This window comes from Oryx dammah, unplaced genomic scaffold (genome assembly GCF_014754425.2).
Source record: "Oryx dammah isolate SB20612 unplaced genomic scaffold, SCBI_Odam_1.1 HiC_scaffold_29, whole genome shotgun sequence".
NCBI classification, from domain to species: Eukaryota; Metazoa; Chordata; class Mammalia; order Artiodactyla; family Bovidae; genus Oryx; species Oryx dammah.
This window is the reverse complement of record NW_024070213.1, coordinates 21277469-21382188: the sequence shown is the minus strand read 5'-3', so window position 1 is coordinate 21382188 and position 104720 is coordinate 21277469. Positions and strand designations below refer to the sequence as shown.

General features: G+C 41.9%; 1 protein-coding gene across 2 annotated transcripts; it reads right to left on the bottom strand.

Annotated features, from left to right (window-relative positions):
- Positions 1–2862: 2862 nt before the first annotated feature.
- On the bottom strand, positions 2863–100938 carry BORCS5 (BLOC-1 related complex subunit 5). 2 transcript variants are annotated; one of them, XM_040235202.1, is made up of 4 exons: positions 100854–100938; positions 97800–97943; positions 34849–35006; positions 2863–3530 (listed from the first exon to the last, which is right to left on the bottom strand). In XM_040235202.1, coding segments are annotated over exons 1-4 (534 nt in total). In that variant the 5' UTR covers positions 100855–100938; the 3' UTR covers positions 2863–3299. The 2 variants fall into 2 exon arrangements, with proteins under 2 accessions (XP_040091136.1, XP_040091135.1); XM_040235201.1 differs by having other exon boundaries at positions 100475–100894.
- Positions 100939–104720: the final 3782 nt, after the last annotated feature.

The window sequence follows — 104720 nt, the reverse complement described above, 5'->3', positions numbered from 1 at the left end:
GTGATGGGGATGGAGGGATGGGTGATGGGGATGGAGGGATGGGTGGTAGGGGAGAGCCAGGACACCTGAAGCCTGCAACAAGCTAGAACCAGCATCTGGCTCCACCAGAACCCACGCTGGCCTTGTCCCTTCTCTAAGCCCTCATCCTCTGTGCTGCAGAAGACCTAAGGAGACGCTGGTACTCATACCTGACCCAAGATGCTAAAAAGCTGAAGGCAGAGTTCTGGGGAGCTGGCCCAGCTGCTGCCCACACCATAGGTGCAAGAGATCCCTGAAAATGTGCACAAGATGCAATAGGGCCTGACCGACAGTGACTTTCATCAAGCATGCATGCATGTTGCTTTACTTCCACTAGCAAATCTCATGCAAATTTCTCTTGTGGCCAACCCTAATCGAAAAGGGACAGGGAAGAGGATTCCGGGAAACGTAATCCAATTTGGCCTAAGTGGACAACACTGCAAAACCACCACATACCATAAATATTAAATTAACTAGAATTATTTCAAAACACATCAGATCTGCCTATTGTTCTTGCTGCCTCTTTCCAGTAATAAGTAGCCTGTGGACCCAAATCTAAGTTAATACCATGTTTTGTCTAACATTTTTATAAGAAGGAAAAGAACTGGATGGAGAGGTGGCTGGCAGAGAAGTTTTGCACGCTGTGCTAGGTTGCCTTTTTGCCACGTACAAACCATCTCAGCTGCAATGGAACAGTGAAAAAGCGCTGTCTTCATAGGCCTAGTGACATAGTTTGTCACTGTGTTATGTGCTTTTATTTATAAATTGTATTAAGTGCAGTGAGGATAATGGGACCTCACCCCTGAGCTGTTCTTACAGCTTGGTAGACAACCAGCCCTTCCTTCTTTGAAGGCTACAAGCTACTTGATGTTCAGAACCAAGTTCTGATATCATAGGAACTCAAAGGACAAAGATGGTGAGGGCTGAAAAATGCCACGTTCTGTCAGTCTAGTGGAAGGGAAGATGAGAATGCCTCTGTTATTTTTTTCAGCTTTTCTGCCAGTTTGAAGTTAAAAAAAAAAAGTGAAGTTAGGAAAAAGGGGGTGTTTATGTAGCCACATCAGATACTAAAAGGTATTATGAAATTTTAATATTAAAAGTGTGGGAGAAAAAAAAAAAGCATGAAACAGTATGAAGACAAAGATCAATGGATTCAAATAAAGTCCAACACCAGATTCTCAATTACCCGAAAATTTAATACACGAGAGGAACACTGCAACATGGCAGTGGGGGGGCATTATTTAACAAACACTGTGGCCTCCCATCCATGACGTTTCCTAGAATAACCTTAGCTACTCAGCAGGCTTCTAAAATTACAGAACGTCTTTCCTGATGTGAACTCTGATGAACTGCTCTAGAAATGGTTTAAAGCCCCACTAAAATCCCGACTGTCAAAGGCATTGATAAGGACAAGCTTCTCAGGGCCCCTGAGTCAGTGCTCTGGGACAACCTAGAGGGACAGGGTGAGGAGGGAGGTGGGAAGGGGGTTCAGGAGGCGGGGGGACCGCAAGTATACTTGTGGCTGATTCAGGTTGACATATGGCAAAAACCACCACAATATTGTGAAGTAATTACCCTCCAATTAAAATAAATAATTAAAAAAAAAAAAAAAACAGGAGGGAATACAACCTGGAAAAAGAAGAAAAAGAAGAGCTTCTTTCACCAGAACGGCCCCCAAACCTCTGACCTCTGAAAGTCTAGCTCGCCACTCCCAGTGCAGGGCTTCCAACCCCTTCCTGGCTCCCTCAGGCCACTTCACCTTCCTGGGCTGGGTGTCTGTCTACCCACTTTCCTCATGGTGCAAAGAAGCGGTTCCCAGAAGGGTGCTCTCTGAGGAAGGCAGACACCATCTTGGCCTCTTCATTTGGCTCTGGGTTCCAACCTGTCTTTCCGGCTCCGAGAGAGTGAACCATCTTCATATATTTTGGGCCTTAGAGAATTCTAGACGCTGTTGACTTCTACATCATGTCTAAAAAATTATATTTTCCATTGAGCTTGGAATGTTTATACTTAAGCCGTCATGCAGTTGTTGTATGCTCTACATTTTACTCTGGGTTCTAAGAACCTTACAGGATAGTATCTGATCAAACTCAATCAAAATCTGATTATAAGAATCAGATGACATTTACCTGAGAGATGCTAAATTAAGTGGGATCAATTGTAACCTTATAAACATACTAAAGGCTGTTTGGACACGTAAAAAGTCACCCTCTGAGGCTTGCAGAAACCTCGGGAGCCCCGTAGGCCCCCGTGACCTCCCTCTATCCCTGGCTCCTGGTCTCCGTCTGCCGGCCTGGGTCGGTCCTACATTCCATTTCTTAGCTTCTGCAGTCTTCTCTTCCACTAGAACCTTTATAACGTGCAAAGTACTGTGCTAAGAACTTCTGTGGCTCCTCAAATTGCTTCATTTCCTAAAGTCCCAGAGAAATTCAGCAGCGCTTGAGTTGTTTTTTCTCTTCAGAAAAGAAGGGCAGGGACTACACAGCCCTTTTTGTATGCAGACACAGTGTCTGGCCCAGGCAGTGGGCCCCGTGGATGCCTGCTGGGTGCGTGCTCTTTCCCTCTGCTCCACACGTCTTCAAAACTAGTAAAGCAATGCTGGCTAAAACCTGCTTCAGAAACTGGAGTCCTGCCAACGCTGATGTAACAAGAGGAAACCTAAACTGTGTTTGCATCAAGGAAACCCATTATCAGTGGGAGACGAACCCAACCAGGCTGTGGAAAGGGAGGCTTCAGTTTCCAGTGATGACACGGCAGGGACACCCTGAGCTGACACAGGAGCGATGCCAGCGCCCTGCCAGGCCGGATCGAGGCTGGCTGCGATGGAAACACGACACGCACACCTGGATTAAGTTAGCTCTTTATGTTTGCAACCTGGACAGCCTGTGGAGAAAAATGTCACAGAGACATCAAGGACACAGGGCTTCCTCAAATCTTCTTCCCCCTTCTCTTCATAGTTTCAGTCTGCAAGCTAGATTAGATAATATACACTGTCAATTTTTTAAAAAGCAAACTAAATTAAAAATTAATAATTCCCAAGGCAGGGTTCTGTACAGAATTCCTAAGAGTTCAAATATTCCCACTTCGGAGACCATGGAGGGCAGGTTGGTTGGCTTTGCAGGGGAAAGTGGGTCAAGGGGAGAGCTGGGGCATCACAGGTCTCCAGGGCAACGGACTGCCTCCCCTGCCCTCGGGGAGCACCACACTCCCCTGACCTAGGTCACCTCCCGTGTCTCTGGTTCCAAAGGCCCCGCGGCCCTGGTGGTGCCGGAGGAACACGGCTACAGCCTGAGCTCGCGGTCGGGCTTCACACTGAAGGGCTCCAGGCGCTCGGCCTCCGGCAGCAGGCTGTTGAGCCGCTCCAGCAGCGGTACCGTCTGGTCGATGCCCATCTGGATGCGTCGCAGGATGGCTGACATCTCGTTGACCTTCTGGATCTGCTCGGCGTATTTGGCGTACCTTTTCTGGCGCTCCTGCATGAAGCTAAAGAGGGTTTCTACAGACAGATCCATCTGCAGGGGCGAGAGAAATGAGACACGTTCAATCCCGTGGAAACAAGTCCCGGCGAGAGGATGGTGACGGGGGTGGGGGTGGGAGGGTGCGGTGAGCAACAGGTGTGGACCACGGGCCACGTGGGGGACGACCAGCGTTCCTGGAAGTGGAAGCGTGGGGGACGAAAACCTTGCAGAATGTGGCTGGAACCCTCTGCAGGGGGTAGAAGGTGAAGGCCTCCAGCTCCATTTCTGGGTGTATAAGCCACTTAGTCCTAGGGGAGGCCCAGGGAGTTTCTAGCTCTTTTTCTCTACAGAAAGAACCCTGGGCTGGGAAATCAGGCAGATGGGGTTTGACTCTGGCTCTGCCTTTTGTATAGATGGAGAAGCTCTATAAGTCAGCAAAAACAAAGACTGGGAGCTGACTGTGGCTCAGATCATGAACTCCTTATTGCAAAATTCAGACTTAAATTGAAGAAAGTAGGGAAATCCACTAGACTATTTAGGTATGACCTAAATCAAATCCCTTATGGTTATACACTGGGAGTGAAGAACTATGGACAGAGGTTTGTGACATTGTACAGGAGGCAGAGATCAAAACCATGAAAAAGAAATGCGAAAAGGCAAAATGGCTCTCTGAGGAGGCCTTACAATAGTTGAGAAGCAAAAGGCAAAGGAGAAAAGATATATCCATCTGAATGCAGAGTTCCAAAGAAAAGCAAGGAGAGTTAAGAAAACCTTCCTAAGTGAACAACGCAAAGTAATAGAGGAAAACAACAGAATGGGAAAGACTTATAGAGATCTCTTCAGGAAAATTGGAGATACCAAGGGAACATTTCATGCACATATGGGCACAATAAAGGACACAAACATTACACAGAAGAACTATGCAAAAAACATCTTAATGACCCAGATAACCACGATGGTGTTATCATTCACCTAGAGCCAGACATCTTAGAGTGTGAAGTCAAGTGGGCCTTTGGAAGCATCACTACGAACAAAGCTACTGTAGGTGATGGAATTCCAGCTGAGCTATTTCAAATCCTAATAGATGATGCTTTGAAAAGTGCTGCACGCAATCTTCCAGCTAATATGGAAAACTCAGCAGTGGCCAGAAGACAAGAAAAGATCAGTTTTCCTTCCAATCCCAAAGAAGGGCAACACCAAAGAATGTTCAAACTACCGCACAAATGCACTCATTTCACACGCTAGCCAAGTAATGCTCAAAATTCTCCAAGCCAGGCTTCAACAGTACGTGAACCAACAAGCTAGATTTAGAAAAGGCAGAGGAACCAGAGATCAAATTGCCAACATCCACTGGATCACAGAAAAAGCAAGAGAATTTCAGAAAAACATCTACTTCTGCTTCATTGACTACACTAAAGCCTTTGACTGTGTGGATCACAACAAACTGTGGAAAATTCTTCAAGAGATGGGAATACCAGACCAACTTACCTGCCTCCTGTGAAACTATATGCAGGTCAAGAAGCAACAGTTAGAACTGGACATGGAACAATGGACTGGTTCAAAATTGGGAAAGGAGTACGTCAAGGCTGTATACTGTCACCCTGATTATTTAACTTTTTTGCAGAGTACATCATGTGAAATGCCAGGATGGATGAAGCACAAGCTAGAATCAAGATTGCCGGGAGAAATATCAATAACCTCAGCTATCCAGATGATACCACCCTTACGGCAGAAAGCAAAGAGGAACTAAAGACCCTCTTAATGAGGGTGAAAGAGGAGAGTGAAAAAGTTGGCTTAAAACTCAACATTCAAAAAACAAAGATCATGGCATCTGGTCCCATCACTTTATGGCAAATAGATGGGAAAACAATGCAAACAGTGAGGGACTTTATTTTTTGGGCTCCAAAATCAGTGCAGGTGGTGACTGCAGCCATGAAATGAAAAGATACTTGTTCCTTGAAAGAAAAGCTATGACAAACCTAGACAGCGTATTAAAAAAGAGACATCAGTTTGCTGACAAAGGTTCTTTTGTCAAAGCTATGGTTTTTCCAGTAGTCATGTATGGATGTGAGACTTGGACCATAAAGAAGGCTGAGCACTTCAGAACTGATGCTTTTGAGCTGTGATGTCAGAGAAGACTCTTGAGAGGCCCTTGGACTGCAAGGAGATCCAACCAGTCCATCCTAAAGGAAATCAGTCCTGAATATTCATCGGAAGGACTGATGCTGAAGCTGAAGCTCCAATATTTTGGCCACCTGATGCGAAGAGCCAACTCATTAGAAAAGACCCTGATGCTGGGAAAGACTAAAAGCATGAGGAGAAGGGGATGACAGTGGACAAGATGGTTGGATGGCATCGCTGACTCAACGGACAGGAGTTTGAGCAAGCTCCAGGAGACGGTGAAGGACAGAAAAGTCTGGCGTGCTGCAGTCCACGGGGCAGCAAAGAGTGAGACGCGACTGAGCGACTGAACAACACCTGCCACTTGAGTTGCTAATGCTCATCCTTCCTGTCTCAGGTTCCTCATCTGCAAAAATCAGGGGACTGATGGCAGATGTGTAGGGTTGTTGGGAGGACAAAATGAGATGAGGTGTGCTAACACACTAGCTCCAATACTTTGGCCACCTGCTGTGAAGAGCTGACACATTGGAAAAGACCCTGATGCTGGGAAAGACTGAAGGCAAAAGGCGAAGGGGGCGGCAGAGGATCAGATGACTAGATAGCATCACCGACTCAATGGACATGAATTTCAGCAAACTCTGGGAGATAGTGGTGGCTCCCCAGATGGCATAGTGGTAAAGAACCCACCTGCTAATGCAGAAGACGTAAGAAACATGGGTTTGATCCCTGGGTCGGGAAGATCCCCTGGAGGAGGACATGGCAACCCACTCCAGCATTCTTGCCAGGAGAATCCTGTACACAGAGGATCCTGGTGGGCTACAGTCCACAGGGTTGCAGGGAGTCAGAAGTAACTGAAGCGACTTAGCAGACACACACACACCCATGCATGGGAGATAGTGGAGGACAGGGGAACCTGGGGGGCTGCAGTCCATGGGGTCACAAGGAGTCAGACACGACAGGGACTGAACACCACCACCATCCCAGCTCAGGACTCGGCCTGGCACTGAGGAGTCTTACAATTCGCTTGGTCCTCCATCCTTGCTGCGGAGCACAGCCAATCTACATGAGTTGCCTGGAGGGAGTGGCGCTCTCTGCCAGAACCACAAATGTCAGCCAAGCCAAGTCAGCACCACGAGAGGTAAATAGGACTGTTCCATGCATCCTCCCTCCAGTCAAACAGACTTGGGGTTCTGGGCTCCCCTTCTGGGATCTCTTTTCCTCCCTTGATGGGGTTCTTTGCAACCAATCATCTGGATAAAAACAGGGAGAGCATACCACCAGAGTGCCAGATGCCTGAGCCCTTCCTCTGCACGGGCCCACATCCACTCCCTCTCTGCCTGCTGCTATTCCCTGACCAGGGAAGAAACAATCACACCACCAAGACTCAAGTTTCTGTCTCAAAGCTCAGATGTTCCCTCAGTCCTTCCTTCTTGTGTCTCCCAGAAGCAAGGCCCTTCCTAGCCCTGGTATCAGGCAAAGTGCTGGGAGGCGCTCAACGCTTGTTTCCGCAGAGCCTGCAAGCATGGAGTGATAAAGACTAAGCCTAATCCCTACTGTAGTATGTACCCATGAGCCCCAGGTACAGACTTCCTCTAGCATATCTGACACAGCTTTAGACACTGTAAGTATCTAATACAATTCGGAACCTTTACCATTTTTTTTTAACCCTTTTTGTTCTGTATTGGAGTACAGCTGACTGACAATGTGGTGATAGTTTCAGGTGCACAGCAGAGGGACTCTGCCGTGAATCTTACCATCTAGACAAATGAACAAGTTTACCTTTCCCATTTTTATTCTAGCATGGAGATTCCAACGAGGAAGCATAAATACAATATACAGAGACAGCAGACATTTACTGCCACACATCATATGGGGTCCTAGCGATATGGATATTGAGAATCAACTGTTTCCACCCACACAGCAGACTGTGTACATTAACATGACTTTTCTCTTCCACTGTCTTTGTTAACATGACTTTACTATTCTAGGAAACTCAGGCCCAGAAGGAGAAATGCTGCACATAACTTTGTTTCAGAAACTTTCAGCAAAACGATTTAAGTTCAAGAAAAAAAACTATTAGATTTTTCCAATTGATAGAGAATGACTAGTCCACATGACTCTTGCCTCAAAACCCTGGCCTTGCTGTGACCACGTGACTAAGGACTAGTCAGCGGCACGTACAGGAGGAAGTCTCTCATGGAGCTCCCAGGCGTCTTCTTTAAAAGTTAGCAGGCCTGCTCCTCCTCTTCTCCTGCATCCCTTCCCTCTCTCTGCTGATGCTCAAAGGCAAATGCAGCCCTCGTGGGTCACAAGAATAACGAAGGTTGGCACAGCAGTGAACCAGATGAAGTCTTGGCCTATGGAGGACTTTTGCCCAATGCAACTTGTACCAGAAGTGGGAAAGAACAACAAATTTCCATTCTGTATGAGCCACTGTAATTCCAGGTCTCGGTAAACCAGTGGGCTTTAATCTTACACTGATAGAATGAATGGGATAGAGTCCCTACCCTTAGAACTTGCTGTTTACTCTAAAATTCATACTTTAAAACTTGCCCCACATATTCACACATTGTCACTGGTAGCAGTATATTTCAAAGGGCAGGTGCAAAAGGAGGCAAGATTATTTGAACAAGTACAAGCTTTACTAAGACATGAGACATCTGTAGAAGGGGGTCAGACTCATTCCAAATACCTGATGTGAATTTGCCCATCTGGCTGGTCCATTGCCAGCAATGGGTCTAAAACATTAGCGAATCCAAGGAGCAACAAGCAAAAAGGACAGTCTATCATTACCCAGTGGGGCTTATCTAAAGGATGTGAGCTTTCTCAGCATCTGAAAATCAAAGTTTGTCATTTTGATATAATAAAGATTAAAAATCACAATCATTTCAAATCAATGCAGAAAAAGCACTTGACAAATTCAATTATAAAACATTTCAGCAAATTAGGAACAGAAGGAAACGCCCTCAGACAAAGGTGTCTATGAAAAACCAACACTTAACATCATAGTTAGTGGTAGACAACACTTTTCTCCCTAAGGGCAGGAATAAGGCAAGGATTCTTTCCCACTCTCACCACTTCTCTTCAACATTGTGCTAGAGATCCTAGCCAGTGCAATAAGACAGCCAAAGGAAATAAAAGGCACAAGCCCTGGGGAGGAATAAATAAAATGGTCTTAATCTACAGATGACATGATAGTGTGCCTAGAAAATCCTATGGAAACTTAGACCCAAAACCTAATAAACCCAAATGAATTTAGCAGGGTTGCAAGATACACAGTTAATATACAGAAATCAATTGCATTTCTACATATTTACAGTGAACAACCCAACAATGGAATGAAAAAATATATATGAAACTTAACAATTGCATGAACATCAACTTAGAGAAAATGTCAAAAAAAACCCATGTATAAGACCTGAACACTGCTATTACAAAATCTTGCTGTGAAAAATTAAAGGAGATCTCAAAAAATGGAGAGGTATATACCATGTTCACGGAAGATTAAATATCAAGATGTCAATTTTTACCAAATCGATTCATAGATTCATTTGCAATCTAAATCAAAATTCTAGATGGCTTTTTTGAGGGGGGGGTTAGGGATTTGATTCGCTGATTGTACTAAATAGAATGGTCAAAAGAAGTGTGAAAAAGAACCAAGTGTGGGAAGCTCCCTGATGTTCTGTGGTTAGGACTCCAGGCTTTCACTGCAGTGGCTCAGAGTCAATCCCTGGTTGGGGGACTGAGATTCCACAAGCTGTGCAAGGTGTGGCAAAAAAAAAAAAGGCACAAAAGAACAAAGTTTGAAAGACTTATAGTACTTGTTTCAAGACCTAATATAAACCTACAGTACTCAGAATAGTATTGTAGTGGCATGGAGACAGGCATCTACAGACCAGTGTAACTGAACCGAGTACAGAAATAGATCTAAACATATGTGGTCAGTTGACTTTTTTTTTTAACCAAAGTTTCCAAGGTATAATATATTAGAGAAAAGAAAGTTTTTCAACAATTTATAGAACAACTAGGTATCTATACAGGAAAAAAAAACCTGAACCCCCACATCTCACTCCCTTCACAAAGATAAGCATGAAACTAATCACAGACCTAAACACAGAATCTAAAACTATACAACTTTTAGAAGAAAACACAGGAGAAAAACCTTTGCTACCCTATAGAAAAGGATTTCTTAGGTCTGAAAAACATTAACTATAAAACAAAAAAATGGTTAAACTGATCATCAAAATTTAAAACTTGTCTTTGAAAGATACCATTAAGAAAATGATAAGGCAAGACACAGACACAGACTAAGTAAGGTATTATATATATATGTGTATATATATATACACACACACATATATTCAGAATATATAAAGACCTCTTACAACTCAATATTAAGAAAAAACAAAAAATCCAAGTTTTTTTTTTTTTTTCCAGGAGAACTGACCTGGGCCTCTGTCTCATTAAAACATTCACTGAATTTCTAAAGAAAATCTGCTTTTAAGATCTTTTTGCATGCATGCTTAATCACTTAGTTGTAACTAACTCTTTGAGACCCTTTGGACTGTAGCCTGCCAGGCTCCTCGGTCCATGGGATTGTTCAGGCAAGAATACTGGAATGGGTGGCCATTTCCTTCTCCAGGGAATTTTCCCGACCCAGGGATCAAACCCACATCTCCTGAGTCTCCTACATTGCAGGCAGATCCTTTACCCGCTGAGCCATCAGGGAAGCCCTAAGAAGGAGAATCAAGATCCCTTCCAGGAAAGTAAGCCTCCAACTGGTCAGCTGAATGTCAACTGAATTTATTATGAAGGAGGGGAGCCACTGGAAATGGTCTGGGAGCCCAGGGAAAAGTCCTGCCGGAAGTGAGCTTGAAGTAGAATCTGGATCTCTTGGGTAAAAAAGTAAAACTTGCCTGAAGATCGAACCCATGGGCACCGCTAAGTAAGTTGGACTACAGATCAGGAAAAAGAGTAGCTAGATATTAACCGGACAGCATTTTCCACAGAACGCCCAGGGCGAAGCCCTGACACAGTGTGGAAAGGAAGACATCGTGGTCAGTGGCCATATCACTGTGAGGACACTGCAGGCTTTTCGTCCATGATCTGACCCCAGACGCCACTCCTGTCTCTAGATAGCTACTGCTCCCAGATGAGAAGTGGCTACTCATGACACCAGTGCCCACGCGGCTGAACACTTCACTGGGCAGGGACCTGTTTCACAGATGCTCCTGTCCTTGCTGAGCTGAGGACTCAGTGGTTTTCAGATCCATTGGCTTAAACCCTCAATAGCTGACCTCCTAAGGTTTTGCCAGAGCTTTCACCTAAGGTGTGAACTGACCATCCAGACCCTGCAAAATGACCTGCTCAGACATCTGAGGCATTTCTGAGCTGGAGCTAAGTGACTCACAAGTCGCTCTGAGATCAGTGGGCTTCTCAGAAGTGGGGCAGGGGCTTCAGTAGAAGCAACAAAATAAAGGATTACTGTGAGCATGTCACCATTCTAGCTTTACAGCTGACTGTATATAGCTTGCAACTGAAGACAGTGCTGTCAGAAAAAACTGGGTCAAAATCTCGGTTGTGAATATGATTGATCATCTTTGTGACCTTGAACCAATTACTTAACATCTTTGAGCTTAGTTTCTTCATCCTTAAACTAGGCATGATGGTAGGGCTTACCTCATGTGATTAATGTGAGGAATAATGAGATAACACGCACAAAACACATGGAAGAGCCCCAGATAAATACATTACCAAAAACATGAGAACTGAAAGAGAAACTATGTCTAGAAACCTCTTTTACATGAAAAATGGAAAAGCAAGATTAAGTAAATATGGGCAGAGAAAATGATGACCTTTGAAGATATCCGCATAGGCGCACGTATCTCTGTTTTATAAAGGCCCTGGTGGTGCAGTGGCTAAGGCTCTGTGCTCCCAATGCAGGAGGCCTGAGTTTGATCCCTCATCAGGGAACTGACCCCACATGTTGCAATTAAGAGTTCTCATGCTGCAACTAAGACCCAGTACAGCCAAATACATAAATAAAAACATTAAAAAAAGGAATTTCAAAGGCGGGTGAGCAATTTTTATGCCTCATCACTATTACACTATCTTCAAGGTTTACACAATCACTCAGAGGACAATCTACCATTGTGTTTTTTGCTGGTAAGTTTTATTTTTGTTCTGAACTTCTGCTAAATCTTACAACTTCTGAAAATCTTACAACACAGTCACATTACTTACCCCCAAGTTCCCTTACAGAAACATTTCACACTATGCAATAAATTCTTTGGAAGGAATGATGCTAAAGTTGAAACTCCAGTACTTTGGCCACCTCATGAGAAGAGTTGACTCATTGGAAAAGACTGTTGCTGGGAGGGATTGGGGGCAGGAGGAGAAGGGGACGACAGAGGATGAGATGGCTGGATGGCATCACAGACTCGATGGACGTGGGTCTGAGTGAACTCTGGGAGATGGTGATGAACAGGGAGGCCTGGCGTGCTGCGATTCATGAGGTCGCAAAGAGTCAGACACGACTGAGCAACTGAACTGAATAACTGAAATTATTTACCTATAAGTCCTTCCGTATGCTTTTGATTTATATGTTCAGTCATGAGAATGAGTTACTATTACCACTGTTTGGTGCTACCAACATGGTAAAATAAAAATATATACATATACTTGCATGTATATATACATTTTTCAAAAAATATTTTGAAAGCAAGCAGAAGAGCTTCAATAGACGATATCCTCTCTAGCAAGAGTTTCAGTGTACATCTTCTAAATTCTAAAACCCTAAGTACATCTTCTAAATTCTAAAACCCTAAGCTGTAGATAGGTTCAAGATGGTAAAAAGCAAATTTAACTTTTTCACAGATCAAAAGAAAATGAGTAGACAAACTGTGTTTCACAGTTAACAAAATTCAACTCTATACAATCAACAGATTATTGCTTTTCCTCCTAAGTTACTTAAGTCTTTTTTAAAAACTTAAAAAAAAAAGACTGCTTACGGACTTGGGACTCACCTGGTGGTCCTGTGGTTAGGAATCTGCCTTCCAATGCAGGAGACACAGGTTCGATCCCTGGTCGGGGAACTAAGATCCCACATGCCTCGGAGCAAGTAAGCCCACACACGGCAGCTAGCGAGTCTGTGCCCCCAGCATAAGGTCGCACCTGATGCAACTAAGACCCAACGCAGCCTCAACAAATATTTTTTAAAAGAGATTGCTCAAGAACTTGAGACTCTATTTTAAAAAGTCACTCATTTTTCCCATCCTTTAAAAGTAATGTTCAGCTTTTAATGTGATGTCGCAGTTAACTTAAGCTTCAAGGTCAATTTTTATTTGGTCTCAAATAGTCCACTTTCTCTGCATCCATTCTGGCTTTAAATTCTGGTTTCCCAAGTTGGTCAATTTAGGAAAATGGGGGTTGGGAGCTGGAGGCCACAATGGGCTGAGGCCAGCAAACCAAGGGCTTTCTGCCCTCTCCTCACATTTCAAATCCAGTCCCAGCTTTGTTCCTTTGTATAGATATCCTTCAGCGCCCCCCAAGTGTAATGAATACACAGGGGAACACAACTCTGCTCTTTTATTATAATTTTTGTTTCTAGCTAGAGGGGTTAAATGGAAAACTGAAAATTCATTCTAGTTTACATATATCCAAATAATGAATTCTCAGGTCTATAACAATCTATGGGGATGTGGCCAAGCCTCTAATGTCTTTTTGGAGATGGGCATATCACTGATTTTTAGCAATGCAGGCTCATCTCCCAATCCTTGACTTGGCTAATAATTCACTACCATAGAAAGATAGAAGTCAGAAGGCTTGAATTTAAAGCCTACTATTTGTGTGAGCCTGAGTTTCTACTTCTTAAAAATGGGAATAGTAATACCCGTCCATCCATCCCCCTATTATTTTACAGTAGTGTTATGAAGATTACAAATCAGATGATATATTGAAAATGACCTAAAAAGAGACCAGAGCTATAAAAATGTAAAGTTATATTATTATAAGAAATACCATCGGATAGCCAAATCCATTTGGAGATCTGTTTTTCGTAAGTACTAACATAAAACTAAGAAATTCCCCAATTATATGATCACATGCAAAAGAAACTGCTTCAGTGCTTTATAAAAAGCTTCACTCCTTCTCCCATTCTGAATCTCAGAACTACCAGTTGTGATTAGAGAGCAGTTGACATAACTAAGTAAATTAGTACCGTCCCAAGGGGAAAATCTGGGGCTGCAAAAATACAGCTTGAAATTCTGTCCAGTGGGCACACAGAAAGGTGCTCAACATCTTCAGTCGTTAGGAAAATGAAGATCAAAACCACAAACAGCTACAACTGGACACCCACTAGGATGGCTGAAATAAAAAGCTAGGCAGTAAGCGCTGGTGAGGACATGGAGAAACTGGAATCCTCATGCACAGCTGGTGGGAATGGTGAATGGTATGGCACGCTTTAGTTTCTCCAAGAATTAAACACAGGGTAACCATTAAATACCATACAACCCAGCAATTCTACTCTTTGATATATATACTCAAGAGAATTGCAACGGCTATTCACAGAAAAACCTGCAAGCAAATGTTCATGACAACATTGTTTCATAATAGTCACAAAGCAGTAACAATGGAAACGCCCATCAACTGGGAAAAGGATAAACCAAATTGTGATATATCCATACACCAGAATAGTGCTTAGTCAGAAAAAGGGGAGCGACACTGATATAAGCCACACCGTGGATGAACTCTGAAAACACTATATCAAGTGAAAAAACCAGATACAACAGGCCACACCATGATTCCATGTATGTGAAATGCCCAGAAAAGGCGACTCAGAGAGACAGAAAGTGGTTGCCAGGGGTGGGAGACGGGTGTGGGGAGTGATGGCTAATTTATACAGTGCTTATTTTGGGGGGTGATGAAATGTTCTGGAATTAGATAGTGATACTGATGCACAAGTTTGTGAATACACCAAAAACCACTGAAGCATATCCTATAAAACAATGAGAGGTACCTCAAACTCAAGTTCTTAATCATTGCCTGGAACCTTCCTTCAGTTCAGTCATTCAGTTGTGTCTGACTCTTTGCAACCCCATGAACCGCAGCACGCCAGGCCTCCCTGTCCATCACCAACTCCTGGAGCCCACCCAAACCCCTGTCCATTGAGTCAGTGATGCCATTCAACCATCTCATCCTCTGTCGTCCCCTTCTCCTCCTGCCTTCAATCTTTCCTAGCATCAAGGTCTTTTCCAATGAGTCAGCTCTTCACATCAGGTGGCCAAAGTATTGGAGCTTCAGCTTCCACATCAGTCCTTTCAGTGAATATTCAGGACTGATTTCCTTTAGGATTTGTTCTTTAAAAGAATTTATTTTTGTTTTATTTATTTTTTAGCCATGCCACATGGCATACAGGATCTCAGGTCCCCAACGAGGGGTGGGACCCACACACCCTGCAGTGGCCATGCCGAGTCTCTAACCACCAAGCCACCAGGGAAGTCACATTCCTGACTTGTCCCTGCCCTGACCCCGTAATGGCCACTTTCCTAACATCACTCCGACTGGAAGCATCTTCCAGAGGTCCTTCTTCAGCTCTAAGAACCTGAAGCTGTGGCTTCATTGCTCGAGCTTTCACACATCTGCTACCTCCTGATTTTGCCTGTGACCCATATGATCAGCTGGTCTCCGCTTCAGAAAATGGACTGCCCCTTGCCGTCAACCAAAGTTTGACCCATTCTAGCCCACCATCATCTATCCATTCTCATGGGGATTCAGACAGATTATAAAAATGAGGGTTTCCTAGGTTGCAACAAAAACTCTCCCGAGGCAACTCTATGGTTTCTGGATTTCTGATCCTTCTCCAGACGACCATCCCCGAAGAGGACCAGGAGCTCTCTGTGGGAATCTTCTCCGGGGTGCCGCCCTCTTGCACAAAAGACAGATGACAGGCAGATGTTTTCATCAATTACGCCACAGGCTCGATGACATCAATTAGCACACACGAGATGTTCTGAGCTAACTGTTTCCAAAGGCAATCGCTTATGGTGACAGCTTCTAAGAGTAAACTCTTGCCACTTATTCTCATATCACACGTTTGATCTGTAAGTCAGACAAGCAGGGAAATCCTTCCCTGGCAGATCTCAGTCTACAAGGTCTACTGAAAACAGGAACTGAAAGCCATACTAGCTGGACTGTTTCTTTCAGTCATCTTGTACATCATATTAGATAACTAGGAAGGCAGAACACAATGTATAATTTAGTAATTCCCCAGATATTTAATGAATGTAATAAAATCGTATAATAACAGGGACTTCCCTGGTGGTCCAGTGTTGGAGAATCCACCTTGCAGTGCAGGGAGCATGGGTTCGACCCCTGGTTGGGGAACTAAGATTCCACATGCTGCAGAGCAGCTAAGCCCACACACCGCAATTACGGAGTCTGAGCATCACAACTAGAGAATCCATGCACCACATGATGCTACTAAGACCTGACGCCGCCGAATAAATAAAAGTGTTTTTTAAAATAAAATAATGCTTAACAGTTACAACTACTATCCACTCTGGATGCATGCTCTGCTACTTCAGTCATGTCCGACTTTGCACCCCATGGACTGCAGCCCCCTAGGCTCCTCTGTTCATGGGGATTCTCCAGGCAAGAATACTGGAGTGGGTTGCCATGCCCTCCTCCAGGGGATCTTCCAGACACAGGGATCTAACTGACGTCTCTTAAGTCTCCTGAAGTGGTGGGTGGGTTCTTTACCACTAGCACCACCTGGGTGAATACCAGTTAAATGTCAGGCACTGTACTATATACCACAGATACATTATCTTTATTTCTCACAAGAGCCCTATAGGAAAATACTCTTCTATTAGAGCTGCAGAATCAGGGGTCAGAGATCATAAAATGTGTCCAGGGTCACACAGCTCATCCTAGCAGTGAAGTCAGAATTCAAACCTATGCTTTTTAGCCTAATCTCCCCCTGTCTTTTCTTCAGAGCCCATTAATTCAAATGTCGATTCACTTCAGTGAAATATATACCATGTTGGGCCACGTGTTCGGGACCTTTTTGATATCCTTGACAGATGCATTAATATGGCAATTTTCACAGTTTTCCAGCAGAGTGAAAGGACACTTTTGTTTCTAATTTAAGCACCACCATTTCTTTTTTTAATAACAAGGAGAACAAGCTGCCAGACCTAACACGAACATTCACAAAACGAAAACCAAGAGGAGACCAAAGGGAATACACTATTAGCAGATAAACTTGAGTGACATTTTCTCTGGCAAAGTCTGTTTGTACATTTTGTACTCTGACATTCACTTATACAAGCATTTCACAATCCTTGACTTCACCGAGGGGGCTCAGAACATGGAGGTTTAGCACAGCAGGGGGCCTCAGAGATCATTTCGTCCCACCCCTCCTCACTTTACAGAAGGAGGCCACCCCGGAGAGGGTCAGTCCACACGGCAGGGACTGCCGGCGCCAGGGCTGGACTCCAGATCTGATCGAAGGGCCGCCCCACCACACTACCACCAGCTTTTCCACAGCGAGCCCTACCTGGTCAAACGGACTGTCAGTGTATGTCACAACCATGACCTAAAACAAGTTTTCCAGACTCACAGACACAGAGGACAGACTTCGGTGGCCAGGAAGGGAAGGGGAGGGATGGATTGTGAGTTTGGGGTTAGCATATGCAAACTAGTACATATAGGACGGATAAGCAACGTGGTGCTACCGTATAGCACTGGGGGCTATATTTAATATCCTGGCATAAACCATGATGGAAAAGAATACAGAAAAAGAGTATATGTGTATAACTGAATCACTCTGCTGCAGAGCAGACACAAGACCGAAAACCAACTTTGATGATGTGCGTGCTTGGTCTATACTTCCATCATAAAGAAATACATATATAAATAAATAAAAGTTTCTCAAGACACCATTTCTGGCCAAAAGGAAAATAAAAGCCTATTGTGAATTGATGTCAAAATCAAATGACAAGGTCCAATCAGTCAAGTGTCTCCACGTCCATTAGAAAAAGGAACATGCTCAGGTGGCCTCAACCTGCAGCTAGGAGGGTATCACTCACAGTGGTGCGCAGTCTCTGTGTCCTTCTGGAATCACAGAAGCCTCCTCCTGCTCCTGAGCAGTTGGCCATTTCCTGTTGTGCAAGGGACAAACAATGGGCAGACGGTTGCCAGTGTTTTCATTAATTACACCACAGGCTGAATGGCATCGATTGCCACATAATGGACATTTCACAGTGACCCTGCTTCCTTTGTTCAAACAGTGTATCTAAATGTCTCAGCAAAGGAACCCATTCTATTTGGGTCTTTAAGAGAATGAAAAGACAGGAATCTCAGGAATAATTGCATCACTTTGCCCCAGTAATGATTTTATAACTTGTCCAGCTTCCTTTGTGCCTTCTTACCCTTGGAGGTGTTATGTCCAGGCAGGATGGGAGGGAAGAAACCTCAAAACCTTTAGGTGGGTCTCAAAGCTCAATACATCAGTCTCAGGTGGATCACCCCGCACCCTGCTGCCCTGCCCTGGAAATGGGCTAGAAAGTGACACTGAAAGGCAGCCAGAAAGGAAGAGAAACACATCAGGGTCAAAATCAAAGCTCAAGGGCAGAAACTCCACTCCTCCCTCTCGCTGGGAGACTTTCCCTGGACTCCACAAAAGATACTAGTTCAGGGCCCATAAACATCCTAGAACAGGGGTCCCCAACCCCCAGGCCCCAGAGTGGTATTGGTCCATGGCCTGTTAGGAACGGGGCCTCACAGCAGGAGATGAGCAGTGGGCAGGCAGGCAAGCCAGCAAAGCTTCATCTGTATTAACAGCGGCTCCCCATCACGCACATTACTGCCTGGGCTCCACCTCCTATCAGATCAGCGGCGGCATAATAAACATAATGAACTTCAATCACCCTGAAACCATCTCGCTCTCCCCTGCCCCCCTGGTCCATGGGAAAACTGTCTTCCACAAAAGCAGTCCCTGATGCCAAAAAGGTTGGGGACCACAGTCCCAGAGGATCTTCTGCCTCCCTGGGAAGTCCCTGTTCAGCTTTCTCTCTCATTAAAGCCCCACTTTCCACAGCCCTCCTGAGTGGGAAAGGGGGCAGCATGAAACCACTGTCCAGCTTCCCTGATGGTGTCCCTCTGTCCACCTTCATTTCTGCCACAGTCCTCTGGGATACTGGTAAAAACCCCTTTCTCAAAAAAGTGACTGATCAGGAGCATGGAAAGTTAGCCTTAAATCAGCAGAGCTGGCATCTTCGAGATGGATACGTGGGGTCTTCAGGGTTATTTTCTTAAGTGTGGCTGTATCCCATAAGGACTGCGTTTTGCGTGACAAAATAAAAAACTGTGCTGTGAAACCATGGGGAGAATACTAGACAGGAATATGGGATCAGGGAAAGAGAGCATTAAGTGTGATCAAGGAGAGGAGTTGGAAAGTAAAAAGCCTTTGGATAAAGAAGTAAAGAAAGGGACTTCCCTAGCGGTCCAGTAGTCAAGACTTCATTTTCCAAGGCAGGGGGTGTGGGTTCAATCCCTGGTGGGGGAGCTAAGATTCCACTTGCCTAGCGGTCAAAAAACCACAATATAAGACAGAAGCAATAGTGTAACAAATAAAGACTTTAAAAATAGTCCATATAAAAAAAAAATCTTAAAAAAAAAAAAAAACAGAAAAAGACAGTAGAAAAAGCAAGGGCTCGGGAGTCTTCCATGTGGGTTTCAGATTTGGATTTGAGTCTCCGGCTCCACCATTTAACAACCACATGCCCTGAAATGGTTTGCCTTTCAGGTCTCTGAACCCTGGTTTGCAGCTGTCATAAGTCTGTGACAAGGTATATCAAATGCCTGCTCTAGACCTGGTGCGTGGTAAACACGTACAAGAAATTACAGTGGTCTTCTTATTCCTACTCTTACTCCCACATTAGGAGAAGAGCTGAAGGAGCCCTGGTAATAGATGGAAGTGGGTGGATGTGAAGAAAATCTGGCAGGCGCACAGTAACCTGGACTCCCCTTCCCAGTGTCCAAGATTATAGGGACACAAAGTAAGTTTGTATGACCTAAGCAACACATGCACCATTTTAAAACCTGAGCTAAGGCAACCAACCAGGGTAAAACTGGGCTGATAATGTGCTCTATAGTCCCCTAACCTTTGGCAAGTAAGGCCCGGCTAGTCAAGGCTATGGTTTTTCCTGTGGTCATGTATGGATGTGAGAGTTGGACTGTGAAGAAGGCAGAGCGCCGAAGAATTGATGCTTTTGAACTGTGGTGTTGGAGAAGACTCTTGAGAGTCCCTTGGACTGCAAGGAGATCCAACCAGTCCATTCTGAAGGAGATCAGCCCTGGGATTTCTTTGGAAGGAATGATGCTAAAGCTGAAACTCCAGTACTTTGGCCACCTCATGTGAAGAGCTGACTCACTGGAAAAGACTGTGATGCTGGGAGGGATTGGGGGCAGGAGGAGAAGGGGACGACAGAGGATGAGATGGCTGGATGGCATCACTGACTCGATGGACGTGAGTCTGAACTCCGGGAGTTGGTGATGGACAGGGAGGCCTGGCGTGCTGCGATTCATGGGGTCGCAAAGAGTCAGACATGACTGAGAGACTGAACTGAACTGAACTGATAACTCTTTCTCTGACTTAGAGAACAGACTTTGGAGGTAGTGTGCAGATAAATATTTTACACCTAACATCCTCTATGCTATGCTTGGGGAAAGAACCAGAGATACCCAAGATGAGACAGTGATGATGCTGATGATAAAAGTTTATACTAACATAATCATCTGGTCGACCTCAAGTGATGCTGGAGTCCGTGCTCTTAAACACTGTGCCAGGTGACGTCTCCTGATATGCGAGTGCCTGGCATAGAGTCCAGAGGCCCATGTCACTGACACCTCAACTCCCCTACACAGACTCATGCCGTGAACACTTCCTCAGCACGAGGGGGAAAATGAAGCAGAGACCCCTTGTCCGGGCAGAGCAGGAGTGTTTTTAGACAGGCTGTTAGCATATCCAGAGAGGGATGGAGATGCACCGGGCAGAGACGGGAGCAGAGTCCAGCAGAAGAAGCACACAGACGGCATGGAGTGAGAATGGAGACCAGAGGAACACCCGAAGTGAGTGGATTCTGTGGCACACAACTGTGACAATTACAAGACGGAAACGTAGGTATGTGGTGACAGGGAGTCTTGGTCCCAGAAAAGGTGAAAGAGAAAATGGCTGATAAAAGACTGAAATAATGCCATCTGTAGCAACATAGATGGACCCAGAGGTTATCAAACTAAGTAAAGTCAGACAAAGAAAGATTAAATATACACACTGCAATATATAAAGTAGATACACCTACTGTATAGCACCAGGGACTATACTCAATATTCTGTAATAACCTATTAGGGAAAAGAGTCAGAAAAAGAATATATATGTATGTATATGTATGTATAATGGAATCACTTTGCTGTACACTTGAAATTACTACAACATTATCAACTATATTTTGATAAAAAAATTTAAAAAAAAAGAAAACAGCTGAGGTGTGCTAGGATGCTTCCCTGACAGCTCAGTTGGTAAAGAATCCACCTGCAATGCAGGAGACCTGGGTTTGTTCCCTGGGTTGGAAAGATCCCCTGAAGAAGGGGAAGGCTATCTAATCCAGTATTCTGACCTAGAGAATTCCACAGACTGTATAGTTCATGGGGTTACGACTTTCACTTTCACTTTGTGCTAGGATGTGGGAATAAATCCCTACTAAACGCTATTTTAATTGTGCCATTAACGCTCATTCTTCTACAGTAACATCCTATAAGAACCCCACTGGTGGTCTTGCTGCATTCTAAAGAAATGACTTTTACTCACTAAAAGAATTCTTTCATTTACACAGCTCCTTAGATTCCTGCAGAGAACTTGCATCTTCACTGTCCCATTTGCTCTGGAATGCAAGTTGCCTTAATTTTCTGCAAGAGCAGCTCTAGCAATGGTTGGATAAGTCCCTGGACAAGCGTCAAACTCTCTACTCATGTACAGAATGAGCCCTGGGGAGTGAGGCCAGGACAGCATCTAAAATCTCATGATATTGGGATTACCCTGGTGGTCCAGTGGTTAAGACTCTGCACTCCCACTACAGGGCACATGGGTTCGATCCCTGGTCAGGAAACTAAGATCCCATGTGCCACATGGTGAGGCTGAAAGAAAATAAAATGATGGAGCATTTTAAAAATTAAATTAAAAATATAAAAATCTCACAATACCAAAATACAGTCTGTCAACAAGGGCAGAAAAAAGTTAACTGTTGTCTCAAGCTCTACAGACACTTCCTCAAGAAATCCTTTGGGAATCCTTGAGACCTGAAAGAATGAGAGATGTTTTTAAAAGGAGTTTGGCTCTGGAAGTGTCCTCCCAAGAAACAATAGAGACAGCAAATGAGCCTTTGGTTCAGGACATCCCAACAAGTGTGATAAAGAACAGACTGTTAATAGTGGATAGACTTATGTACTGTGATTGTCACTGGTCGAAACACTTTTGATCACTTTTAGGTGTAGACAGTTGCGAGGAAGAGCCCTCCTGGCTTGCTCTGTGCTAGCCAAGAGGTCACTATGTCAATGGTTCTCTTCTAATAAGACCTTCTGGGCCTACCCTACCTAAAATTTACACCCCACTGACATTTCAAATCCTTTTTCTTGCTTTCTATTTTGATTCTCGGCATTTTTCTTACATGTGATACATAAAACTACTTTTTTCATCTTGTTTATTATCTGTTTCCTCAATGGAACGTTCAGGTCTTTGAGGAAGGGAGTCTGTCTCTTTTGTTCAGCGATACATCCTTACCACCTGGAGCAGAGCCTGGCCCAGAGCTGAATGAGTTCAGAAATGAAGCGAACATGTAGAGGTACATGCATAGAACATTCTAAAAAGCAAATTCTATCTCAGTGAGTGAAAAAGCAGCAGCCAAGGAGACAGAACCCTAATAAGGCTCACATAAATGAGAAAAAGAGAATTACTCTAAGTTGGGGAAAAAAAATGCACGTTCAAGATCGAGATCGAGATTCATTAAAAAGGAAAACAAAACGAACCAGGCTAAAAGCAAATACTGGTCATCTCATCACTAAAGTTAGCAACCATGGCTAACTGTCATATTTCCTTCTAATCTTTTTTAAAAAAGAGATTTAACATATCTGAAATCCTACTAACTATATAATATGTATTAATTTTTTCCACTTAATGATTTAACTCTTTGCTTAATATTACTTGATTTTCACTGACAGGAGGACCTAAATCAAGTGAAATTTACTTGGGACCTCGGGGCCTTGCACCAACCCCTGTGAGTCTCAAAGTCAGAATGAAGATGCGTTTTAGAATTATAAGTTCAAAGATGGCACAGAGGGGCTTCCCTGGTGGCTCAGTGGTAAAGAATCCACCTGCCAATGCAGGAGACACGGGTTCAATCCCTGGTCTGGGAAGATCCCACATGCCACAGAGCAACTAAGCCCATGTACCACAACTATTAAGCCTGTGCTCCAGAGCCCAGGAACTGCAGCTACTCAAGCCCGAGCACTCTGGAGCCTGTGATCTGGAACAAGAGAAGCCACTGCATCGAGAAGCCTGCACACGGCAAAGAAGAGCAGCCCCCGCTCACTGCAACGAGACAAAAGCTCACACAGCAACAAAGACCCAGCACAGTCAAAAGTCAATAAATTTACAAAAAAAAGACTAGAAAGAAATTTTTTAAACAAGATAATGAGATGTTAAAAATGTAGCCCCAAACCACCCTGGGCACACGGAAGACTACATTTCCCAGCCTCCTCTGGAGTTGGCTGTGGCCATGTGACTGAGTTTCAGCCAGAGTGACCTGCAACATTTCCAGGTCTGATCCAGCAGAACCTTGCATCTGTGCTACTCCACTGTTTTCCCCTCCTGCCAACTGGAATGCTATCAGCAATGTGGCCTTTGGATATGGCAGGGCCATAAAATGGGAGGAGCCTTGAATTCCTCACTCAATGGAGGAGTCACCTGCTAATCAGAAACATCCACCCTGAATATGAGCAAAAAATAAACTTCAGCGGCATTTGAGCCATTACACATTCTTGAGTCTATTTATAGCTGCAGTCTAGCCTACATTTACCTAATGAGTGTGCTGTGTGCTTAATCGCTCAGTCGTGTCCGTCTCTTTGTGACCCTTTGGACTGTAGCCTTCCAGGCTCGTCTCTCCATGGGATTTTCCAGGCAAGAATACTGGAGTAGGCTGCCACTCCCTCCTCCAGGGGATCTTTCTGACTCAGGGATCGAATTCACATCTCCCATGTCTCCTGCACTGGCAGGCGGATTCTTTACCCCACTGAGCCATCAGGACATTTACCTAACAGAACTCTCATAACCTTTATTTTCTGTAACAGAATAAAAAAGCTTATCAGTCACTATGACAAAGACATTGACACAGGTGAATATATTAACTTGTTCATTTAACAAGCATTTATTAAATGTCTACTATGTGCCAGGCATGTGCTGAGCATCACAGCAACATTCAAATGTACTAACACATTATTGATCGGGAGATTTTTGCAGAAGCTAATGCCTGTGGCTGGTGATTTATTTTGCAAGTGAAGACTGAAAGTCTCCAGTCAGTAATGTTTGGGTAACAAAAGACCTATTTATACATCTCTGGCCAATAATGTGTTACACTTCCTTATTTTTCTTCATGAAAGAGGCACAGGACAGGGACTGTCCTTCCCTGGCCCTACCTCTAGTTCTGTTACCATGTGCCCGGAATACTGCTCACCTGCTGGCTTACAGACTGCAGTTCCTCTGGCTTTCCTCACGAGAGAGGTGGCTGAGGGGCCTCCAATATCACCCATCCTCAAAGGCTGGAAAACGAGCTGCGGGAGAGAGTGGAGTGGGGCTCCAGTGCCTGGCCCGTGAGGCCTGTACTAGGAAAGCTGGCCGAGCCGGCTGTCCAGGGGCACGACTAGGGCAGCTGACCTGAAGGCAAACAGGGCTGCTGCTCACACATGCTTCACATCAGGATCCAGAGCCTGAATGGAGGGGAATCTCAAAGCAGTCGCATAATTGGGTTTTGCTCGGGCCTCGCCAAAACACACAGGCCCACATTTCCAAGAGGCGAGTAATAAACTCGATTGGGCCTTCATCCAGGATTTCTGCCTTTTGGCAGGCCAGCGCTGGTGCAAAGGAAGTAAGGGGCCGGGTCTGAGGAAGTGCTGTACAGCGTCCCTTACAGCCAGATATACCAGAATGTGCCCAATCCCTTAGCTGGAGTTCCTGCCATGCAGGGGACCAGCTGTGTTTCTTACTGGAGAGAAAGGCTGCCCAAAGGACAAGAAGGGGGCACAACTCTGTCCCAAGGGCTCAACCTGAAATTCACACTAGGGTAGCTTGTCAGACAGAAAGGAAATCTGGAACGTTCCAGAAATGCCTCGCCCTCAGCCTTTCAGCAAAAAGAAACCCAACATTTCAATGCTCTTGTCAAAATTTATAGCTTTAACCAATGCTGCCAAACCCACTTTATAATGTGAAGTCGAGCAAGCAGTGACCAATGCCAGGATATGTTTAAAAGCAGCAACAGGGATCTAACAGTGTTGTCATTGGGGGGACATTTGGTTCAAGGTGGCAGGCAAAGGGTAATATCCTCACCTGGACAGCGACTCACACAAAGCAGGCTTCTTGCTGAAGGGGCTCAGAGTGAATGCTAACACCAATTCGGACATGGATTCTCTGTGCAAACTGTGAGAAACTCACTTAACCTTGGTCAGCCTCTCCCCCAGCCCCATGAGAGGAAACATGGTACAGGAAGTCAGGTCAAATACTTGGAAAATGGCTCCAGCTGGGTCTCAAACATTACAGTATTGTCAACTGAAAGAAATCCCTGCCCAAGAACAGGAGCTCATTCCTTCCAACACTAGTTGAGAGCCTACAGCATGAAAAAGGAATAAAAACCCAATGATAAGGTTCTGTGGAAGTGGAATGTAAGTAGTAAGGTAAAGCAAAAAAAGAGGAGGGGAAATCAGAAAGATTCATCTTCTATTGTTTTAGTTATTAACTTGGAGAAAAAGCTTGGACAAATCCCCAATAAACTCAGAGACCCTTGGTTTTCAGTATGCCATGAAAGGGCTGAATTAGAGAAATTTGAGAGTGTCTTTATAATCCCACCTAATCATGTGGCCTAAGTGTCCATCTGAAAATGCTTCATTTGCATAATGTTAAGAGAGCACGCTTTCAACACAGGTAACAGTGAAACACACCGAGGCTACCAGAAGCACTCATGAATTTAGTTTTAAGGCCTTTAAGCAAGTACACAGAAACTGTAACAAAGTTAACCTAGTGGCTTCAGCTCAGCTAGGAAGGTAACATTCCCTCACTGACAGCAACTAGAGTGGGGCAGAAACAAGATCCAGGTCAGTGACTGTGAGCCACTCAGCTGTCTCAACTATATCTTCCTTGGGCTTCCTTCCAGGTCTTTGCCACTGGCCTTCCTCCCCACATCCCCGGCCCCTGCGGAAAGCCCTTACATTAGGGGGATGCACGTTCCTTTCTTCCTTACCTTTCAGTAACCCCGATTTCAATGGAAGATGTGACCTAAAACTGAAAGTGTCTGCCTGCCAACCTGAATCCTTAACTAGAAATGATGAGATACCAACAGAAATCACTGGAACGATCAAAGGCGAGATATTCACAGCTTAGAGGCCGAGGACCACTCACGTGCCACGTCCAGCTTCACATTTCCCACGGTCCATGCTCCACAGGCACCGGTTTGTTTTTTACAGAGCAGAATAAACAGTTAAATTAACTACAAAGACTCCAGACAGCACATGTCTGTGGCATGAAGGAAATCAGGCAGGGGTTGCAGACTGGGTTAAAAATGATCAGCTGTGCCTCTGTGTAGTTCTTTGTGATACTCAGGTTGTTGATAGTATTTAAGATGAGTCAATATTTAGGCTGCTGCTGGTATCAGGAAAGTTCACACAGGCCAATTCAGAGCAGTAAGGTTAGGCTTTTCTCTCTCAGTCATTATTTTATGTTGTTATTTTTTTCTATTAGTCATTATTTTTATTCAAAACAATAACAAGAGCTAATACCACAGTGTTTATTATATGGCAGACATGGTCCCATCCTTTACACAGAGTAACTCATTTAACCCTCACCAGAATCTTTCTGAGGCAGACTACTATTTTTATACTCATGTAACAGAAGAGGAAACAGGCTTAGAAGAATCAAGTCGCAGGACTTCCCTCGTGGTCCAGCGGCCAAGATTCCGCACTCGCCATGCAAGGGGAAAACCATCCCTGGTGGGGGAACTAGATCTCATGCACGTGTCAGAGCTGAGAGTTTGCATGTCACAACTAAAGATACCACGTGTCTCAACTAACAGACATGTCTCAACTGGGCACAGCCAAATTTAAAAATAAGAAGAATCAAGTAACTTGCTCGAGGTCACACAGCTCATTAAAGGCAGTGGCAGGGTCTGAACTCAGGAATGAGGCTCTGGAGTTCGCACTTAGAACCATCACACAAAACTGCTCACAAAATCAAGGCCCGCGTTCTTTCCACCTCCGCTGAGCCCTCAGTAACTCCTGGATTCACAGCTGTGCTCCTACTCAATAGGCACTCTCAACAAACCCTCTACTTCAGAAAAAATACACAGGCCCCTCAGGTGTGGCTGGTCTGTGCCCGGCGCCCTCTTTTTAAAAATCTGCCTAGTTCCCCCTGTTCTTCCAAAACAAATGCCCCCAGGGCTCTTGCTACCTCAGGGGCCTCACTCTCAGAATTCACCTTGTATCCTTTATCCACCACCTCTTCTCTCCTAACTCTTCACCCTCAACCCACTAGCCTGTTCTAATGTACTACCCACAACCCCCCCCCAAAAAAAACCCAAATTTCATTTGATTTTCATCCACTTTTAATTCCATAGTATCAATTTCTGCATCTGAGTAACAAGGGCCTTGGACCAGAAGTTCTCCCAGGTCCTTCCAGTTCTGACATCTGCTTCTTACTGGAGAGATTTCCTGGAACAAGTTTAGTTTCTCCACTGTCCCCCTGAAGCCCCGAGGTTAATTTTCTTCTGAGACTCTCAGCTGGTCCCACAGCTGGCAACACTCCCCTCTCTCCATTCATTTCCCAAATCCCAGTTTTCCTAGAAGACGTGACTTTAGCCTCACCCAATCCAGAATATTAGAATCTTGAACTCTCCCAGGCCTTCGGTTGTGAACCACAACTGAGTACTCCACATCGATGGCACCAATCTTTCATCTTGCTGTTCTGGTATCTTCGTCCCCTCACCTAGATGAAGCTCTCAGCGAGCAGGGACCATATTACACTTCTCTATCACCATTAAAGCCGCTCACTCTAGGTCAGCTGACAATAGCTGCTTGGCCATTCTGGCTGGCTGGCTGAGGGTCATCCTGAAGCTACTAGGGAAACTAGTGGTCAATGGACAAGACTCTCTGGTGTGAAGGAAGACACCCCTAGCTTTCACTCCTCTCTGATAAAACAAATTCCCATCAACTTTTTATTCAAGAGCATCATCCAAATTTAGTAATAGGAAAGCCCAGCTAACTTCTTGGTTTTCTTCTCTCTGAATCAGCAATGGTTACAGCCACATTTCCCTCTGAGCCAAACGGAAGTGATCCCAAGCGCTGCAGCTTTCAGAGCTTCTGGCTGATCCAGGTTCTACTTCCACTAATACACATTCTCCACGGTTATTAGGTTCCCTGACTTTTCCACACATATAGCATTATGTTACTTCCTTACACTTGCAACCCAATTTCCAGGAAACATCTGGAATAATATAAGCGAGCTGGTGTTTGATCAAAACGACATCCTCTGCTTTATTCCTTTGGAAGTGACTAATTTCAACCCTGGGGTTTGAAGTGAGTGCACACAGACACATGTGTTTCAGGAGTTTGCACCAAGAGAGATGACACGTCTCCGCTGAAAACCTGCAAACTGTGCTCACCTCTCTGGCCCTAAGAGAGCTAATGAGGCACTGCTCGTACCGGGCCTGCACTCTCTGCTTGGCAACAATTCTGGCCACTACTGATGGCTCAAAGTGAATTCCAAGGCTCCTCAAACGCAGAATTTTAAACTTAGTTTAACTGTCTTTAATGAACGCTCCACAGCACTGGTGCTCAACCCTGGGTACTTGTGAGAATTATCCAGAGGGTGTTCATGAACACCAAGGCCTGGCTTTCTCCCTCCCCGACCCACCTCCCTTCAAAAGTTTCCATCTAACTGGTTTGGAGTGAAATCAACATGTCACTTAAAAGCATCTCAGCTATATTGCATGAATGAAGGTGATATTTTAAGTATGATAATGGTACTCTGGCTGTGTTTTCAAAAAGGAGTTTTTGTCAATGGAAAAACTGGTTTAAAAAAAAAAAATCTCCATTTAGTTAATGGTATTGTACCAATGTGAATTTCCTGGTTTTGTCATTGTGCTAAGGCTTTGTAAGATGCTCGCTTTAGATAAAGTAATGAGAGACATATAAGGGATCCTCTGAATTATGTTTTGAACTGTTCTCTAAGTCTGAAAGTAATTCCAATTAAACAGTTTTTTAAAGTGGTCCTCTATTTTTAAAGACATATATGCTTAAACATTCATGAATGAAATAATATGCCTGAGATTTCCTGCAAAACAGACCAGTTGGGGAGGTGGAAGGGAGTGAGTGGGGGTGTGGATGAAACAGGGGTCTTCACAAGTTGATGCCTGTCGTAGCTGGACAGGACAGGACAGTAGCAGTGAGGAGAGGAAAGGCCCCAGTATTTGTCTGCTTCAGTGTCTGTGTAAAGGTTTCCACCATGTATACTGGTGTGAAAATTCCCAGGTGATTCTAACACTCACTCGGGCCCAAGAAACCACTCTGGAGTTGAGAGTGTGGTATAATGAACTCTGTCTGTCTGGTACTATCAACTACAAAATACTCTGCCCGGATCTTTGACAGTGAGCTAGTCACTTGATCTTTGACAGTGAGCTAGTCACTTAATCTTTCTGTACCACATTTTCCTAAACCATGAAGTGACAGGTATGGAGTAGAGGACCCTATCAAAAAGAAGACAGGAAACAGTAAAATGTTGATTTATTCTAAAATCTGAAAATTAATGACATAGTTAATTTCTAACACAGTCAAAAATGGTAAGGTCTTGCGTCTACAGAAGCACTTCCCAAAGAAGGCTCTGAAAAACACCACTCCTGGGACTTCCCTGGTGGTCTGGTGGTTAAGAATTTCCCTTCCAATAGAGGAGACTCAGGTTCAATCCTTGGTCAAGGAACTAAAATCCCATTACCATGCAGGGCAATTGGGCCCACATGCTGCAGTGAGGAGCCTGCATGCCGGAATGAAGATCCTCCAAGATACAACTAAGACCCAACGCAACCAAATAAATACTGTTGTTGTTTTGAGACAGAGAGAGAGAGAAGTTAGAGGTATGTGTACTGTGAAGATGCTAAAGATCAACTTAAAAAAAAAAAGACTATTCATATAAGATGTTAACAGATGCTACCCAAGAAAAGGGTTCCAAAATCAAATAAGTTTGAAAAGTGCTTATGTTCTTTACTGTAACATTGCAAAGAACTTTTAATAAGATAATATGCATTGGGAAGGGATGGAGCCAAAGCAAAAACAATACCCAGTTGTGGATGTGACTGGTAATAGAAGCAAGGTCCGATGCTGTAAAGAGTAATATTGCATAGGAACCTGGAATGTCAGGTCTATGAATCAAGGCAAATTGGAAGTGGTCAAAGAGGAGATGGCAAGAGTGAACGTGGACATTCTAGGAATCAGCGAACTAAAATGGACTGGAATGGGTGAATTTAACACAGATGACCTTTATATCTACTACTGCGGGCAGGAATCCCTCAGAAGAAATGGAGTAGCCATCATGGTCAACAAAAGAATCCAAAATGCAGTACCTGGATGCAATCTCAAAAATGACAGGATGATCTCTGTTTGTTTCCAAGGCAAACCATTCAATATCACAGTAATCCAAGTCTATGCCCCAACCAGTAACGCTGAAGAAGCTGAAGTTGAACGGTTCTATGAAGACCTACAAGACCTTTTAGAACTAATACCCAAAAAAGATGTCCTTTTCATTATAGGGGACTGGAATGCAAAAGTAGGAAGTCAAGAAACACCTGGAGTAACAGGCAAATTTGGCCTTGGAATACGGAATAAAGCAGGGCAAAGACTAATAGAGTGTTGCCAAGATAATGCACTGGTCATAGCAAACACCCTCTTCCAACAACACAAGAGAAGACTCTACACATGGACATCTCCAGATGGTCAACACCAAAATCAGACTGATTATATTCTCTGCAGGAAAAGATGGAGAAGCTCTATATAGTCAACAAAAACAAGACCAGGAGCTGACTGTGGCTCAGATCATGAACTCCTTATTACCAAATTCAGACTTAAATTGAAGAAAGCAGGGAAAACCACTAGACCATTCAGGTATGACCTAAATCAAATCCCTTACGATTATACAGTAGAAGTGAGAAATAGATTTAAGGGCCTAGATCTGATAGACAGAGTGCCTGATGAACTATGGAATGAGGTTCGTGACATTGTACAGGAGACAGGGATCAAGACCATCCCCATGGAAAAGAAATGCAAAAAAGCAAAATGGCTGTCTGGGGAGGCCTTACAAATAGCTGTGAAAAGAAGAGAAGCGAAAAGCCAAGGAGAAAAGGCAAGATATAAGCATCTGAATGCAGAGTTCCAAAGAATAGCAAGGAGAGATAAGAAAGCCTTCTTCAGCGATCAATGCAAAGAAATAGAGGGAAAGAACAGAATGGGAAAGACTAGAGATCTCTTCAAGAAAATTAGAGATACCAAGGGAAACTTCATGCAAAGGTAGGCTCAATAAAGGACAGAAATGGTATGGACCTAACAGAAGCAGAAGATATTATGAATAGATGGCAAGAATACACAGAAAAACTGTACAAAAAGGATCTTCACGACCCGGATAATCACGATGGTGTGATCACTCATCTAGAACCAGACATCTTGGAATGTGAAGTCAAGTGGGCCTTAGAAAGCATCACTACGAACAAAGCTAGAGGAGGTGATGGAATTCCAGTAGAGCTATTTCAAATCCTGAAAGATGATGCTATGAAAGTGCTGCATTCAATATGCCAGCAAATTTGGAAAACTCAGCAGTGGCCACAGGACTGGAAAAGGTCAGTTTTCATTCCAATCCCAAAGAAACACAATGCCAAAGAATGCTCAGACTACCACACAATTGCACTCATCTCACACGCTAGTAAAGTAATGCTCAAAATTCTCCAAGCTAGGCTTCAGCAATACATGAACCGTGAACTTCCTGATGTTTAAGCTGGTTTTAGAAAAGGCAGACGAACCAGAGATCAAATTGCCAACATCCACTGGATCATGGAAAAAGCAAGAGAGTTCCAGAAAAACATCTATTTCTGCTTTATTGACTATGCCAAAGCCTTTGACTGTGTGGATCACAATAAACTGTGGAAAGTTCTGAAAGAGATGGGAATACCAGACCACCTAACCTGGCTCTTGAGAAATCTGTATGCAGGTCAGGAAGCAACAGTTAGAACTGGACATGGAACAACAGACTGGTTCCAAATAGGAAAAGGAGTGTGGCAAGGCTGTATATTGTCACCTGCTTATTTAACTTATATGCAGAGTACATCATGAGAAACACTGGACTGGAAGAAACACAAGCTGGAATCAAGATTGCTGGGAGAAATCTCAATAACCTCAGATATGCAGATGACACCACCCTTGTGGCAGAAAGTGAAGAGGAACTAAAAAAACCTCTTGATGAAAGTAAAAGAGGAGAGTGAAAAAGTTGGCTTAAAGCTCAACATTCAGAAAATGAAGATCATGGCATCTGGTCCCATCACTCCATGGGAAATAGATGGAGAAACAGTAGAAACAGTGTCAGACTTTATGTTTTTGGGCTCCAAAATCACTGCAGATGGTGACTGCAGCCATGAAATTAAAAGACGCTTACTCCTTGGAAGAAAAGTTATGACCAACCTAGATAGCATATTCAAAAGCAGAAACATTACTTTGCCGACTAAGGTCCATCTAGTCAAGGCTATGGTTTTTCCAGTAGTCATGTATGGATGTGAGAGTTGGACTGTGAAGAAGGCTGAGTGCTGAAGAATTGATGCTTTTGAACTGTGGTGTTGGAGAAGAGTTTTGAGAGTCCCTTGGACTGCAAGGAGATCCAACCAGTCCATTCTGAAGGAGATCAGCCCTGGGATTTCTTTGGAAGGAATGGTGCTAAAGCTGAAGCTCCAGTACTTTGGCCACCTCATGTGAAAAGTTGACTCATTGGAAAAGACTGTGATGCTGGGAGGGATTGGGGGCAGGAGGAGAAGGGGACGACAGAGGATGAGATGGCTGGATGGCATCACTGACTCGATGGACATGAGTCTGAGTGAACTCTGGGAGTTGGTGATGGACAGGGAGGCCTGGTGTGCTGCGATTCATGGGGTCGCAAAGAGTCGCAAAGATTCAGTCATGACTGAGCGACTGAACTGAACTGAACTGAACTGATGCTTTGGGACTTTCTGAGGATGGTAATAAAATATGCAAGAAGTCTGACCTTCTTTGTATGGAACCAGTTTTACAGAACTTATCTTGGAAAATAATTCTCTAGATGAGTGGTTCCCAAATCCCATGTAATGGAGAATCACGTTCGTATCATTCAATAAGTTGATTAAAATAATGATTCACAGACCACATGCTAGGCCTACTGGAGAGGAGAGAAGAATTCAACACTAAAACAAAAACATCCAAGTGATTCTAATACATAGTCCTGTTTGGAACTTCCAAGTTCTGCTGACCATAATGTAGTAAAATAAGTCTAATATCGAAAAGGCCACATGCACGCTGATCAGTAAAAAAGGTCATATTTAATACTTTTACATATAAAAGTCTTTAGTCCATAAGAAAAGCATATATGCACACAACATGCCGTGGAGAGTAAATAGTAAAATAATGGAGGTACTGGCACATTTACATCTATCAGCAGAGTTAACAACTACTTTGTCACCTCAAGGATGTAGTGCTTCTGTTACTAACTGGTCATTAATTTGCAGTGATTCTCCACTTTCTCCCTGTGTGTTTCCTCATGTCCATCTTCTCCTGCCAGAGTCAATGACCAGGACCAATTTGTTAAACGTCAGGTAATGCCATTCACATACGTGGTTTCTCCAAGTTACAGCTCCTTACCTTCTCTTTATATGACATCACTTCAAGGTATCAGAAGAGAAATTCCTTCTTGACTGAAAATTTTTGTAAACATACTTACTTATACCTTGGTGCTCCCACAGCTGTGCGATGTGGTGGCCCAGTCAATGATATATTTAAATGTTTGAAAGAAGAATCCACTTATTGTTATTCATAATTGCTTAACATGTGTACCACACACTCTTTCATTTACTAAGTACTTTCACGTGAATTATCTTGTGTCTTTCTTCACAAAAACCCTGTGGGTTAAGTAGGCACAATTGTTTTTATCTAACCAATAAGAATCACTGAGCTCTTCCTGCTGACACAGTGAAAAATATAATTGAGGAAGATGTCAGATGCTTTGCTCCCAAAGAACTGATACTTGACTGGAGTATCACTTCTCAGTATCAGTATATAAAATATAAACTACACATAGGAAAGAGCTGAAGTGTCAGTCAAAGCAAATTAGTATGGCAGGACTTCACACATACTAACAACAGTTAACACATACTGAGCAATTTAATCTTCACTCAACCCTTCGGGAGATGAAGAGGTAAGGTGAAGTCGCTCAGTCGTGTCCGACTCTTTGCAACCCCGTGGACTGTAACCTACTAGGCTTTCCCATCCGTGGGATTCTCCAGGCAAGAATACTGGAGTGGATTGCCATTTCCTTCTCCAGGGGATCTTCCCGACCGGTTACTACTATTAGACCCATTTTTCATATGAGGAAACTGAGACCAAGAGAAGGGAGGTAATCTTTCCAAGCAAATAAATGGAGAACCAGGATTCAAACTTCAGATTAGTGTACTCCATAGATCACTCTTTTCCATCACCACATTTTACTGGTGGGAAAGCCAATGTTCCCAAAGTCATGGGGACAAATGTCAAGACATCGAAACAGAAAATGACTACTTCCCAAAAAAGTGGGGTCAGTGGTGCTACACCCCAGGAGAAGAGGACCCAGGAGTCACAGGGAATCACAAGACTGAGTCAGCCATGCTACTTTCTCGCGATCCATTACCTCTTTGATTCGTTTCACCAAAGCGTTCTGGTCGAAAGCCACGGCCTCAGCGCACTGATGGAGGTGGTCCTGGTAGCGGAGACAGAGCTGCAGCACTTGCTGGGAGTCCAGTTTCTCCAGTTTGGCATTTGTTGGGGAAGTCTGGCCACTCAACAGCCCTTCAAAGCAGAAGAAAAGAAAAAAAAATGAAATGAAAAATTACTAGTAAACTTGTGAATAAAGTAGTTTAAAAACAAGTTCACGGAAGATAGAGTAAGAGGTTTAAACTTAACCTTGCATCTTTTCTCGTGTGCTGGTGACAGTCACAGCAACCATCATTTACGGAGCGTCTGGTAGGAACCAAGCACTTGGCAAAGTGCCTCCTGGGCATTATTTTTCAGACTTATAATTGCCCAGGAAAGTAAATGACCATTAGCTGCATTTTACAAGTGAGGAACCCAAGATGCAGAGAGGTTAAGTAACTTACCTAAAGTCACACAGTAAATGGTTTCCATAAGACACAGCACCTGACCTTATGGCACTACTTTAAGATATTAAGAATATAAATCCCTTCTTGACCAAAAGAACTTTAAAATGGTTGTCTGAGAAACAGAAGAAAATATATATAAGGAAACTATTAGGAAATACAAACATGAAGACATTTAAAACCTGAGCAGGATGTCCACTAACATGCCATGAGCCTCATCCTTTACATTTTCTTCCAACATTAGTTTAGCTGGATAACTATTAAATTCCCTTAAATTTGAACAGGACATTATTTTTCAAAGCCTTTCACACAGAATTACCTTACCTTTCTTTAAGGTGTACAGACCAGGATAATTATTAGTATTTATTTGAAACATGAAATATCAGTTAAAGAGCTTAAATGACATACTAAGGGTCACACAACAAAGTCCTGACCAGAACACAAGTCCCCTGATTTCTGATCAAGTGCTTCCTTCCAACTCAAAGGTTCACAAACTTTTTGGTGTCAGGACATTTTGATCCTCCCAGAAATTATCGAGGACCCCAAAGCACTTGTGTATGTAGTTTAAAGCAATATTCAAAGCTGTTAAAAATTAAAACTGAGCAGAGGGAGGAGAAAGTGAGAATCGAGAGTAGCACTGAGACATATGCATTACCGCATGTAAAACAGATAGATAGCCAGTTAGAGGTTGCTGGTGTAACTCAGGGAGCTCGATCTGGTGCTCTGTGACAACCCAGAGGGGTGGGATGGGGTGGGAGAAGAGAGGGAGGGGACATATGTATACCTATGGCTGATTCATGTTGCTGTATGGCAGAAACCAACACAACATTGTAAAGCAAATGTCCTCCAATCAAAAAGTGAAAAAAAAAAAAAAAACCAGAAAATTCTTGAACACTTATCATTTTTAAAAATAATATTACTCAGCTATTAAAAAGAATGCATTTGAATCAGTTCTAATGAGGTAGATGAAACTGGAGCCTATTATACAGAGTGAAATAAGTCAGAAAGAAAAACACCAATACAGTATATTAATGCATATATATGGAATTTAGAAAGATGGTAATGATGACCCTATATGCAAGACTGCAAAAGAGACACAAATATAAAGAACTGACTTTTGGACTCTCTGGGAGAAGGCGAGCGTAGGATGATTTGAGACAGTAGCACTGAAACATGTATATTAACATATGTGAAGAGATCACCAGTCCAAGTTCGATGCATGAAACAGGGCACTCAAAGTCGGTGCACCGGGACAACCCTAAGGGATGGGATGGGGAGGGAGCTGGGAGGGGGGTTCAGGATGCGGGACACATGTACACCCATGGCTAATTCACATCAATGTATGGCAAAAACCACTACAGTATTGTAAAGTAATTAGCCTCCAGTTAAAATAAATAAATTAATAATAATAATAATAACCCCATATGTGTTAATGTAAATAACATATTTTAAAGGATATAACTACTTTCTCAAACAAAGAAGTGAGAAGAGTGGCATTCATTTACATTTTTGTAAGTCTTTTCACTGTCTTGGCTTCATAGCAAACAGCTAGAGTCTCAGACCTGCTTCTGCATTTAATATGTTGCTATTTTACATCATGAAGCCTCTGAAAAACTCTACTGTACACTTTTGTAAGAGGATGAGAGTAATTAACAATCATCTAAGTATTACTGTGAAAGTGGTTTTGACCTCTGAGAATTCCTACTGGGAGCCTGGGTATCTCACGCACCCTCTTCCACTCCCAGAGTGGTACACTCACACCAGAGCCAACGGCACAGGGCAGATCCGAAATACACATGAGAAGCGCACGCACCGGGCCCTGTTAGGATGGACTCGCGCACCCAGGCTTGTCTTGGGAAGCCTTCCCCACTGCTGCCTCCCAGCCACCAATGTCAAACCTCCACTGGTTCTGAGGAACTGGGGCGTAAGCCAAGTTCTTCATCCCCTAAAGAAGCTGGAGGCTGGCTGACCCGATGGAGCTGTTCCAGAGAATTCTCTCAGCTCCTCCTCTGGCCTGACAGCAGAGTGCGCGCTGCACCCCGCAGGGCCCTGCTCCCCCACCTCCACTGCCGACCCTGGCAAGGGACAGCCTGGAGCTCCTCAGAGCCTGCCTCCCCATAGGAGCTTTTGACAGGGTTGACTTTGGCAGAAATAAGGATTTATGTTTTAGATCTGACGTTTTTATTGAGATCCTGTGTACAGATCTTGTGTATTCCTTCACCTAGCTTCTCCCAAAGGCAACATTTTGCAAAGCTATAATACAGTATCACAGTCAGGACACTGACTTGGGTAGGACCCACTGATCTGCTCAGATATCCCCACTTTACTTGGACGTGTGTTTAGCTCTGTACAGTTTTTTCATATGCGTAGGTTTGGGTATCACTACCACAGTCAGATATGGAGCCATTCCAACACCACCAGAAGTTCTGTTGCTTTTTATAACCACAACTACCCCTCTTCCATCCTCAGCTCCAACAACCACTAATCTGTTCACCATTTCTAAACTTTTGCCATTTCAAAAATGTTCAAAAAGGGAAAAATCCAAAATGTAACCATTTGGGATTGACTTTTTTCACTCAACATAATCCCCCAGAGATTCATTTACTTGTTGCATGTATCAGTAGTTCGTTCATTTTAATTTCTGAGTAGTCCTCCATGGTATGTATCACCCAGAGTTTGGTTAACTATTCACCTGTTGAAGGACATTTGGGTTGTTTCCAGTTTGGGGCTATGACAAAACAAAGATGCTATGGACAGTCGCCATACGGGTTTTTCTTTTTTTTTTTTTTTCCGGGTTTTTCTGTAAACACAGATTTTCATTTCTCTGGGATGCATGCCCAAGAGTACAATTGCAAAACAAAACAAAGGGTACAGTCAGCAAAGACAAGACCGGGAGCTGACTGTGGCTCAGATCATGAACGCCTTATTGCAAAATTCAGACTTAAATTGAAGAAAGTAGGGAAAACTTCTAGACCATTCAGGTATAACCTAAATCAAATCTCTAACACTTATACAGTAGAAGTGAGAAATAGATTCAAGGGATTAGATCTGATAGAAAGAGTGCCTGAAGAACTATGGACAGAGGTTCTTAACACTGTACAGGAGGTGGTGATCAAAACCATCTGCAAGAAGAAATGCAAAAAGGCTAACTGGCTGTCTGATGAGGCCTTACAAATAGCTGAGAAAAGAAGAGAAGTGAAAGGAAGAGGAGAAAAGGAAAGATATACCCATCTGAATGCAGAGTGCCAAAGAATAGCAAGGAGACATTAGAAAGCTTTCCTGTGAACAATGTAAAGAAATAGAGGAAAACAACAGAATGGGAAAGACTAGAGATCTCTTCAAGAAAATCAGAGATACCAAGGGAACATTTCATGCAAAGATGGGCACAATAAAGGACAGAAATGGTGTGGACCTAACAGAAGCAGAAGATGTTAAGAAGAGGTGGCAAGAATACACAGAAGAACTACACAAAAAAAACTCTTAATGACCCAGATAACCATAACGGTGTGGTCACTCAACTAGACTAGTCATCTTGGAGTGAGAAGTCAAGTGGGTCTTAGGAAGCATCACTGCAAACAAAGCTAGTGGAGTTGATGGAATTCCAACCGAGCTATTTCAAATCCTATAAGACAATGCTGTGAAAATGCTGCACTCAACATGCCAGAAAATATGGAAAACTCAGCCGTGGCCACAGGACTGGAAAAGATGTTTTCATTCCAATCCCAAAGAAAGTCAATGCCAAAGAACATTCAAACTACCACAAAATTGCACTCACTTCATGTTAGCAAAATTCTCCAAGCCAGGCTTCAACAGTATATGAACTGAGAATTTCCAGATGTTCAAGCTACATTTACAAAAGGCAGTGGAATCAGGAACCAGTGGAATTGCCAACATTCGTTAAATCATCAAAAAAGCAAGAGAATTCCAGAAAAACATCTACTTCTGCTTCACTGACTACGCTAACACCTTTGACTGTGGGAATCACAACAAACTGTGGAAAACTCTTTAAAGAGATGGGAATACCAGATCACCTGACCTGCCTCCTGCGAAACTTGTATGTAGGTCAAGAAGCAACAGATAGAACTGGACATGAACAATGGACCTGTTCAAAATTGGGAAAGGAGTACGTCAAGGCTGTATACTGTCACTCTGTTTATTTAACTTCTGTGCAGAGTACATCATGTGAAATGCCAGGCTGGATGAAGCACGAAATGGAATCAAGATTCTCAGGAGAAATATCAATAACCTCTGATATGCAAATGACACCACCCTTATGGCAGAAAGTGAAGAACTAAAGGGCCTCTTGATGAAAGTGAAAGAGGAGAATGAAAAAGCTGGCTTAAAACTCAACATTCAAAATACAAAGATCATGGCATCCAGTCCCATCACTTCATGGCAAATAGATGGGGAAACAGTAGAAACAGTGACAGATTTTATTTTCTGGGGCTCCAAAATCACTGCAGATGGTGACTGCAGCCAGGAAATTAAAAGACACTTACTCCTTGGAAGAAAAGCCATGACAAAACGAGACAGAGTATTAAAAAGCAGAGACATTACTTTGCCAACAAAGGTCCATTTAGTCAACGCTATGGTTTTTCCAGTGGTCACGTATGGATGTGAGACTTGGACCATAAGGAAGGCTGAGTGCTGCAGAACTGATGCTTTTGAACTGCAGTGCTAGAGAAGACTCTTGAGAGGCCCTTGGACTGCAGGAAGACGAAACCAGACAATCCTAAAGGAAATCAGTCTTGAATATTCATTGGAAGGACTGATGCTGAAGCTGAAGCTCCAATAGTTTGGCCACCTGATGCAAAGAGCCAACTTATTTAAAAGACCCTGATGCTGGGAAATAGGAGGAGAAGGAGACGACAGAGGATGAGAAGGTGTGATGGCATCACTGATTCAATGTACATGAGTTTGAGCAAGCTCCTAGAGATGGTGAAGGACAGGGATGCCTGGCATACTGCAATCCATGAGGTCGCAAAGAGTCAGACACGACTAAGCAACTGGACAGCAACAACAATTGCTGGGTTGCATGACAACTACATGTTCAGTTTTATAAGTAACTGCCAAACATTTTTCTAGAGTGTCCATCCTGAGAAAATGTGGGGTTTTTCAGACCACTAAAATCTCCTAACAAAGTTATCAATGGCTACGCCACTACTGACAAAGAATACAGTTCCAGGAATGCAGACTTGGAAAGAAAGGCACCTAGAGCATTTTGTTGTCAATCTAGGACTGAAGTCGTAGAAAGACTGAAGACAAACTGTGAGAAGAGGAATTAAATGATTCTGTGCCATCAAAAGTGGGCCAGGATTTAAAAAAAAAAAAAAGTGGGCCACGATAACACAAAGACCATAAAGGAAACATTGACATATCCAAAAGATAAAAATCAAGATTCCTCATGGCAAAAAGCAGTGTAAGCTAAAACAAAACAGAAAACCTGCAAGAAATATTTGCTACATGTAACATAAACGGTAAGCTTCCTATTAGATAAAGAGCTCCTAGAAACTGGCAAGCAAAAAATCAGCAAAAGCAAGTCAGACAAAGGATATGAATGGCATTTCACAAAAAAGTAAATACCGATGCCACAACAATAAGATGCAAAAGTTCACTCATAATAAGAAAAATAGAAAAGAAGACTTCACTGGAAGTGCATTCTTCTCTCAAACTGGTAAAAATCCAAAAGTGTGATTAGAAACTCTGTGGGTGGAACTATGAAGAAACAGGCATTGCTGACTTGTATGTAAGCTGCTAATGTCATCATAGAGGGTGATTTGGCAAAGATATCAATTTATGCAGTTATAAATGCATAAAGCCATTAATGCAGCAATTACTCTAATAAGAATTTATACGTTAGCACACATGCTAAATGATGTATCATTATTTAAATGATTAGTCATTGTAGCAGTGACTATAATAGTAAAAGGAGAGTGAATACCTCAATATCCATCAAGGGAGCTTGCTATCAGTATCAATCAAGGTACATCCATAAATGGTAATACATGGCCATGGAAAAGAATGAAGATGGTCTATACGTGTGTGTGTTAGTCACTCAGTCACGTCCAACTCTTTGTGACCTCAGGGACTGCAGCCAACCAGGCTCCTCTGTCCATGGAATTCTCCAGGCAAGAATACTGGAGTGGGTAGCTGCTCCTTCTCCAAAGGATTTTCCAAACCCAGGCATCGAACCCATATCTCCTGCACTGCAGGCAGATTCTTTACCATCTGAGCCACTAGGGAAACCCAAGGTTTGTACATATTCACATGGAAAAATCTCCCAAGGATATGAAGTTATAAAAGAAAGGTATATAAAAAATGAAGAAAATACATTGCCTTGGTGAATTTATCATGTTCAAATTGTCTTATTAATATAGTAAAGTTTTTCTAGTGTATCTTGGCTTTTTCAGGTGATATCTTTAAAAAGACTTTTTTCATTTATGTATAATGTCTACAGTACTTATTTTATACCCCTATTGTATTTCTAAGACTCTCTTAGACAGTTAAATGTAAGTGGTAATTGCTGGAATCTCAATCAAGCTCTTGAATTAAAATGTGAAGATTTAAGTATTTTGCTGTTCATTGTGTAATTGCTATTGGTAGTTATTAAACAGTCTTTACCATATTTAAATAGTTTAATTATCAAGAATGGGGGACCTCCCTAGTGGTCCAGTGGTTTTGATTCCAGGCTAACAGTGCAAGAGGCCCGGGTTCAATCCCTGGTCAGGGAACTAGATCCCACATGCTGCAACTAAGATTCGGTGCAGCCAAATTAATTAATTAATTTAAAAAAAAAAAAAAGAGAGAGAGCAAGCTGAGGAAATCTTCAGGAGGAGAAAGGCTTCTCAGGGTCCCTGCTGTGCGTTTCCATATATACTTCAGAGTGAGGCCTGCTCTCAGCCTGCACCTGCTCCTCGAAGGTGAGTGAGGAAGATTCCAGAGCCTGCCCTGAAGAGTGGCGGGGAGGAGAGCTCCAGCCAGGGCTGGCCCATGGCACCAGAGGCTGAAGCAGAGGGCATCCAAACCAGCGACAGATCTTCAATCAAAACCCTGACCCTTCTTCCTACAAAAATGAGGGAAGTGGGGGGAAAGTTTGCTAAGTCTAGAAGGTACCCTAAGGTGTTCAAAGGAAGCCGCTCAGCAACTCCAAGGTCAGAGAAATTACACTTGAAGGGACTTCCCTGCTGGTCCAGTGGTTAAGACTCCATACTTCTAAAGCAGGGGGTATGGCTTCTATCCCTGGTTGGGGTACTAAGATCCCACATGCTGTGTAGCCAAAAAATAAATTAATTAATTAATTAAAATTTAAGAAAGAAAAGGAAATCACCCTTATAAACTGCAACTATACCCTCCCCTAAACACCTAAAAACAAAGCCCAGGTACACAGGTCTATTATCAGAATGTGCTTCTTAGACTCACAGGAATCTAAAAGAAACTGAAGGAGCAAGACAGAAAGAGGAAAAAAAAAAAAAAGATGGGCCACTTTTTCTACTCCTGAAGTTACAGAGCTCCAACAAGACAGGCTAGTCCTGCAGGCAATGAGAATAAAGTTTTCTGGGGTTCTCAAGTGTCAGGAACTCAGCTTCCCCATTCTGATGCCTGAAGCACCCCTATATCTTCTGATGAAAGGAGGAGAGCAGACAGAAATCTGGGTACATTCAGAAATGGTAAATTTTTTTCTTTTGCAGGAAACCATATATTGCCTGCCCTCCAAGAGGTTTTTATTTGGAATACATGTTCATTTAAAAAAATTGTTGATGCTTTAACTGTGTGCTCTCCTGCTCTGTCAACCTTTACGTGAACACAGCCAACCAGCAGCCCTCATTCACATTACCTGCCTGGCCTCTGAGGGCCTCTAGGCTTATACCTCTATTTTGAGTCTTACTTAAGAACTCCAGTGATAACCTAAACCCCTAGCTTAGGTAACAGACAATGAACCCTCTATACCCTTGAAATGATCTTTTGTATAGTTTTATAAATGCTCTTTATGGTTAAGTCTTTTTTTCCTTTTTTACATTTTATTACATAAATTTTCAAATATACAGAAAAGAAAAACTATATACCCAAATATGATCTAGAATCAGCCACTGACGTTTTATCACATCTATTAATACTTCATCCTTTTGTTGTCTTTTCCTAAGCCATTAAAAAATTAGCAGTCGTGACACTTCATCCCTGATATTCTATTCTTTTATGATTTATGGTTAGTTTTTCATGTTAAACAAAAGTTTCTAAACTATGTCTTCCTTACTGTGTTAGGGAACAGGGCCATTACCCTCAGCTTTCTAACTCTTCTTTAGCTTAACACAGTGATGTACACAACGTAGATGTTTATTGACCTAACGACGTGATTTAATAGATTCCATATTTGCAAATGGTAAATACTGAGACATACCCTAATATCCTGTTGAAACCACTCTGTTTACACAGGAATGAAGAGTGGGCTCTGGGGAATGGGTGAGGACCACGTCTGAGTATTACACAGATACAGCAACTTGCCATTTGTACCTACCTCTCTTTGTAAAGTGTTGAGTGGAAAAACCATCAGGGTTAGAAATTTGGAAAAGATTTTTGCTGAGAAATCTTTTTCTTTATGAAATGTCAGGTAGGAAAAAAAAAAGTTTTTCTAAAAGTATAGTACAGAGCCATATGGCTATTAACCTATGCTATTACCAAGCTGAATTCCTTGACTTTTAAAAACTTAGTTACTTTCAGGAGTAGAAATCAGTATTATGAGTAATAGCACTCAAATTTGGGAAATAGTATAACAAGCGTCATTTTCTTCTGCAGAACCAGAAAGCAGAAGCTATGTAACTTTGACAACAGCTATTGTGAAGGTACAACTAAGCAACAGATCTTGAGAAAGAAGATGGAACTGGAGGAATCAACTTGCCTGACTTCAGGCTCTACTACAAAGCCACAGTCATCAAGACAGTATAGTACTGGCACAAAGACAGAAATATAGATCAATGGAACAAAACAGAAAGCCCAGAGATAAACCCACACACATATGGACACCTTATCTTTGACAAAAGGGAGTAAAGACAATCTCTTTAACAAGTGGTGCTGGGAAAACTGGTCAACCACTTGTAAAAAAATGGAACTAGATCACTTTCTAACACCGCACACAAAGATAAACTCAAAACGGATTAAAGATCTAAATGTAAGACCAGAAACTATAAAACTCCTAGAGGAGAACATAGGCAAAACACTCTCTGACATAAACCACAGCAGAATCCTCTATGATCCACCTCCCAGAATTCTGGAAATAAAAGCAAAAATAAACAAATGGGACCTAATTAAAATTAAAAACTTCTGCACAACAAAGGAAAATATAAGCAAAGTGAAAAGACAGCCTTCCGAATGGGAGAAAATAATAGCAAATGAAACAACTGACAAACAACTAATCTCAAAAATATACAAGCAACTCCTGCAGCTCAATTCCAGAAAAATAAACGACCCAATCAAAAAATGGGCCAAAGAACTAAATAGACATTTCTCCAAAGAAGACATACGGATGGCTAACAAACACATGAAAAGATGCTCAACATCACTCATTATTAGAGAAATGCAAATCAAAACCACAATGAGGTACCACTTCACACCAGTCAGAATGTCTGCGATCCAAAAATCTGCAAGCAATAAATGCTGGAGAGGGTGTGGAGAGAAGGGAACCCTCCTACACTGTTGGTGGGAATGCAAACTAGTACAGCCACTATGGAGAACAGTGTGGAGATTCCTTAAAAAATTGGAAATAGAACTGCCTTATGACCCAGCAATCCCATTGCTGGGCATACACACTGAGGAAACCAGAATTGAAAGAGACACATGTACCCCAGTGTTCATCGCAGCACTGTTTATAATAGCCAGGACATGGAAACAACCTAGATGTCCATCAGCAGATGAATGGATAAGCAAGCTGTGGTACATATACACAATGGAGTATTACTCAGCCATTAAAAAGAATACATTTGAATCAGTTCTGATGAGATGGATGAAACTGGAGCCGATTATACAGAGTGAAGTAAGCCAGAAAGTAAAACACCAATACAGTATACTAACACATAGATATGGAATTTAGAAAGATGGCAATGATGACCCTGTATGCAGGACAGCAAAAAAGACACAGATGTGTATAGCAGACTTTTGGACTCAGAGGGAGAGGAAGAGGGTGAGATGATTTGGGAGAATGGCATTGAAACATGTATAATATCATGTAAGAATCGAATTGCCAGTCTATGTCCGATGCAGGATACGGCACGCTTGGGGCTGGTACATGGGGATGACCCAGAGAGATGTTGTGGGGAGGGGGGTGGGAGGGGGGTTCATGTTTGGGAACGCATGTACACCTGTGGTGGATTCATGTCAATGTATGGCAAAACCAATACAGAATTGTAAAGTAAAATAAAAAAGAAAAAAAAAAAGAAATCACCTCCCCACAAAATCAAGGATTTTTTACACTATTGGTCACAGAATATTTCAAAGTCAGAAGTACATAAGCCATGTGTATTATTTACCTAAACTCTAGATCCCAAAGGCATTCAGGTCTACAAACACCTGCCCATTTAAACAGGACCTTATGATGTGCGTTAGTGATCGATTCTTTTGCGGTATTCAGAAAAGCGTGCCCTCCATGACTGGTTCCCTGAGGAACTTTTATGTCCACCTCAGAGGCACACCAATCTCACGCAGGAGAAGCAGCCACCCAGAATGGCTACCATTATTGTTTTGGTTAATCCATGTGGCAGAAGAGACTGCAAGTGTAGACAGCCCCAGCGTAACAGCCAATCTATCACAGCTTTCAGTGTGGAGAGAATGCTCCCTCCTAATAATTTCTACCAGAGGCTCTAACTACCAGAGGGCCAAGAGCTTCCTCACTGAGGGAGTGCTACATACACACTGAATGTCCGTATCCCCCCAAAATACATGTGCTGAGACCTAATGTGAGAGTATGGGGAGGCAGGGCCTTTGGGGGTGATTAGGTCATAAGGCTGGAGCCATCACGAACGGGATTAGTGCCCTCATAAAAGAAACCCCAGAGGGTACGATTGATTCATTCACCATGTAGGGCACAGTAGAAAGACTGCCGGTTGTGAATGGAAGTGGTCCCTCACCAACACTGAATCTGCCAGCACTTTGATTGCAGACTTCTCAGCCCCCAGAACTGGGAGAAATAATTTTCTGCTGATTGAAGACATCCAGTCCATGATATTTTGTTACAGAAGCCCAAATGGACCAAGACAGGGAACATGGGGAAAGCTGATTTGAGTCCCATTATTTATGAACTGTGTAAACTTCGACAATTTACCTTATACCTCTGAGCCTCAGTTTTCTCATGTAAAATTGGGATAATAATCACTTCCCTTTCAGGATTTACCTAGCATACAGTAGGATCCTGGTAAATATCTATTCCGTATCATCTTCCCTGTCCTAAGACTCAGGAGGTAAAGGGGTACTCAGGCTTGGGGGGAATCAGCAGTCGGGCACAGAAAGCATTTCACCTCTCTAGGTTCAGGCACCCATCTGTCCATGGTAAATGCCCTGGTTTATGGTACTAAAGAAACAAGAACAGAGAATGTCAGCAACCCAAAGCAGATACAAGTTTTCCAAGTATGATCAGTACCTACAAATGAGAAACCTCACCATCTTCAAGGAATCCTATCCACTAATATGAACTTAAGTAAGTAAAGTCACTCAGTCGTGTCCGACTCTTTGTGACCCCGTGGACTGCAGCCCACCAGGCTCCTCAGTCCATGGGATTCTCCAGGCAAGAATACTGGAGTGGGTTGCCATTTCCTTCTCCAGAGGATCTTCCCAACCCAGGGATCGAACCCGGGTCTCCCGCACTGGAGGCAGACGCTTTAACCTCTGAGCCACCAGGGAAGCCCTTTTTACAATCTCCTCCACTTTTTCCTCCCAAAGAGTTAAGTAAAGGTTCAACTCATTATCCTTCTTCAATAGTCTCCAGGCTCAAAGCCTTACACTCTTGTTGAACTTACAGGGCAAGGAAGGGAGGCAGCTTGACAGAATGAAGAAAGTATAAGCTTTAGAATCAGACTGACTGGGAATTTGAATCCAGGAATTGCTGTTTACCACCTGTGTCATGGGAGGGTGGATGCTTAACTTCCTTGAACTCAAACCCTTCATCTGCAAATTAAATACTACCTACATTAAAGGAGTACTGAGAAAATTATACCAAGGTAAGCTGAGCACCGAAGAATTAATGCTTTTGAACTGTGGTGTTGGAGAAGACTCTCGAGAGTCCCTTGGACTGCAAGGAGATCCAACCAGTCCATTCTGAAGGAGATCAGCCCTGGGATTTCTTTGGAAGGAATGATGCTAAAGCTGAAACTCCAGTACTTTGCCACCTCATGTGAAGAGTTGACTCACTGGAAAAGACTCTGATGCTGGGAGGGATTGGGGGCAGGAGGAGAAGGGGACGACAGAGGATGAGATGGCTGGATGGCATCACCGACTCAATGGATGTGAGTCTGAGTGAACTCCGGGAGTTTGTGATGGACAGGGAGGCCTGGCGTGCTGCGATTCATGGGGTAGCAAAGAGTCGGACACGACTGAGCGACTGAACTGAACTGATGCCTGCCATAGTGTAAGGCACAGAGTAGGCACTCGATTCATGTTAATTTTCTCAATGTCCTCAATGTCCTCAAGTCCCCAACTACCAACTGTTGCTGTAATCAAATAAGCAGGGCCAATCCTACCATATACGAGTATCTGCTAGCACTGCCTTCTACATATACTATATACATCAGGACTGTGGAAAATAACAAAAAGGTGATCTCCCTCCTCAGGCAGATTACCAGAAGCAGCAGGACTTAAATACAAAGAACACAGAGGTGAACAGGGACTCAAATGAAAAGTAACAACAAAAGCCAGCTCAAAAATGGGCAAAGGACTTAAGTAGACGTTTCACCAATGATACAAGGATGTCACTAATCACATTAAAGATGCTCAATATCACTACTCATTAGGGAAATGCAAAACAAAACAAAACAAAAAACCACAATGAGATCCACTTGTAAGCGACGTAGCAGCTATTATCCAAATAATAGAAAATAATAAGTTCTGATGAGGATGTAAAATGTTTTGAAAACAATGTTTGAAAACATTGCTGAAATTGAAACCCTTAGGGGTTGCTGGAGAGAATGTACAATGGCACCCCCACTGTGGAAGACAATATGGTAGTTCCTTTAAAAATTAAACAGAGAGGATTCTGGGAAGATAGTAGAATGGGATGCACCAGGAATCCGTCTCTCCACCTAGACAACAACTGCACTGGCAGAATCTGTCTGATATAACTATTTTGGAACTCTGGAGTCTACTGAAGGCTTCAACTTCCAGGGGAAGGTCTGGACGGTAAACTGTGCTTGATTTCAGTCACTTTCAGCCTTTTAGCACAGCAGCATCTTACCATTCCCAAACCCCTGTGGCAGGCAGCGGAGAACAACTTACACACAGCTTGTAGGAGCCAGGCTGGGCAATAAGGAGCCTGTCCCTCCGAACACCAGGGGTCCAGGTTCTGATCACAAAGGGCAGACAAGGAGGCAGTGGCCACTCGTGGTACACACCCCATACTGTTGCAAGGCCTCTCACCCTCCAGCTGAAGTGATTTCTGGGGACTTAAAGTGCTGGCACCTTTTCTCTTCCCTTTCATTTTTCTCTTTTTTCCCCTTTTGGAGCTAGATATTAACATGAGAACATCTGGAGCTAGACACTGGCCATGAGAAAAATCAAAAGCAACCACATATATGGGAGAAATCAGAAATTCACTGTGTATGCCCAGGAAAGGTGCAGGCTTAGAAAAGATCTGGGAAGCCCTGCTCCTCAGCAGAGAGACAGCACAGTAGCAGAACACAAAGTTAACACACAAAAATCAGATGCACTTCTATATACTAACAATGAATAATCCAAAATGGAAATTAAGAAAACAATTACATTTACTGAAGTATGAAAAAAGGATACTTAGGAATTAACCAAGGAGACAAAGGATCTGTACAATGAACACTGCAAAACACAGGTGGAAGAAGTTGAAAAAGACATAAATAAGTAGAAAGAAAACTCATCTTTCTTGATCTAACAGACAAGATTATTAAGATATCAATATTACTTAAAGTGATCTACAGAGTCAATGCAATGCCTACTGAAGTTCCAACAGTTTTTGCAGAAATAGAAAAGCACATCCTAAAATTTACATGGAATCTCAAAGAAACCTCAATAAGCAAAACAATCCTAAAAAAGAAGAGCGAAAGTGGAAGACTCATACTCTGCGATTTCAAAACTTACTAAAAAGCTACAATAAACAAAACAATGTGCTACTGGCATAAACAGACATATAGATCCATGGAATAGAATAAAAGTCAAAGTGTTAGTCCCTCAGTCTTTTCTGACTCTTTGTGACCCCATGGACTGTAGCCCACCAGGCTCCTCTGTCCATGGAATTTTCCAGGCAAGAATACTGGAATGGCTTGCCATTTCCTTCTCCAGGGGAACTTCCTGACCCAGGGACTGAACCTGGGTCTCCCACATTGCAGGCAGGCTGTTCACTGACTGAGCCACCAGGGAAGTCCTATGGAATAGAAGAGAGAGCCCAGAAGCAAACCCTCACGTATGTGGTCGAATGGTTCCCTACAGTGGTGTGAAGACCATTGATGGGGAAAAGAACCGTCTTTTTAGGAAACAGTGATGAGAAAACTGGATATTCAGGTGCAAAAGAATGAAGCTGAATTCTTATCTAACACCACATACAAAAATTAATTCAAAATGGATCAGACTTAACTATAAAACTCTTTGAGGAAATGACAGAAGCTTCACAACATTGGATTTGGCAATGATTTCTTGGCTATGACATGAAAGATACAGACAACAAAAGATAAAATAGACAAGTTGGATTTCATGGAAATTTAAAAATTTTATGCAACAAAAGGCACTAACAACAGAGTAAAAAGGCAGCCTACAGAATGGGAGACAATATACACTAATCATATATATGATAAGGGGTTAACATTTAGAATACATTAAAAAAAAGACTCCTAAAACTCACATTAAAAACCAAACAGCTTGGTTCAAAAATGGTCAAAAGACTTGAATAGATATTTCTCCAAAGTATATATAAACAGCCAATAAACACATGAAACGGTCAAAATCACTTATCATATGGGACATGCAAATTAAAACTGCAATAAGATACTACCTCCCAGTCATTCGTAAGGCTACCATCAAAAAGGCAGAAAACAATAAGAGTTGCTGAGAACGTGGAGGAATTGGAATCCTCCAAAGTGTTTTTTGCATTGCTGATGGGAATTTAAAATGTGTAGTACAGTCACTGTGGAAAATAGCATGATAGTTCTTCAAAAAATTACTGTATGATTATCAGCAATTCCATTTCTGAGTATATACCTCAAAGAACTCAAAGCCAGGACTGAAAGTGATATTTGTACACTCATGTTCACAGCAGCATTATTCATCAGAGTTAAGAAATGGAAGCAACTCAGGCATCCATCAATAGGCTAATGGATATGCAGAAAGTGGTATATACATACAATGTTATATCATTCAGCCTAAAAAGGAAGGAAACTCTGACTTATGCTACAACATGGATGAACCCTGAGAACATTATGCTAATGAAATAAGCCAGACACAAAATGGCAAATATTTTATGATTCCACTTACATGAGGTACAAAGAATAGTCAAATTCATATAGAAAGAAAGAAGAATGGTTGCCAGTGGCTGAGAGAGGAGATAATAGGAAGTTACCCTTTAATGGGTACAGAATTTCAATTTTGGATGATGAAGTTATAGAGATGGATGGTGGTGATGTTGCATGATAATATGAATGTACTTTAGTTCAGTTCAGTTCAGTCGCTCAGTCGCATCTGACTCTTTGTGACCCCATGAATCGCAGGACACCAGGCCTCCCTGTCCATCACCAACTCCCAGAGTTCACTCAGACCCACGTCCATCAAGTCAGTGATGCCATCCAGCCATCTCATCCTCGGTCGTCCCCTTCTCCTCCTGCCCCCAATCCCTCCCAGCATCACAGTCTTTTCCAATGAGTCAACTCTTCGCATGAGGTGGCCAAAGTACTACTGGAGTTTCAACTTTAGCATCATTCCTTCCAAAGAAATCCCAGGGCTGATCTCCTTCAAAATGGACTGGTTGGATCTCCTTGCAGTCCAAGGGACTCTCAAGAGTCTTCTCCAACACCATAGTTCAAAAGCATCAATTCTTTGGCGCTCAGCCTTCTTCACAATCCAACTCTCACATCCAGACATGACCACTGGAAAAACCATAGCCTTGACTAGATGGACCTTTGTTGGCAAAGTAATGTCTCTGCTTTTGAATATGCTATCTAGGTTGGTCATAACTTTTCTTCCAAGGAGTAAGCGTCTTTTAATTTCATGGCTGCAGTCACCATCTGCAGTGATTTTGGAGCCCCGAAAAATAAAGTCTGACACTGTTTCCACTATTTCCCCATCTATTTGCCATGAAGTGATGGGACCAGATGCCATGATCTTCATTTTCTGAATGTTGAGCTTTAAGCCAACTTTTTCACTCTCCTCTTTCCCTTTCATCAAGAGGCTTTTTAGTTCCTCTTCACTTTCTGCCATAAGGGTGGTGTCATCTGGATACCTGAGGTTATTGATATTTCTCCCGGAAATCCTGATTCCAGTTTGTGCTTCTTCCAGCCCAGCGTTTCTCATGATGTACTCTGCATATAAGTTAAATAAGCAGGGTGACAATACACAGCTTTGACGTACTCCTTTTCCTATTTGAAACCAGTCTGTTGTTCCATGTCCAATTCTAACTGTTGCTTCCTGACCTGCATATAGGTTTCTCAAGAGGCAGGTCAGGTGGTCTGGTATTCCCATCTCTTTCAGAATTTTCCACAGTTTATTGTGATCTACACAGTCAAAGGCTTTGGCATAGTCAATAAAGCAGAAATAGATGTTTTTCTGGAACTCTTGCTTTTTCGATGAATGTACTTATTACTGCCACTGAAATGCACACTCAAAAAGGGTTAAGATGGTAAATTTTGTTCCTGTATATTCTACACAACAAAAAAAGTCAAGTAGGTTGATTTTCACTTTCGCTCAACAAAAATATTTCACAATACCTAATAAAGTGGCCAAAAATGTGTGGCCAATAGGGAATAAAAGGAAAAGTATAAAAGGATAAACCAAGGGAAAACATCTAAGTCTCATTTCCTTCTCTGAAAATTGAGTGAGTTGAACCATGTTTGCTTCCAAGGCTAAACTTCAAAAATTCCAAGTTTCTCTGCAGAGAGAGACAAAGTATTATTCTAGAGTGCTATACCATGTTTCTTTTCTTTTTTTTTAAGTTAAGACTAATTTAGAATTATCTGCAGAAAGGAACATATTTACATTCAGAAGACTCTTACTCTGAGTATGAAAAGAGAAGATAATGAAGGGGGAGAAGGGCTACATGCATATATATGGCTGAGTCCCTCTGCTGTCCACCTGAAACTATCACAACACTGCTGATCGGTTACACACCAATATAAAATAAACAGTTAAAACAATAATCAGAGAAATGCAGTCTAAAGAGTTGACTCACTGGAAAAGACTCTAATGCTGGGAGGGATTGGGGGCAGGAGGAGAAGGGGACGACAGAGAATGAGATGGCTGGATGGCATCACCAACTCAATGGATGTGAGTTTGAGTGAACTCCGTGAGTTGGTGATGGACAGGGAGGCCTGGCGTGCTGCGGTTCATGGGGTCGCAAAAAGTTGGACACGACTGAGCAACTGAACTGAACTGAACTGATGAACATACGTAGTTCGGATGCCACAGGTTTTCAGTATCTCTCACTGAATGCATGCAGAAAGCCCATTCTGTCTCCCTCCTCTGAAGAATGAATGCCAGCCTGTAAACTGGGCACCTGGGTCCTCCTTGCAACTTGGCAGCAAGCATCCACCACGCCAAGGTGTTCTCTACTTACTGAAACATTGATACCCTCAAAATGTAGCTTTCCAGACAAAGTAAGGATAGTTTTTTTTGAGCACCAAGGGCTTCTTCCCTTTCTAAAAGAGTTTGCTTTAAGGAACAAAGTGTTCTAACACTTGATTCCACTGACACTTAGTTTGAGGTGTGTGTACATAGCTCCTCACAGTACAGACTCTGCAAGGGTCTTTATAGAGTTAACAGCAAGCACGCTGGGGACCTGAATTTTTTTTTTTTTTAAGGTTTTCAGAAAGGTGAATCACAGATTTGCTTTATATAAAAACAAATGAAGTACTAAGAAAAGGATGCAATGAAAAAGATATTGGAAATATTAATGTGAGGACATCTTTGTTCAAAGGAGTCATCTTTCTTGTCGGTGTTAACTCGTGGCTTCCTTGAAAGATTACATACTCTGTCCCATGGATTAGGGGACACATTGAATAAACTGTTTACACTGAACAAAACACCCTGAACGGACAGAATGTTCTCACACTCACTAGTAGCTTAAAATGCTCAGGCAATACTGTTATAAATTAACAGCTAATTTCTAAGTACGAGATGGATTTTAGAGAAAAACTGATTTTTTTTCCACACATGAGGCCTACTAATAAGGAAAACAATCTTGATTTCTACTCAGCTTATATACAATCAACAGCAAACAAGAGTATCTTTTTTCTTAACACAGAGAGTTAGGACCCAAGGAGCTGGCAATAAGGCAAAGTGTCACACGCGAGAGCCTAGTCACCTATTATATCCAAACTGAAGAGCCAAAAAGCCTCTTTTTTTTCCCACCTGCCCTGCAGCCAGAACACAAACTCAGTGGCTGAAACTCTATCCATCTGTCCATCCGCCCCAGCTACTAAATAGGGAGCAAATGTTGCAAAATAGGGGCCTTCCAAGAGGTACATTCTCCAGTTCTGGAGAACCAGTGTTTCTGAGGAAGCAACAGAAGCAGAAAAGAGTGGCAAAGTCCAGTCTCCAAGGCCAGCCATCACTGTGTGTGGGACAAGGTGTGCCAAGCGCTTGGTCACGACAGCCACAGTGACCTCACCGGGTCAGTTCTGTGGCCTGATTTTGGCCATCTGCTTGAGTAGGTTGTTCAAAACCTGATTCTAGAGTTCTTCAGGAGATTCTGTAAACCAGTCACTCTCCTTTCGGTAAATTCTTTCTCAGCTTAAATCAGATGGAAAATCTGACTGATACACTTACCTTCAATTTCTCTGTCAGTAAAAGAGGGGTAAAACTATGTACCTTGAAGGCAGCTGAGAGGATTAAACAAGATATGTGAAAGCCCTTTATAACCACGTAGTATCAAAATTTACTAAAACTTAACTACATGGCAGGCACTGTATAAAAGCATTAAATTTCAAGAAAAACAACAGTTAACATTAATGATGGCACTGTCTTAGCCAAGCACTGTGCTAAACATATTATATGTTTTATTTTAATTGTCAGAACGACCTTAGGAGACAGATTTTAGTACCTTCTCTACTAAGAAAGTAAATAAACAGTAATAATGATCAAGACAACAAACCACAGTGATGGGATTAACAAAGAAGAAATACTGTAAATTAAGATTTTTGGTGACAGAAATAGTACTGTAATTTAAAGGAGATAATAGCCAAACCAAGAGAGCTGTAGAGTTGCCAATTCTTGAAATTCTAGTGTCCTAAATTTGGCAACTCATTTGAGGAATTAATTTAAAATACCATTTTCCTTCTGATTTATGCTTAAGGCAGTTTTGCTTATTTGAAACTTGGTTATAGTTTGGAGTCAAAATGTTTTCAGCCGCAACATAGCTCATTTATAGCTAAATCTTACTCTTCAAGGGGCTGGAGCTCTGGTGGAAGATTCATTTTTGGCAGTTATCATAGCATTGTTTTTGTATATTGTTATTGACCTTCTTGCTTTCCTTCCAGTTACTGGGTAAGGTCCTTGAGGAAGGAATCATGTTCTTCTGTCTCTGAAATTCAGACCCAAGGCACATAGGTAGCTCACAGATATATACAAAGTAGTACTCCATAGATGTCTGCTGTTTCATATACTGAGGAATGCTCACTTTTGTATGAATTCTGCAAACACACAATTGGTACCCCCTTGGGGCCTTGGCTGAAGCTCCCAAATTCTAGAGGCTTGCGGGCTCGGTCACTCCGTTCCATTTCCTCAAAGCAAAGTTCTGATTTAAATTTATTTTTCCCTAGAGGGGTGGAGTGGGAGGAAGGAGGCAGGCTCAAGAGGGAGGGGATGTATATATATAGTTATGACTGATTTGTGTTGTTGCACAGCAGAAACCAACAGAACACTGTAAAGCAATTATCCAATTAAAAATAAATAAAAATTTAAAACCAATACACTATTCAGTTAAAAAAAAAACTTTCAAGTGTGCTTGCCAAAAAAAAAAAAAAGAAAGAAAATTATTTCTCATAAGACCAAGAGACGCACATTCTGTTCATATCTCTCCAAAGACATGAACTCATTCCTGCCTCTAAAGTAAACTTACGTCACCCGTATTGAAAGATATAGGCTCCTCTTGTGCAAGCAGCACAGGAGACCGTACTCTGTAAATCACTTGACTGTGGTCTTTTGAAAATTCGGCAAAGGCAGGTCTATAGAACTACAGATAAAAGTGATACCAAAGGTCAACAAAACCACAGATTAAACTCTGTTCTCCTCCCCTAGCAACTACTGAAACACACACACACTCTGGACTGTCATCACTCGGTCAAAGCTTGATTGATCTCGTGTAATTAAACCATGTACTCAACAAGTCCCCTCCTCGGTCTCCTGACCCTTGGTCTCAAGTTCACTAAGGTGACATATCTGGATCCCAGTGTGACCACAAATGCAAGGTCACTATGACAGGGCTGAGAGTGCGCGTTTCCACATTCTAAGCTCATCAGACTATGTGCGTTACTCCCTTTGTGGTAGAAGACACCCAAGTTATAAAAATTCAGACTTTCCCCGCTACCCCTAAAGCACACAGCTGTGAAAACATCCTTCTTTACGGATCGTATCAGCTGACAGCATTCAGAATTTTAAAAAAAGTATTCATTTGTGACTTTTTCTCACCCTATGCTTCAGTTTCCCCAGAGACAGGAAGGAGCCCCATAGGGCACTAGGGAGAGATGGGCTGTCATAGGAAGGAAATCCTTGGTGTGTCCAAACCACGGATCGAGGAGCTGGGGTTATCAAATGGGAAGCAAGCAGAAGCAACACATGTCCGATAATCATGCCACACTACCAATACGATATCCCAACTGGGTAAGCCAAAGATATGAACATCCTTTAACAGAAATACATCTGATTTTATGATGTAATTAATGAAATATGATGGCAAAATTAACAGAAATGTTACAGAGACAGACTTGCAAACTGGTTTAAAATATACAGGTTTGAGAATTAGACCCAAGTTTAAAACTGGCACTACCTTTAATAGCTATGTGACAGAAAAAGTCTTTAAACCTCTCTGTGCCTCATCATTCTCATTTGCCAAATAAGGAAAATGCCCACTCGAAGAGGTTACACAGGTTTTAAAGGAAGTAATACATGTAACACCTTTGTGGGAAAGAAAGAAAGAGAAAGATATTGGTTGCTATTATTAGATAAAAGTGAGACTATATAAACCAAAACCTCTGCTCATATGCAACTTAAAAATAATAATAAAACGAATAGTCCCTATAGACACTTTGGAACTTTTCTATTAAGTATAACAATATGTGGAAGGTTTTTCTAGCCTACCTGTGTTCACATATGTAATTTTCACTACAAAGTCAAGATAAAGCTAAATTATATCTCAGAAAGAAACAAGACAAAAAGTAGGTCAAACATATGTTTGTTTTCATATCTGTTCTAGCAGAAGCTAACAAATAAATAAAGGTGAAGAATTTCCAGCAATACTTTTAGGGAGCCTTTCATTTAAAAACAAATGGTAAGTGAAAGTTATAGAAAATCAAACTTGGGCTTAAGTGACAGAATCACATTCAACTAACTCATCAAAGTTGAGCAATAAGGGAACAGATTGCCTTATGTTGCAACAATCTGCTTGGAATTAGATATTTAGCAAGTCAAACCTGTAAGTCTACTTCAATGAGATAGTCTACAAAATACACTCAATTTAAGGACTCTGCAAGTAGAAGACTGGACATTAAAACTTTAAAACTCCCTCCCAATTCTAAAATTCTACAAACCTTCACACTACAATACACAAGAAACTCTCCGGTATCCATGGTCAGGTTGAGTTCACCTCTAAAACTGAAAGTCATTCAGCTGTGTCTGACTCTTTGCAACCCCACAGACTGTAGCCCACCATGCTCCTCTGTCCATGGAATTCTCCAGGCAAGAAAGGATTGCCATCTACTTCTCCAGGGAGTTCACCTCTAAAATCATCCCTATTAAGAGAAAGATTCAATTAAAGATTTGCCACTCAATTCAAAGGGCTTCTCTGGTGGCTCAGTGGTGAAGAATCCACCTGCCAATGCAGGAGACAGAGTTCAATCCCTAGGTCAGGAAGATCCTCTGGAGAAGGAAATAGCAACCCACTCCGGTGTTCTTGGGGTTGCAAAGAGTCACACACAGTGACTTAACTCAATTCAAATATAAGAGAAGCTAAATTAATAGATCTCATGAACCCCCACTGTTTCCTCTCTCAAATGATTCTTTTTCTTTTGTATGGATGCCTTTCTTATAATCTCTTTCTTCAATCTAACTCCACACACATATACTGACCTTTTCTAGAAGTCTATCCCAAAGAAACAGCCTGAAATGCATAAGATTTTTATACCAAGACTGTTTACTGCTGTATTATTTTAACATCAAAGATGTCCTCTAAGGGTAAAATGCTTAAGTTATAACATTAACACAAAGAAACATTATGCAGCTATTAAAATAGTGTTTTAAAATAATAGTCAATGACAGGAAATGCCACAATATAGTCTTAAGTGAAACCATGATATAAAATAAATTTAGCATGATTCTAATTGTAGAGTAAATGTATATCACATATATGTTTACAATACAAGGAAATACATAATAAAATGTTAACAATGGCTATGTCTAGGTGGTGGAATTTTTAATCTTATTTTTTGTAACTTCTGTTTTCTGAACTATCCAAAATAACTATGTATTCACTTTGTGATCATAAAAAGAAACGTTAATTGTTAAAAATAAATGTGAGCAAAGTAACCTGTTATGGTTACCTGATTCTATAACTCTGAGAGTGAAAACAGTTCCTTTAAAAGGAGGAAGGCTGATATAAAAAAACAGGTTTGCATCTGTTGACTCATGTTTGAGCTGGTTGCTAAGCACAGAGCTGTCTTTAAATGAATCAGTAAACAAGGAACAGCTGGGACAATATCTAGTGTGCCTGAGGATGCAGAACAACAGGAACTCTAATACACAGCTAGTAAGGATATAAATCGACACCATCTTTGACGAGTTGACTATATCTAGCAAAGTTGAAAATACTGTGCCCTTCAGTTCAGTTCAGTCACTCAGTTGTGTCCGACTCTTTGTGACCCCAAGGGCTGCAGCACGCCAGGCTTCCCTGTCCATTACCAACTCCCAGAGCTTGCTCAAACTCATGTCCATCAAGTCAGTGATGCCATCCAACCATCTCATCCTCCGTCTTCCCCTTCTCCTCCCAACTTCAATCTTTCCCAGCATCAGGGTCTTTTCCAATGAGTCAGTTCTTTGAATCAGGTAGCCAAAGTACTCAGCTTCAACTTCAGCATCAGTCTTTCCAGTGAATATTCAGGACTGATTTTATTTAGGATTGATTGGTTGGATCTCCTTGCAGACCAAGGGACTCTCAAGAGTTTTCTCCAACACCACAGTTCAAACGCATCAATTCTTCGGTGCTCAGCCTTCTTCACAGTCCAACTCTCACATCCACACATGACCACAGGAAAAACCATAGCCTTGACTAGACGGACCTTAGTTGGCAAAGTAATGTCTCTGCTTTTTAATATGCTATCTAGGTTGGTCATAACTTTTCTTCCAAGGAGTAAGCATCTTTTAATTTCATGGCTGAAGTCACCTGATTTTGCAGTCATCTGACTACATGGCTGCAGTCATCTGATTTTGGAGCCCCCCAAAATAAAGTCTCTGTTTCCACTGTTTCCCCATTTATTCGCCATGAAGTGATGGACTGGATGCCACGATCTTGGTTTTCTGAATGTTGAGCTTTAAGCCAACTTTTTCACTCTCTTCTTTCACTTTCATCAAGAGGCTCTTTAGATCTTCTTCGCTTTCTGCCATAAGGGTGGTATCATCTGCATATCTGAGGTTATTGATATTTCTCCCAGCAATCTTGATTCCAGCTTGTCCTTCATCCAGCCTGGCATTTCACATGATGTACTGTGAATAAAAGTTAAATAAGCAGGGTGACAATATACAGCCTTGACATACTCCTTTCCTGATTTGGAACGAGTCTGTTGTTCCACGTCCAGTTCTAACTGCTGCTTCCTAACCTGCATACAGGTTTTTCAGGAGGCAGGTCAGGTGGTCTGGTATTCCCATCTCTTGAAGAATTTTCCAGTTTGTTGTGATCCACACAGTCAAAGGCTTTGGCATAGTCAATAAAGCAGAAATAGATGTTTTTCTGGAACTCTCTTGCTTTTTTGATAATCCAATGGATATTGGCAATTTGATCTCTGGTTCCTCTGCTTTTCTAAATCCAGCTTGAACATCTGGAAGTTCAAGGTTCATGTACTGTTGAAGTCTGGCTTGGAAGATTTTGAGCATTACTTTGCTAGCATGTGAGATGAGTACAACTGTGCAGTAGTTTGAGCATTCTTTGGCATTGCCTTTCTTTGGGATTGGAATGAAAATTGACCTTTTCCAGTCCTGTGGCCACTGCTGAGTTTTCTAAATTTGCATATTGAGTGCAGCACTTTCACAGCATCATCTTTTAGGATTTGAAATAGCTCAACTGGAATTCCATCACCTCCACTAGCTTTGTTTATCATGATGCTTCCTAAGGCCCACTTGACTTTGCATTCCAGGATGTCTGGCTCTAGGTGAGTGATCATACCACTGTGATTATCTGGGTCATGAAGATCTTTTTTGTATAGTTCTTCTGTGTCTTCTTGCCACTTTTTCTTAATATCTTCTGCTTCTGTTAGGTCCATACCATTTCTGTCCTTTATTGTGCCCATCTTTGCATGAAATGTTCCCTTGGTATCTCTAATTTTCTTGAAGATATCTCTAGTCTTTCCCATTCTATCATGTTCTATTTCTTTGCATTAATTGCTGAGGAAGGCTTTCTTATCTCTCCTTGCTATTCTTTGGAATTCTGCATTCAAATAGGTATATCTTTCCTTTTCTCCTTTGTTTTTCTGCTTCTCTTCTATTCATAGCTATTAGTAAGGAACCATTTTTCCTTTTTACATTTCTTTTACCTTGGGAGTGGTCTTGATCTCTTTCTCCTGTACAATGTCACGAACCTGTGTCCACGGTTCTTTAGGCACTCTGATAGGCACTAGCAGATTTAATCCCTTGAATCTGTTTTGTCACTTCCACTGTATAATCATAAGGGATTTGATTTAGGTCATACCTGAATTGTCTAGTGGTTTTCCTTACTTTCTTCAATTTAAGTCTGAATTTGGCAATAAGGAGTTCATGATCTACGAGACAGCAATTTATTCCTAGCTACATACCCTAGAGAAAACTCTCGGACTTCCCTAGTGGTCCAGGTGGTTAAGAATCTGCCTGCCAATGCAGGGGTAGAGGTTCGATCCCTGATCCAAGGAAGATTCCACATACCTCAGGGAAGCTAAGCCCATGTACCCCAACTACTAGGACCGAGCTCTAGAGCCCACAAGCCACAATTACTGAGGCTGCATGCCACAACTATGGAAGCCTGAGCAGCCTAGAGCCCACGCTCTGCAACAAGAGAAGCTGCCACAGTGAGAAGCCTGAGCACCACAACTCGAAAGCAGTGCCCTGCCCACTTGCTGCAACTAGAGAAAGCCTTTGCACAGCAACAAAGACCCAGTGCAGCCAAAAAAGAAGATAAATACATTTTTTAAAAAAGAAAACTCTCACACATGTGCACAAAGAGATGTACAGGGTACCCTCAGAAAAACTGTTTAATAGTTTTAAAAAAGTCTGAAAACTCCAACATTAACAGGACAACGGATAAAGTGTGAAATATTGGAATACTATGCAGCAGTGTAAAAGTAAGATATATCAACATAGACAAATATAAAAAATATAAACCAAAAAAAGTTATAAAAGTATATGAAGGAAACATATGATACAATGCACTTCATATAGACACAACACATTATGTCTAGAGACACACAATATTTGGTAAAAAGTAAAGCAATGAAAAACATTCATGGGCATGATAAACACCAATCAGATCAATGATTCCTTGCAAAGAGAGAATATTAAGGAAGGTTACAAGTGACAGCGAGGGAGGCTTTTAGTTCATTTGAAATATTTTCCTCCTGGGTGGCGGGGGAGGGAAAGAGATCTGAAGCAAATATATCAAAATATTAAAGTCTGACAAAGTTAGTAAATAAAGACTCAGGTGTTTGCTATTTTTGCTACATGCTAAAATATTTCAAATGAAAAAAAAATTTTAGGTAGCAGCTGGCAATCTCTACTGAGGGCAAGGCTCTTTATCCACATCCTTAAACTCTTATGGGTGTGAAAATTAATAAAGAGAAACCTCACTAATATGAAGTTGGGAGGGGGAATTCTCAAGTGGTACCACTTGACATCAATCACAAGAACTGTCAATTTCAGATCTCAACTCAAGAATCACCAACAGGAAAGAGTCATTCATTATAGGACCAGACAGGACAAGAGGTACATTGCACCTCCTACAAGAAATTAACTACCCCAGCAATTCAACCAGTGAGAAATCATCACCCTGAACTCTCATTTTTCTCCAATGGACTTTCATTCAAAACAACCCCTTCCAACTTCCTTCTTTTTCTCTCTACAAAGTAACATTTTCCCCTCACCTTTATTTATTAGACCTGCTTATGGTTTTTGCAGTGGCTTGCTTGTCCTGAATTCCAATTCCCTACTATTCCTGAATAAACCCATTCTGGGGGTTAAATAACTGACTTTTATTTTTAAGGTCAACATTACTTGGTGTCAGAAGTGGGATCCAGAAATGAACCCCACAAAAACCTCTGAGACTGGTAAGTGAACAGAGCCAACTGGGCCCACTAGTTTCTTACCAACCTTGGAGTTTCAGGGCCAAATTCAAGTTTAAGGTTCAAATACAAGTTTTCTTGGATTTTCAGCTTTGCTGTCTTTGCATTTTCAGTTCTCCAAGCTTTATTTGGAATCTGTTTATAGGCCTTGTCTTTTCTGAGACTACTATTGGGCTTTTGGCCCAATTCCTTTAGGAACGGGGCTGTTTCTATTGGAACTATGCTGGTTTTTGATCCAATTCCTCTTGGAATTAGGCTTTTCTTATTGAAGCTGGTATTTAGGAATTTTTCTTTTTGCTCTAGAGAAAAACATCTAAGAAATCAGATCCCAGTCATCAAAATGCTTTTGAGGGTGCCTCCTCTTTGGCAACCTTAATCAGTTTTATGTTTTATAACTATAGTCCTGCCTCATGCACATTTCTAATTAAATGGAACAACTTAATCTGAAAGTATTAATAACTGAGAACAAAAATGGCCATCTTAGAGAACTTCCAAACTCCCCAGACTTACTTTTCTTAAAACAGAATTGGACAGTCATGTCCCTAATGGATCAGCTGCTATCTTCCTTACGGGCAAAATCATCAACTAATATTGGCAGAATTCACAGTTCATCTGCTATCAAGATCCAAAGAGATCCCTCAAAACCCCTCCCAGAATTAACCAATATCTTGAAGAAAAAAAAAATAAGACCATTTAATACATCAAGCCCATAATAGAGAATTATAAGGCCCAGGGCCACAATAGTATCAATACTAGCCCCTGTAATACCCCTATTTCACCTGTGAAAAAACCCAATGGCCAAGGATGGAGGTTTGTGCAGAACTTATGAGCAAGAAACAATATGGTTATCCCCTGACAGCTGGTTGCTCTTAGCCTGAACAGGCTACTGACATCCATTCCATTGAAAGCTTATTTTCCATTCCAACTGATTTATGCAGTGCAATCTTTAGTGTTCCAGCTGATAAGGCTAACCAATGCCTTTTTGCTTTCCCTTGACAAGAAAGGCAGTACACCAGGTTACACCCCAAGATTTTACAAAGTCCCTCTTATTTTTCACAAATCTTGAAAGCTGATTTAGATGATATGGTTTTTTGCAGACTCGACTTTGTTACAATACATAGATTATTTGCTTCTCTGCTCCCCTTCTCAAACCTCTTCACAAGAAGACAGCATCCACCTGTTAAAACTTTTGGCCTTGGTGGTCCAGTGGTTAAGAACCCACATGCCAATGCAGGGGACATCTCTGCAGGCCAGGTTCCATCTCTGGCCTGGAAGATTCCACATGCTGTGCAGCAACTGGGCCAATGTGCCACAACTATTGAAACCTGCACTCTAGAGCCCATGCTCCTCAACAAGAGAAGCCACTGCATGAGAAACCCATACCACAACTAGAGAACAGCCCCCCAAGCAGCAACCAAGACCCAGAATAGCCAAAAATAAATTTTAAGAATTTTGTTTAAAAACTTTTGCTTCCTACAGCTGTGACTCAATTTCTGTTTTGTAAGTAAGTTCATTTGTACCATGTTTTAAGATTCCACATATAAATGGTATCATGGAATTTGTCTTTCTCTTAGTTTTCTAAAGTGAAATCGCTCAGTCATGTCCGACTCTTTGTGACCCCATGGACTGTAGCCTATCAGGCTCCTCTGTCCATGGCATTTTCCAGGCATGAGTGCTGGAGTGGATTGCCATTTCCTTCTCCAGGGGATCTTCCCGACCCAGGAATCGAAGCCGGGTCTCCCGCATTGCAGGCAGATGCTTTTCCGTCTGAGCCACCAGGGAAGCCCTCTTAGTTTTCAATCAGCTTTAAAATTTCATGACAGTACCTATTACTGCCTGTGATTATGCTTAGTGCAAACTTATGGTTACTATGAGGGAAGACGGAGAGGGATAAACTGAGAGACTGCAAATGCAAAGTGAAGTCACTCAGTCGTGTCCAACTCTTTGCAACCCTATGGACTGCAGCCCAACAGGCTCCCCTGTCCATGGGATTTTCCAGGCAAGAATACTGGAGTAGGTTGCATTTCATTCTCCAGGGGATCTTCCAGACCCTGGGATCGAACCCAGGTCTCCCACATTGAAGGCAAACTCTTTACCGTTTGAGCCACCAAGGAATCCCAACTGAGAGATTGGGACTGACATATACACACTACTATATATAAAACAGATCACTAATATGGACCTATTGTACAGAACAGGGAATTCAACACTCTATAATGACCTATATGGAAAAAAATAAAAAAGAGTGGATCTATGTATAACAGATACACTCTGTTATACACTTGAAACTAACAACGTTGTAAACCAATTATACTCTAATGAAAATTATTTAAAAAACAACAACAACAACTTTTGACTTTGAGGGGGCTTAAAGTCTCCAAAGAAAAATAACAGTTTGCTCAAACTCAGTCTCAGTATTTAAGGCACTAGATCTCGGAACAAGGACTATATTTGGATCCACGGTTAGTCGAATGCACTGATAGCGCTATTAAGACTCAACAGGCAAAATCTGTGCGGACTCTTCAAATACTCTGACCAAAACCATTACCACTGGACCTTCTAAATTTCAGATTCACAGCTTCTGGAACTAAAAAGCTCTCAGTCTCTTTTGATTGAATCTTTTGATTCAATCTCTTTTGATTGAATCATGGGACATCCAATGCATCTAGCCCCTGCCCCTTTTGATATGCAGCTGATAAAAGGAGATATACTTCAATACTATAAAGGTTTAATTGGTTCTATTAAAAATAACCATCTTTGGGGGACTTCCCTGGTGGTCCAGCCAGTAAGACTTCGTGCTCCCAATGCAGGGGGCCTGGGTTCGAGCCCTGGTTAGCAAAGTAGATCTTACATGCCACAGTTAGCAGTTTACACGCCATAGCAAAGATGGAAGGACCCGCGTGCTGCAACTAAGACCCAGTGCACCCAAATGAATAATTTTTTTTTAATAACCATCTTTGGTAGAGTAATATTTTCATAGCATGCTCTCAGGAGATGAAGATCTTAAACATCACATCTCGTAACCTGGAATTTTGTATACTGAAAAAGACACCTCTAGAAAGATTTTCTTCAACCTTGCTGGAAAGGTAAGGTTCATCAGGGTTTGGTGCTTTCTTTAAAATGTGTCACGTGAATTCAAGAAGACACAAAAGTTGGTTAGCAGTACCTGAGAGAGTCTTTTAAGTGAAAGTATTAGTCACTTAGTCATGTCCGACTCTTTATGACCCCATGGACTATAGCCTGCCAGGCTCCTCTGTCCGTGGAATTCCCCAGGCAAAAATACTAGAGTGAATAGCCATTCCCTTCTCCATGGAATAGGGGCTTTTAGGAATATGTGCAATTGGTCATCAGGTTGCCCCCACTCCCAAGGCTGCAGAGGATTCTGGGAAGATGGAAGCAGGGGGTGTCACATACCGCCCCCAGTCTGCAGTGTTACCTCCAGGTGCCTGCAAACCCTAACAAAAAGGATGTTTTGCGCTTGCCATTATGGGTTGCATGGACGTCTTCACTCATACTTGCTGCAGCCCTCTGCCGAGCCAAAACAGCCACAGGGGCCATTCTTCCCTGAAAATGAGTCAAGGCAATTACACAACCCCTCCCCCAGGGATCTGCACACAACAGGCTCGCAGGGAGTCTGGGAAGCGCCCCAGGGACCTCTCTCTCCTTCAGCAGTTCAAGTTCCAACTCTGATGCCTTCTGACAAAACAAACATGGCTTTTCCATCATAGTAATGTTTCTGTAACAAGTAACTCATTCTCCCACTCCTTCTCCAGCTTATTTTTTTCCCCCTCATTCTTTACCCTTTGCCCGAAATCCCTCCTCCCCACCATGTTGTACTATTTGTTTGGAAAAAAAAATTTTTTTCGGAGGTGCTTCTTGCCAAGTGTGACATCAACTCATTCTTATTTAGTGATGTCCAGTGAGAACTCGCTCTTCCTAAACGTTTACTCTGAAGCAAGATTACTCACTGCATTTTGTTTGCCCTGTCGCCGTTGCTGATGCATTGGCTATCTTCTGAAGCAAATGACATAACACCTCATTTCTATGACCTGAGGCACTGTACTTGTATACAGAGATTTTCTTCTAATAGCTTCAGGAAGACAAAATATAGCCTCTGTTACTAAGATGGTAAAAGAGAAGTTGATAAGGTAACATGATCATTTTAACCTCCCTGAAAACAATACCACTGCTTTCAGTAACAAGAAAGGACTATCAATATTAAAGAAATGCGAGCCCCAAAAGTCTATTCCAGGTAAAGAATTTTTGTTACTTAGGGGGGAAAAGAGCAAAACTGGATATTCTTTAAAACAGTAAGATATGCAGACACAGAGAACAGACTGTGGACACAGAGTGGGAAGGAAAGGGTGAGACGAATTGAGAGCGTAGCATTGATACGCATACGCTATCATACGTAAAACAGATAGCTAACGGGAAGCTGCTCTATAACTCAGCGAGCTCAATTTGGTGCTTTGTGACAACTTAGAGGGGTTGGCGGGGGAGGAGGGCGATTCAAGAGAGGGGATATAGGTATTGTTCAGTCACTCATGTCTGACTCTCTGCAGTCCCCATGGACTGTAGCACACCAGGCTTCCCTGTTCTTCACTGTCTCCAGGAGTTTGTTCAAACTCATGTCCATTGAGTCGATGATGCCATCCAACCATCTTATCCTCTGTTGCCCCCTTCTCCTCCTGCCCTCAATCTTTCCCAGCATCAGGATCTTTTCCAATGAGTCAGCTTTTCACATCAGGTGGCCAAAGTATTGGAGCTTCAGCATCAGGATATAGATATACTGATGGCTGACTCATGTTCTTGTATGGCAGAAACCAACACAATATTTAAAGCAATTATCTTCCAATTAAAAATAAATTAAAAAATAATAAGACAGATGTATTATACTACTTCCTGTTCAACATCACTCTGGCAAGGCACTACTTAATGCACAATTTTGAAAAGCCAATAATTTTATTTGTGTTAATTATTATATTCTACACATAAAATTGGGCTTCCCAGGTGGCACTAGTGGTAAAGAACCCATCTGCCAATGCAGGAGACTTAAGAGATGTGGGTTCAATCTCTAAGTCGGGAAGATCCCCTGGAGAAGGGAATGGCGACTGACTCCAATATTCCTGCCTGGAGAATCCCACGGACAGAGGAGCCTGGCAGCCTACGGTCCATAAGGTTGCACTGAGTCGGACATGACTGAAGTGACTTAGCACATACATAACACACACATGAAATAACCTACAGTTCAGAATTATTTTCAGTTAGTTTGCTGGAAAAGTCGGTGCTGGTATTCCTAAAGTATGTCCAACTGTGATGGAACTACTGAGCTATGTAAGGTACTAATCGTCCCTCATGAAATCGTTCTTAAAACCCTTCCCATTCCATCCATTGGTTAATTAAAAGACACGATTGGAAATAACATTAATTCCCTCACTCTCCTTCTTTTGGGGAATATGAGCAGCTAACCTCACTTAATTATCAGAAGACAGACGTGAACTCCCAGTGTGGGTTGGCCCCAGGCACGACTGCCAATTCTGTCACATTCCAGGACTTGCTGACTAGGATGGCGCAGAGGAACCTAATCCACACACAAAACGTGTGATGACACTCACATTTTCCTGGTGCATTGTCTAGGGTATCAAGGCATTTGTTCCAAGGCACTCGGACGTACCTTCAGAGGGGTCCCTCAAAGCTCAGAAGGCTAGATACACAGCTAGATCTGTCTGGGGTTTCCAGCCCTCGGAGATGCCAGGTTTCAAATAAAAAACAGGAGAGGAACGAGGAAGTATAACCTTCCCGGGGAACTGCAACTATTTAACAGAAACAAGCGCAAAAGGTTTACAGAGAAAAAGAAAATCATAGCTTTGCGAATGTGTGTGCGCTCGTGTGTGTGTGTGTGTGTGTGTGTGTGTGCTCGTGTGTGTGTATGCGCTCGTGTGTGTGTGTGTGTGTGTGTGTGTGTGTGTGTGTGTGAAGTCAGCCAGAAAAACACAAAGGAAAAGGCCTTGAAAGTTGTAATTACAGAAGATTGTTCAGGTGACTTCATCCCACCCACATGCTTTTTATTTTCCAAAACTATGACGAGTGCTTTTTAAGTTAGTGCTCCGGAAAGGCTGCAGCTGTTCGGCGCGGATTTCAATGGTCAGTGAAGAATAATATTTTATCAACATAAAGGTTAATGGCTTCTAAATAAGGGCGGCAATTTCCAACCTGAGCACTGTAAATTCTCACTCTGTTTGAAGACACATACCCAGAAGAGTGACTTGGTCCTTGGCCTGAGCAGTAAAATAATAACCTCAACAGTCATAATCCCCCCCAACTCCTACCCAAGATTTTTAGCTTGTCTTTTACAAAACGTCACATCTGTGTTTACGCACATCAGGATGGAGGCATTTGCCTTGACTGAACTCAACGGACCCACAGCCAATCAAGTCAGGAAAACAGAGCAGATTTTGTTTTTGTTTTGGCTGTGCCATGCGGCATGTGGGATTTTTAGTTTCACAATCAGAGATCAAACCTGTGCTCCCTGCAGTAGAAGCACAGAGTCTTAACCACTGGACCACCGGGGAAGTCCAAACAGAGCCAACTTTGAAAGACACCTGCCCCTCCACTCCCTCCTACACCCCCCACCCTACCACCTCCTTCTAAAGTGTCTTCTCCAGGACCAGAGAGGGTGCTAGAATGGTGCTTAGCCAGGGAACGTTCTGTGTGCAGCATGAAAATGCCTCCTCCTGGCTGTGGTTTTGCAGGGCCAATTTAAAAGAGGAATTTCCCTTCCCAATTCTGTCATTTCACTCTCTCCCGGTCAAGCGACCCTACAGGTGTTTTCCCTTTCATTTATTTCCTGCACCTAATCTGTCAGGTCCTGTCATTGCTTCCTTGAAAACGTCTCTCAAATTCGTTCTTCCTTCCACTGTCCCCATCCCAGTCTGGACTTTCATCAGCTCCTCAAAACTAGAATACTACAGCAGTCTCGTAACTGGTATGTCCATCTCTGGTTACTGCCATACTTAGCATCCAAAACACACAGCTCTCAACCTGTCAACACCCTGTTCCCTACTCCAACGAATATAAAACACCAACTGCTTCTTACAGCATCACCTCCAAATTCCTTTCTCAAGTGCATTTCAAGAGCACCCATGATCTGCCCATGGTTTCGCTTTCAGACCTTACTTCTTACTCCTCCTTAGGATGTGTGCACCTTTCTCTTTGCTCAAACATTTCTTTCACTGTCTCCACTCCAGCTCCCTAAAAGCAGCACTCAGGCCCACTTTGCTGACACTACCCACCCACCCAGGAATTCCTCCCACCCCACTCCCCTGCCCAACACCAGCCAACACATCCCACCACAATCCTGCCTGTTCCCATAGGTGTGGCTCAATTAATAACTCCTCTGCATGCCTGTTTCCCAGGACCATGGCCTACCACGTCCAAAAGTGTGATCAAAAGAACCGGGTCTTTGGATTATGACAGACCTAAGTTTCAATCTCTGTGGAAAATTGATCAAGTTGTCTAATTTCTCTCTCTCATAGCTCAACTTTCTTACCTACAAAATGATGACATTAATGCTTCTTTCATAAGACTGTTTCGCAGATTAAAAAAAAACCCAAAACATTCTGCATGGAGAGCAACTAGTGTAGCTGAGTACACGGTACAGGCACTCCACAAATGGTAGGTATTATAACATCACACCATACTATATGAGCAACTATGCTTCTACGATTCTAGGCTCTAAGTCAATAATTGTGCTTTGATTTTTCTACTACATTGTTAAACTATCCAGGAGCAAAACTGTCACATCCAATTGCATCTCACTTATTTAGTAATTTCAACTCCCTAGAAAGCAAAGAAAACAAGGAAAAACAAATAAAATGGCTTACAGATTGCTCAAACAGTTATTATAAATCCCCCACATTAATGCCTATGTTTTTTATTAACAGGAAGCCCTTCAGATGGCCCTGAGGGCCTATTGATTTTTATTTTGGTTTCCAAGCTGACAGTAGCAATTAGGAGGTGGCTGCTATTTATCAGCAAAGAAGATATCAGAAAAAGTATAAAAAGTAAACATACACACCTGATCTGTACAAAATGGTAAACAAAATCAAGTCTAGCAACCAAAGCTTCTGTTCTAATTCGGGTATTTAGCATGTACTGTCTCAGAGATAAAGTATCTCAGAGATAAATTTCTCTCTGTTAAAAAATACAGAAACATACAAAATTAAAATGATGGTTGTCTAAGTCTAATGATCACAACTGTTAAAAAGTTAAAAGAATGTTTTGTATGACTAAAGCAATTATTTATCAAGTCCCTGACACGTACCAAGTAAATATAACACATAAGCCATGCTGCTTACATAGATTAATCCTCCTACTAGCCCCCAGGCATTGATATTAAATGGGGCTCAGAGAGGTTAAGTGCCTTTCCCAAGATCACATGGCATGTGTGACATTTTCCATCCCTGAGCTAACTCCAAAGCTGGCGTTCTTCTTCCATCATGCCACACTGCCCCTCCATGCCCTTGTGAATTGTAAGAAGTGATCCTAAATTATGCGAGAAGATCCTTTCAGTTCTGCTTATACAAATCTAGAAATGGAGAGTTCATGACTTTGTGAGACAGCTTAGCAGTTATGAGCACAGCCAAATCTAGGTTACGAACAGCTATTTCACTACTTTTTAGCTGCACAATACTGAACAAACCAGTTTCACTGAACAGGTTTCCTTATCTGTAAAATGGAACTAAAATGTACTCATATGACAAGGTTGCTGTGAGGATTAAATGTGAGAGGCTGCACAAAAAGTGCTTAGCTCACAGCCTGATGTACTGCAACTGTTCAATAAAGAAAGTCCTTTACATCAAACCAAACTCCACCTCCCAATCACTTCTCCCCTTTGACCTCAGTTCTGATCACTGGGACTTCACGAAAGATCTAATCACACATCTGCTCAGCAGCCATTTAGTATTAGAAGAGAGTAGGGATTTCCCTGGCAGTTCTGTGCCTGCTCCTAATGCAGGGGTCACAGGTTTGACCCCTGGTCAGGGAACTAAGATCCCACAAGCTGCACTGTGCAGCCTAAAAAAATAAAAGACCACAGCAACTATACTTCAATTTAAAAAAATGTTTTAAAGTCATTTTTAAAAATTAATTTTTAAAAAATATTAGAAGAGATATATTCCCCTAATTCATTTCTTTTCCAACCTAAAAACTCATATCTGCTTCAAGACTTCTTTACATGACAAGGTTTCCAAACAACGCCCTTCTGGGTGTTTACTCAGGATATACCTTAGCTTATAAATAAACACCTTAAATGTAACACCCAGAACACTCTCGCAGGTACAGTACTCAGCCAGATATTATCACTTCCACGTCCGGATCTTGCTCTTGCTAGAAACCCCTACTGAACTGCCGTTGAGCCAGTTTTCCCACACCCTGTCCTTATGCAACTGACTGTTTTTCATCTAAATGCAGGACTTGACATTTATTGCTTTTAAATGTCATTGTGGTTTCAGCCCATCTTTCAAATCTGCTGAGATCATTTTGAACCCTGGATCCCTGGATCTGTCCTCCCTCATGTTAGATATTCCAACATTTTATCATCTGCAAGTGTGATTAATACGCTCCTACCTCTTTATTTAAGGTCAGTCGACAAATCTTTACAGAGTTATACAGTATGCCCAGAGTCCTTTGATAGGAGCTAAATAACTGATACAATGTTGAATAAGTAAGAAAGTCAGAACCTTGTGGCATCTTATTTGCAATCTTCTTGTGCACTTACCTTGAAAATGTTTAGTTTGCAAAAGACAAGGCTGATAAAGGCACAATAGTCCATATTTTCAAAGGCAGCAAGCTCTGCAGGTACAAAGAGTTCGCATCGGATAGAATCTCACAGTGACCCAAATTTTTGATTTATCTTCCCTCTTTCAATTGCCCCATCTTCCTTCATTCCTCCACCTTTTAGTGAAAATACTTTTTTCTATGTCTAAGCTTCCAGCACCTCTTCTGTTCTAAAGAATTATAGATGAAGCTACAGTCCGTAAGGCTGCAAAGAGTTGGACACAACTGAAGCAACTTAGCACGCACACACTAGTTAGGAAAGACCCTGATGCTGGGGAAGACTGAGAGCAAGAGGAGAGGGCAGCGTAGAATGAGGTGGTTGTCAGGGCTGGTGCACTGGGACGACCCAGAGGGATGGGATGCGGAGGGAGGTAGAAAGGGGGCTCAGGATGGGCAACACATGTACACCGTGGCGGATTTATGTCAATATGTGGCAAAACCAATACAATATTGTAAAGTAATTAGCCTCCAATTAAAATAAATAAATGTATATTTAAAAAATAATTTTAAAAATTTAAAACAAAAAAGAATGAGGTGGTCAGATGGCATCACCGGCTCAATGGATGTGAGTTTGAGCAAACTCCAGGAGACAGTGAAGGACAGGGAAGCCAAGTATCCTGCAGTCCATGGGGTCACAAAGAGTAGGACACGACTTAGCAACTAAACAACAACAAAAACCTCAGAATCTTCATGTCAAGCCCAGGAGTTCAGATCTGAATCTGGCTGTCAGTATGGAGCAACCCAATCCTTTAAGCAGGAATCACATAACTTGAGCTAGGTTTAAAAAAGATTCTCGCACGAGGTGCACGTAATTAATTAGAAAGAATTTAAAATGCTCATTTAAAATGGATTTGTTTGAATGGGCCTAGGGGAAACTATCTGGCTAGGGACAGTTAGTTAGTGGCTCAGATGGTAAACAATATGCCTGCGATCCCGGAGACACAGCTTCGAGCCTTGGGTCAGGATGATCCCCTGGAGAAGGGCATGGCAACCCACTCCAGTATTCTTGCCTGGAGATCCCATGGACAGAGGAGGCTGGTGCACTACTGTCCATGGGGTCACAAAAAGTCGGACATGACTGACAGACTAGCAAAAACATACTTCCTCTGTTGTTTTCAATTTTTAAAATGTATTTGTTTATTTGGCTGCGCCGAGTCTTGGCTGGGGTACACGGGATCTTTGTCTTCATTGTGGCACGCAGACTCTGTGTCACCTGCCGCAACTAAAAGGTCGCAAATGCTGCAGCTAAGATGTCACATGCTGCGACTAACATACCTTCTCTTTGAACCTGCAACACGTGTCTCAGCAACCTGCATCCCGTCCCCGTGCTGGAAAGAGTAAGTCATTGAGTGTTTTCAAAACAAGAGGAGGGATCAAACAAAGCCAAAATAAAGGCGGCCCAGATCTGCAGCTTCTTGCCAGGATTTGCTATAAGTCGGAGGAGGGCTGGCTTCAACTTGCTAGAAGAAAGGCTTAGTTGTCTAAGCAAAGGGAGTTAGGCTCATATCTGGGAACTTTTTTTTTTTTTTTCCATTTCACACTTCTAATGTGTGGGACTGCCTTGATATTGTGTTTCCATCTCTTCCAGTACATTGGCAGGAAATGGAAAGAACAGCAGAAAGATAAAGCCCATCTGGCCACAATGTTAATGTTAGTCTTCCTCTCTGGTCCTTGGACCAGACTTCCAAATGATACATACCTTCTCTTATATGTGCCACTCATGACTCCGGTTTCCCTTCACCTTGCCTATTTTTCCTTACTGCATTACTGTGGAATAGCTGTCACAGTGGTTTTAGTAATACCCTTATCTACTACTGCTCAACAACCACATCCAAAGAAAACAGTAGATGTCATGATGAAACATTTTAACTTCTTTAGTGACAGATATATTTCTTTTGCTTTTGAATATTAACTATCCCTGGTTAGCAGTTACTCTTTGTTGATTTCATGTAATCTAAATTAGTGGCAGCCATGGACACTACTAGCCTATTTGGAGCAAGTCTTAAAATAGGATTTTTTTTCTCCCCTCAATGGTACATACAATTCTTCTCTCTCTGGTGACTCTCACTATGTGTTTGGAAAGCATGGTCCTCAATGTGGTTTAAAGTCTCAGGAAAAACACCTCAACAATTTAAATGAGTACTGTAATAATATACATAGGGTTATGCATAGGATATCATAATAAATACTGCATCAGTGACATACATAATAAAACAGAGCGCTAAGAAAAAGATACCAAAATGAGACTCAATAAATTTTACAATATTGTACATTACTTCTCATTAATTACATGTAAGGTGGAAGTCTCTTTATCCCAAAGAACACCAAATAGAAATTAGAAATAAAAAAAATATATATATATATATCCTTAACAGATGGCAAGAGTTCTGTGTCTGTTGACTGTAACATGGCTTGAGCTCTTCTCTGGCTCTCTGATGTGGGTCCCATCCTGTTAAGATTTTTCAATGACTTGAATGAGCTCCTGCAAAGCCTGTTAATCGTGGGGATCCAAAAATAGCCTCAAGAAGTTAGAGACAGCTACATCTGACACTGAACTATGCAGGCTTGTAAAGTCTTCCACTGAAGGCTCAAACGGCCATCTGGAGAAATACGGAAAGAGGGAGGTACGGCTTCATATTAGCACCTTTGAAAGAGGCCTTCAGATTTGAGATGATTCGGTCTGACTCCACTGCGTGAGGCTGCCACAAGCGCAACTGCAAACCTGGGCTGTCTTAAAAGAAACACAGGATGCAGAGCAGGCAGTAGGCTGGCCCTCACCACTCTATTCAGTGCTGGGGGTCACACTCTAAAAGGGAAAATGGATGTCTGAGTTTCAGTTCAGAGGGCTGGAAGAGGCAGTGCCATTTTATACAAGGAACTGAAACTGTTTTGTCTAGAGAAGAGCCTGGTCTATAATTTTTAAATGAGCATGTAGGACTTTTATGGTCAGATTAAAAGACATTTCCACTTTGGGTTAAAAAATATGTAAATAATGCCCTGTGTTAAAGAGGATATTACGAAACTAACATGTCCAGGCCCTGCTGGTTTTACTATAAATTGGCTTATTAAATCTTTGGAAAACAATCCTGCCATACGTTGTGACAGATGTGAAATTGCTGTTATAGTGTCTTCATAGACAAAACATGGTAGATTCATACGATGGAATATTCATCAGCAACAAAAAAGGAACAAACTACTGATATAACCATATGAATTAATCTCAGAAGCATTATTATTAAGAAAAAAAAAATCCCTGACTCAGGGATTTTCCTGGTGGTCCAATGGCTAAGACTCCATGCTCACAATGCCAGGGGCCTGGGTTTGATCCCTGGTCAGGGAGCTAGATCCTACATCCTGCATCTAATAGCGTGCATGCTGCTACTAAAGATCCCACGTGGTGGTGGTTTAGTCGCTAATCTGGACAAATTTTGCAACGCTATGGACTGTAGACCACCAGGCTCCTCTGTCCATGGGATTCTTCAGGCAAGAAAACTGGATCAGACTGCCATTTCCTTCTTCAGGGGATTTTCCTGACCCAGAGATCAAACCTATGTCTCCTGCATTGCAGGCAGATTCTTACCCACTGAGCCACCAGGGAAGCTCTTAAGACTCGGTGCAGCCAATTAAAAAAAAAAAAAAAAAAAGCAGCAGCAGCCAGACTCAAAAGGCTGCATGCCGTATAATTCCATTTAAACAATATTCTAGAAAAGGCAAAACTACAGGGGTAGAACTACTACGGTAGTCAGGGGAAGAGTAAAACTGACTACAAAGCAGTATGGGAGGAGTTTGGGAGAATGATAAAGCTGTTTCATATCTTGATTGTTTGGGTGGCTATACAACTGTATAGATATATCAACACCCTCAGAACTGTATTTTAACATCAGTAAATTTTACCGAATTTAAATTAAATCTTAATTGAAAGAAAAGGAGGGAAAAAAAGAAAATCTTGAAGGCAGCCAGTAAAAAGAAATACACTACAGAGAGAAGAACAATAAAAATCTGTCTTTTAAAAATTAAGAAAAAAGACTTGTTCAGACCAACAAAAACTGAAAAAGCATATTTCCAACAGATTCATACTATGAGAAACGGTAAGGGCAAGTTCTTCAGGCAAAAGTAATGTGATATCAAACAGAAACTTAGACCAATACAAAGAATTAAAGTTCTCCAGAAATGGCTGAGATGAAGGTAATATGAACTATCTTTTCTCTTATTTTTAATGGCTCTCAATAATGATCATCTAAAGCAGGGGTCAATAAACTATGGTAAGGGCCAAATCGCACCCTCTTCCTGCTTTTGTAAGTAAAGTTGCATTGGAACACAGTAACACCCATTCCTTTATGTATTGTCTATAGCTGCTTTCATGACAGAGTTGGGCAGTTGAGACAAAGACCAGATGGCCTGCAATGCCGAAAATACTTACTATCAGGCCCTTTATAGAAAAAAGTTTGCCACCCCTAGTCTAAAACAAAAATAGCAATGTATTATGGGTTTACAGCATATGTAAAAGAAAAACGTATAACAACAATAGCACAAAATGTGAAGAGGAAACAAGTATAAATACCTTCCTGCGATAAAAACTCTACACTTTGTGTAAAGCAGTGATTAATTAAAGACGTGCATTATAAACCCAAAGGCAACCACACAAAAAGCTTTTAAGATTTTAATGATATGCCAACAGCGGAGATAAAAACTGGGTCATAACAAGATGTGATTAATGCTAAAGTAGAGAGGAAAAGAGGGGGAAAGGATCAAAGAATAAGTTGAGTAAATAGAAAACAGAAAGGTGAAGAGTTTAATCCAGTCATGCTGAAATTGTATCAAATATAAGAAGGTTAAAGATATTATTTAAAAGACAGAGATTTTTCAACATGAATAAGAAAGCAAGGCTCTTTTCAACATGAATAAGAAAGCAATAAGAAATTTAAGAACAGAGTTAGATTAAAAGCAAATGAATGGGCCAGGCATGATTTCTTACTATAGTTAAGTGAGGTGATCAACAAATCCTCTCCATAAAAAGCAACTACAAAGCTGGACAAATTTAAAAAAAAACAAATCACTTTGAAGCTTGAGAAATCAACCAAAGGCGTACAATAATCTGAGAAGCGTTTATGCCTAAAAACAGAAGAACGTGGACAAGAACAGTGGGAATCTGTGGCATTCTAATCTGGAGCTTCTCCATCCCTCCCGCCTCAGTTGAAGCAGATGTTGTCCCAGAATGTGGCAGGTTGAGAATAAGCAATTATTCTGTTGCAGGAGAAAGAGGTTCATTTGATTTGGAGCAGCAGGTAACACCCATGCACAGTGATGGTGTCAGCAGAATTCACAATCTCAGAGACGGGCAGGTGGGAAGGGCTAAAAGCTCTACCAGCCCAAGGTAATGGTCATGATGGCACATGTGCTGAGCTGCGTCTTAAGTCTTTGAGACCCCATGGACTGTAGCCAGGCAGGCTCCTCTATCCATGGGATTTCCCAGGTAAGAATATTGGAGCTGGTTGCCGTTTCCTTCTCCAGGGGATCTTCTTATCCCAGGGATCAAGCCCACATCTCTTGCATCTCCTGCACTGGCAAGCGGATTCTTTACCATTGAGACACCTGGGAAGCCCTATGGTCATGACTGGGGCAAGTTTATTCCTGGCTAAGGCTGCATGCATTTATAGCAAAGATCCAAGAGGGTCTCAGTTCAGTTCAGTTACTCAGTCGTGTCTGACTCTTTGCGACCCCATGAAGTGCAGCACGCCAGGCTTCCCTGTCCATCAACTCCCAGAGTCCAGCCAAACCCATGTCCATTGAGTCGGTGATGCCATCCAACCAACACATCCTCTGTCGTCCCCTTCTCCTCCTGCCCTCAATCTTTCCCAGCATCAGGGTCTTTTCAAATGAGTCCATTCTTCGCATCAGGTGGCCAAAGTATTGGAGTTTCACCTTCAACATCAGTTCTTCCAGTGAAAATCCGGGACTGATCTCCTTTAGGACGGACTGGTTGGATCTCCTCACAGTCCAAGGGACTCTCAAGAGTCTTCTCCAACACCACAGTTCAAAAGCATCAATTCTTCAGTGCTCAGCCTTCTTCACAGTCCAACTCTCACATCCATACATGACCACTGGAAAAACCATAGCCTTGACTAGACGGACCTTTGTTGGCAAAGTAATGTCTCTGCTTTTTAATATGCTGTCTAGGTTGGTCATAACTTTACTTCCAAGGAGTAAGCGTCTTTTAATTTCATGGCTGCAATCACCATCTGCAGTGATTTTGGAGCCCAGAAAAATAAAGTCAAGAGGGTCTAACCAGTCACAAACTCTTGGCTGAAAGTGAGGCTGTATGTATGCCAAGAGGAAAGGTGAAAGGACCCAATGCAAAAGATGGGAGAGTCTTGAAAATGACTTGAACTTTGAATGTGCTACTTACCCACACTTCATGGCAAATAGATGGGGAAACAGTGGGAACAGTGGCTGACTTTATTTTTGGGGGTTGACTTTATTTTTTGGGGTTGTCAAAACAGTCAAATACGACAGATGACAGAAACCTTACTGGACCAAGGTGGCTGAATATAATCTCTCTAATCGCTGGCTGACTAGCAAGCCTTGGAAACATAAGGACAATCCCTGGGAAAGCAGACTTAAAAACAAGTTTAAAAAGAAGCAGAGACATCAGTGGCTACAAATCACAGGGAAGAGAGAGTTTACAGGTTTCGCAAACATATTACTAAACAAAGAAACAGTGAACAAACAAAAAGTAATAATATGATATGTTAATTACCTTGAATGTGGTGATTATTTCATAGTGAATATGTATACTTCATTAAATTATATACTTCAAATATACACAATACTTAATTGTTATATATTCCTCAATTTAAAAAACAAAACAAAAATCTTGAGAAGATCAAAACCCAGAGCTGCTTAAATATCTCATAAAAAATGTCCAGTTCTCACAAAAAAAATTAAGACAGAAGAAACAGAAAAGTGTGACTTACACTCAAGAAAAGGACATCATTCCAGAATGTCTGGCTCTAGGTGAGTGATCACACCATTGTGATTATCTGGGTCGTGAAGCTCTTTTTTGTACAGTTCTTCTGTATATTCTTGTCACCTCTTCTTAATATCTTCTGCTTTTGTTAGGTCCATACCATTTCCGTCCTTTATTGAGCTCATCTTTGCATGAAATGTTCCCCTGGTATCTCTAATTTTCTTGAAGAGATCTCTAGTCTTTCCCATTCTGTTCTTTTCCTCTATTTCTTTGCATTGATCACTGAAGAAGGCTTTCTGATCTCTCCTTGCTATTCTTTGGAACTCTGCATTCAAATGGGTATACCTTTCTTTTTCTCCTTTGCTTTTGGCTTCTCTTCTTTTCACAGCTATTTGTAAGGCCTCTTTAGACAGCCATTTTGCTTTATTGCATTACTGTTTCTTGGGGATGGTCTTGATCCCTGTCTCCTGTATGATGAGACGAACTTCCATCCATAGTTCTTTTGGCACTCTGTCAGAACCAAACCCCTTGAATCTATTTCTCACTTCCACTGTATAATCATAAGGGATTTGATTTAGGTCATACCTGAATGGTCTAGTGGTTTTCCCTACTTTCTTCAATTTAAGTCTGAATTTGGCAATAAGGAGTTCATGATCTGAGACAGTCAGCTCCTGGTCTTGTTTTTGCTGACTGTATCGAGAGCTTCTCCATCTTTGGCTGCAAAGAATATAATCAATCAGATTTTGGTATTGACGATCTGGTGATGTTCATGCGTAGAGTCTTCTCTTGTATTGTGGGAAGAGGGTGTTTGCTCTGACCAGTGAGTTCTCTTGGCAAAACTCTATTAGCCTCTGCCCTGCTTCATTCTGTACACCAAAGCCAACTTTGCCTGTTACTTCAGGTGTTTCTTAACTTCCTACTTTTGCATTCCAGGGTAGGAATTCTCTTCAGGGTTTAAAAAAAAGTGACAACAATTGGTGACTTGAAGTCACCAGAAGAAATGAGGAACACCAAAAATAGTAAATGTGTGGGTTAATATAAAAGATTCTCTGTTATATATGTTTTTACTCATTTACTCTAACTTCCTTGTATGCTGTACAGAGGACTATAATGGAGGATGGTTATATTAAAACCAGGTAAAACAGACTTTAAGGCAAAAAGTATTAATAGAGAAAAAGAACATTTCATAATGATAGAGTGACTACATTAGTAAGATATAATTATAAATGTATTTCACACCTAAAAATGCAGCAATAAAACAGAAACAGGAAAACAATAGAGAAAATCAGTAATATATGACTTACTTCACTTTATAGATCAACAAAACCGATAAAACTGTAGCCAGGATGATCAAGGAAAAAGGAGAAACAACTCAAATGATCAAAATCAGCAATGTAAGAGGAACATCACTACTGACCTTATAGAAATTTAGAGGATTAAAAGGGATTATGAAAAACTTTATGCCAATAAATTAGATAAGTGACATAAATTTCTAGAAAGACAAAAAGTACTAAAACTGACTCAAGAAGAAAATAGAAATCTGAATAGATAGATCTATACCAAGTAAAGAAAATATCAGGCCCAGGGGCTTCACTATGAATTACATCAAGTATTTAAAGATAAAATAAAACCAATCCTTCATAAACTCTTACAGAGAAGGAAGGAGGAAGTACTTCCCAACTGATTTCACGAATCCAGTGTTTCCTCATAGCAAAGGAATCACAAAAGAAAAAAACTAGAAACTAATCCCTTATTTATGCTAGGTTCCTAAGCTCTGATGTCCAGATATATCCATGTAGATTTTCCTCTTAAACATCTAGAGCACAGAAGCATAAATATTTGAAAGTATGCTTTACTGATAATTTAAAATTTTTTCCCAAGGTTATAAGTATGCTAAGTCACTTCAGTCGTGTCCGACTCTGTACAACCCCATAGATGGCAGCCCACCAGGCTCCCCTGTCCCTGGGATTCTCCAGGCAAGAACACTGGAGTGGGCTGCCATGTCCTTCTCCAATGCATGAAAGTGAAAAGTGAAAGTGAAGTCACTCAGTCATGTCCGACTCCCAGCGACCTCATGGACTGCAGCCTACCAGGCATCCATGGGGTTTTCCAGGCAAGAGTACTGGAGTGGGTTGCCGTTGCCTTCTCCAAGGTTAGAAGTATAGAGGTGGCCAAAAAGTTTGATTGGACTTTTCCACAACATCTTATGGAAAAACCAGAACAAACTTTGTGGCCAACCCAATAATATATAAGATTCTTACACTGACTTAATTATACCCAACAGCTCTACAAACACGAGATGTTCCTCCACTGTTGTTCTGGGCCCACAGGGAACCTGAGTAAAGATGATGAAAACACATAACAAAGGCTCATAGGCAGAATGCTACAAGAAATCATTTTTTATTGAAAAGCAACAAAGGGATTGATGGCAAATCCCTGGGAAGTCTCATTAGATTACTGTGAACATTCCGTAAAGGGGCACTGAGGGTATTAAACTGCAGTCTGAAGAGCCAAAATTCAAGTGACCTTAAAGGCCAAGACACTGAACAATTTTATGTATTAGCTACAATATGTCTACAGGGGTTAAAATGGACTTAGGGTCTTCAAAAGCTCTACTTCCCTGTCTTCAAGGGAACTCACTCTTGATTTAAGCCATCCTAGTAGAAGTTCATCCTAAAAATTCTACAAGGTAGGAGACTGTAAAACTTCCAATATCTGAACTCTCAGAAGAATACCTAGTTCAAACATGGAATGGCAATCTTCTGTAAGCCATCATTATATTTTTAAATATTTTAAATACCTTTAAGAAAAGTTGTATAAAGTATAGGATTCCTATCTGCCCTTTAGAGCTTCCTCTAATATTAACATAGTACATAACCATAGTACAATGATCAAAACCAGGAAATTAACAATGGTACAATACAATCAACTAAACTACACATCTTACTCACATTCCCTTTTTTTTTTTTTTGCTAATGTCCTTTTCTGTTCTGGGATCCAATTCAGGACCTCACATTACTAGGTCTCCTTAATTTCCTCCAGTTCAGTTCAGTTCAGTTCAGTTGCTCAGTCGTGTCCAACTCTTTGCAACCCCATGGACTGCAGCATGCTACGCCTCCCTGTCCATCACCGTCTCCCAGAGATTACTCAAACTCATGTCCATTGAGTTGGTGATGCTACCTAACCATCTCATCCTCTGTCATCCCCTTCTCCTCCAGCCCTCAATCTTTCCCACAATCAGGGTCTTTCCAAATGAGTCAGCTCTTCACATCAGGTGGCCAAAGTATTGGAGTTTCAGCTTCAACATCAGTACTTCCTATGAACACTCAGGACTGATCTCCTTTAGGATGGACTGGTTGGATCTCCTCGCCGTCCAAGGGATTCTCAAGAGTCTTCTCCAGCACCACAGTTCAAAAGCATCAATTCTCTGGTGCTCAGCTTTATCAGTTTCCTCCAATCTATAACAATTCTCCAGTCACTCCTGTCCTTCATGACTTTTGACTTCTATGAAGAACAGTAGTCAGTTACTTTATTGAGTGTCCCTAACATTTTTTTCTTGTTTAATAATACTATTAACAAGAATCTTTTATTGAGGGTTTACTAAATATCAGGCACAATGTTGAGCCCTCTATCATCTTTTTAAATAAGTGTTTTTAACATTTAGAGCAGAAGCATTTTAAAAATCAAAGAGTAATCACCTTTAACTCACCTTTCTTCAAGCGCTAGTGTTTTGTAAATTACAAAGCATAACCAAACAGATTATTATTCCCCTACTGCAATACCCTTTGATGTTCCCTACCCTGCTAGAAAATATTAAGTCCAAGTACAAGCCTCAGATTCAGAGCCCTTAAGTTGTTAATCCACCTCAATCTTTACATCCCACATTTTCCTACCCATGAACCCTGGTTCATAGCTTTCTTCCTTTATACCTGCCCTCCTTTTTCATCTCAAATACCTTTTCTTGAAGACACCTTTAATCACTGCCCCTAGCTCCCAGGAGCTACTGATCCACTGAAATCCCACAGAATTTAATGACTACACTAATCATTTGCTACATATACACCACCGTGAGCTATAGGCATATGTTTTTTCAGACTGTCTCCCAAATCAGGCTTTTTGAGAGCAGGATGTGTGGCTTCCTTTACCTTTGACATCTCCTAGATATACTACCTTAGGGGCTTCCCAAGTGGAACTAGTCGTAAAGAATCCGCCTGTCAATGCAGGAGACCTAGGAGACACGGGTTTGACCCTGGGTCAGAAGATCCCCTGGAGGTGGGCACAGCAACCCACTCCAGCATTCCTGCCTGGAGAATCCCATGGATGGACGAGCCCGGTGGGCTATGGTTCATACAACTGCAAAGAGTCAGACATGACTGAAGAGACTTAGCACATACCACCTCAATGCTTAACATCATTTACTGAATACCTACCAATTGCCAAGCTTTTGGTGGTGGTTTAGTCACTAAGTCATGTCCGACTCTTGCGACCCCATGGACTGTAGCCTGCCAGGCTCCTCTGTCCATAGCATTTTCCAGGCAAGAACACTGGAGTAGATTGCCATTTCCTTCTCCAGGGGATCTTCCCAACCCAGGAATCAAACCCGGGTCTCCTGCATTGCAGGCAGATTCTTTACTGACTGAGCTATGAGGGAAGCCCAAAGCTTTTGGGAACCACTGAGAAATTAGAGATGATTAAGACACAATCCTAATTCTTCAGAAATTTTTGATGTAATAAATATTTCTTTGAGTATAGTGACAGACTGAACGTGGAATTTCTCTCCAGAAACTTAAGGTCACGGACAGTTTCTTGCAGTAGTAATTTTTTTCCTTTTCTGTCCTGATAAGCAGTAAAATAACTAATTATAGATTACTGATGTGTCATAGAACATGTATATTTTCCAACCAGCCTGTGCTCGAAGCAAGCCGTGACCTGGTTTTATGAGAAATCCCGAGGAGGTACAGACTAAACTTAATTAACCAAAGCAAATATTGCCACAGGTTGTAGCAAGGGTTAACCAGCTTGTCAACTGTTTTAGTTTAGTGACATCTAGCGGCAAAAGTGTCAAAAACAACCCTGCTATAAATTAAACCACATTACAGGGAAGCCATCTTATGAAAACAACTAGCAAAATATGAGAAAGAACTATGATATTTACCAGCATTAAAAAACATTTTAATGTCTCTTTGGCCTATTTAATTATTAGCCCCTCTCATTGGAATTTATCATTTTTTCCTTCTCTTGAAGCTATGCGTGGGTGCTCACTCAGCTGGACCTCATGGACTGCTGCCCGCTGGGCTCCCCTGTCCATGGATTTTTCCGGGCAAGAATACTAGATAGGGCGGGTTGCCCTTCCTCCTGCAGGGGGTCTTCCTGACCCAAAGACCAAGCCCGTGGCTCCTGCATCTCCGGCACGCAGGCAGGTTCTTTATCACTGAGCCGTCTGGAGAGCCCATTCTTGCAGCTGCTTAAATAGTAATTTTGACATAAAATTTATGGAAATAAATGATACTAATATTTTAATTATAAGTTAGAGAAAAGCCCTTAATTTAAAAGACTGAATGAAGAACAAAGAAATCCCCAATGGTTGTCTGTCTGTTCCAAAAATCTGGGAAACCAAAACTGCATTTTTATTTCTACACATTTGTCTATTGACAATTTCATATGTAAGTAAACATGTTTAGAAACTTTTGTTACCGATTTTTACCTGCCTATATAAGGTAAATAATTATCCAAACTCATTTTTTAAAATATCACTTTGCATTTCACTGAATTTCTATGAAACTGAATTTTGGTGGAGATAAAAACACTTAAACATTATTAAAAAATCTGTGACTTTTAACAGATTTTTCTACAAACAATGAATTACCAATGAATTTAAAATTTAATGCACAAGTATTAAATGTGAATCATTGTTTTAATAATTGATTTCATCCAAAAATAGTAAAAAACCTAGTAACATTTTCCAAAATACCTTTTTGATAACCACATCTCTTTAAAAAAAAAAAGATGTCTAAATCATTTAGTTGAATGATCTATTAGTTTTTGTGATTTCAAGGAGGACTCAAGGTCATAAACTTTGGCTCCTTGATTTCCAAAGTGTTGCTTATGAACCCATTTCAGAATCCCTAGCTCAACACACAGATGGTTGTCTTACATCTGAACCTACTGATTCAGACTCCCTTGAGTTTGGGGGCCCTAAAATCAGCAATTTTTAAAATGTTTTTCCAGGTGGCTACATTATGCATAATAAAGTTCTGGAAATAATCACTATCAAGACAACAAATATAAATTCTTCTAAGTTGTTCTGATTCTAGTCAAACTTTCCAGCCTCTTTCAGACGCAGTAAGTTGTTCCATCCTTAGGTTCTCTGATGGTTCCACCCATTAGGTTCACTTTATTTACACCACTTACCATGTGGGTCACAATTTATCTGTTAACAATATATTGGGTTGACCCAAAAGTGTGTACGTGATTTTCTGTAAGATGTAACGGAAAGACCCCTGCGAATTTTTCTGGCCAATCCAATAGTTTCCCTCTATTGGGACTGATATATATACACTATTAATACTTTGTATAAAATAGATAACTAATAGGAACCTACTGTATATCACAGGGAACTCTCCTCAATGCTCCCTGGAGACCTAAGTGGGAAGGAAATCCAAAAAAATGAGGATATATGTATATATACTTTGCCAACTAAGGTCTGTCTAGTCAAGGCTATAGTTTTTCCAGTAGTCATGTATGGATGTGAGAGTTGGACTGTGAAGAAGGCTGAGCGCCGAAGAATTGATGCTTTTGAACTGTGGTGTTGGAGAAGACTCTTGAGAGTCCCTTGGACTGTGAGGAGATCGAACCAGTCCATTCTGAAGGAGATCAGCCCTGGGATTTCTTTGGAAGGAATGATGCTAAAGCTGAAACTCCAGTACTTTGGCCACCTCATGCGAAGAGTTGACTCATTGGAAAAGACTCTGATGCTGGGAGGGATTGGGGGCAGGAGGAGAAGGGGACGACCCAGGATGAGATGGCTGGATGGCATCACTGACTCAATGGATGCGATTCTGAGTGAACTCCGGGAGTTGGTGATGGACAGGGAGGCCTGGTGTGCTGCGGTTCATGGGGTCGCAAAGAGTCGGACACGACTGAGCGACTGAACTGAACTGATAGCTGATTCACTTTGCTGTACAGTAGAAACAACATTGAAAAGCAACTATACTACAATAAAATATTTTTTAAAAGACAAGAACAACATATAAATGTATCTTTATAAAACTATATATATGTGTATATATATATATATGTAAATATATATCTGTGAGCTCTTCATGGGAAGGAGTTATGGTTTTTGTTTTTGTGTGTCTAGCCCAACAATATCTGATGAACAGCAAGAGCTTAATGAATTTGGTTAAATGAATAAGCAAACGTATAAAGTATACAGTTCTAAAAAAGAGCATGTGGCTTCCACTTGTGCTCAGAGTGAGGAACCTTATGTAGTACCAATTCCAAATATGATTAAATTAACATCAAAGTAATGTCTAATAATCAGTTAAAATTTAAGGGCTGGGAGAAATCGAATTTTTTCAAAATTCTGCAAATACCTTTTAAACTTTGACTTTCTTAAAAAACTATTTCAGTTTTAAATGCCCGAGTGTTTTAAAATAGAAGAATTTTTATATGTGATTTTTGGAAAAAAAGAAAAATTGAAAATGACTAACAAAATTTTATACTGTTCAGCCTTAGACTTTCTCTAGGCTGTCACTGAGCAGAAACTACTGACAAAACTAGAACCTTAAAAGGAAATATATACTGTACACCCATCTTCAGTGCCATATTCCAGGGTAAAAGGCTGACTCAGGCAGGAAAAGTTATTGCTTAGAAAGATAGACCCTTCATTGTTATTCAGTCGCTAAGTTGTGTCCGACTCTCTGCGCCCCCATGGACTGCAGCCTGCCAGTCCTCCCTGTCCTTCATTGTCTCCCGAAGCCAAAGGATATATCCTTGGGTTCTAGCTAAAGTAAAATAAACCATGTATATTTTGCTTCAAATCATAACATAACACATATGAAAAGTTTAAAGAAACAGAACAGAATGAATAGTCAGTACATAAACTATCTAATAATTATTCCAGTAAATTACTGTCATACGGCTTAAAATTAAAATCAGAATTTAATCCACATACATTTGGGTAACCTGCATACACTGGCTAAGAACAGAAAATTCAAGCAGTATGTCTGAGATGTAATTTTAGTCAAGAACTCTTTAGGCATCTTTTACTTCTCTTTAGTAAGTTAGCCAAAAAAGTTCATTCGGGAAAAATCTGAGTGAACCTACTGGCCAACCAATATTTACTTGAAAGATCTTAAACCATGAATCTCATCCTTGACCCTGTCTTCTCAAGGTGGCTACCTTCCATTCATTTCTGGAAGCACAGCTAAAGTGTTGCTTCCTCTGTGAATCCTACCCTAAATTCCCAGGTCAAATTAATGAGTCTCTCCTCCGTGCCTACCTAGTCTGTTGGGTCCTGGCCAGTATTACACATACTGTAACACTACGAGTTATTCACCTGTCGAAATAACCAGCAAAACGACATGCTCTCAAAGGGCAGCAGCTGTGTCTTACACTCTTAGTACCTCCGCTCTCTGGAGGACTACTAGAACCTGGACAGGAGTTTACCAGGATTTTCCAGAAATGAATGCCTAGTGTAGTAATCAAAAGCTGTGGGAAAGAGGGGCTTAAGTAAAATGAAGAAGTGGCAACTGACAGAAAAACACGGATTAAAAAGCATCTTTGGGAGGATTTCTGCTTCTGCCCATGAAGGATTACCTGCTATTATGCCTTCCATAGACAGTTAGAAAACCAGAGAAAATACGCAAAACACTTTTCAGATATTGTGTAACAGGTAGTGTGCTACTGTGAGCCCCGTGAGAAGGGAGACAAGTGAGCTCTATTATTTCCCCAGCTTCCTGCTGGAAGGCAGCTCCCTGCTGGAAGGCAGCTCCCAGGATGCAAACCAGGGAAGAAGAGCAGCCACAGTGAGTTGAAGAGGGACAGAGCTTGCCAGGATGAAGATGTCTAGCACTTACACAACAGAAGATGGGAGGGGAGGGTATTCCATGAGCACACTCTGGAAGAGTGCACAGGGCACCCCCTAACACTTGGCACTAACCTATGAATTTATGGGCTAAAATTTCACAAGGTCGGAGAAAGGCTCAGGACAGCAGTAAGCCAAACAATTTCTGAAACTCACATAGGGCTCAGAGTAGTTCATGTTCCCAGCAGCCAGAGTGGGAAGACGTCATAATACACAAGGCAGTGGGCAGCATGATCAGAAGGGTACTGCCTAATGAGGGAGGCTTAATAAACCAGGCTAGGCTGCTCTAGATGAGCCTTAACCAAACTCAAAAGCAAGCCTAGAAAGAACCAAACTGATGACAACTTATGCCAGAACCAAGTCCAACATCCTTTAAAGGAATCAAAATCCAGCATCTAAAGATAAGATTTACAATGTTTGGCATATGGTAAAAAAATTTCCAGGCATGAAAAAAGTAGGAAAATGGGAAAATGTGACATGGGAAAGCTCATTCGTTTAGGAAAAAAGAAAGATCCAGAAATGATAGACTGACAAGAGTTAAGAGTTAATATAAAAATATCTGATATGTTCAAAAAGAGACAAATGAACATAAGCACGATAAAGAAATGGAAGTTTTTTTTTTTTAATAGGGGGAAGTGAAATAAAAAGCTGAAAAACACAATTATCTGAAATTAAATACATTTCCCCTCATAGCTCAGTCGGTAAAGAATCTGCCTGCAATGCATGCGACCTGGGTTCGATTCCTGGGTTAGGAATATCCCCTGGAGAAGGAAATGGGAACCCACTCCAGTATTCTTGCCTGGAGAATCCCCTGGGCTGAAGAGCCTGGCAGGGTACAGTACATGGAGTCGCAACAGTCAGACACGACTTAGCGACTAAATCACCACCACCAAAAATACATTGGATGGGATTAAGGGCAGCATAGATACAAAAGAAAAAAAGACCACTGAACCTGGAAACATAGCAATAAAAGCTATCCAAAGCAGGACAGAAAGAAAAACAACTAAAAAACCAAAAATGAAAAAAAACAAAAACAAAAACAAAAATGGTGTATCAGTGACCTGTGAGAAAACACCAAAACTAGTCAAACACAGAAACTGGGAGAGGCAAGAACAGGAAAAATACTGAAGAAATAATGGCTAAAGTATTTGCTAAAAAGCTATAAACCTACAGATCAAAGACCATGTGGAGCCCATAAGTATGAACTCATCCTTTTCAATATATATCAGCTCAGTTCAGTCGCTCAGTTGTGTCTGACTCTTTGTGACCCCATGGACTGCAGCACGCCAGGCTTCCCTGTCCATCACCAACTCCTGGAGCTTGCTCAAACTCATGTCCATTGAGTTGGTGATGCCATCCAACCATCTCATCCTCTGACGTTCCCTTCTCCTCCTGCCTTCAATCTTTCCCAGCATCAGGGTCTTTTCATATGAGTTAGTTCTTTGCATCAGGTGGCGAAAGTATTGGGAGTTTCTGCTTCGGCATCAGTCCTTCCAATGAATATTCAGGGCTGATTTTATTTAGGATTGACTGATTTGATCTCTTTACAGACCAAGGGACTCTCAAGAGTCTTCTCCAACACCACAGTTCAAAAGCATCAATTCTTTGGCGCTCAGCTTTCTTTGTAGTCCAACTCTCACATCCATACATGACTACTGGAAAAACCACAGCCTTGACTAGACAGACCTTTGTTGGCAAAGTAATGTCTCTGCTTTTTAATATGCTATCTAGGTTGGTCATAGCTTTTCTTCCAAGGAGCAAGCGTCTTTTAATTTCATGGCTGCAGTCACCATCTGCAGTGATTTTGGAGCCCAAGAAAATAAACTCTGTCACTGTTTCCATTGTTTCCCTATTTATTTGCCATGAAGTGATGGGACCAGATGCCCTGATCTTAGTTTTTTGAATGTTGAGTTTTAAGCTAACTTTTTCACTCTCCTCTTTCAATATATATAAGTAAATATAAAAATAAATACTGATGTTAATGTGTGAGTTTGTATATATACACATGTGTATATTTCCTGCTTAAACACTGAGAAGGTATAGAAGTGGTTTCTAAACACCCCTCTCCACTGAAAGAACATCACTCCTAAAGAAATACTCAAAAAAAAAAAAAAAAAAAAAGAAATACTCAATTCTAGTGCTGGGGCCAGAGAAGAACAAAGTAACTCTGGAACATTATAATGTGCCAGAAATTAAAAATATGCTCAAAGAATAATGAGAGCATATGAAAAGAACACAGGAAGCTAAACTGACAGTATTTCAACTGGCCAAATTTGGAGCATTTTGAGATTGAAAATGAATAGTCATCCCTTGGTGTCCATGGAGGCACTAATTCCAGGACGCTGACAGTTACCAAGTCCCTGGATGCTCAAGTCGTTTATATAAACTGGTGTAATATTTGTATATAACCTACACAGTGCTCCCATATACTTTAAAACATCTCTAGATTACTTATAGTATCTAATACAATGCAAATACTATGGAAATTGATGCAAACGCTATGTAAGTAGTTGCTGGTACTCAGAAAAATTCAAGTTTTGTTTTTTGGAACTTTCTGGAATTTTTTTCCTATTTTCAGTCTGCCCTTGGGTGAATCTGTGGGTGCGGAACCCACAGATATGGAAGGCTGAATGTAATGACTTTAACAGATCATAACCCACTGAATAAAATAGGAATTCACTGTTCCACTTAAATAAATGAATAAATACTGGGGAGAAGGGAAGGGTCTTCCTTACAGTAAACTGCAAACCAATAAATGTAGAAGGAATGATAAAGTCAGAAAACCACTATTTGGAAACCATCACTGTATAATGAATTCAAGCAAGAAATATCAATGCATATTATAATTGGTGAAAGAAATGGTCTTGAAAAACAAAATTACACAGTCTCACAATATCTCCTCAAAAACAGTCATCATAAAAAAAAGGAAAAAACCTTATAACAATAATGAGCAAAACTAACATTCTTATATAAATAAAAACAGAAAGAATTTGCTTCCAGCTGACCTGCACTGTAAGAAATGCTACAAGAAGTTCTTCAAACTAAGAACAAATTTCATCAATGGAAGCTTCAGTCTATAGGAAGGGATCAAGAATTCATGAAATGATAAGCACATGAGTAAATATTCTATATATAGGTTTCCTTCTCTTAATTTCTTTAAAAGATATTATTTAAGGGTCTTTAATAAAAGACACAGACACACCTTCTTAGAGACTTCACGGAAAGAAACAAGAATGGATACAGGCACAGAGATTTACTGGAGTGAGGAACAAAGTGAGGCTGCTCTCACAAATCTTCTCTATGGTTTAAAGTGACCATTCTCCTGGTATGTCCCACTCTCCTGAATAAGACTCACACTTCGCTGGTTAGCGGCCATGTTTAAAAGGTTAACTGAAGCGCTATTACACATACAGTGTAACAGGTAATAAAGGAATGAATTATCAACCTTTCAAAGATAGTATCTGGGGGGGAAACTATACTGTTAGGATCAACCATGGGTCTGGAGATCACCATTAAGTCACTCAGAGAAGACTGTGGCTCTGATTAAGACTCACCCCTGGTTGCCTCCTTTGTCACTCCACTTTCCAATGTGGAGGGAGGTAAGGCCTGGCAGGTGGCAGAGGCAGGTCTTTGATGAATGCCAGGGCCAACCTCCTTTATTATTTTATTTGTCTGGCTAATAGGTGGGTGAGTGAGAAAGACATAAATAAACTGGTCATTTGAAGTCCAGCTCCCTCGTGTTCTTCTTATCAACTCTTTCCATCGATTCATGCTTCTCCCACCCACCGTCTTCCACTTAAACTTCAAGCACTATCTCCCTACATTACACATGATTTCAGAACCTTCACTGATGTTTTGCGAGATTTTGCTCCACCAAGGAAAGCCTCAGGCTCTTTTTAATCGTCAAAACCTCCTTCATGTATTGCTAAGTCGCTTCAGTCATGTCCGACTCTGTACAACCCCATAGACGGCAGCCCACCAGGCTCCCTCATCCCTGGGATTCTCCAGGCAAGAACACTGGAGTGGGTTGCCATTTCCTTCGCCAATGCATGAAAGTGAAAAGTGAAAGGGAAGTCACTCAGTCATGTCCGACTCTTAGCAACCCCATGGACTGCAGCCTACCAGGCTCCTCTGTCCATAGTATTTTCCAGGCAAGAGTACTGGAGTGGGGTGCCATTGCTTTCTCCACCTTCATGTATATCATCTTCTTAACAACCAAGCACAGAACTCCCAACAGATCTGCTTAGTACCACTGAAGCTTTTACACTAATATGTTGATAATAAGACTGTCCCCTTCCTAGGCAACAAGACAGTATTATGTTTGTATCCAAGGTCAGTTGCAAAAACATCATATGTGTACACACCATCATGTCCGCACTCCCATGCACATATATTTATCACCAGGAGTGAACAGTCTTATAACTTTGATATACAAAACATCAATATTGCATTTCCCTTGTATTTCATTTCTGCAGAATGACATAAAAAACAGTGAGATTCATTAAAAAATATGAGTGGTTGAACTTTAAGTAAGAAATCCTCTGAGAATCTAATTTGCATCAAATCTACACTTTGCTTTTGTGCTGTCACAGTCATTTGTTGCTACTTTCTAATTTTTTAATTTCTGCTTTTCTCTTAAGTGTGTTACATTTCAAAATAAGCTGCTACTTCAGAGACTTCTAGGAAAGAAAGGAAATTCTTTAGGCTTAAAAGAGGAACCTTGCTAATGTAATGTTACTTGGCATTTGTGTGGACCATAAATTATACCCTGGGATGTTTACCCAAAAGGGTTAAGAACAAAGAAAGAATCTGCTTGCTTATAAAAAAAAAACAAACACAAAAACGCACACATTACCTCAGTCAGAGAAATCGCCCCAAACTCGCCCAGGCACAGCCTCCGCAGATCACCCACCAGCATTAGCACTGTATCAGATGACATTATAGAACAATACTGAACTCTGTGCAGGGCTTGAATATATTGTTTTGAAAGAATACACTGTCATTAACTTGAATAAAGCTTTCTGAAATAAAACCTGCAGGCACAGCCCTCACTGTGTGGCCCTTTTACTACTTTGAGAAACAGCCTCATCCCGAAAGCAGCAGAGGAGGGAAAAAAGAGATTAGGAATAAAGGCAACCGTGATGAGTCACCCCGGCCCAGTCCTGTAGGCAGATGCGGGGCTTTATACCAGGCAGAACATTATCAAAGCAGAAGGCTCAGGACTTCCTTCCCTGGTGGTCCAGCGTTTAAGAAACCACCTTCCAATGCAAAGGACGTGGGTTCCATCCCTGGTCGGGGGAACTAGGATCCCACATGCCATGGGCCAACTAAGCCTACACACCACAACTAAGACTCGACACAGCCAAAAATAATAAGTAAATAATTTTTTTTTAAAAAAGGCAGGAGGCTCTGTAAGGAACAAGGCACCTGAAAATCCAAACCAGCTGACATCCATCACCCTATTTCCCTTTACAGCCTCGTGATTTTTACCATGGGTTTCCCTAGAATTGGAAACTGAGTTGTCTTTTTTTTTAAAAAAAGTATAACGAACTTCTAATACTATATTTGTTTCAGGTGTACAATGGTAATTTGATATTTATATACCTTACAAAAAGATGACCATGATAAATCTAGGTACCATCTATCAACACAGAGAGTTATTACAGTATTACCAATTATATTCCTGTTGCTGTGCTTTACACCCTGGGACTTGTCTATTTTATAACTGCAAGCCTGTACCTCCCCTCCCCTCTGGCAACCACCAATGCATTCTCTGCATCTATGAGTCTGAAACTGAGTCTTATTCCACGTACAAAATAGTTAAAACTGGATATCCAGACGCCAACTTGAGATGGCAGTTCTCTAGGCCGTGAACTGAAGCTCTCTAAATGCCAATGTTTAATCTAGAAAGCGGAAAGAACAAAGGACATCCCTGGCGGTCAGGTGGTTAGGATGCTGCCCCCCCCAGTGCAGGGGTCCAGGGTTCAGTTTCTGATCAGGGAACTAGACGCCACATACCGCCGAGGAAAATTCTGCATGCTGCAACTAAGACCCACTGCAGCAAAAGAAAGGAAGGAGGGAAAGAAAGAAAAGAAGTGAAGGAGGGAAAGGGGGAAGCGAGGAAAGCAAGAAGGGAGGAAGTGGGGAAAGGAAAAAAGGACACACATAGTATGGGAGGTGAGGATTAGCTACAACTGCTGTTAATATCATGACTATACTTACTATTTCCACCCAACTGTCTCCCTGGCCTACCTTTTCTAATCACTGTCCGAGACGTTTCTTCTTCACGAGTGAAGCATGAGCAGTAACTTAAATATTCACTGGCTTTTTTTGTTTCCCGACAGCCTGGCCACTGCCTCTTGTTGCCATTTCTGTTTTCACATCGCTCTCAGCACTCTCATAAAGTGATTTTTCTACCTTCAGTGACCAACTCTCAAGATTCCTCTTAACTACAAGCTACTTTTTGCGAGCTTTCCTCGCGAAAAAAGCCAGGTAGCAAAGAAAGCTACCAACACAGCCAGTTGGTAGCCAGGTCCCAGTTAAAATCCAGGTTATGGAAGTCTTGCAAACTGTTGGTGAGAACATAATTTGGTACAGCCACTGTGGGAAAACAGTATGGAGGTTCCTTAAAAAACTAAAAATAGTACTACCATACGATCCAGCAATCCCACTCCTGGGCATATATCCAGAAAAAACAAACACTAAATTGAAAAGATACATGCACCCCAATGCTCACAGCAGCATGATTTATAAGTAACAAGATAGATATGGAAACAACCAAGTGCTCATCAACAGATTACCAGATTAAGTTGTGGTAATATATATACAATGGAATATTAGCCTTAGAAAAGAATGAAATACTGCCATTTGCAGCAATGTAGATGGACCTGGAGAATATTCTGCTTCATGACCGAAGTCAGAGAGATAAAAGACAAATACTATATATCACATCACGTATATGCAGAATCTAAAAAATAATAAAAATGAAGTATATGCAAAACAGAAGTAGACTTACAGATGTAGAAAAAAAAACAACTTGTAGTTACTAAAGAGGAGAAGAAGTGGGGAGGGACAAATTAGAGGTATGAAATTAACACATGCAAACTATTATACATAAAATAGATAAGCCACATGGATATACTGTATAGCACAGGAAATTATGCCCATTATATTGAAACAACCTATAATGGAACATAGTCTACAAAATACTGAATCATTATGCTGTACACCTGAAACTAACAGACTACTGCAAATCAACTACACTTGGAACAAAAATAATAAAATCCAGGGAGCAATGCAACCACATCCAGCTGTGCCGCATTAACTGCAGTGCACTAACTATTCACTCCCAGAGTTCCCAGGGACGATCTTAAATCTGAGATTAGCTTGCCTTAACACCAAACCTTCTCGTAGATGCTTCCCATACTAGTCAACTTATCATAAAGTATGAGTTAGTTCAAATGCTCAAAGAAGAAACAGTAATTCCAGAAAAATATTACATATATCTCAAAGTTCTGGGTTTTTTTGTTTTTTTCTTTTAGTTTTTTGTTTGCTTTCAGAATTTCCCTAAAGAGTTGACTCACTGGAAAAGACCCTAATCAGGGGAAGGATTAGGGGCAGGAGGAGAAGGGAACAACAGAGGATGAGGTGGCTGGATGGCATCACAGACTCGATGGACATGGGTTTGGGTAGACTCTGGGAGTTGGTGATGGACAGGGAGGCCTGGCGTGCTGCGATTCACAGGGTCGCAAAGAGCTGGACACGACTGAGCGACTGAACTGAACTGAAAGCGGGACGGGGGCTTCCCTGGTGGCTCAGAGAGTAAAAGAATCTGCCTGCAACGCAGGAGACCCAGGTTCAATCCCTGGGTTTGGAAGATCCCCCTGGAGAAGGGAATGGCTCCGCACTTCAGTATTCTTGCCTGGAGAATCCCATTGACAGAGGAGCCTGGTGGGCTACAGTGCAATGAGTCACAAAGAGTCAGACGCAACTGCGGGACTAACACTTTCACTTCTTAAAGTGGGGACAAAAATAGATTACACAGGCCTCAGCCGGTTCTATAAATGTAAGACGTTTTCTATATTATACTATACCAGTTTAAGTAAACCAGGGTAGGTCAACTACATCATTTACAGTTCCTCATTTTTTGTGAGGAGAGGAAGACGGAAAGACTTTGGGAGGAGAAAGGGCACAGTTAACAGGAAGCAGAGGCGTGATCAGGGTGACTATGAACAGCACTACTTGCAACTCCAGAAGCAATCAAGGACAGAACACAAGTGTCCTCCTCTAAGTTTCTAAAGATAAAGGTGTATCTTTTAAATCTGATTTAAAAGGATATATGAAGATGGAAAATTCATTAATGCTGGCTTCTTTGGAGAATCACATATTCCTTAAAACAACAGAAACTAATGAGAAGGTGGGTAACAGGATACAACGTTCTGTGTAAGAACCAGACGAGTTTACTGAAGTCTACCACTGAGGCCTGCGGGGAAAGACTGAAAGCTTGTATTTCCTCATCTGTAAAGCAGATGAAGCACTGGGAAGAATGAGATGGTACATGGACCATTTGTAAAGCACCATTTGGGTTTATTTTTGTTTTTTAAGAACAGCGTGGAATAGTGTAACTAGTAGATTTGACTATAGTGATACAGGTTGAAGTTCAGCCTCTATCTGCTAGTTGTCTGATTAGGCACAAATCATTGAAACATATGTAATGATGTAAGAACTAAAGAGTTAATATCTGTTGTGTAGGGGAAGGAAACTTTTAATATAAATAGTTCTATAAATGTAAGATGTTTTCTATTATACTGGACCAGGTTAAGTAAATCAAGGAAGGTCAACTAAATCAGTTGTAGTTCCTCATTTTTTGTGAGGAGAGGAAAACAGAAAGAGTAATTCTTACAGCAGAATCTCATTCAGTTAAGAGAAAAATCATTGGTCTTTGGGACACCCACATAATACTTTGTAAGTGTGCTAGCTGCTCAGTCGTGTCTGAGTCTTTGTGACCCATGGACTCTAGCCAACCAGGCTCCTCTGTTCATGGAATTCTCCAGGCAAGAATTCTGGAGTGGGTTGCCATGCCCTTCCCCAAGGGGTCTTCCCATTCTTTCCCAGGTTTCCCACATTGCAAGCAGATTCTTTACGATCTGAGCCACCAGGGAAGCCCAGAGAGACCTATAGATATCAATTAAGTATAATTGTTCTGTTGTGTCAGTTAGGATCTCTGTTATTTTACTGACTTTCTGTCTGGAAGGTCTGTCCCCTGATGTCAGTGGGGGACTTACTATATTCAATATCCTGTAATAACCTATAATAGAAAAGAATCTGAAAAAGAATATATCACACACAAACACATAACTGAATCACTTTGCAGTATACCTGAAATTAACACAATCTGGTAAATCAACTATACGTCAATAAATTTTCTTTAATGCAAACCCTTACCTTTCAAAAGTGGCTGGAAGGTTGGAATCTCTTGCAACTTGATGACATCAGGATCGTTGCTGACATTCCTTGAGGCCTGGGAGCCTTGAGCTACAACCACAATATCGTCCATCTTGGCTCTATGCTTAGCTGGAGAAGGAGTCACTGAAAATAAAGTTACATCGCTCAGGAGTTGCATGTTATTTAGCCACCTCTGTCTCAACAAGACATTAAAAAGGACATTCTTACACATAAAAAAGTGCTAACCGTACTTACCCTATGGTGGGGGCTTGAGTAGGGGAGATGAATTACAGAGGACCTCTGTTTTCTATGGTGTTAAAAAATCCTCAAACTTTACAGGAACATATGCCATCCATTGGAGAAGGAAATGGCAACCCACTCCAGTATTCCTGCCTGGAGAATTCTATGGACCAAAGAGCCTAGTGGGCTACGGTCCATGGGGTAGCAAAGAGTCAGACACGAATAAGCAACACACATGTGCCATCTATAAAAGTGCTTCTGTAACTAGAAGTTTATTCAACACACAAAATAAGCAGATTGTTTTTAATTTTTGTTTCTTTGATCCTCCTGATGTTTGTCCCTATTTCCCAGTGAGAAAACAAGGGTACAAGATTTAGCTGTGACTTACTCAAGGTCAACAGTGCTAGAGACAGAGTTACGAAGAAAATGGGAGGTAAATGGATTATTGGTATACATGGCCCATCCCTGCCATGCTGGGATTGCAAAGCGGTAGCCACCCTACCACAGTAAGCTTGGTATGTTGAATAGATCCTAGTTATAGCAAAAAAAAAAAAAAAAACACCCTAATTCTCAACCCTAGATGACCACACCAGCCCCGTTGCCCCTTAAAGTCACAGGGCAGAAAACCAGTGGGACAACTGTAGGCTGAGCCAAAATTAAGAAATTTGAAGGACTGCTAAAGAGGCAGATCAATTTCAGGTTTCTAGGCAAATGTAAGCCATTTAGAAGGAAGTGATTTAAGGACGCCCCAGACCAAGACATCCTGCATTCCCAAACATCTGGTTGGGGCAAGAATGAATCTTTATTGTTTTACACTCTAGAAGGTAGTATTTGCAGGCTTACCATAATCATGTCTCAAAGGTTGATCCAAACATGCCATAGAACCATCCTGCCTCCTGCAGGCTAAAGTCTCTGGAGGCTTGGTCTTCACTCAGAATCTCAGCTGCTTTCACTGCTCTTCAAGAAATCTCTTAGCCTCTTTTGGTAATTTACCTAATGTTTTTACAAACCTCAAGCCAAAAATCTTTCCTGGGACAAAGTGATTCCTCCATCCCCAGACTCCAGAGGATAACAGACTTCACTAGATTCTAGGTAGCCTCTACTGCTGCTGCTGTTAAGTCACTTCAGTCATGTCCGACTCTGTGTGACCCCACAGACGGCAGCCCACCAGGCTCCTCCGTCCATGAGATTTTCCAGGCAAGAGTATTGGAGTGGGGTGCCATTGCCTTCTCCGAGGTAGCCTCTACTACTTGTCTGTAAAATGGGGCTACTGAGAGGATTTAACATGAACACATGTGACGCGCTTAGCCTATACGATTTGGCAGTATTGGTTAGTATTGGTTAGTATGCTCTGGTACTGGTCAGAACCCATGCTGTTGGTTAGAAGGCGAACAAGCCTATTAAAAAGATGACAGGCTTCTTGCAAAACATGATTCTGGCCTGACACAGAAGCAAGAAAGTAAAGGATAACAATTATTACCATATTTGTTATAAGATACTGCATTCTGGATCTTCCAAAGAAATAAAAATGTAGCCATAGATACTGTTCACAGTTAAAAGCTATCTCAATCTAGCCCCCAGAATGGTCTGAACTAGCCTTGAAGGTCACATTTCAGTGTGGAATACCTCTAGCTCTGTTAACTTCTACCTTTCTGGATTACACGTCCTACCAAAGTCAGAGCAGTCCTATTTATGACCAGAACTCTTTTTAGGCCCCAGTTATAAGCCAGTTTGGATTAACCACTCCAGAGCTTATTATCCAGGGCAGCCCCAGTGGTCCTAGGGTTTAGTGTGTAGCAAATAAAAAAATAAAGGCAAAAACGATCCTCAATTAAGCATCAGCTGTTTGAGCGCTCACTACATTACAGGAACAAAATTCGTCCCATTTCTACATTAAACTCGAAGAGAAATCTAAAAAATACGGATGCGGAAAGAGCAGGGCAAAACATCAGAACTTGCCCTCATGGCCAACGTCTATATGAGAAAGGGAGCCGAGACACCTTCCGATGGGAAGATGCAGTTTCTGGACATGTTCGCACGCAAGGGTTCAAAGCGATTGTACACCTGTCACACGCCCCTTCTCAAAAGGAATTTCTAGGACCCACTTTTAAAGACGAATCTGTTCTTTGAGGTTCTATGACCCATCCACTGTGCGACCCCAATCTCACCCTGACAGTCATGAATACTAAAGCCAAATATTAATTAGATCGTCTTTGAAGGAGTAAGCTGCAGCTGAGACGAACAGCTGTTTTGAAAATCAAAAATGGGCTTGGGCGCCCACGCTGGTTTAGCTTGCAATCACAGCACTGGTTTCCATCGGGGGAATTAAGGCTAGGACAGATGATGGCTTTTTTTTTTTTTTTTTTTTTCAGGCAGCCCGCCCGGCATGCAGGCAGGGCTGGCTGGAGAAGGGTGGAAGTAGTTAGGACACCGACCTGAGGAGTTCAGATCGTTGGGTCGGCTCTCGGCCTCGGAGCTCTGCTCACTGCCCATGATGCCGGCAGCGGTGGCAGCAGAGGAACGACGGAACGGGCGGCGACCGCTCAGGCGGAGGGGCGACAGAGCAGGGACCGGGGGACCGAGATGCACAGACTACACCGGCTGCGATGTGGGGATGGCGCGCCCAGCCCACGCGGGGGCGCGGACGGTGAGGGAAGAAGAGGCCCTATTTGGGGAAAGGCTTGCAGGGAAGCACCGCGGCGATGCACGCCGCTCGCCCGCCCGCCTTCTTTGGGGAAACCAAAGGCAAGGAGGCGGGTGAACGCCGGGAACCAGCCACGCCTGCGACCCGCGGGCGGCGCCGCAATCACTCACTCGCTCCAGGGGCCACAGGTTCGTTCCTTCCGCGACGCGGATTGGCAGCGACGGCTGCGCTCGGCGGTCAGTTCCGGGTTAGAGTGCCCCGCCCCCTGCCCGAGGGAGGGCAGGGAAACTCAAGCTACCTAGTACAGCGGGCGCAGCCTTAAAGGGCCAGATCGCCTCAAATGCAGAGCCGCTCCTAAGACTGAGTTGGTTCCTATGGTAATGATGCGAGTCACCTTTAAGCATCATCTACACGCTAGGAAAGTTACCTCTATAGTTAGAAATCTACTAATAGGTTTTTGAGGGGGTTGTTTTTACCTGTGTTTGCGGTTTTTTTTTTTTTTTTTAACGTATTGCCCTTTTTCATTTTTTAAAATGACATTTGTTTATATTTATTTTTGGTTGTGCTGGGTCTTCCTTGCTTCAGGAGGGCTTTCTCTAGTTGTGTGGTACAGCGGCTACTCTTTACTAAGGTGCCTGCTGGGCTTCTCACTGAGATGACTTCTCTTGTTGCACAGCTTGGGCTCTAGATCACTGGTTCAGTAGTTGTGGTGTTGTCCTACATGTAGGATCTTCCCAGACCAGGGATTGAACCCCTGTCCCCTTGCATTGATTGGCAGATTCTTTACCACTAAGCCACTGTGCTATGCTTAGTCACTCAGTCCTGACCGACTCTTTGCGACCCCATGGACTGAACAACACCAGGCTCCTCTGTCCATGGGGATTCTCCAGGCAAGAATACTGGAATGGGTTGCCATGCCTTCCTCCAGGGCATCTTCCCAACCCATTGATCCAGCCTAGGTCTCCTGCATTGCAGGCGGATTGTTTACCATCGCAGCCACTAGGGAAGCCCTTTTGATATTTTTAAAAATTGATATATAATTGACATACAACATTATATTAGTTTCAGATGTATGACTCGATCTTTGCATACATATGCTGCAAAATTTTAAATCCTCTTTTACAGATGGAAAAAGAGAGGTGCTGGATAGACTTAGGTTTGGAATCCACAATATCAAAGCACAAAGTTCCTATTTTAGTTCCCAAAGCTGGGAGTTTGGCAGTGGCAACCATACAAAAAAAAAAGAAAAGAAAAGAAAGAAAGAAACACTAGACGGTGAAGGAAGGAGCTGGAAATGAGAGAAGAATGAATAGAAAATGCTGATTCTTGTGTTAGGGTGTTTGTGCATCTTCAGAAGAAAGTGGATGCCCCGTCTACTTTCTGGGAACCTTGATTTTTACCCACAGGCATTCTGAAAGTAGAAGAGGCAAGAAGGAAGTAGAGATAATGTATAACAGAGACTGTCAACTTTGGCAAGTCAAGGATGTCAAAGTAGCAATGCTTTCCCATTCAGGAGTTGGGTGGCTATGGCATTTTCAGAACTTTACAGATCATATTGTTTGTTTCACGAAATTTTAGCTAATGCCCTGAGTTTTCAAATCAACTATGATTTCATTATACATATATTTACAAATTGAGTCAAAATCTAATTTTTTTAATTTTTAAAAACTTTTTATTTTATATTGGTGTATAAGCCAATTGGGCTTCCCAGGTGGCACAAATGGTAAAGAACCCGCCTGCCAGTGCAGAAGACATAAAAGCTGCGGGCTTATCCCTGGGTTGGGAAGATCCCTGAAGGAGGGGCATGGCAACCCACTCCAGTATTCTTGCCTGGAGAATCCCATGGACAGAGATGCCTAGTGGGCTATAGTTCATAGGGTTGCAAAGAGTCAGACACAAGTGAAGTGACTTGGGCGATTAACAATGTTTTAATAGTTTCAGATGGACAGCAAAAGTACTCAGCCATACATATACACGTATCCATTCTCGCCTGCAAACTCCCTTCTCCTCCAGACTGTCACATAACATTGAGCAGAGCTCCCTGTGCTGTACAGTAGGTCCTTTTTAGTTATCCATTGTAAATATAGCAGTATGTGCATGTCAATCCCAAACTCCCTAACTATCCCTTCCCCCCGGCAACCATAAATTCATTCTCTAGGTCTGTGAGTCTGTATCTATTTTGTAAACAAGTTCATTTATGTTGAAATGATAAAAGTATCATTAAAGACGTATATTAAAGAAATGATAAAAGTATCATTTCTTTTCAGATTCTGCATATAAGAGATATCATATGATATTTCTCTTTTCCTGCCTGACTTACTTCACTCAGTATGACAATCTCTAGGTCCATCTATGATGCTGCAATTGGCATTATTTCATTCTTTTTAATGGCTTAGTAATATTCCATTGTTTTATATTTTTTATATATTTTAAGCTCATCTGATGCCCATAAACAGAAAACCTCTTCCTGGTAGCTAGGTCGTAAGTGGTGAAACTAGGATTTAGGACTCATGCGCTTTCCTTTGCTCACCATTACAATACAATCATCCCTTGAGATTTATATAAACCACCAGGCTGATGGAACTGAAATGGGTCTTGCCTGGGCAATTCCATGGACAGAGGAGCTTGGCGGGCTACAGTTCATAGGGGTCCCAAAAGAGTCAGACACCACTTGGTGGCTAAGCAACAGCAACAGTGCATGTGGGATCTTAGTTCCCTGATCAGGGATTGAGACCACACCGACTACACTGGAAGGCAAAGTCATAACCACAGGACAACCAGGGAAATCCTAAAGGGTTTATTCTTGATCACACAACTCGTGAGTGATAAAACCAGGGTTCAGGTTTTCTAAAACTCATTATGCCTCTACTCCAGACTAGCTCCTTCTCCTGTGTCTTTATCCTGCCGGGCACTCCATGCCAGAAGCCTTGGAGGCTCCCAAGCCAGATATCTGGTTAACCTCACCACCATATCAAACCTGTCACCACATCTGTAAAGCCTCCCTCCTTAATTTATCTTTTGTCTCCATGCACAGTTCAGGGCTTCCTGACTTCTTTCGTTCCTTGGAAGGCAGGAGGCCTCTGGCCTCATTTCCTTCAATGCGTCATTCATGTGACTGGCACAGAGAATTTTCTAGAATATTAGGTCTCTGAACCTGTCACTGCCCTGCTAAAAACCTTCAATAATCCTCATGGCTTCAGGATAAAGTCTCAAATTTAGCATATGAGAACTTCATTGCTCTGACCCCAGCCTCTTATTCCATTCCTTTCTATACAGTCAAACTTCATGCTGATCAGATCAGGATGAAATTCCCTGAATAGTCAGGCTGTGTTTTCTCTGTCTAGAATATTCAGCTTTTTTCTGTCCATCTCATTAACTGAACTTCATCCTTCAAGGTTTAACTTAGAGTTGAAAACTTCTGTCCACACCAAACCCTGAACACAGGTGTTTATGGCAGCTTTATTCATAAACACCAAAATTTGGAAGCCACCAATGTATCCTTTCCAATGGGCTTCCCTGGTGGCTCAGACGGTAAAGTGTCTGCCTGCAATGCAGGAGACCCGGGTTTGATTCCTGGGTTGGGAAGATCCCCTGGAGAAGGAAATGGCAATCCACTCCAGCACTCTTGCCTGGAAAATCCCATGGATGGAGGAGCCTGATAGGCTACAGTCCATGGGGTTGCAAAGAGTTGGACACAACTGAGCGAAGAAGCTTTTAATGTATCCTTGGTAAGTCACTTCAGTCGTGTCTGACTCTTTGCAAACCCATGGACTCCAGTCTGCTGGGTTCCTCTGTCCGTGGGATTCTCCAGGCAAGAATACTGAGGTGGGTTGTCATTTCCTTCTCCAGGGGATCTTCCCCACCCGGGGACTGAACCCACAGCTCTTATGTCTTCTGCATTCGCAGGCGGGTTCTTTACCACTAGAGCCACCTGGGAAGCCCAGGGTATCCTTAGGTGGGTATATAAACAACCTCTGATCTAGACATTGGAAGAAAAAGATGAAGAGACACAGAGGAACCTCAAACACATATCAGAA

Coding starts and splice junctions, on each gene's coding strand:
- BORCS5 (XM_040235201.1), bottom strand. CDS start 100,532: ATGGGCAGTGAGCAGAGCTCCGAGGCCGAGAGCCGACCCAACGATCTG. Junction 97,944..100,474: donor CAACGATCTGAACTCCTCAG/GTCGGTGTCCTA, acceptor CTTTATTTTCAG/TGACTCCTTCTCCAGCTAAG. Junction 35,007..97,799: donor CTTCCAGCCACTTTTGAAAG/GTAAGGGTTTGC, acceptor TCTGCTTTGAAG/GGCTGTTGAGTGGCCAGACT.